This window comes from Corythoichthys intestinalis, chromosome 10 (assembly GCF_030265065.1).
Source record: "Corythoichthys intestinalis isolate RoL2023-P3 chromosome 10, ASM3026506v1, whole genome shotgun sequence".
Taxonomy (NCBI): domain Eukaryota; kingdom Metazoa; phylum Chordata; class Actinopteri; order Syngnathiformes; family Syngnathidae; genus Corythoichthys; species Corythoichthys intestinalis.
The window spans coordinates 4,775,380-4,919,558 of NC_080404.1; positions in this window are offsets into that span (position 1 = coordinate 4,775,380).

A 144,179-nucleotide genomic window follows, 5' to 3' on the forward strand; every position below is an offset into this window, starting at 1 on the left:
AACAAGAGAGCCAGGCAAAATGCACTGGAGTAGAATATTATAACAAAGGACTTGGCACTAGGCATAAAAGAACACAACTGTAGAATACTATGAATTAACTCACAATGTAGAATATCTTGGACTATGAATGCAGGCTGTAGTGACGACGAAGGACGAAGACACTTTGGCACAAGACTAGGGAGTGACAAACAATTTAAGCACATGAGGAATGGGGCACAGGTGGGAACAATAGCTAATCATAATCAGAGACAGGTGAGACAGCAGGAAGGGTGAGTGGTGGAAACAGGAGGTTGAGCCTTCAAAATAAAGCAGGAAGAGAAAACAATACCAAGACATGACAACCCACACCCAGGTGTGACAGAACCCCCCCCTCTAGGACCGGATCCCAGACGGACCAGGCATCTCAGGATGGTCCCTGTGAAAGTCTGCGATGAGGCTCGGGTCAAGGATGAAGCGGGAGGGCACCCATTGTCTCTCTTCAGGGCCGTATCCCACCCAATCAACGAGATACTGGCGACCCCGGCCCCTGGACCGGACCGCCAACAGCCGCTTGACCTTGTAAGCAGGACCACCGTCAATCTCCATCGGGGGTGGCGGGGGCGGAGTTGGCAGCACGGCACTCTCCACCACGGGTTTCACCTGGCTCACGTGGAACGTGGGGTGGATCCGAAGGGTGCGAGGAAGGCGCAGTCGGACGGCCGCTGGTCCCACCACCTTGGAGATGGGGAACGGTCCAACAAAGCGGGGTGCTAATTTCTTTGATGAGGCTCGAAGCGGGAGGTCCCGGGCGTTGAGCCAGACCCGCTGCCCTGGCTGGTAGGCAGGCGCCGGGCGACGTCGACGGTCCGCCATTCTTTTCATCCTGTCCCCCTGTCTGGCAAGGACCAGACGGGCAGCCTCCCAGATGCGCCTGCAGCGGCGGACCAAGGCGTGGGCGGAGGGAACGGAGACCTCAGGCTCCTGGGTGGTGAAAACTGGAGGGTCATAGCCAAACACGCATTTGAACGGCGACATACCCGTAGCTGAGGTGGGCAGCGTATTATGGGCGAACTCGACCCAGACCAGGTGGTTGCTCCATGTCGATTGGTTCTGGGACACCAGGCACCGGAGGCCGGTTTCCAACTGCTGGTTCAGGCGCTCGGTCTGGCCATTGGATTCCGGATGATACCCAGAGGTGAGGCTGGGTTTGGCTCCGATCAGTTTGCAGAAAGCCCCCCAGAACCGGGACACGAACTGGGGCCCCCGGTCTGAAACAATGTCTTTGGGGAATCCGTGGACCCGAAACACCTGCCGCATCATGATCTCAGCAGTATCTTTGGCGGAGGGCAGGGCAGGCAGAGCGATAAAGCGGGCCATCTTCGAGAATCTGTCGATGACTGTGAGAATGGTGTTGTTGCCTTGTGAGACCGGCAGTCCTGTGACGAAGTCCATGGAAATTTCTGCCCAAGGCCTGGAGGGGATAGGCAGAGGCTGTAGCAGACCCATGCGTGGGTGGTTTGAGTTCTTGTTCTGGGCGCAGACCGAGCACGCCTTAATGTACTCCCGGACCTCCGGCTCCATGCCCGGCCACCAGAACCTCCGGCAGATGGCGTGCATTGTCCGCCGAACTCCCGGATGGCAGGAAAGCTGCGAGGAGTGAGCCCATTGAAACACCCGGGGGCGTAAGTCGATCGGGACAAACAAACGGTTTTCTGGACACCCCCGTGGTGAAGGGCCCCCCCCATTAGCTAGCTTAACCTCCTTTTCTATTGGCCAAGTCACCGCCCCTACCACACAGTTCAGAGGTAGGATGCGTTCAGGCTCCTTGGCCACAGGCTCAGGGTCGTAGAGGCGAGAGAGGGCATCAGCCTTCTTGTTTTGGGACCCCGGCCTGTAAGAGATTGAAAATGAAAAGCGGTTAAAGAAGAGCGCCCACCTGGCCTGACGAGCATTTAGTCTCTTCGCAGTCTTGAGGTATTCCAAGTTCCTGTGGTCTGTCCAGACCAGAAAAGGGTGCTCCGCCCCCTCCAACCAGTGACGCCACTCCTCTAAAGCGGTCTTCACTGCCAGTAACTCTCGGTCTCCCACGTCATAGTTCCGCTCAGCTTTGGAGAGTTTCCTCGAAAGAAAGGCGCAGGGATGAATCTTTCCGTCCTGTTCAGAGCGCTGTGAGAGGATGGCCCCAACGCCTTCATTGGAAGCGTCAACCTCCACCACAAACTGGCGGCGTGGATCAGGCATGTTTAGTATTGGTGCTGTGGTGAAACGGGTCTTTAGGCTCTGGAAGGCGGCCTCTGTCTCAGGGGCCCACGAGAACCGCACCTGTGGAGAAGTGAGAGCATGGAGGGGAGCCGCTATTGCGCTGAAGCCTCGAATAAACCGCCTGTAGAAGTTAGCAAATCCCAGGAATTGCTGGACCTTCTTGCGGCTATTGGGTGTTGGCCAGTTAACAACAGCGCTGACTTTAGCCGGATCCATCTGAACCTTACCAGGGGCTACGATAAAACCCAGGAAGGAGATGGTGTCGGCGTGGAATTGGCTTTTCTCTGCCTTAACATACAGTTGGTTGTCTAAGAGTCTTTCTAGTACTGTGGCTACATGCTGCTGGTGAGTGGCTAGGTCAGGTGAATAGATCAAAATATCATCTAAATAAACAAATACAAAGCGGTCTAAAAATTCACGTAGGACGTCATTAATCAATGCCTGAAAGAAAGCAGGGGCGTTGGTAAGACCAAACGGCATCACGAGGTATTCATAATGGCCATCTGGAGTGTTAAATGCCGTCTTCCACTCGTCCCCCTCCCGTATCCTAACTAGGTGGTAAGCATTCCTTAAGTCAAGCTTTGTGAACACCTTAGCTTGTTGCAACTGATCGAAAACTGATGACATTAATGGGAGTGGATAACGGTTCTTAATCGTTATATCGTTTAGCTGGCGATAATCAATACATGGACGCAGGCCTCCATCCTTCTTCCCCACGAAGAAAAACCCTGCCCCAGCAGCAGAGGACGAAGGGCGGATTAACCCTGACTTTAACGAGGACTGGATGTAGGCCTTCATGGCTTGTCTCTCGGGACCAGAGATCGAGTAGAGCCGTCCCCTGGGGATAGTGGACCCGGGGACGAGGTTGATGGCGCAATCATAAGGTCTGTGAGGAGGTAATGACATGGCACTGGTCTTGCAGAAGACCTGGCTTAGGTGGTGGTAACAAGCGGGGACTGCGCTCAGGTCGATCTCCGGTCCTGAGGAGGTAGAAAGAGACATGTTATTAACAGCAACCTTCTTAGCCCCCGTACTACACCGCCCCCCACAGTTCCTTGCACAGTCACTACCCCAACCCACAATTGTCCCTGTTTTCCATTCTATTTGCGGGCCATGTTTACACAACCAGGAGAACCCTAGCACCACAGTCTGAGTTGATGTTGAGAAAAGGTGGAAGCTCAGTCTCGGTGTGTCCTTGTACCCCAACCTCCACTGGTTCAGTAGTATGAGTTATTGTAAATAGCCTGGTGCCATCAAGGGACCTGGCCACCAGAGGTCGCTCAAGACGAAGAGCCTGCAGTCCCAAGAGTTTACACACACCCCAAGGCATCAGGCTTTCATCCGCTCCTGAGTCTATGAGGGCCCGGAATGTGTGGGTCCTGGCCCTGTGCGTTACTTGGATCTCAGTGGTCGAGCGGGGTGTATTCTCTGGAATACGTCGTGGTTCACCTGGTTGGTTGGGGCGACAGGGACAGGCAGCTACAAGGTGTCCTGAGGCCCCACAGTAGAAGCACCTTCTCTCCAGTTGGCGACGCTTGCGCTCCTCTTTGGAAAGACCGGTTGGCCCTAGCTGTATGGGCTCGACGTCTACAAGTCTTGGTACGGCATGATGCAGAGAAGGGTGACGCTTCTCTTGATGCTCGGATGTCCTGGGGGGGGGCTTCTCGGATGGGTTTGGTCGGACCCTCTGGAGCTCCTGCAGCCGATGGTCTGTCCGAATGGCTAAAGCAATGAGGGAGTCGAGGTCGCCCGGTAGGTCCAGGGGAATGAGTTGCTCCCGGATAGGAACGGAAAGCCCCTTCAGAAAGGTGTCATAGAGCGCCATGTGTCCCCAGCCGCTTCCTGCGGCCAGGGTGCGGAACTGGATGGCATAGTCATTGACGGAGTGGGTGCCTTGCAGCAAGTTTCCCAGTTCCCGCGCTCGAGCCCGTTCGGTGCAGACAGGGTCGAATGTCCTGATTAGGGCTTCTCTGAAAGCAGTGAGTGAGTAACAAATTGGAGAGTCGCGCTCCCACTCAGCCATCGCCCATGCCCTAGCTCGGCCAGTCATATGAGTGATCATATACGCGATTCTCGCTCGGTCAGAGCTGAACTCGCCCGGACAACAGTCAAAATGTAGTGTACAATCAGTAATGAATATTTTACTGGTACCAGCTTCTCCAGAGAAACACTCCGGTGGCGCCAACCGAGGACCTCCCCCAGAGTGAGTGGAAAATGCTTGTGAGGGGACAGCAGTTGCCGCAGGAGGTGAAGTGACGGGCTGAAGCCTACCCGCCAGGTCGGTCAGTTGAGCTGTGAGCTGGATCAACTGGGTGGCCATGGCCGTCTGGAACTGCTCCTGACAGTCGAGTCTGTTGTCGTGGCCCTGGAGCGAAGCGCAAAGCCTGGCGAATTCCGCTGAGTCCATTATGGCCAAAGTGTACTGTCACACTTAGACAAGATGAGCGGACTCAGATGCAGAATTCAGTCTTTTAATAACTTAAAATGGTCAAAGGCAAGTACAAACTGAGGGCGCTCCAGTAGGAGGAAATAACGGGCTATGAAACAAAAATAATAAAAACGAGAAACAAGAGAGCCAGGCAAAATGCACTGGAGTAGAATATTATAACAAAGGACTTGGCACTAGGCATAAAAGAACACAACTGTAGAATACTATGAATTAACTCACAATGTAGAATATCTTGGACTATGAATGCAGGCTGTAGTGACGACGAAGGACGAAGACACTTTGGCACAAGACTAGGGAGTGACAAACAATTTAAGCACATGAGGAATGGGGCACAGGTGGGAACAATAGCTAATCATAATCAGAGACAGGTGAGACAGCAGGAAGGGTGAGTGGTGGAAACAGGAGGTTGAGCCTTCAAAATAAAGCAGGAAGAGAAAACAATACCAAGACATGACAACCCACACCCAGGTGTGACACACTTAGTTAAAAAAAGTCATTTAAGCCTTTTCACAGTGAGATCTACGTGATATGGCCGAGAAATGTAATTTTGATGTTAACTCCCAAACCGCTGCGCAGAAGTCAACCAAACTTCACCCAGTAGTGTATTGTATAACAATCTAGTAGTTACATTTGGAAATTACGTTCTAGGACATTTGGTTTGAGCGCAATCCTCACACTTAGTTAAAAAAAGTCATTTAAGCCTTTTCACAGTGAGATCTACGCGATATGGCCGAGAAATGTAATTTTGATGTTAACTCCCAGACCGCTGCGCAGAAGTCAACCAAACTTCACCAAATAGTCTATTGTATCACAATCTAGTAGTTACATTTGGAAATTTGGTTTTGGACATTTGGTTTGAGCGTAATCCTCACACTTAGTTAAAAAAAGTCATTTAAGCCTTTTCACAGTGAGATCTACGCGATATGGCCGAGAAATGTAATTTTGATGTTAACTCCCAAACCGCTGCGCAGAAGTCAACCAAACTTCACATAATAGTGTATTGTATCACAATCTAGTAGTTACATTTGGAAATTTGGTTCTAGGACATTTGGTTTGAGCGCAATCCTCAAACTTAGTTAAAAAAGTCATTTAAGCCTTTTCACAGTGAGATCTACGCGATATGGCCGAGAAATGTAATTTTGATGTTAACTCCCAAACCGCTGCGCAGAAGTCAACTAAACTTCACCCAATAGTGTATTGTATCACAATCTAGTAGTTACATTTGGAAATTTGGTTCTAGGACATTTGGTTTGAGTGCAATCCTCAAACTTAGTTAAAAAAAAGTCATTTAAGCCTTTTCACAGTGAGATCTACGCGATATGGCTGAGAAATGTAATTTTGATGTTAACTCCCAAACCGCTGCGCAGAAGTCAACCAAACTTCACCCAATAGTGTATTGTATCACAATCTAGTAGTTACATTTGGAAATTTGGTTCAAGGACATTTGGTTTGAGCGCAATCCTCAAACTTAGTTAAAAAAAAAGTCATTTAAGCCTTTTCACAGTGAGATCTACGCGATATGGCCGAGAAATGTAATTTTGATGTTAACTCCCAAACCGCCGCGCAGAAGTCAACCAAACTTCACCCAATAGTGTATTGTATAACAATCTAGTAGTTACATTTGGAAATTTGGTTCTAGGACATTTGGTTTGAGTGCAATCCTCACACTTAGTTAGAAAAAGTCATTTAAGCCTTTTCACAGTGAGATCTACGCGATATGGCCGAGAAATGTAATTTTGATGTTAACTCCCAAACCGCTGCGCAGAAGTCAACCAAACTTCACCCAATAGTGTATTGTATAACAATCTAGTAGTTACATATGGAAATTTGGTTCTAGGACATTTGATTTGAGAGCAATCCTCAAACTTAGTTAAAAAAAAGTCATTTAAGCCTTTTCACAGTGAGATCTACGCGATATGGCCGAGAAATGTAATTTTGATGTTAACTCCCAAACCGCCGCGCAGAAGTCAACCAAACTTCACCCAATAGTGTATTGTATAACAATCTAGTAGTTACATTTGGAAATTTGGTTCTAGGACATTTAGTTTGAGCGCAATCCTCAAACTTAGTTAAAAAAAGTCATTTAAGCCTTTTCACAGTGAGATCTACGCGATATGGCCGAGAAATGTAATTTTGATGTTAACTCCCAAACCGCTGCGCAGAAGTCAACCAAACTTCACCCAATAGTGTATTGTATAACAATCTAGTAGTTACATTTGCAAATTTGGTTCTAGGACATTTGGTTTGAACGCAATCCTCAAACTTAGTTAAAAAAATTCATTTAAGCCTTTTCACAGTGAGATCTACGCGATATGGCCGAGAAATGTAATTTTGATGTTAACTCCCAAACCGCTGCGCAGAAAACCAAACTTCACCCAATAGTGTATTGTATCACAATCTAGTAGTTACATGTGGAAATTTGGTTCTAGGACATTTGATTTGAGCGCAATCCTCAAACTTAGTTAAAAAAAGTCATTTAAGCCTTTTCACAGTGAGATCTACGCGATATGGCCGAGAAATGTAATTTTGATGTTAATTCCCAAACCGCTGCGCAGAAGTCAACTAAACTTCACTCAATAGTGTATTGTATCACAATCTAGTAGTTTCATGTGGAAATTTGGTTCTAGGACATTTGATTTGAGAGCAATCCTCAAACTTAGTTAAAAAAAGTCATTTAAGCCTTTTCACAGTGAGATCTACGCGATATGGCCGAGAAATGTAATTTTGATGTTAACTCCCAAACCGCTGCGCAGAAGTCAACCAAACTTCACCCAATAGTGTATTGTATAACAATCTAGTAGTTACATTTGCAAATTTGGTTCTAGGACATTTGGTTTGAGCGCAATCCTCAAACTTAGTTAAAAAAAATTCATTTAAGCCTTTTCACAGTGAGATCTACGCGATATGGCCGAGAAATGTAATTTTGATGTTAACTCCCAAACCGCTGCGCAGAAAACCAAACTTCACCCAATAGTGTATTGTATCACAATCTAGTAGTTACATTTTGAAATTTGGTTCTAGGACATTTGATTTGAGCGCAATCCTCAAACTTAGTTAAAAAAAGTCATTTAAGCCTTTTCACAGTGAGATCTACGCGATATGGCCGAGAAATGTAATTTTGATGTTAATTCCCAAACCGCTGCGCAGAAGTCAACTAAACTTCACTCAATAGTGTATTGTATCACAATCTAGTAGTTTCATGTGGAAATTTGGTTCTAGGACATTTGATTTGAGAGCAATCCTCAAACTTAGTTAAAAAAAAGTCATTTAAGCCTTTTCACAGTGAGATCTACGCGATATGGCCGAGAAATGTAATTTTGATGTTAACTCCCAAACCGCTGCGCAGAAGTCAACTAAACTTCACCCAATAGTGTATTGTATCACAATCTAGTAGTTACATTTGGAAATTTGGTTCTAGGACATTTGGTTTGAGCGCAATCGTCACACTTAGTTAAAAAAAGTCATTTAAGCCTTTTCACAGTGAGATCTACGTAATATGGCCGAGAAATGTAATTTTGATGTTAACTCCCAAACCGCTGCGCAGAAGTCAACCAAACTTCACCCAGTAGTGTATTGTATAACAATCTAGTAGTTACATTTGGAAATTTGGTTCTAGGACATTTGGTTTGAGCGCAATCCTCACACTTAGTTAAAAAAAGTCATTTAAGCCTTTTCACAGTGAGATCTACGCGATATGGCCGAGAAATGTAATTTTGATGTTAACTCCCAAACCGCTGCGCAGAAGTCAACCAAACTTCACCAAATAGTCTATTGTATCACCATCTAGTAGTTACATTTGGAAATTTGGTTTTGGACATTTGGTTTGAGCGTAATCCTCACACTTAGTTAAAAAAAGTCATTTAAGCCTTTTCACAGTGAGATCTACGCGATATGGCCGAGAAATGTCATTTTGATGTTAACTCCCAAACCGCTGCGCAGAAGTCAACTAAACTTCACCCAGTAGTGTATTGTATCACAATCTAGTAGTTACATTTGGAAATTTGGTTCTAGGACATTTGGTTTGAGCGCAATCCTCACACTTAGTTAAAAAAAGTCATTTAAGCCTTTTCACAGTGAGATCTACGCGATATGGCCGAGAAATGTAATTTTGATGTTAATTCCCAAACCGCTGCGCAGAAGTCAACTAAACTTCACTCAATAGTGTATTGTATCACAATCTAGTAGTTTCATGTGGAAATTTGGTTCTAGGACATTTGGTTTGAGCGCAATCCTCACACTTATTTAAAAAAAAGTCATTTAAGCCTTTTCACAGTGAGATCTACGCGATATGGCCGAGAAATGTAATTTTGATGTTAACTCCCAAACCGCTGCGCAGAAGTCAACTAAACTTCACCCAGTAGTGTATTGTATCACAATCTAGTAGTTACATTTGGAAATTTGGTTCTAGGACATTTGGTTTGAGCGCAATCCTCACACTTAGTTAAAAAAAGTCATTTAAGCCTTTTCACAGTGAGATCTACGCGATATGGCCGAGAAATGTAATTTTGATGTTAACTCCCAAACCGCTGTGCAGAAGTCAACCAAACTTCACTCAATAGTCTATTGTATCACAATCTAGTAGTTACATTTGGAAATTTGGTTCTAGGACATTTGGTTTGAGCGCAATCCTCACACTTAGTTAAAAAAAGTCATTTAAGCCTTTTCACAGTGAGATCTACGCGATATGGCCGAGAAATGTAATTTTGATGTTAACTCCCAAACCGCTGCGCAGAAGTCAACCAAACTTCACCCAATAGTGTATTGTATAACAATCTAGTAGTTACATTTGGAAATTTGGTTCTAGGACATTTGGTTTGAGCGCAATCCTCAAACTTAGTTAAAAAAAGTCATTTAAGCCTTTTCACAGTGAGATCTACGCGATATGGCCGAGAAATGTCATTTTGATGTTAACTCCCAAACCGCTGCGCAGAAGTCAACCAAACTTCACCCAATAGTGTATTGTATAACAATCTAGTAGTTACATTTGCAAATTTGGTTCTAGGACATTTGGTTTGAGCGCAATCCTCAAACTTAGTTAAAAAAATTCATTTAAGCCTTTTCACAGTTAGATCTACGCGATATGGCCGAGAAATGTAATTTTGATGTTAACTCCCAAACCGCTGCGCAGAAAACCAAACTTCACCCAATAGTGTATTGTATCACAATCTAGTAGTTACATGTGGAAATTTGGTTCTAGGACATTTGATTTGAGCGCAATCCTCAAACTTAGGTCAAAAAAGCCATTTAAGCCTTTTCACAGTGAGATCTACGCGATATGGCCGAGAAATGTAATTTTGATGTTAACTCCCAAACCGCTGCGCAGAAGTCAACCAAACTTCACCCAATAGTGTATTGTATCACAATCTAGTAGTTACATGTGGAAATTTGGTTCTAGGACATTTGATTTGAGCGCAATCCTCAAACTTAGGTCAAAAAAGCCATTTAAGCCTTTTCACAGTGAGATCTACGCGATATGGCCGAGAAATGTAATTTTGATGTTAACTCCCAAACCGCTGCGCAGAAGTCAAATAAACTTCACCCAATAGTGTATTGCATCACAATCTAGTAGTTTCATGTGGAAATTTGGTTCTAGGACATTTGATTTGAGCGCAATCCTCAAACTTAGTTAAAAAAAAAAAGTCATTTAAGCCTTTTCACAGTGAGATCTACGCGATATGGCCGAGAAATGTAATTTTGATGTTAACTCCCAAACCGCTGCGCAGGAGTCAACTAAACTTCACCCAATAGTGTATTGTATCACAATCTAGTAGTTACATTTGGAAATTTGGTTTTGGACATTTGGTTTGAGCGCAATCGTCACACTTAGTTAAAAAAAGTCATTTAAGCCTTTTCACAGTGAGATCTACGTGATATGGCCGAGAAATGTAATTTTGATGTTAACTCCCAAACCGCTGCGCAGAAGTCAACCAAACTTCACCCAGTAGTGTATTGTATAACAATCTAGTAGTTACATTTGGAAATTACGTTCTAGGACATTTGGTTTGAGCGCAATCCTCACACTTAGTTAAAAAAAGTCATTTAAGCCTTTTCACAGTGAGATCTACGCGATATGGCCGAGAAATGTAATTTTGATGTTAACTCCCAGACCGCTGCGCAGAAGTCAACCAAACTTCACCAAATAGTCTATTGTATCACAATCTAGTAGTTACATTTGGAAATTTGGTTTTGGACATTTGGTTTGAGCGTAATCCTCACACTTAGTTAAAAAAAGTCATTTAAGCCTTTTCACAGTGAGATCTACGCGATATGGCCGAGAAATGTAATTTTGATGTTAACTCCCAAACCGCTGCGCAGAAGTCAACCAAACTTCACATAATAGTGTATTGTATCACAATCTAGTAGTTACATTTGGAAATTTGGTTCTAGGATATTTGGTTTGAGCGCAATCCTCAAACTTAGTTAAAAAAGTCATTTAAGCCTTTTCACAGTGAGATCTACGCGATATGGCCGAGAAATGTAATTTTGATGTTAACTCCCAAACCGCTGCGCAGAAGTCAACTAAACTTCACCCAATAGTGTATTGTATCACAATCTAGTAGTTACATTTGGAAATTTGGTTCTAGGACATTTGGTTTGAGTGCAATCCTCAAACTTAGTTAAAAAAAAGTCATTTAAGCCTTTTCACAGTGAGATCTACGCGATATGGCTGAGAAATGTAATTTTGATGTTAACTCCCAAACCGCTGCGCAGAAGTCAACCAAACTTCACCCAATAGTGTATTGTATCACAATCTAGTAGTTACATTTGGAAATTTGGTTCAAGGACATTTGGTTTGAGCGCAATCCTCAAACTTAGTTAAAAAAAAAGTCATTTAAGCCTTTTCACAGTGAGATCTACGCGATATGGCCGAGAAATGTAATTTTGATGTTAACTCCCAAACCGCCGCGCAGAAGTCAACCAAACTTCACCCAATAGTGTATTGTATAACAATCTAGTAGTTACATTTGGAAATTTGGTTCTAGGACATTTGGTTTGAGCGCAATCCTCACACTTAGTTAGAAAAAGTCATTTAAGCCTTTTCACAGTGAGATCTACGCGATATGGCCGAGAAATGTAATTTTGATGTTAACTCCCAAACCGCTGCGCAGAAGTCAACCAAACTTCACCCAATAGTGTATTGTATAACAATCTAGTAGTTACATTTGCAAATTTGGTTCTAGGACATTTGGTTTGAGCGCAATCCTCAAACTTAGTTAAAAAAAATTCATTTAAGCCTTTTCACAGTGAGATCTACGCGATATGGCCGAGAAATGTAATTTTGATGTTAACTCCCAAACCGCTGCGCAGAAAACCAAACTTCACCCAATAGTGTATTGTATCACAATCTAGTAGTTACATTTTGAAATTTGGTTCTAGGACATTTGATTTGAGCGCAATCCTCAAACTTAGTTAAAAAAAGTCATTTAAGCCTTTTCACAGTGAGATCTACGCGATATGGCCGAGAAATGTAATTTTGATGTTAATTCCCAAACCGCTGCGCAGAAGTCAACTAAACTTCACTCAATAGTGTATTGTATCACAATCTAGTAGTTTCATGTGGAAATTTGGTTCTAGGACATTTGATTTGAGAGCAATCCTCAAACTTAGTTAAAAAAAAGTCATTTAAGCCTTTTCACAGTGAGATCTACGCGATATGGCCGAGAAATGTAATTTTGATGTTAACTCCCAAACCGCTGCGCAGAAGTCAACTAAACTTCACCCAGTAGTGTATTGTATCACAATCTAGTAGTTACATTTGGAAATTTGGTTCTAGGACATTTGGTTTGAGCGCAATCCTCACACTTAGTTAAAAAAAGTCATTTAAGCCTTTTCACAGTGAGATCTACGCGATATGGCCGAGAAATGTAATTTTGATGTTAACTCCCAAACCGCTGTGCAGAAGTCAACCAAACTTCACTCAATAGTCTATTGTATCACAATCTAGTAGTTACATTTGGAAATTTGGTTCTAGGACATTTGGTTTGAGCGCAATCCTCACACTTAGTTAAAAAAAGTCATTTAAGCCTTTTCACAGTGAGATCTACGCGATATGGCCGAGAAATGTAATTTTGATGTTAACTCCCAAACCGCTGCGCAGAAGTCAACCAAACTTCACCCAATAGTGTATTGTATAACAATCTAGTAGTTACATTTGGAAATTTGGTTCTAGGACATTTGGTTTGAGCGCAATCCTCAAACTTAGTTAAAAAAAGTCATTTAAGCCTTTTCACAGTGAGATCTACGCGATATGGCCGAGAAATGTCATTTTGATGTTAACTCCCAAACCGCTGCGCAGAAGTCAACCAAACTTCACCCAATAGTGTATTGTATAACAATCTAGTAGTTACATTTGCAAATTTGGTTCTAGGACATTTGGTTTGAGCGCAATCCTCAAACTTAGTTAAAAAAATTCATTTAAGCCTTTTCACAGTTAGATCTACGCGATATGGCCGAGAAATGTAATTTTGATGTTAACTCCCAAACCGCTGCGCAGAAAACCAAACTTCACCCAATAGTGTATTGTATCACAATCTAGTAGTTACATGTGGAAATTTGGTTCTAGGACATTTGATTTGAGCGCAATCCTCAAACTTAGGTCAAAAAAGCCATTTAAGCCTTTTCACAGTGAGATCTACGCGATATGGCCGAGAAATGTAATTTTGATGTTAACTCCCAAACCGCTGCGCAGAAGTCAACCAAACTTCACCCAATAGTGTATTGTATCACAATCTAGTAGTTACATGTGGAAATTTGGTTCTAGGACATTTGATTTGAGCGCAATCCTCAAACTTAGGTCAAAAAAAGCCATTTAAGCCTTTTCACAGTGAGATCTACGCGATATGGCCGAGAAATGTAATTTTGATGTTAACTCCCAAACCGCTGCGCAGAAGTCAAATAAACTTCACCCAATAGTGTATTGTATCACAATCTAGTAGTTTCATGTGGAAATTTGGTTCTAGGACATTTGATTTGAGCGCAATCCTCAAACTTAGTTAAAAAAAAAAAGTCATTTAAGCCTTTTCACAGTGAGATCTACGCGATATGGCCGAGAAATGTAATTTTGATGTTAACTCCCAAACCGCTGCGCAGGAGTCAACTAAACTTCACCCAATAGTGTATTGTATCACAATCTAGTAGTTACATTTGGAAATTTGGTTTTGGACATTTGGTTTGAGCGCAATCGTCACACTTAGTTAAAAAAAGTCATTTAAGCCTTTTCACAGTGAGATCTACGTGATATGGCCGAGAAATGTAATTTTGATGTTAACTCCCAAACCGCTGCGCAGAAGTCAACCAAACTTCACCCAGTAGTGTATTGTATAACAATCTAGTAGTTACATTTGGAAATTACGTTCTAGGACATTTGGTTTGAGCGCAATCCTCACACTTAGTTAAAAAAAGTCATTTAAGCCTTTTCACAGTGAGATCTACGCGATATGGCCGAGAAATGTCATTTTGATGTTAACTCCCAGACCGCTGCGCAGAAGTCAACCAAACTTCACCAAATAGTCTATTGTATCACAATCTAGTAGTTACATTTGGAAATTTGGTTTTGGACATTTGGTTTGAGCGTAATCCTCACACTTAGTTAAAAAAAGTCATTTAAGCCTTTTCACAGTGAGATCTACGCGATATGGCCGAGAAATGTAATTTTGATGTTAACTCCCAAACCGCTGCGCAGAAGTCAACCAAACTTCACATAATAGTGTATTGTATCACAATCTAGTAGTTACATTTGGAAATTTGGTTCTAGGACATTTGGTTTGAGCGCAATCCTCAAACTTAGTTAAAAAAGTCATTTAAACCTTTTCACAGTGAGATCTACGCGATATGGCCGAGAAATGTAATTTTGATGTTAACTCCCAAACCGCTGCGCAGAAGTCAACTAAACTTCACCCAATAGTGTATTGTATCACAATCTAGTAGTTACATTTGGAAATTTGGTTCTAGGACATTTGGTTTGAGTGCAATCCTCAAACTTAGTTAAAAAAAAGTCATTTAAGCCTTTTCACAGTGAGATCTACGCGATATGGCTGAGAAATGTAATTTTGATGTTAACTCCCAAACCGCTGCGCAGAAGTCAACCAAACTTCACCCAATAGTGTATTGTATCACAATCTAGTAGTTACATTTGGAAATTTGGTTCAAGGACATTTGGTTTGAGCGCAATCCTCAAACTTAGTTAAAAAAAAAGTCATTTAAGCCTTTTCACAGTGAGATCTACGCGATATGGCCGAGAAATGTAATTTTGATGTTAACTCCCAAACCGCCGCGCAGAAGTCAACCAAACTTCACCCAATAGTGTATTGTATAACAATCTAGTAGTTACATTTGGAAATTTGGTTCTAGGACATTTGGTTTGAGCGCAATCCTCACACTTAGTTAGAAAAAGTCATTTAAGCCTTTTCACAGTGAGATCTACGCGATATGGCCGAGAAATGTAATTTTGATGTTAACTCCCAAACCGCTGCGCAGAAGTCAACCAAACTTCACCCAATAGTGTATTGTATAACAATCTAGTAGTTACATATGGAAATTTGGTTCTAGGACATTTGATTTGAGAGCAATCCTCAAACTTAGTTAAAAAAAAGTCATTTAAGCCTTTTCACAGTGAGATCTACGCGATATGGCCGAGAAATGTAATTTTGATGTTAACTCCCAAACCGCCGCGCAGAAGTCAACCAAACTTCACCCAATAGTGTATTGTATAACAATCTAGTAGTTACATTTGGAAATTTGGTTCTAGGACATTTAGTTTGAGCGCAATCCTCAAACTTAGTTAAAAAAAGTCATTTAAGCCTTTTCACAGTGAGATCTACGCGATATGGCCGAGAAATGTAATTTTGATGTTAACTCCCAAACCGCTGCGCAGAAGTCAACCAAACTTCACCCAATAGTGTATTGTATAACAATCTAGTAGTTACATTTGCAAATTTGGTTCTAGGACATTTGGTTTGAGCGCAATCCTCAAACTTAGTTAAAAAAATTCATTTAAGCCTTTTCACAGTGAGATCTACGCGATATGGCCGAGAAATGTAATTTTGATGTTAACTCCCAAACCGCTGCGCAGAAAACCAAACTTCACCCAATAGTGTATTGTATCACAATCTAGTAGTTACATGTGGAAATTTGGTTCTAGGACATTTGATTTGAGCGCAATCCTCAAACTTAGTTAAAAAAAGTCATTTAAGCCTTTTCACAGTGAGATCTACGCGATATGGCCGAGAAATGTAATTTTGATGTTAATTCCCAAACCGCTGCGCAGAAGTCAACTAAACTTCACTCAATAGTGTATTGTATCACAATCTAGTAGTTTCATGTGGAAATTTGGTTCTAGGACATTTGATTTGAGAGCAATCCTCAAACTTAGTTAAAAAAAAGTCATTTAAGCCTTTTCACAGTGAGATCTACGCGATATGGCCGAGAAATGTAATTTTGATGTTAACTCCCAAACCGCTGCGCAGAAGTCAACTAAACTTCACCCAATAGTGTATTGTATCACAATCTAGTAGTTACATTTGGAAATTTGGTTCTAAGACATTTGGTTTGAGCGCAATCCTCAAACTTAGTTAAAAAAAAGTCATTTAAGCCTTTTCACAGTGAGATCTACGCGATATGGCCGAGAAATGTAATTTTGATGTTAACTCCCAAACCGCTGCGCAGAAGTCAACCAAACTTCACCCAATAGTGTATTGTATAACAATCTAGTAGTTCCATTTGGAAATTTGGTTCTAGGACATTTGATTTGAGCGCAATCCTCACACTTAGTTAGAAAAAGTCATTTAAGCCTTTTCACAGTGAGATCTACGCGATATGGCCGAGAAATGTAATTTTGATGTTAACTCCCAAACCGCTGCGCAGAAGTCAACTAAACTTCACCCAATAGTGTATTGTATCACAATCTAGTAGTTACATTTTGAAATTTGGTTCTAGGACATTTGGTTTGAGCGCAATCCTCAAACTTAGTTTAAAAAAAGTCATTTAAGCCTTTTCACAGTGAGATCTACGCGATATGGCCGAGAAATGTAATTTTGATGTTAACTCCCAAACCGCCGCGCAGAAGTCAACCAAACTTCACCCAATAGTGTATTGTATAACAATCTAGTAGTTACATTTGGAAATTTGGTTCTAGGACATTTAGTTTGAGCGCAATCCTCAAACTTAGTTAAAAAAAGTCATTTAAGCCTTTTCACAGTGAGATCTACGCGATATGGCCGAGAAATGTAATTTTGATGTTAACTCCCAAACCGCTGCGCAGAAGTCAACCAAACTTCACCCAATAGTGTATTGTATAACAATCTAGTAGTTACATTTGCAAATTTGGTTCTAGGACATTTGGTTTGAGCGCAATCCTCAAACTTAGTTAAAAAAATTCATTTAAGACTTTTCACAGTGAGATCTACGCGATATGGCCGAGAAATGTAATTTTGATGTTAACTCCCAAACCGCTGCGCAGAAAACCAAACTTCACCCAATAGTGTATTGTATCACAATCTAGTAGTTACATATGGAAATTTGGTTCTAGGACATTTGATTTGAGCGCAATCCTCAAACTTAGTTAAAAAAAGTCATTTAAGCCTTTTCACAGTGAGATCTACGCGATATGGCCGAGAAATGTAATTTTGATGTTAATTCCCAAACCGCTGCGCAGAAGTCAACTAAACTTCAATCAATAGTGTATTGTATCACAATCTAGTAGTTTCATGTGGAAATTTGGTTCTAGGACATTTGATTTGAGAGCAATCCTCAAACTTAGTTAAAAAAAAGTCATTTAAGCCTTTTCACAGTGAGATCTACGCGATATGGCCGAGAAATGTAATTTTGATGTTAACTCCCAAACCGCTGCGCAGAAGTCAACTAAACTTCACCCAATAGTGTATTGTATCACAATCTAGTAGTTACATTTGGAAATTTGGTTCTAGGACATTTGGTTTGAGCGCAATCGTCACACTTAGTTAAAAAAAGTAATTTAAGCCTTTTCACAATGAGATCTACGTGATATGGCCGAGAAATGTAATTTTGATGTTAACTCCCAAACCGCTGCGCAGAAGTCAACCAAACTTCACCAAATAGTCTATTGTATCACAATCTAGTAGTTACATTTGGAAATTTGGTTTTGGACATTTGGTTTGAGCGTAATCCTCACACTTAGTTAAAAAAAGTCATTTAAGCCTTTTCACAGTGAGATCTACGCGATATGGCCGAGAAATGTAATTTTGATGTTAACTCCCAAACCGCTGCGCAGAAGTCAACCAAACTTCACATAATAGTGTATTGTATCACAATCTAGTAGTTACATTTGGAAATTTGGTTCTAGGACATTTGGTTTGAGCGCAATCCTCAAACTTAGTTAAAAAAGTCATTTAAGCCTTTTCACAGTGAGATCTACGCGATATGGCCGAGAAATGTAATTTTGATGTTAACTCCCAAACCGCTGCGCAGAAGTCAACCAAACTTCACCCAATAGTGTATTGTATCACAATCTAGTAGTTACATTTGGAAATTTGGTTCTAGGACATTTGGTTTGAGCGCAATCCTCAAACTTAGTTAAAAAAAAGTCATTTAAGCCTTTTCACAGTGAGATCTACGCGATATGGCCGAGAAATGTAATTTTGATGTTAACTCCCAAACCGCCGCGCAGAAGTCAACCAAACTTCACCCAATAGTTTATTGTATAACAATCTAGTAGTTACATTTGGAAATTTGGTTCTAGGACATTTGGTTTGAGCGCAATCCTCAAACTTAGTTTAAAAAAAGTCATTTAAGCCTTTTCACAGTGAGATCTACGCGAAATGGCCGAGAAATGTAATTTTGATGTTAACTCCCAAACCGCTGCGCAGAAGTCAACCAAACTTCACCCAATAGTGTATTGTATAACAATCTAGTAGTTACATTTGGAAATTTGGTTCTAGGACATTTAGTTTGAGCGCAATCCTCAAACTTAGTTAAAAAAAGTCATTTAAGCCTTTTCACAGTGAGATCTACGCGATATGGCCGAGAAATGTAATTTTGATGTTAACTCCCAAACCGCTGCGCAGAAGTCAACCAAACTTCACCCAATAGTGTATTGTATAACAATCTAGTAGTTACATTTGCAAATTTGGTTCTAGGACATTTGGTTTGAGCGCAATCCTCAAACTTAGTTAAAAAAAATTCATTTAAGCCTTTTCACAGTGAGATCTACGCGATATGGCCGAGAAATGTAATTTTGATGTTAACTCCCAAACCGCTGCGCAGAAAACCAAACTTCACCCAATAGTGTATTGTATCACAATCTAGTAGTTACATGTGGAAATTTGGTTCTAGGACATTTGGTTTGAGCGCAATCCTCACACTTAGTTAAAAAAAGTCATTTAAGCCTTTTCACAGTGAGATCTACGCGATATGGCCGAGAAATGTAATTTTGATGTTAATTCCCAAACCGCTGCGCAGAAGTCAACTAAACTTCACTCAATAGTGTATTGTATCACAATCTAGTAGTTTCATGTGGAAATTTGGTTCTAGGACATTTGATTTGAGAGCAATCCTCAAACTTAGTTAAAAAAAAGTCATTTAAGCCTTTTCACAGTGAGATCTACGCGATATGGCCGAGAAATGTAATTTTGATGTTAACTCCCAAACCGCTGCGCAGAAGTCAACTAAACTTCACCCAATAGTGTATTGTATCACAATCTAGTAGTTACATTTGGAAATTTGGTTCTAGGACATTTGGTTTGAGCGCAATCGTCACACTTAGTTAAAAAAAGTCATTTAAGCCTTTTCACAGTGAGATCTACGTAATATGGCCGAGAAATGTAATTTTGATGTTAACTCCCAAACCGCTGCGCAGAAGTCAACCAAACTTCACCCAGTAGTGTATTGTATAACAATCTAGTAGTTACATTTGGAAATTTGGTTCTAGGACATTTGGTTTGAGCGCAATCCTCACACTTAGTTAAAAAAAGTCATTTAAGCCTTTTCACAGTGAGATCTACGCGATATGGCCGAGAAATGTAATTTTGATGTTAACTCCCAAACCGCTGCGCAGAAGTCAACCAAACTTCACCAAATAGTCTATTGTATCACCATCTAGTAGTTACATTTGGAAATTTGGTTTTGGACATTTGGTTTGAGCGTAATCCTCACACTTAGTTAAAAAAAGTCATTTAAGCCTTTTCACAGTGAGATCTACGCGATATGGCCGAGAAATGTAATTTTGATGTTAACTCCCAAACCGCTGCGCAGAAGTCAACTAAACTTCACCCAGTAGTGTATTGTATCACAATCTAGTAGTTACATTTGGAAATTTGGTTCTAGGACATTTGGTTTGAGCGCAATCCTCACACTTAGTTAAAAAAAGTCATTTAAGCCTTTTCACAGTGAGATCTACGCGATATGGCCGAGAAATGTAATTTTGATGTTAATTCCCAAACCGCTGCGCAGAAGTCAACTAAACTTCACTCAATAGTGTATTGTATCACAATCTAGTAGTTTCATGTGGAAATTTGGTTCTAGGACATTTGGTTTGAGCGCAATCCTCACACTTATTTAAAAAAAAGTCATTTAAGCCTTTTCACAGTGAGATCTACGCGATATGGCCGAGAAATGTAATTTTGATGTTAACTCCCAAACCGCTGCGCAGAAGTCAACTAAACTTCACCCAGTAGTGTATTGTATCACAATCTAGTAGTTACATTTGGAAATTTGGTTCTAGGACATTTGGTTTGAGCGCAATCCTCACACTTAGTTAAAAAAAGTCATTTAAGCCTTTTCACAGTGAGATCTACGCGATATGGCCGAGAAATGTAATTTTGATGTTAACTCCCAAACCGCTGTGCAGAAGTCAACCAAACTTCACTCAATAGTCTATTGTATCACAATCTAGTAGTTACATTTGGAAATTTGGTTCTAGGACATTTGGTTTGAGCGCAATCCTCACACTTAGTTAAAAAAAGTCATTTAAGCCTTTTCACAGTGAGATCTACGCGATATGGCCGAGAAATGTAATTTTGATGTTAACTCCCAAACCGCTGCGCAGAAGTCAACCAAACTTCACCCAATAGTGTATTGTATAACAATCTAGTAGTTACATTTGGAAATTTGGTTCTAGGACATTTGGTTTGAGCGCAATCCTCAAACTTAGTTAAAAAAAGTCATTTAAGCCTTTTCACAGTGAGATCTACGCGATATGGCCGAGAAATGTCATTTTGATGTTAACTCCCAAACCGCTGTGCAGAAGTCAACCAAACTTCACCCAATAGTGTATTGTATAACAATCTAGTAGTTACATTTGCAAATTTGGTTCTAGGACATTTGGTTTGAGCGCAATCCTCAAACTTAGTTAAAAAAATTCATTTAAGCCTTTTCACAGTTAGATCTACGCGATATGGCCGAGAAATGTAATTTTGATGTTAACTCCCAAACCGCTGCGCAGAAAACCAAACTTCACCCAATAGTGTATTGTATCACAATCTAGTAGTTACATGTGGAAATTTGGTTCTAGGACATTTGATTTGAGCGCAATCCTCAAACTTAGGTCAAAAAAGCCATTTAAGCCTTTTCACAGTGAGATCTACGCGATATGGCCGAGAAATGTAATTTTGATGTTAACTCCCAAACCGCTGCGCAGAAGTCAACCAAACTTCACCCAATAGTGTATTGTATCACAATCTAGTAGTTACATGTGGAAATTTGGTTCTAGGACATTTGATTTGAGCGCAATCCTCAAACTTAGGTCAAAAAAGCCATTTAAGCCTTTTCACAGTGAGATCTACGCGATATGGCCGAGAAATGTAATTTTGATGTTAACTCCCAAACCGCTGCGCAGAAGTCAAATAAACTTCACCCAATAGTGTATTGTATCACAATCTAGTAGTTTCATGTGGAAATTTGGTTCTAGGACATTTGATTTGAGCGCAATCCTCAAACTTAGTTAAAAAAAAAAAGTCATTTAAGCCTTTTCACAGTGAGATCTACGCGATATGGCCGAGAAATGTAATTTTGATGTTAACTCCCAAACCGCTGCGCAGGAGTCAACTAAACTTCACCCAATAGTGTATTGTATCACAATCTAGTAGTTACATTTGGAAATTTGGTTTTGGACATTTGGTTTGAGCGCAATCGTCACACTTAGTTAAAAAAAGTCATTTAAGCCTTTTCACAGTGAGATCTACGTGATATGGCCGAGAAATGTAATTTTGATGTTAACTCCCAAACCGCTGCGCAGAAGTCAACCAAACTTCACCCAGTAGTGTATTGTATAACAATCTAGTAGTTACATTTGGAAATTTGGTTCTAGGACATTTGGTTTGAGCGCAATCCTCACACTTAGTTAAAAAAAGTCATTTAAGCCTTTTCACAGTGAGATCTACGCGATATGGCCGAGAAATGTAATTTTGATGTTAACTCCCAAACCGCTGCGCAGAAGTCAACCAAACTTCACCAAATAGTCTATTGTATCACAATCTAGTAGTTACATTTGGAAATTTGGTTTTGGACATTTGGTTTGAGCGTAATCCTCACACTTAGTTAAAAAAAAGTCATTTAAGCCTTTTCACAGTGAGATCTACGCGATATGGCCGAGAAATGTAATTTTGATGTTAACTCCCAAACCGCTGCGCAGAAGTCAACCAAACTTCACCCAATAGTGTATTGTATAACAATCTAGTAGTTACATTTGGAAATTTGGTTCTAGGACATTTGGTTTGAGCGCAATCCTCAAACTTAGTTAAAAAAAGTCATTTAAGCCTTTTCACAGTGAGATCTACGCGATATGGCCGAGAAATGTCATTTTGATGTTAACTCCCAAACCGCTGCGCAGAAGTCAACCAAACTTCACCCAATAGTGTATTGTATAACAATCTAGTAGTTACATTTGCAAATTTGGTTCTAGGACATTTGGTTTGAGCGCAATCCTCAAACTTAGTTAAAAAAATTCATTTAAGCCTTTTCACAGTTAGATCTACGCGATATGGCCGAGAAATGTAATTTTGATGTTAACTCCCAAACCGCTGCGCAGAAAACCAAACTTCACCCAATAGTGTATTGTATCACAATCTAGTAGTTACATGTGGAAATTTGGTTCTAGGACATTTGATTTGAGCGCAATCCTCAAACTTAGGTCAAAAAAGCCATTTAAGCCTTTTCACAGTGAGATCTACGCGATATGGCCGAGAAATGTAATTTTGATGTTAACTCCCAAACCGCTGCGCAGAAGTCAACCAAACTTCACCCAATAGTGTATTGTATCACAATCTAGTAGTTACATGTGGAAATTTGGTTCTAGGACATTTGATTTGAGCGCAATCCTCAAACTTAGGTCAAAAAAGCCATTTAAGCCTTTTCACAGTGAGATCTACGCGATATGGCCGAGAAATGTAATTTTGATGTTAACTCCCAAACCGCTGCGCAGAAGTCAAACAAACTTCACCCAATAGTGTATTGTATCACAATCTAGTAGTTTCATGTGGAAATTTGGTTCTAGGACATTTGATTTGAGCGCAATCCTCAAACTTAGTTAAAAAAAAAAAGTCATTTAAGCCTTTTCACAGTGAGATCTACGCGATATGGCCGAGAAATGTAATTTTGATGTTAACTCCCAAACCGCTGCGCAGGAGTCAACTAAACTTCACCCAATAGTGTATTGTATCACAATCTAGTAGTTACATGTGGAAATCTGGTTCTAGGACATTTGATTTGAGCGCAATCCTCAAACTTAGTTAAAAAAAGTCATTTAAGCCTTTTCACAGTGAGATCTACGCGATATGGCCGAGAAATGTAATTTTGATGTTAATTCCCAAACCGCTGCGCAGAAGTCAACTAAACTTCACTCAATAGTGTATTGTATCACAATCTAGTAGTTTCATGTGGAAATTTGGTTCTAGGACATTTGATTTGAGAGCAATCCTCAAACTTAGTTAAAAAAAAGTCATTTAAGCCTTTTCACAGTGAGATCTACGCGATATGGCCGAGAAATGTAATTTTGATGTTAACTCCCAAACCGCTGCGCAGAAGTCAACTAAACTTCACCCAATAGTGTATTGTATCACAATCTAGTAGTTACATTTGGAAATTTGGTTCTAGGACATTTGGTTTGAGCGCAATCGTCACACTTAGTTAAAAAAAGTCATTTAAGCCTTTTCACAGTGAGATCTACGTAATATGGCCGAGAAATGTAATTTTGATGTTAACTCCCAAACCGCTGAGCAGAAGTCAACCAAACTTCACCCAGTAGTGTATTGTATAACAATCTAGTAGTTACATTTGGAAATTTGGTTCTAGGACATTTGGTTTGAGCGCAATCCTCACACTTAGTTAAAAAAAGTCATTTAAGCCTTTTCACAGTGAGATCTACGCGATATGGCCGAGAAATGTAATTTTGATGTTAACTCCCAAACCGCTGCGCAGAAGTCAACCAAACTTCACCAAATAGTCTATTGTATCACCATCTAGTAGTTACATTTGGAAATTTGGTTTTGGACATTTGGTTTGAGCGTAATCCTCACACTTAGTTAAAAAAAGTCATTTAAGCCTTTTCACAGTGAGATCTACGCGATATGGCCGAGAAATGTAATTTTGATGTTAACTCCCAAACCGCTGCGCAGAAGTCAACTAAACTTCACCCAGTAGTGTATTGTATCACAATCTAGTAGTTACATTTGGAAATTTGGTTCTAGGACATTTGGTTTGAGCGCAATCCTCACACTTAGTTAAAAAAAGTCATTTAAGCCTTTTCACAGTGAGATCTACGCGATATGGCCGAGAAATGTAATTTTGATGTTAATTCCCAAACCGCTGCGCAGAAGTCAACTAAACTTCACTCAATAGTGTATTGTATCACAATCTAGTAGTTTCATGTGGAAATTTGGTTCTAGGACATTTGATTTGAGCGCAATCCTCAAACTTAGTTAAAAAAAAGTCATTTAAGCCTTTTCACAGTGAGATCTACGCGATATGGCCGAGAAATGTAATTTTGATGTTAACTCCCAAACCGCTGCGCAGAAGTCAACCAAACTTCACCAAATAGTGTATTGTATCACAATCTAGTAGTTACATTTGGAAATTTAGTTCTAGGACATTTGGTTTGAGCGCAATCCTCACACTTAGTTAAAAAAAAGTCATTTAAGCCTTTTCACAGTGAGATCTACGCGATATGGCCGAGAAATGTAATTTTGATGTTAACTCCCAAACCGCTGCGCAGAAGTCAACCAAACTTCACCCAATAGTGTATTGTATAACAATCTAGTAGTTACATATGGAAATTTGGTTCTAGGACATTTGGTTTGAGAGCAATCCTCACACTTATTTAAAAAAAAGTCATTTAAGCCTTTTCACAGTGAGATCTACGCGATATGGCCGAGAAATGTAATTTTGATGTTAACTCCCAAACCGCTGCGCAGAAGTCAACTAAACTTCACCCAGTAGTGTATTGTATCACAATCTAGTAGTTACATTTGGAAATTTGGTTCTAGGACATTTGGTTTGAGCGCAATCCTCACACTTAGTTAAAAAAAGTCATTTAAGCCTTTTCACAGTGAGATCTACGCGATATGGCCGAGAAATGTAATTTTGATGTTAACTCCCAAACCGCTGTGCAGAAGTCAACCAAACTTCACTCAATAGTCTATTGTATCACAATCTAGTAGTTACATTTGGAAATTTGGTTCTAGGACATTTGGTTTGAGCGCAATCCTCACACTTAGTTAAAAAAAGTCATTTAAGCCTTTTCACAGTGAGATCTACGCGATATGGCCGAGAAATGTAATTTTGATGTTAACTCCCAAACCGCTGCGCAGAAGTCAACCAAACTTCACCCAATAGTGTATTGTATAACAATCTAGTAGTTACATTTGGAAATTTGGTTCTAGGACATTTGGTTTGAGCGCAATCCTCAAACTTAGTTAAAAAAAGTCATTTAAGCCTTTTCACAGTGAGATCTACGCGATATGGCCGAGAAATGTCATTTTGATGTTAACTCCCAAACCGCTGCGCAGAAGTCAACCAAACTTCACCCAATAGTGTATTGTATAACAATCTAGTAGTTACATCTTCAAATTTGGTTCTAGGACATTTGGTTTGAGCGCAATCCTCAAACTTAGTTAAAAAAATTCATTTAAGCCTTTTCACAGTTAGATCTACGCGATATGGCCGAGAAATGTAATTTTGATGTTAACTCCCAAACCGCTGCGCAGAAAACCAAACTTCACCCAATAGTGTATTGTATCACAATCTAGTAGTTACATGTGGAAATTTGGTTCTAGGACATTTGATTTGAGCGCAATCCTCAAACTTAGGTCAAAAAAGCCATTTAAGCCTTTTCACAGTGAGATCTACGCGATATGGCCGAGAAATGTAATTTTGATGTTAACTCCCAAACCGCTGCGCAGAAGTCAACCAAACTTCACCCAATAGTGTATTGTATCACAATCTAGTAGTTACATGTGGAAATTTGGTTCTAGGACATTTGATTTGAGCGCAATCCTCAAACTTAGGTCAAAAAAGCCATTTAAGCCTTTTCACAGTGAGATCTACGCGATATGGCCGAGAAATGTAATTTTGATGTTAACTCCCAAACCGCTGCGCAGAAGTCAAATAAACTTCACCCAATAGTGTATTGTATCACAATCTAGTAGTTTCATGTGGAAATTTGGTTCTAGGACATTTGATTTGAGCGCAATCCTCAAACTTAGTTAAAAAAAAAAAGTCATTTAAGCCTTTTCACAGTGAGATCTACGCGATATGGCCGAGAAATGTAATTTTGATGTTAACTCCCAAACCGCTGCGCAGGAGTCAACTAAACTTCACCCAATAGTGTATTGTATCACAATCTAGTAGTTACATTTGGAAATTTGGTTTTGGACATTTGGTTTGAGCGCAATCGTCACACTTAGTTAAAAAAAGTCATTTAAGCCTTTTCACAGTGAGATCTACGTGATATGGCCGAGAAATGTAATTTTGATGTTAACTCCCAAACCGCTGCGCAGAAGTCAACCAAACTTCACCCAGTAGTGTATTGTATAACAATCTAGTAGTTACATTTGGAAATTTGGTTCTAGGACATTTGGTTTGAGCGCAATCCTCACACTTAGTTAAAAAAAGTCATTTAAGCCTTTTCACAGTGAGATCTACGCGATATGGCCGAGAAATGTAATTTTGATGTTAACTCCCAAACCGCTGCGCAGAAGTCAACCAAACTTCACCAAATAGTCTATTGTATCACAATCTAGTAGTTACATTTGGAAATTTGGTTTTGGACATTTGGTTTGAGCGTAATCCTCACACTTAGTTAAAAAAAAGTCATTTAAGCCTTTTCACAGTGAGATCTACGCGATATGGCCGAGAAATGTAATTTTGATGTTAACTCCCAAACCGCTGCGCAGAAGTCAACCAAACTTCACCCAATAGTGTATTGTATAACAATCTAGTAGTTACATTTGGAAATTTGGTTCTAGGACATTTGATTTGAGCGCAATCCTCAAACTTAGTTAAAAAAAAAAAGTCATTTAAGCCTTTTCACAGTGAGATCTACGCGATATGGCCGAGAAATGTAATTTTGATGTTAACTCCCAAACCGCTGCGCAGGAGTCAACTAAACTTCACCCAATAGTGTATTGTATCACAATCTAGTAGTTACATGTGGAAATTTGGTTCTAGGACATTTGATTTGAGCGCAATCCTCAAACTTAGTTAAAAAAAGTCATTTAAGCCTTTTCACAGTGAGATCTACGCGATATGGCCGAGAAATGTAATTTTGATGTTAATTCCCAAACCGCTGCGCAGAAGTCAACTAAACTTCACTCAATAGTGTATTGTATCACAATCTAGTAGTTTCATGTGGAAATTTGGTTCTAGGACATTTGATTTGAGAGCAATCCTCAAACTTAGTTAAAAAAAAGTCATTTAAGCCTTTTCACAGTGAGATCTACGCGATATGGCCGAGAAATGTAATTTTGATGTTAACTCCCAAACCGCTGCGCAGAAGTCAACTAAACTTCACCCAATAGTGTATTGTATCACAATCTAGTAGTTACATTTGGAAATTTGGTTCTAGGACATTTGGTTTGAGCGCAATCGTCACACTTAGTTAAAAAAAGTCATTTAAGCCTTTTCACAGTGAGATCTACGTAATATGGCCGAGAAATGTAATTTTGATGTTAACTCCCAAACCGCTGCGCAGAAGTCAACCAAACTTCACCCAGTAGTGTATTGTATAACAATCTAGTAGTTACATTTGGAAATTTGGTTCTAGGACATTTGGTTTGAGCGCAATCCTCACACTTAGTTAAAAAAAGTCATTTAAGCCTTTTCACAGTGAGATCTACGCGATATGGCCGAGAAATGTAATTTTGATGTTAACTCCCAAACCGCTGCGCAGAAGTCAACCAAACTTCACCAAATAGTCTATTGTATCACCATCTAGTAGTTACATTTGGAAATTTGGTTTTGGACATTTGGTTTGAGCGTAATCCTCACACTTAGTTAAAAAAAGTCATTTAAGCCTTTTCACAGTGAGATCTACGCGATATGGCCGAGAAATGTAATTTTGATGTTAACTCCCAAACCGCTGCGCAGAAGTCAACTAAACTTCACCCAGTAGTGTATTGTATCACAATCTAGTAGTTACATTTGGAAATTTGGTTCTAGGACATTTGGTTTGAGCGCAATCCTCACACTTAGTTAAAAAAAGTCATTTAAGCCTTTTCACAGTGAGATCTACGCGATATGGCCGAGAAATGTAATTTTGATGTTAATTCCCAAACCGCTGCGCAGAAGTCAACTAAACTTCACTCAATAGTGTATTGTATCACAATCTAGTAGTTTCATGTGGAAATTTGGTTCTAGGACATTTGATTTGAGCGCAATCCTCAAACTTAGTTAAAAAAAAGTCATTTAAGCCTTTTCACAGTGAGATCTACGCGATATGGCCGAGAAATGTAATTTTGATGTTAACTCCCAAACCGCTGCGCAGAAGTCAACCAAACTTCACCAAATAGTGTATTGTATCACAATCTAGTAGTTACATTTGGAAATTTAGTTCTAGGACATTTGGTTTGAGCGCAATCCTCACACTTAGTTAAAAAAAAGTCATTTAAGCCTTTTCACAGTGAGATCTACGCGATATGGCCGAGAAATGTAATTTTGATGTTAACTCCCAAACCGCTGCGCAGAAGTCAACCAAACTTCACCCAATAGTGTATTGTATAACAATCTAGTAGTTACATATGGAAATTTGGTTCTAGGACATTTGGTTTGAGCGCAATCCTCACACTTATTTAAAAAAAAGTCATTTAAGCCTTTTCACAGTGAGATCTACGCGATATGGCCGAGAAATGTAATTTTGATGTTAACTCCCAAACCGCTGCGCAGAAGTCAACTAAACTTCACCCAGTAGTGTATTGTATCACAATCTAGTAGTTACATTTGGAAATTTGGTTCTAGGACATTTGGTTTGAGCGCAATCCTCACACTTAGTTAAAAAAAGTCATTTAAGCCTTTTCACAGTGAGATCTACGCGATATGGCCGAGAAATGTAATTTTGATGTTAACTCCCAAACCGCTGTGCAGAAGTCAACCAAACTTCACTCAATAGTCTATTGTATCACAATCTAGTAGTTACATTTGGAAATTTGGTTCTAGGACATTTGGTTTGAGCGCAATCCTCACACTTAGTTAAAAAAAGTCATTTAAGCCTTTTCACAGTGAGATCTACGCGATATGGCCGAGAAATGTAATTTTGATGTTAACTCCCAAACCGCTGCGCAGAAGTCAACCAAACTTCACCCAATAGTGTATTGTATAACAATCTAGTAGTTACATTTGGAAATTTGGTTCTAGGACATTTGGTTTGAGCGCAATCCTCAAACTTAGTTAAAAAAAAGTCATTTAAGCCTTTTCACAGTGAGATCTACGCGATATGGCCGAGAAATGTCATTTTGATGTTAACTCCCAAACCGCTGCGCAGAAGTCAACCAAACTTCACCCAATAGTGTATTGTATAACAATCTAGTAGTTACATTTGCAAATTTGGTTCTAGGACATTTGGTTTGAGCGCAATCCTCAAACTTAGTTAAAAAAATTCATTTAAGCCTTTTCACAGTTAGATCTACGCGATATGGCCGAGAAATGTAATTTTGATGTTAACTCCCAAACCGCTGCGCAGAAAACCAAACTTCACCCAATAGTGTATTGTATCACAATCTAGTAGTTACATGTGGAAATTTGGTTCTAGGACATTTGATTTGAGCGCAATCCTCAAACTTAGGTCAAAAAAGCCATTTAAGCCTTTTCACAGTGAGATCTACGCGATATGGCCGAGAAATGTAATTTTGATGTTAACTCCCAAACCGCTGCGCAGAAGTCAACCAAACTTCACCCAATAGTGTATTGTATCACAATCTAGTAGTTACATGTGGAAATTTGGTTCTAGGACATTTGATTTGAGCGCAATCCTCAAACTTAGGTCAAAAAAGCCATTTAAGCCTTTTCACAGTGAGATCTACGCGATATGGCCGAGAAATGTAATTTTGATGTTAACTCCCAAACCGCTGCGCAGAAGTCAAATAAACTTCACCCAATAGTGTATTGTATCACAATCTAGTAGTTTCATGTGGAAATTTGGTTCTAGGACATTTGATTTGAGCGCAATCCTCAAACTTAGTTAAAAAAAAAAAGTCATTTAAGCCTTTTCACAGTGAGATCTACGCGATATGGCCGAGAAATGTAATTTTGATGTTAACTCCCAAACCGCTGCGCAGGAGTCAACTAAACTTCACCCAATAGTGTATTGTATCACAATCTAGTAGTTACATTTGGAAATTTGGTTTTGGACATTTGGTTTGAGCGCAATCGTCACACTTAGTTAAAAAAAGTCATTTAAGCCTTTTCACAGTGAGATCTACGTGATATGGCCGAGAAATGTAATTTTGATGTTAACTCCCAAACCGCTGCGCAGAAGTCAACCAAACTTCACCCAGTAGTGTATTGTATAACAATCTAGTAGTTACATTTGGAAATTTGGTTCTAGGACATTTGGTTTGAGCGCAATCCTCACACTTAGTTAAAAAAAGTCATTTAAGCCTTTTCACAGTGAGATCTACGCGATATGGCCGAGAAATGTAATTTTGATGTTAACTCCCAAACCGCTGCGCAGAAGTCAACCAAACTTCACCAAATAGTCTATTGTATCACAATCTAGTAGTTACATTTGGAAATTTGGTTTTGGACATTTGGTTTGAGCGTAATCCTCACACTTAGTTAAAAAAAAGTCATTTAAGCCTTTTCACAGTGAGATCTACGCGATATGGCCGAGAAATGTAATTTTGATGTTAACTCCCAAACCGCTGCGCAGAAGTCAACCAAACTTCACCCAATAGTGTATTGTATAACAATCTAGTAGTTACATTTGGAAATTTGGTTCTAGGACATTTGGTTTGAGCGCAATCCTCAAACTTAGTTAAAAAAAGTCATTTAAGCCTTTTCACAGTGAGATCTACGCGATATGGCCGAGAAATGTCATTTTGATGTTAACTCCCAAACCGCTGCGCAGAAGTCAACCAAACTTCACCCAATAGTGTATTGTATAACAATCTAGTAGTTACATTTGCAAATTTGGTTCTAGGACATTTGGTTTGAGCGCAATCCTCAAACTTAGTTAAAAAAATTCATTTAAGCCTTTTCACAGTTAGATCTACGCGATATGGCCGAGAAATGTAATTTTGATGTTAACTCCCAAACCGCTGCGCAGAAAACCAAACTTCACCCAATAGTGTATTGTATCACAATCTAGTAGTTACATGTGGAAATTTGGTTCTAGGACATTTGATTTGAGCGCAATCCTCAAACTTAGGTCAAAAAAGCCATTTAAGCCTTTTCACAGTGAGATCTACGCGATATGGCCGAGAAATGTAATTTTGATGTTAACTCCCAAACCGCTGCGCAGAAGTCAACCAAACTTCACATAATAGTGTATTGTATCACAATCTAGTAGTTACATTTGGAAATTTGGTTCTAGGACATTTGATTTGAGCGCAATCCTCAAACTTAGGTCAAAAAAGCCATTTAAGCCTTTTCACAGTGAGATCTACGCGATATGGCCGAGAAATGTAATTTTTATGTTAACTCCCAAACCGCTGCGCAGAAGTCAAACAAACTTCACCCAATAGTGTATTGTATCACAATCTAGTAGTTTCATGTGGAAATTTGGTTCTAGGACATTTGATTTGAGCGCAATCCTCAAACTTAGTTAAAAAAAAAAAGTCATTTAAGCCTTTTCACAGTGAGATCTACGCGATATGGCCGAGAAATGTAATTTTGATGTTAACTCCCAAACCGCTGCGCAGGAGTCAACTAAACTTCACCCAATAGTGTATTGTATCACAATCTAGTAGTTACATTTGGAAATTTGGTTTTGGACATTTGGTTTGAGCGCAATCGTCACACTTAGTTAAAAAAAGTCATTTAAGCCTTTTCACAGTGAGATCTACGTGATATGGCCGAGAAATGTAATTTTGATGTTAACTCCCAAACCGCTGCGCAGAAGTCAACCAAACTTCACCCAGTATTGTATTGTATAACAATCTAGTAGTTATATTTGGAAATTTGGTTCTAGGACATTTGGTTTGAGCGCAATCCTCACACTTAGTTAAAAAAAGTCATTTAAGCCTTTTCACAGTGAGATCTACGCGATATGGCCGAGAAATGTAATTTTGATGTTAACTCCCAAACCGCTGCGCAGAAGTCAACCAAACTTCACCAAATAGTCTATTGTATCACAATCTAGTAGTTACATTTGGAAATTTGGTTTTGGACATTTGGTTTGAGCGTAATCCTCACACTTAGTTAAAAAAAAGTCATTTAAGCCTTTTCACAGTGAGATCTACGCGATATGGCCGAGAAATGTAATTTTGATGTTAACTCCCAAACCGCTGCGCAGAAGTCAACCAAACTTCACATAATAGTGTATTGTATCACAATCTAGTAGTTACATTTGGAAATTTGGTTCTAGGACATTTGGTTTGAGCGCAATCCTCAAACTTAGTTAAAAAAGTCATTTAAGCCTTTTCACAGTGAGATCTACGCGATATGGCCGAGAAATGTAATTTTGATGTTAACTCCCAAACCGCTGCGCAGAAGTCAACTAAACTTCACCCAATAGTGTATTGTATCACAATCTAGTAGTTACATTTGGAAATTTGGTTCTAGGACATTTGGTTTGAGTGCAATCCTCAAACTTAGTTAAAAAAAAGTCATTTAAGCCTTTTCACAGTGAGATCTACGCGATATGGCCGAGAAATGTAATTTTGATGTTAACTCCCAAACCGCTGCGCAGAAGTCAACCAAACTTCACCCAATAGTGTATTGTATCACAATCTAGTAGTTACATTTGGAAATTTGGTTCTAGGACATTTGGTTTGAGCGCAATCCTCAAACTTAGTTAAAAAAAAGTCATTTAAGCCTTTTCACAGTGAGATCTACGCGATATGGCCGAGAAATGTAATTTTGATGTTAACTCCCAAACCGCCGCGCAGAAGTCAACCAAACTTCACCCAATAGTGTATTGTATAACAATCTAGTAGTTACATTTGGAAATTTGGTTCTAGGACATTTGGTTTGAGCGCAATCCTCACACTTAGTTAAAAAAAGTCATTTAAGCCTTTTCACAGTGAGATCTACGTGATATGGCCGAGAAATGTAATTTTGATGTTAACTCCCAAACCGCTGCGCAGAAGTCAACCAAACTTCACCCAGTAGTGTATTGTATAACAATCTAGTAGTTACATTTGGAAATTTGGTTCTAGGACATTTGGTTTGAGCGCAATCCTCACACTTAGTTAAAAAAAAGTCATTTAAGCCTTTTCACAGTGAGATCTACGCGATATGGCCGAGAAATGTAATTTTGATGTTAACTCCCAAACCGCTGCGCAGAAGTCAACCAAACTTCACCAAATAGTACTCTATTGTATCACAATCTAGTAGTTACATTTGGAAATTTGGTTTTGGACATTTGGTTTGAGCGTAATCCTCACACTTAGTTAAAAAAAGTCATTTAAGCCTTTTCACAGTGAGATCTACGCGATATGGCCGAGAAATGTAATTTTGATGTTAACTCCCAAACCGCTGCGCAGAAGTCAACCAAACTTCACATAATAGTGTATTGTATCACAATCTAGTAGTTACATTTGGAAATTTGGTTCTAGGACATTTGGTTTGAGCGCAATCCTCAAACTTAGTTAAAAAAGTCATTTAAGCCTTTTCACAGTGAGATCTACGCGATATGGCCGAGAAATGTAATTTTGATGTTAATTCCCAAACCGCTGCGCAGAAGTCAACTAAACTTCACTCAATAGTGTATTGTATCACAATCTAGTAGTTTCATGTGGAAATTTGGTTCAAATATGGCCGAGAAATGTAATTTTGATGTTAACTCCCAAACCGCCGCGCAGAAGTCAACCAAACTTCACCCAATAGTGTATTGTATAACAATCTAGTAGTTACATTTGGAAATTTGGTTCTAGGACATTTGGTTTGAGCGCAATCCTCACACTTAGTTAAAAAAAGTCATTTAAGCCTTTTCACAGTGAGATCTACGCGATATGGCCGAGAAATGTAATTTTGATGTTAACTCCCAAACCGCTGCGCAGAAGTCAACTAAACTTCACCCAATAGTGTATTGTATCACAATCTAGTAGTTACATTTGGAAATTTTGTTCTAGGACATTTGGTTTGAGTGCAATCCTCAAACTTAGTTAAAAAAAAGTCATTTAAGCCTTTTCACAGTGAGATCTACGCGATATGGCCGAGAAATGTAATTTTGATGTTAACTCCCAAACCGCTGCGCAGAAGTCAACCAAACTTCACCCAATAGTGTATTGTATCACAATCTAGTAGTTACATTTGGAAATTTGGTTCTAGGACATTTGGTTTGAGCGCAATCGTCAAACTTAGTTAAAAAAAGTCATTTAAGCCTTTTCACAGTGAGATCTACGTGATATGGCCGAGAAATGTAATTTTGATGTTAACTCCCAAACCGCTGCGCAGAAGTCAACCAAACTTCACCCAGTAGTGTATTGTATAACAATCTAGTAGTTACATTTGGAAATTTGGTTCTAGGACATTTGGTTTGAGCGCAATCCTCACACTTAGTTAAAAAAAGTCATTTAAGCCTTTTCACAGTGAGATCTACGCGATATGGCCGAGAAATGTAATTTTGATGTTAACTCCCAAACCGCTGCGCAGAAGTCAACCAAACTTCACCAAATAGTCTATTGTATCACAATCTAGTAGTTACATTTGGAAATTTGGTTTTGGACATTTGGTTTGAGCGTAATCCTCACACTTAGTTAAAAAAAAGTCATTTAAGCCTTTTCACAGTGAGATCTACGCGATATGGCCGAGAAATGTAATTTTGATGTTAACTCCCAAACCGCTGCGCAGAAGTCAACCAAACTTCACATAATAGTGTATTGTATCACAATCTAGTAGTTACATTTGGAAATTTGGTTCTAGGACATTTGGTTTGAGCGCAATCGTCACACTTAGTTAAAAAAAGTCATTTAAGCCTTTTCACAGTGAGATCTACGTGATATGGCCGAGAAATGTAATTTTGATGTTAACTCCCAAACCGCTGCGCAGAAGTCAACCAAACTTCACCCAGTAGTGTATTGTATAACAATCTAGTAGTTACATTTGGAAATTTGGTTCTAGGACATTTGGTTTGAGCGCAATCCTCACACTTAGTTAAAAAAAGTCATTTAAGCCTTTTCACAGTGAGATCTACGCGATATGGCCGAGAAATGTAATTTTGATGTTAACTCCCAAACCGCTGCGCAGAAGTCAACCAAACTTCACCCAATAGTGTATTGTATCACAATCTAGTAGTTACATTTGGAAATTTGGTTTTGGACATTTGGTTTGAGCGTAATCCTCAGACTTAGTTAAAAAAAAGTCATTTAAGCCTTTTCACAGTGAGATCTACGCGATATGGCCGAGAAATGTAATTTTGATGTTAACTCCCAAACCGCTGCGCAGAAGTCAACCAAACTTCACATAATAGTGTATTGTATCACAATCTAGTAGTTACATTTGGAAATTTGGTTCTAGGACATTTGGTTTGAGCGCAATCGTCACACTTAGTTAAAAAAAGTCATTTAAGCCTTTTCACAGTGAGATCTACGTGATATGGCCGAGAAATGTAATTTTGATGTTAACTCCCAAACCGCTGCGCAGAAGTCAACCAAACTTCACCCAGTAGTGTATTGTATAACAATCTAGTAGTTACATTTGGAAATTTGGTTCTAGGACATTTGGTTTGAGCGCAATCCTCACACTTAGTTAAAAAAAGTCATTTAAGCCTTTTCACAGTGAGATCTACGCGATATGGCCGAGAAATGTAATTTTGATGTTAACTCCCAAACCGCTGCGCAGAAGTCAACCAAACTTCACCCAATAGTGTATTGTATCACAATCTAGTAGTTACATTTGGAAATTTGGTTTTGGACATTTGGTTTGAGCGTAATCCTCAGACTTAGTTAAAAAAAAGTCATTTAAGCCTTTTCACAGTGAGATCTACGCGATATGGCCGAGAAATGTAATTTTGATGTTAACTCCCAAACCGCTGCGCAGAAGTCAACCAAACTTCACATAATAGTGTATTGTATCACAATCTAGTAGTTACATTTGGAAATTTGGTTCTAGGACATTTGGTTTGAGCGCAATCCTCAAACTTAGTTAAAAAAGTCATTTAAGCCTTTTCACAGTGAGATCTACGCGATATGGCCGAGAAATGTAATTTTGATGTTAACTCCCAAACCGCTGCGCAGAAGTCAACCAAACTTCACCCAGTAGTGTATTGTATAACAATCTAGTAGTTACATTTGGAAATTTGGTTCTAGGACATTTGGTTTGAGCGCAATCCTCACACTTAGTTAAAAAAAGTCATTTAAGCCTTTTCACAGTGAGATCTACGCGATATGGCCGAGAAATGTAATTTTGATGTTAACTCCCAAACCGCTGCGCAGAAGTCAACCAAACTTCACCAAATAGTCTATTGTATCACAATCTAGTAGTTAAATTTGGAAATTTGGTTTTGGACATTTGGTTTGAGCGTAATCCTCAAACTTAGTTAAAAAAAAGTCATTTAAGCCTTTTCACAGTGAGATCTACGCGATATGGCCGAGAAATGTAATTTTGATGTTAACTCCCAAACCGCTGCGCAGAAGTCAACCAAACTTCACATAATAGTGTATTGTATAACAATCTAGTAGTTACATTTGGAAATTTGGTTCTAGGACATTTGGTTTGAGCGCAATTCTCAAACTTAGTCAAAAAAAGTCATTTAAGCCTTTTCACAGTGAGATCTACGCGATATGGCCGAGAAATGTCATTTTGATGTTTACTCCCAAACCGCTGCGCAGAAGTCAACTAAACTTCACCCAGTAGTGTATTGTATCACAATCTAGTAGTTACATTTGGAAATTTGGTTCTAGGACATTTGGTTTGAGCGCAATCCTCACACTTAGGTCAAAAAAGTCATTTAAGCCTTTTCACAGTGAGATCTACGCGATATGGCCGAGAAATGTAATTTTGATGTTAACTCCCAAACCGCTGTGCAGAAGTCAACCAAACTTCACTCAATAGTCTATTGTATCACAATCTAGTAGTTACATTTGGAAATTTGGTTCTAGGACATTTGGTTTGAGCGCAATCCTCAAACTTAGTTAAAAAAATTCATTTAAGCCTTTTCACAGTTAGATCTACGCGATATGGCCGAGAAATGTAATTTTGATGTTAACTCCCAAACCGCTGCGCAGAAAACCAAACTTCACCCAATAGTGTATTGTATCACAATCTAGTAGTTACATGTGGAAATTTGGTTCTAGGACATTGGATTTGAGCGCAATCCTCAAACTTAGGTCAAAAAAGCCATTTAAGCCTTTTCACAGTGAGATCTACGCGATATGGCCGAGAAATGTAATTTTGATGTTAACTCCCAAACCGCTGCGCAGAAGTCAACCAAACTTCACCCAATAGTGTATTGTATCACAATCTAGTAGTTACATGTGGAATTTTGGTTCTAGGACATTTGATTTGAGCGCAATCCTCAAACTTAGGTCAAAAAAGCCATTTAAGCCTTTTCACAGTGAGATCTACGCGATATGGCCGAGAAATGTAATTTTGATGTTAACTCCCAAACTGCTGCGCAGAAGTCAACCAAACTTCACCCAATAGTGTATTGTATCACAATCTAGTAGTTACATTTGCAAATTTGGTTCTAGGACATTTGGTTTGAGCGCAATCCTCAAACTTAGTTAAAAAAATTCATTTAAGACTTTTCACAGTGAGATCTACGCGATATGGCCGAGAAATGTAATTTTGATGTTAATTCCCAAACCGCTGCGCAGAAGTCAACTAAACTTCACTCAATAGTGTATTGTATCACAATCTAGTAGTTTCATGTGGAAATTTGGTTCTAGGACATTTGATTTGAGAGCAATCCTCAAACTTAGTTAAAAAAAAGTCATTTAAGCCTTTTCACAGTGAGATCTACGCGATATGGCCGAGAAATGTAATTTTGATGTTAACTCCCAAACCGCTGCGCAGAAGTCAACTAAACTTCACCCAATAGTGTATTGTATCACAATCTAGTAGTTACATTTGGAAATTTGGTTCTAGGACATTTGGTTTGAGCGCATTCGTCACACTTAGTTAAAAAAAGTCATTTAAGCCTTTTCACAGTGAGATCTACGCGATATGGCCGAGAAATGTAATTTTGATGTTAACTCCCAAACCGCTGCGCAGAAGTCAACCAAACTTCACCAAATAGTCTATTGTATCACAATCTAGTAGTTAAATTTGGAAATTTGGTTTTGGACATTTGGTTTGAGCGTAATCCTCACACTTAGTTAAAAAAAAGTCATTTAAGCCTTTTCACAGTGAGATCTACGCGATATGGCCGAGAAATGTAATTTTGATGATAACTCCCAAACCGCTGCGCAGAAGTCAACCAAACTTCACATAATAGTGTATTGTATAACAATCTAGTAGTTACATTTGGAAATTTGGTTCTAGGACATTTGGTTTGAGCGCAATTCTCAAACTTAGTCAAAAAAAGTCATTTAAGCCTTTTCACAGTGAGATCTACGCGATATGGCCGAGAAATGTCATTTTGATGTTTACTCCCAAACCGCTGCGCAGAAGTCAACTAAACTTCACCCAGTAGTGTATTGTATCACAATCTAGTAGTTACATTTGGAAATTTGGTTCTAGGACATTTGGTTTGAGCGCAATCCTCACACTTAGGTCAAAAAAGTCATTTAAGCCTTTTCACAGTGAGATCTACGCGATATGGCCGAGAAATGTAATTTTGATGTTAATTCCCAAACCGCTGTGCAGAAGTCAACCAAACTTCACTCAATAGTCTATTGTATCACAATCTAGTAGTTACATTTGGAAATTTGGTTCTAGGACATTTGGTTTGAGCGCAATCCTCACACTTAGTTAAAAAAAGTCATTTAAGCCTTTTCACAGTGAGATCTACGCGATATGGCCGAGAAATGTAATTTTGATGTTAACTCCCAAACCGCTGCGCAGAAGTCAACCAAACTTCACCCAATAGTGTATTGTATAACAATCTAGTAGTTACATTTGGAAATTTGGTTCTAGGACATTTGGTTTGAGCGCAATCCTCAAACTTAATTAAAAAAAGTCATTTAAGCCTTTTCACAGTGAGATCTACGCGATATGGCCGAGAAATGTCATTTTGATGTTAACTCCCAAACCGCTGCGCAGAAGTCAACCAAACTTCACCCAATAGTGTATTGTATAACAATCTAGTAGTTACATTTGCAAATTTGGTTCTAGGACATTTGGTTTGAGCGCAATCCTCAAACTTAGTTAAAAAAATTCATTTAAGCCTTTTCACAGTTAGATCTACGCGATATGGCCGAGAAATGTAATTTTGATGTTAACTCCCAAACCGCTGCGCAGAAGTCAACCAAACTTCACCAAATAGTCTATTGTATCACAATCTAGTAGTTAAATTTGGAAATTTGGTTTTGGACATTTGGTTTGAGCGTAATCCTCACACTTAGTTAAAAAAAAGTCATTTAAGCCTTTTCACAGTGAGATCTACGCGATATGGCCGAGAAATGTAATTTTGATGATAACTCCCAAACCGCTGCGCAGAAGTCAACCAAACTTCACATAATAGTGTATTGTATAACAATCTAGTAGTTACATTTGGAAATTTGGTTCTAGGACATTTGGTTTGAGCGCAATTCTCAAACTTAGTCAAAAAAAGTCATTTAAGCCTTTTCACAGTGAGATCTACGCGATATGGCCGAGAAATGTCATTTTGATGTTTACTCCCAAACCGCTGCGCAGAAGTCAACTAAACTTCACCCAGTAGTGTATTGTATCACAATCTAGTAGTTACATTTGGAAATTTGGTTCTAGGACATTTGGTTTGAGCGCATTCGTCACACTTAGGTCAAAAAAGTCATTTAAGCCTTTTCACAGTGAGATCTACGCGATATGGCCGAGAAATGTAATTTTGATGTTAATTCCCAAACCGCTGTGCAGAAGTCAACCAAACTTCACTCAATAGTCTATTGTATCACAATCTAGTAGTTACATTTGGAAATTTGGTTCTAGGACATTTGGTTTGAGCGCAATCCTCACACTTAGTTAAAAAAAGTCATTTAAGCCTTTTCACAGTGAGATCTACGCGATATGGCCGAGAAATGTAATTTTGATGTTAACTCCCAAACCGCTGCGCAGAAGTCAACCAAACTTCACCCAATAGTGTATTGTATAACAATCTAGTAGTTACATTTGGAAATTTGGTTCTAGGACATTTGGTTTGAGCGCAATCCTCAAACTTAATTAAAAAAAGTCATTTAAGCCTTTTCACAGTGAGATCTACGCGATATGGCCGAGAAATGTCATTTTGATGTTAACTCCCAAACCGCTGCGCAGAAGTCAACCAAACTTCACCCAATAGTGTATTGTATAACAATCTAGTAGTTACATTTGCAAATTTGGTTCTAGGACATTTGGTTTGAGCGCAATCCTCAAACTTAGTTTAAAAAATTCATTTAAGCCTTTTCACAGTTAGATCTACGCGATATGGCCGAGAAATGTAATTTTGATGTTAACTCCCAAACCGCTGCGCAGAAAACCAAACTTCACCCAATAGTGTATTGTATCACAATCTAGTAGTTACATGTGGAAATTTGGTTCTAGGACATTTGATTTGAGCGCAATCCTCAAACTTAGGTCAAAAAAGCCATTTAAGCCTTTTCACAGTGAGATCTACGCGATATGGCCGAGAAATGTAATTTTGATGTTAACTCCCAAACCGCTGCGCAGAAGTCAACCAAACTTCACCCAATAGTGAATTGTATCACAATCTAGTAGTTACATGTGGAATTTTGGTTCTAGGACATTTGATTTGAGCGCAATCCTCAAACTTAGGTCAAAAAAGCCATTTAAGCCTTTTCACAGTGAGATCTACGCGATATGGCCGAGAAATGTAATTTTGATGTTAACTCCCAAACTGCTGCGCAGAAGTCAACCAAACTTCACCCAATAGTGTATTGTATCACAATCTAGTAGTTACATTTGCAAATTTGGTTCTAGGACATTTGGTTTGAGCGCAATCCTCAAACTTAGTTAAAAAAATTCATTTAAGACTTTTCACAGTGAGATCTACGCGATATGGCCGAGAAATGTAATTTTGATGTTAATTCCCAAACCGCTGCGCAGAAGTCAACTAAACTTCACTCAATAGTGTATTGTATCACAATCTAGTAGTTTCATGTGGAAATTTGGTTCTAGGACATTTGATTTGAGAGCAATCCTCAAACTTAGTTAAAAAAAAGTCATTTAAGCCTTTTCACAGTGAGATCTACGCGATATGGCCGAGAAATGTAATTTTGATGTTAACTCCCAAACCGCTGCGCAGAAGTCAACTAAACTTCACCCAATAGTGTATTGTATCACAATCTAGTAGTTACATTTGGAAATTTGGTTCTAGGACATTTGGTTTGAGCGCATTCGTCACACTTAGTTAAAAAAAGTCATTTAAGCCTTTTCACAGTGAGATCTACGTGATATGGCCAGGAATGTAATTTTGATGTTAACTCCCAAACCGCTGCGCAGAAGTCAACCAAACTTCACCCAGTAGTGTATTGTATAACAATCTAGTAGTTACATTTGGAAATTTGGTTCTAGGACATTTGGTTTAAGCGCAATCCTCACACTTAGTTAAAAAAAGTCATTTAAGCCTTTTCACAGTGAGATCTACGCGATATGGCCGAGAAATGTAATTTTGATGTTAACTCCCAAACCGCTGCGCAGAAGTCAACCAAACTTCACCAAATAGTCTATTGTATCACAATCTAGTAGTTACATTTGGAAATTTGGTTTTGGACATTTGGTTTGAGCGTAATCCTCACACTTAGTTAAAAAAAAGTCATTTAAGCCTTTTCACAGTGAGATCTACGCGATATGGCCGAGATATGTAATTTTGATGTTAACTCCCAAACCGCTGCGCAGAAGTCAACCAAACTTCACATAATAGTGTATTGTATCACAATCTAGTAGTTACATTTGGAAATTTGGTTCTAGGACATTTGGTTTGAGCGCAATCCTCAAACTTAGTTAAAAAAGTCATTTAAGCCTTTTCACAGTGAGATCTACGCGATATGGCCGAGAAATGTAATTTTGATGTTAACTCCCAAACCGCTGCGCAGAAGTCAACTAAACTTCACCCAATAGTGTATTGTATCACAATCTAGTAGTTACATTTGGAAATTTGGTTCTTGGACATTTGGTTTGAGTGCAATCCTCAAACTTAGTTAAAAAAAAGTCATTTAAGCCTTTTCACAGTGAGATCTACGCGATATGGCCGAGAAATGTAATTTTGATGTTAACTCCCAAACCGCTGCGCAGAAGTCAACCAAACTTCACCCAATAGTGTATTGTATCACAATCTAGTAGTTACATTTGGAAATTTGGTTCTAGGACATTTGGTTTGAGCGCAATCCTCAAACTTAGTTAAAAAAAAGTCATTTAAGCCTTTTCACAGTGAGATCTACGCGATATGGCCGAGAAATGTAATTTTGATGTTAACTCCCAAACCGCCGCGCAGAAGTCAACCAAACTTCACCCAATAGTGTATTGTATAACAATCTAGTAGTTACATTTGGAAATTTGGTTCTAGGACATTTGGTTTGAGCGCAATCCTCACACTTAGTTAGAAAAAGTCATTTAAGCCTTTTCACAGTGAGATCTACGCGATATGGCCGAGAAATGTAATTTTGATGTTAACTCCCAAACCGCTGCGCAGAAGTCAACCAAACTTCACCCAATAGTGTATTGTATAACGATCTAGTAGTTACATATGGAAATTTGGTTCTAGGACATTTGATTTGAGCGCAATCCTCAAACTTAGTTAAAAAAAAGTCATTTAAGCCTTTTCACAGTGAGATCTACGCAATATGGCCGAGAAATGTAATTTTGATGTTAACTCCCAAACCGCTGCGCAGAAGTCAACTAAACTTCACCCAATAGTGTATTGTATCACAATCTAGTAGTTACATTTTGAAATTTGGTTCTAGGACATTTGGTTTGAGCGCAATCCTCAAACTTATTTTAAAAAAAGTTATTTAAGCCTTTTCACAGTGAGATCTACGCGATATGGCCGAGAAATGTAATTTTGATGTTAACTCCCAAACCGCTGCGCAGAAAACCAAACTTCACCCAATAGTGTATTGTATCACAATCTAGTAGTTACATGTGGAAATTTGGTTCTAGGACATTTGATTTGAGCGCAATCCTCAAACTTAGGTCAAAAAAGCCATTTAAGCCTTTTCACAGTGAGATCTACGCGATATGGCCGAGAAATGTAATTTTGATGTTAACTCCCAAACCGCTGTGCAGAAGTCAACCAAACTTCACCCAATAGTGTATTGTATCACAATCTAGTAGTTACATGTGGAAATTTGGTTCTAGGACATTTGATTTGAGCGCAATCCTCAAACTTAGGTCAAAAAAGCCATTTAAGCCTTTTCACAGTGAGATCTACGCGATATGGCCGAGAAATGTAATTTTGATGTTAACTCCCAAACCGCTGCGCAGAAGTCAACCAAACTTCACCCAATAGTGTATTGTATCACAATCTAGTAGTTACATTTGAAAATTTTGTTCTAGGACATTTGGTTTGAGCGCAATAATCAAACTTAATTAAAAAAGTCATTTAAGCCTTTTCACAGTGAGATCTATGCGATATGGCCGAGAAATGTAATTTTGATGTTAACTCCCAAACCGCTGCGCAGAAGTAAACCAAACTTCACCCAATAGTGTATTGTATCACAATCTAGTAGTTACATGTGGAAATTTGGTTCTAGGACATTTGATTTGAGCGCAATCCTCAAACTTAGTTAAAAAAAGTCATTTAAGCCTTTTCACAGTGAGATCTACGCGATATGGCCGAGAAATGTAATTTTGATGTTAATTCCCAAACCGCTGCGCAGAAGTCAACTAAACTTCACTCAATAGTGTATTGTATAACAATCTAGTAGTTACATTTGGAAATTTGGTTCTAGGACATTTGGTTTGAGTGCAATCCTCAAACTTAGTTAAAAAAAAGTCATTTAAGCCTTTTCACAGTGAGATCTACGCGATATGGCCGAGAAATGTAATTTTGATGTTAACTCCCAAACCGCTGCGCAGAAGTCAAACAAACTTCACCCAATAGTGTATTGTATCACAATCTAGTAGTTTCATGTGGAAATTTGGTTCTAGGACATTTGATTTGAGCGCAATCCTCAAACTTAGTTAAAAAAAAAGTCATTTAAGCCTTTTCACAGTGAGATCTACGCGATATGGCCGAGAAATGTAATTTTGATGTTAACTCCCAAACCGCTGCGCAGAAGTCAAACAAACTTCACACAATAGTGTATTGTATCACAATCTAGTAGTTTCATGTGGAAATTTGGTTCTAGGACATTTGATTTGAGCGCAATCCTCAAACTTAGTTAAAAAAAGTCATTTAAGCCTTTTCACAGTGAGATCTACGCGATATGGCCGAGAAATGTAATTTTGATGTTAATTCCAAAACCGCTGCGCAGAAGTCAACTAAACTTCACTCAATAGTGTATTGTATAACAATCTAGTAGTTACATTTGGAAATTTGGTTCTAGGACATTTGGTTTGAGCGCAATCGTCACACTTAGTTAAAAAAAAGTCATTTAAGCCTTTTCACAGTGAGATCTACGTGATATGGCCGAGAAATGTAATTTTGATGTTAACTCCCAAACCGCTGCGCAGAAGTCAACCAAACTTCACCCAGTAGTGTATTGTATAACAATCTAGTAGTTACATTTGGAAATTTGGTTCTAGGACATTTGGTTTGAGTGCAATCCTCAAACTTAGTTAAAAAAAAGTCATTTAAGCCTTTTCACAGTGAGATCTACGCGATATGGCCGAGAAATGTAATTTTGATGTTAACTCCCAAACCGCTGCGCAGAAGTCAAACAAACTTCACCCAATAGTGTATTGTATCACAATCTAGTAGTTTCATGTGGAAATTTGGTTCTAGGACATTTGATTTGAGCGCAATCCTCAAACTTAGTTAAAAAAAAAGTCATTTAAGCCTTTTCACAGTGAGATCTACGCGATATGGCCGAGAAATGTAATTTTGATGTTAACTCCCAAACCGCTGCGCAGGAGTCAACTAAACTTCACCCAATAGTGTATTGTATCACAATCTAGTAGTTACATTTGGAAATTTGGTTCTAGGACATTTGGTTTGAGCGCAATCGTCACACTTAGTTAAAAAAAAGTCATTTAAGCCTTTTCACAGTGAGATCTACGCGATATGGCCGAGAAATGTAATTTTGATGTTAACTCCCAAACCGCTGCGCAGAAGTCAACCAAACTTCACCCAGTAGTGTATTGTATAACAATCTAGTAGTTACATTTGGAAATTTGGTTCTAGGACATTTGGTTTGAGCGCAATCCTCACACTTAGTTAAAAAAAGTCATTTAAGCCTTTTCACAGTGAGATCTACGCGATATGGCCGAGAAATGTAATTTTGATGTTAACTCCCAAACCGCTGCGCAGAAGTCAACCAAACTTCACCAAATAGTCTATTGTTTCACAATCTAGTAGTTACATTTGGAAATTTGGTTTTGGACATTTGGTTTGAGCGTAATCCTCAAACTTAGTTAAAAAAAAGTCATTTAAGCCTTTTCACAGTGAGATCTACGCGATATGGCCGAGAAATGTAATTTTGATGTTAACTCCCAAACCGCTGCGCAGAAGTCAACCAAACTTCACATAATAGTGTATTGTATCACAATCTAGTAGTTACATTTGGAAATTTGGTTCTAGGACATTTGGTTTGAGCGCAATCCTCAAACTTAGTTAAAAAAGTCATTTAAGCCTTTTCACAGTGAGATCTACGCGATATGGCCGAGAAATGTAATTTTGATGTTAACTCCCAAACCGCTGCGCAGAAGTCAACTAAACTTCACCCAATAGTGTATTGTATCACAATCTAGTAGTTACATTTGGAAATTTGGTTCTAGGACATTTGGTTTGAGCGCAATCGTCACACTTAGTTAAAAAAAGTCATTTAAGCCTTTTCACAATGAGATCTACGCGATATGGCCGAGAAATGTAATTTTGATGTTAACTCCCAAACCGCTGCGCAGAAGTCAACCAAACTTCACCAAATAGTGTATTGTATCACAATCTAGTAGTTACATTTGGAAATTTAGTTCTAGGACATTTGGTTTGAGCGCAATCCTCACACTTAGTTAAAAAAAAGTCATTTAAGCCTTTTCACAGTGAGATCTACGCGATATGGCCGAGAAATGTAATTTTGATGTTAACTCCCAAACCGCTGCGCAGAAGTCAACCAAACTTCACCCAATAGTGTATTGTATAACAATCTAGTAGTTACATATGGAAATTTGGTTCTAGGACATTTGGTTTGAGCGCAATCCTCACACTTATTTAAAAAAAAGTCATATAAGCCTTTTCACAGTGAGATCTACGCGATATGGCCGAGAAATGTAATTTTGATGATAAATCCCAAACCGCTGCGCAGAAGTCAACCAAACTTCACCCAATAGTGTATTTTATCACAATCTAGTAGTTACATTTAGAAATTTTGTTCTAGGACATTTGGTTTGAGCGCAATAATCAAACTTAATTAAAAAAGTCATTTAAGCCTTTTCACAGTGAGATCTATGCGATATGGCCGAGAAATGTAATTTTGATGTTAACTCCCAAACCGCTGCGCAGAAGTAAACTAAACTTCACTCAATAGTGTATTGTATAACAATCTAGTAGTTACATTTGGAAATTTGGTTCTAGGACATTTGGTTTGAGTGCAATCCTCAAACTTAGTTAAAAAAAAGTCATTTAAGCCTTTTCACAGTGAGATCTACGCGATATGGCCGAGAAATGTAATTTTGATGTTAACTCCTAAACCGCTGCGCAGAAGTCAAACAAACTTCACCCAATAGTGTATTGTATCACAAACTAGTAGTTTCATGTGGAAATTTGGTTCTAGGACATTTGATTTGAGCGCAATCCTCAAACTTAGTTAAAAAAAAGTCATTTAAGCCTTTTCACAGTGAGATCTACGCGATATGGCCGAGAAATGTAATTTTGATGTTAACTCCCAAACCGCTGCGCAGGAGTCAACTAAACTTCACCCAATAGTGTATTGTATCACAATCTAGTAGTTACATTTGGAAATTTGGTTCTAGGACATTTGGTTTGAGCGCAATCGTCACACTTAGTTAAAAAAAGTCATTTAAGCCTTTTCACAGTGAGATCTACGTGATATGGCCGAGAAATGTAATTTTGATGTTAACTCCCAAACCGCTGCGCAGAAGTCAACCAAACTTCACCCAGTAGTGTATTGTATAACAATCTAGTAGTTACATTTGGAAATTTGGTTCTAGGACATTTGGTTTGAGCGCAATCCTCACACTTAGTTAAAAAAAGTCATTTAAGCCTTTTCACAGTGAGATCTACGCGATATGGCCGAGAAATGTAATTTTGATGTTAACTCCCAAACCGCTGCACAGAGGTCAACCAAACTTCACCAAATAGTCTATTGTATCACAATCTAGTAGTTACATTTGGAAATTTGGTTTTGGACATTTGGTTTGAGCGTAATCCTCAAACTTAGTTAAAAAAAAGTCATTTAAGCCTTTTCACAGTGAGATCTACGCGATATGGCCGAGAAATGTAATTTTGATGTTAACTCCCAAACCGCTGCGCAGAAGTCAACCAAACTTCACATAATAGTGTATTGTATCACAATCTAGTAGTTACATTTGGAAATTTGGTTCTAGGACATTTGGTTTGAGCGCAATCCTCAAACTTAGTTAAAAAAGTCATTTAAGCCTTTTCACAGTGAGATCTACGCGATATGGCCGAGAAATGTAATTTTGATGTTAACTCCCAAACCGCTGCGCAGAAGTCAACTAAACTTCACCCAATAGTGTATTGTATCACAATCTAGTAGTTACATTTGGAAATTTGGTTCTAGGACATTTGGTTTGAGTGCAATCCTCAAACTTAGTTAAAAAAAAGTCATTTAAGCCTTTTCACAGTGAGATCTACGCGATATGGCCGAGAAATGTAATTTTGATGTTAACTCCCAAACCGCTGCGCAGAAGTCAACTAAACTTCACCCAATAGTGTATTGTATCACAATCTAGTAGTTACATTTTGAAATTTGGTTCTAGGACATTTGGTTTGAGCGCAATCCTCAAACTTATTTTAAAAAAAGTTATTTAAGCCTTTTCACAGTGAGATCTACGCGATATGGCCGAGAAATGTAATTTTGATGTTAACTCCCAAACCGCTGCGCAGAAAACCAAACTTCACCCTATAGTGTATTGTATCACAATCTAGTAGTTACATGTGGAAATTTTGTTCTAGGACATTTGATTTGAGCGCAATCCTCAAACTTAGGTCAAAAAAGCCATTTAAGCCTTTTCACAGTGAGATCTACGCGATATGGCCGAGAAATGTAATTTTTATGTTAACTCCCAAACCGCTGCGCAGAAGTAAACCAAACTTCACCCAATAGTGTATTGTATCACAATCTAGTAGTTACATGTGGAAATTTGGTTCTAGGACATTTGATTTGAGCGCAATCCTCAAACTTAGGTCAAAAAAGCCATTTAAGCCTTTTCACAGTGAGATCTACGCGATATGGCCGAGAAATGTAATTTTGATGTTAACTCCCAAACCGCTGCGCAGAAGTCAACCAAACTTCACCCAATAGTGTATTGTATCACAATCTAGTAGTTACATTTGAAAATTTTGTTCTAGGACATTTGGTTTGAGCGCAATAATCAAACTTAATTAAAAAAGTCATTTAAGCCTTTTCACAGTGAGATCTATGCGATATGGCCGAGAAATGTAATTTTGATGTTAACTCCCAAACCGCTGCGCAGAAGTAAACCAAACTTCACCCAATAGTGTATTGTATCACAATCTAGTAGTTACATGTGGAAATTTGGTTCTAGGACATTTGATTTGAGCGCAATCCTCAAACTTAGTTAAAAAAAGTCATTTAAGCCTTTTCACAGTGAGATCTACGCGATATGGCCGAGAAATGTAATTTTGATGTTAATTCCCAAACCGCTGCGCAGAAGTCAACTAAACTTCACTCAATAGTGTATTGTATAACAATCTAGTAGTTACATTTGGAAATTTGGTTCTAGGACATTTGGTTTGAGTGCAATCCTCAAACTTAGTTAAAAAAAAGTCATTTAAGCCTTTTCACAGTGAGATCTACGCGATATGGCCGAGAAATGTAATTTTGATGTTAACTCCCAAACCGCTGCGCAGAAGTCAAACAAACTTCACCCAATAGTGTATTGTATCACAATCTAGTAGTTTCATGTGGAAATTTGGTTCTAGGACATTTGATTTGAGCGCAATCCTCAAACTTAGTTAAAAAAAAAGTCATTTAAGCCTTTTCACAGTGAGATCTACGCGATATGGCCGAGAAATGTAATTTTGATGTTAACTCCCAAACCGCTGCGCAGGAGTCAACTAAACTTCACCCAATAGTGTATTGTATCACAATCTAGTAGTTACATTTGGAAATTTGGTTCTAGGACATTTGGTTTGAGCGCAATCGTCACACTTAGTTAAAAAAAGTCATTTAAGCCTTTTCACAGTGAGATCTACGTAATATGGCCGAGAAATGTAATTTTGATGTTAACTCCCAAACCGCTGCGCAGAAGTCAACCAAACTTCACCCAGTAGTGTATTGTATAACAATCTAGTAGTTACATTTGGAAATTTGGTTCTAGGACATTTGGTTTGAGCGCAATCCTCACACTTAGTTAAAAAAAGTCATTTAAGCCTTTTCACAGTGAGATCTACGCGATATGGCCGAGAAATGTAATTTTGATGTTAACTCCCAAACCGCTGCGCAGAAGTCAACCAAACTTCACCAAATAGTCTATTGTTTCACAATCTAGTAGTTACATTTGGAAATTTGGTTTTGGACATTTGGTTTGAGCGTAATCCTCAAACTTAGTTAAAAAAAAGTCATTTAAGCCTTTTCACAGTGAGATCTACGCGATATGGCCGAGAAATGTAATTTTGATGTTAACTCCCAAACCGCTGCGCAGAAGTCAACCAAACTTCACATAATAGTGTATTGTATCACAATCTAGTAGTTACATTTGGAAATTTGGTTCTAGGACATTTGGTTTGAGCGCAATCCTCAAACTTAGTTAAAAAAGTCATTTAAGCCTTTTCACAGTGAGATCTACGCGATATGGCCGAGAAATGTAATTTTGATGTTAACTCCCAAACCGCTGCGCAGAAGTCAACTAAACTTCACCCAATAGTGTATTGTATCACAATCTAGTAGTTACATTTGGAAATTTGGTTCTAGGACATTTGGTTTGAGCGCAATCCTCAAACTTAGTTAAAAAAAAGTCATTTAAGCCTTTTCACAATGAGATCTACGCGATATGGCCGAGAAATGTAATTTTGATGTTAACTCCCAAACCGCTGCGCAGAAGTCAACCAAACTTCACCAAATAGTGTATTGTATCACAATCTAGTAGTTACATTTGGAAATTTAGTTCTAGGACATTTGGTTTGAGCGCAATCCTCACACTTAGTTAAAAAAAAGTCATTTAAGCCTTTTCACAGTGAGATCTACGCGATATGGCCGAGAAATGTAATTTTGATGTTAACTCCCAAACCGCTGCGCAGAAGTCAACCAAACTTCACCCAATAGTGTATTGTATAACAATCTAGTAGTTACATATGGAAATTTGGTTCTAGGACATTTGGTTTGAGCGCAATCCTCACACTTATTTAAAAAAAAGTCATTTAAGCCTTTTCACAGTGAGATCTACGCGATATGGCCGAGAAATGTAATTTTGATGTTAACTCCCAAACCGCTGCGCAGAAGTCAAACAAACTTCACCCAATAGTGTATTGTATCACAATCTAGTAGTTTCATGTGGAAATTTGGTTCTAGGACATTTGATTTGAGCGCAATCCTCAAACTTAGTTAAAAAAAGTCATTTAAGCCTTTTCACAGTGAGATCTACGCGATATGGCCGAGAAATGTAATTTTGATGTTAATTCCCAAACCGCTGCGCAGAAGTCAACTAAACTTCACTCAATAGTGTATTGTATAACAATCTAGTAGTTACATTTGGAAATTTGGTTCTAGGACATTTGGTTTGAGCGCAATCGTCACACTTAGTTAAAAAAAAGTCATTTAAGCCTTTTCACAGTGAGATCTACGTGATATGGCCGAGAAATGTAATTTTGATGTTAACTCCCAAACCGCTGCGCAGAAGTCAACCAAACTTCACCCAGTAGTGTATTGTATAACAATCTAGTAGTTACATTTGGAAATTTGGTTCTAGGACATTTGGTTTGAGTGCAATCCTCAAACTTAGTTAAAAAAAAAGTCATTTAAGCCTTTTCACAGTGAGATCTACGCGATATGGCCGAGAAATGTAATTTTGATGTTAACTCCCAAACCGCTGCGCAGAAGTCAAACAAACTTCACCCAATAGTGTATTGTATCACAATCTAGTAGTTTCATGTGGAAATTTGGTTCTAGGACATTTGATTTGAGCGCAATCCTCAAACTTAGTTAAAAAAAAAGTCATTTAAGCCTTTTCACAGTGAGATCTACGCGATATGGCCGAGAAATGTAATTTTGATGTTAACTCCCAAACCGCTGCGCAGGAGTCAACTAAACTTCACCCAATAGTGTATTGTATCACAATCTAGTAGTTACATTTGGAAATTTGTTTCTAGGACATTTGGTTTGAGCGCAATCGTCACACTTAGTTAAAAAAAAGTCATTTAAGCCTTTTCACAGTGAGATCTACGTGATATGGCCGAGAAATGTAATTTTGATGTTAACTCCCAAACCGCTGCGCAGAAGTCAACCAAACTTCACCCAGTAGTGTATTGTATAACAATCTAGTAGTTACATTTGGAAATTTGGTTCTAGGACATTTGGTTTGAGCGCAATCCTCACACTTAGTTAAAAAAAGTCATTTAAGCCTTTTCACAGTGAGATCTACGCGATATGGCCGAGAAATGTAATTTTGATGTTAACTCCCAAACCGCTGCGCAGAAGTCAACCAAACTTCACCAAATAGTGTATTGTATCACAATCTAGTAGTTACATTTGGAAATTTAGTTCTAGGACATTTGGTTTGAGCGCAATCCTCACACTTAGTTAAAAAAAAGTCATTTAAGCCTTTTCACAGTGAGATCTACGCGATATGGCCGAGAAATGTAATTTTGATGTTAACTCCCAAACTTCTGCGCAGAAGTCAACCAAACTTCACCCAATAGTGTATTGTATAACAATCTAGTAGTTACATATGGAAATTTGGTTCTAGGACATTTGGTTTGAGCGCAATCCTCACACTTATTTAAAAAAAGTCATTTAAGCCTTTTCACAGTGAGATCTACGCGATATGGCCGAGAAATGTAATTTTGATGATAAATCCCAAACCGCTGCGCAGAAGTCAACCAAACTTCACCCAATAGTGTATTTTATCACAATCTAGTAGTAACATTTAGAAATTTAGTTCTAGGACATTTGGTTTGAGCGCAATCTTCAAACTTAATTAAAAAAAGTCATTTAAGCCTTTTCACAGTGAGATCTACGCGATATGGCCGAGAAATGTAATTTTGATGTTTACTCCCAAACCGCTGCGCAGAAGTCAACTAAACTTCACCCAGTAGTGTATTGTATCACAATCTAGTAGTTACATTTGGAAATTTGGTTCTAGGACATTTGGTTTGAGCGCAATCCTCACACTTAGTTAAAAAAAGTCATTTAAGCCTTTTCACAGTGAGATCTACGCGATATGGCCGAGAAATGTAATTTTGATGTTAACTCCCAAACCGCTGCGCAGAAGTAAACCAAACTTCACCCAATAGTGTATTGTATCACAATCTAGTAGTTACATGTGGAAATTTGGTTCTAGGACATTTGGTTTGAGCGCAATCCTCAAACTTAGTTAAAAAAAGTCATTTAAGCCTTTTCACAGTGAGATCTACGCGATATGGCCGAGAAATGTAATTTTGATGTTAACTCCCAAACCGCTGCGCAGAAGTCAACCAAACTTCACCAAATAGTGTATTGTATCACAATCTAGTAGTTTCATGTGGAAATTTGGTTCTAGGACATTTGATTTGAGCGCAATCCTCAAACTTAGTTAAAAAAAGTCATTTAAGCCTTTTCACAGTGAGATCTACGCGATATGGCCGAGAAATGTCATTTTGATGTTAACTCCCAAACCGCTGCGCAGAAGTCAACCAAACTTCACCCAATAGTGTATTGTATAACAATCTAGTAGTTACATTTGAAAATTTTGTTCTAGGACATTTGGTTTGAGCGCAATAATCAAACTTAATTAAAAAAGTCATTTAAGCCTTTTCACAGTGAGATCTATGCGATATGGCCGAGAAATGTAATTTTGATGTTAACTCCCAAACCGCTGCGCAGAAGTAAACCAAACTTCACCCAATAGTGTATTGTATCACAATCTAGTAGTTACATGTGGAAATTTGGTTCTAGGACATTTGATTTGAGCGCAATCCTCAAACTTAGTTAAAAAAAGTCATTTAAGCCTTTTCACAGTGAGATCTACGCGATATGGCCGAGAAATGTAATTTTGATGTTAATTCCCAAACCGCTGCGCAGAAGTCAACTAAACTTCACTCAATAGTGTATTGTATAACAACCTAGTAGTTACATTTGGAAATTTGGTTCTAGGACATTTGGTTTGAGTGCAATCCTCAAACTTAGTTAAAAAAAAGTCATTTAAGCCTTTTCACAGTGAGATCTACGCGATATGGCCGAGAAATGTAATTTTGATGTTAACTCCCAAACCGCTGCGCAGAAGTCAAACAAACTTCATCCAATAGTGTATTGTATCACAAACTAGTAGTTTCATGTGGAAATTTGGTTCTAGGACATTTGATTTGAGCGCAATCCTCAAACTTAGTTAAAAAAAAGTCATTTAAGCCTTTTCACAGTGAGATCTACGCGATATGGCCGAGAAATGTAATTTTGATGTTAACTCCCAAACCGCTGCGCAGGAGTCAACTAAACTTCACCCAATAGTGTATTGTATCACAATCTAGTAGTTACATTTGGAAATTTGGTTCTAGGACATTTGGTTTGAGCGCAATCGTCACACTTAGTTAAAAAAAGTCATTTAAGCCTTTTCACAGTGAGATCTACGTGATATGGCCGAGAAATGTAATTTTGATGTTAACTCCCAAACCGCTGCGCAGAAGTCAACCAAACTTCACCCAGTAGTGTATTGTATAACAATCTAGTAGTTACATTTGGAAATTTGGTTCTAGGACATTTGGTTTGAGCGCAATCCTCACACTTAGTTAAAAAAAGTCATTTAAGCCTTTTCACAGTGAGATCTACGCGATATGGCCGAGAAATGTAATTTTGATGTTAACTCCCAAACCGCTGCGCAGAAGTCAACCAAACTTCACATAATAGTGTATTGTATCACAATCTAGTAGTTACATTTGGAAATTTGGTTCTAGGACATTTGGTTTGAGCGCAATCCTCAAACTTAGTTAAAAAAGTCATTTAAGCCTTTTCACAGTGAGATCTACGCGATATGGCCGAGAAATGTAATTTTGATGTTAACTCCCAAACCGCTGCGCAGAAGTCAACTAAACTTCACCTAATAGTGTATTGTATCACAATCTAGTAGTTACATTTGGAAATTTGGTTCTAGGACATTTGGTTTGAGTGCAATCCTCAAACTTAGTTAAAAAAAAAGTCATTTAAGCCTTTTCACAGTGAGATCTACGCGATATGGCCGAGAAATGTAATTTTGATGTTAACTCCCAAACCGCTGCGCAGAAGTCAACTAAACTTCACCCAATAGTGTATTGTATCACAATCTAGTAGTTACATTTTGAAATTTGGTTCTAGGACATTTGGTTTGAGCGCAATCCTCAAACTTATTTTAAAAAAAGTTATTTAAGCCTTTTCACAGTGAGATCTACGCGATATGGCCGAGAAATGTAATTTTGATGTTAACTCCCAAACCGCTGCGCAGAAAACCAAACTTCACCCAATAGTGTATTGTATCACAATCTAGTAGTTACATGTGGAAATTTGGTTCTAGGACATTTGATTTGAGCGCAATCCTCAAACTTAGGTCAAAAAAGCCATTTAAGCCTTTTCACAGTGAGATCTACGCGATATGGCCGAGAAATGTAATTTTGATGTTAATTCCCAAACCGCTGCGCAGAAGTCAACCAAACTTCACCCAATAGTGTATTGTATCACAATCTAGTAGTTACATGTGGAAATTTGGTTCTAGGACATTTGATTTGAGCGCAATCCTCAAACTTAGGTCAAAAAAGCCATTTAAGCCTTTTCACAGTGAGATCTACGCGATATGGCCGAGAAATGTAATTTTGATGTTAACTCCCAAACCGCTGCGCAGAAGTCAACCAAACTTCACCCAATAGTGTATTGTATCACAATCTAGTAGTTACATTTGAAAATTTTGTTCTAGGACATTTGGTTTGAGCGCAATAATCAAACTTAATTAAAAAAGTCATTTAAGCCTTTTCACAGTGAGATCTATGCGATATGGCCGAGAAATGTAATTTTGATGTTAACTCCCAAACCGCTGCGCAGAAGTAAACCAAACTTCACCCAATAGTGTATTGTATCACAATCTAGTAGTTACATGTGGAAATTTGGTTCTAGGACATTTGGTTTGAGCGCAATCCTCAAACTTAGTTAAAAAAAGTCATTTAAGCCTTTTCACAGTGAGATCTACGCGATATGGCCGAGAAATGTAATTTTGATGTTAACTCCCAAACCGCTGCGCAGAAGTCAACCAAACTTCACCAAATAGTCTATTGTTCACAATCTAGTAGTTACATTTGGAAATTTGGTTTTGGACATTTGGTTTGAGCGCAATCCTCAAACTTAGTTAAAAAAAGTCATTTAAAACTTTTCACAGTGAGATCTACGCGATATGGCCGAGAAATGTAATTTTGATGTTAATTCCCAAACCGCTGCGCAGAAGTCAACTAAACTTCACTCAATAGTGTATTGTATAACAATCTAGTAGTTACATTTGGAAATTTGGTTCTAGGACATTTGGTTTGAGTGCAATCCTCAAAATTAGTTAAAAAAAAGTCATTTAAGCCTTTTCACAGTGAGATCTACGCGATATGGCCGAGAAATGTAATTTTGATGTTAACTCCCAAACCGCTGCGCAGAAGTCAAACAAACTTCACCCAATAGTGTATTGTATCACAATCTAGTAGTTTCATGTGGAAATTTGGTTCTAGGACATTTGATTTGAGCGCAATCCTCAAACTTAGTTAAAAAAAAAGTCATTTAAGCCTTTTCACAGTGAGATCTACGCGATATGGCCGAGAAATGTAATTTTGATGATAAATCCCAAACCGCTGCGCAGAAGTCAACCAAACTTCACCCAATAGTGTATTTTATCACAATCTAGTAGTAACATTTAGAAATTTAGTTCTAGGACATTTGGTTTGAGCGCAATCTTCAAACTTAATTAAAAAAAGTCATTTAAGCCTTTTCACAGTGAGATCTACGCGATATGGCCGAGAAATGTAATTTTGATGTTTACTCCCAAACCGCTGCGCAGAAGTCAACTAAACTTCACCCAGTAGTGTATTGTATCACAATCTAGTAGTTACATTTGGAAATTTGGTTCTAGGACATTTGGTTTGAGCGCAATCCTCACACTTAGTTAAAAAAAGTCATTTAAGCCTTTTCACAGTGAGATCTACGCGATATGGCCGAGAAATGTAATTTTGATGTTAACTCCCAAACCGCTGTGCAGAAGTCAACCAAACTTCACTCAATAGTCTATTGTATCACAATCTAGTAGTTACATTTGGAAATTTGGTTCTAGGACATTTGGTTTGAGCGCAATCCTCACACTTAGTTAAAAAAAGTCATTTAAGCCTTTTCACAGTGAGATCTACGCGATATGGCCGAGAAATGTAATTTTGATGTTAACTCCCAAACCGCTGCGCAGAAGTCAACCAAACTTCACCCAATAGTGTATTGTATAACAATCTAGTAGTTACATTTGGAAATTTGGTTCTAGGACATTTGGTTTGAGCGCAATCCTCAAACTTAGTTAAAAAAAGTCATTTAAGCCTTTTCACAGTGAGATCTACGCGATATGGCCGAGAAATGTCATTTTGATGTTAACTCCCAAACCGCTGCGCAGAAGTCAACCAAACTTCACCCAATAGTGTATTGTATAACAATCTAGTAGTTACATTTGAAAATTTTGTTCTAGGACATTTGGTTTGAGCGCAATAATCAAACTTAATTAAAAAAGTCATTTAAGCCTTTTCACAGTGAGATCTATGCGATATGGCCGAGAAATGTAATTTTGATGTTAACTCCCAAACCGCTGCGCAGAAGTAAACCAAACTTCACCCAATAGTGTATTGTATCACAATCTAGTAGTTACATGTGGAAATTTGGTTCTAGGACATTTGATTTGAGCGCAATCCTCAAACTTAGTTAAAAAAAGTCATTTAAGCCTTTTCACAGTGAGATCTACGCGATATGGCCGAGAAATGTAATTTTGATGTTAATTCCCAAACCGCTGCGCAGAAGTCAACTAAACTTCACTCAATAGTGTATTGTATAACAACCTAGTAGTTACATTTGGAAATTTGGTTCTAGGACATTTGGTTTGAGTGCAATCCTCAAACTTAGTTAAAAAAAAGTCATTTAAGCCTTTTCACAGTGAGATCTACGCGATATGGCCGAGAAATGTAATTTTGATGTTAACTCCCAAACCGCTGCGCAGAAGTCAAACAAACTTCACCCAATAGTGTATTGTATCACAAACTAGTAGTTTCATGTGGAAATTTGGTTCTAGGACATTTGATTTGAGCGCAATCCTCAAACTTAGTTAAAAAAAAGTCATTTAAGCCTTTTCACAGTGAGATCTACGCGATATGGCCGAGAAATGTAATTTTGATGTTAACTCCCAAACCGCTGCGCAGGAGTCAACTAAACTTCACCCAATAGTGTATTGTATCAATATCTAGTAGTTACATTTGGAAATTTGGTTCTAGGACATTTGGTTTGAGCGCAATCGTCACACTTAGTTAAAAAAAGTCATTTAAGCCTTTTCACAGTGAGATCTACGTGATATGGCCGAGAAATGTAATTTTGATGTTAACTCCCAAACCGCTGCGCAGAAGTCAACCAAACTTCACCCAGTAGTGTATTGTATAACAATCTAGTAGTTACATTTGGAAATTTGGTTCTAGGACATTTGGTTTGAGCGCAATCCTCACACTTAGTTAAAAAAAGTCATTTAAGCCTTTTCACAGTGAGATCTACGCGATATGGCCGAGAAATGTAATTTTGATGTTAACTCCCAAACCGCTGCGCAGAAGTCAACCAAACTTCACATAATAGTGTATTGTATCACAATCTAGTAGTTACATTTGGAAATTTGGTTCTAGGACATTTGGTTTGAGCGCAATCCTCAAACTTAGTTAAAAAAGTCATTTAAGCCTTTTCACAGTGAGATCTACGCGATATGGCCGAGAAATGTAATTTTGATGTTAACTCCCAAACCGCTGCGCAGAAGTCAACTAAACTTCACCCAATAGTGTATTGTATCACAATCTAGTAGTTACATTTGGAAATTTGGTTCTAGGACATTTGGTTTGAGTGCAATCCTCAAACTTAGTTAAAAAAAAGTCATTTAAGCCTTTTCACAGTGAGATCTACGCGATATGGCCGAGAAATGTAATTTTGATGTTAACTCCCAAACCGCTGCGCAGAAGTCAACTAAACTTCACCCAATAGTGTATTGTATCACAATCTAGTAGTTACATTTTGAAATTTGGTTCTAGGACATTTGGTTTGAGCGCAATCCTCAAACTTAGTTAAAAAAAGTCATTTAAGCCTTTTCACAGTGAGATCTACGCGATATGGCCGAGAAATGTCATTTTGATGTTAACTCCCAAACCGCTGCGCAGAAGTCAACCAAACTTCACCCAATAGTGTATTGTATAACAATCTAGTAGTTACATTTGAAAATTTTGTTCTAGGACATTTGGTTTGAGCGCAATAATCAAACTTAATTAAAAAAGTCATTTAAGCCTTTTCACAGTGAGATCTATGCGATATGGCCGAGAAATGTAATTTTGATGTTAACTCCCAAACCGCTGCGCAGAAGTAAACCAAACTTCACCCAATAGTGTATTGTATCACAATCTAGTAGTTACATGTGGAAATTTGGTTCTAGGACATTTGATTTGAGCGCAATCCTCAAACTTAGTTAAAAAAAGTCATTTAAGCCTTTTCACAGTGAGATCTACGCGATATGGCCGAGAAATGTAATTTTGATGTTAATTCCCAAACCGCTGCGCAGAAGTCAACTAAACTTCACTCAATAGTGTATTGTATAACAACCTAGTAGTTACATTTGGAAATTTGGTTCTAGGACATTTGGTTTGAGTGCAATCCTCAAACTTAGTTAAAAAAAAGTCATTTAAGCCTTTTCACAGTGAGATCTACGCGATATGGCCGAGAAATGTAATTTTGATGTTAACTCCCAAACCGCTGCGCAGAAGTCAAACAAACTTCACCCAATAGTGTATTGTATCACAAACTAGTAGTTTCATGTGGAAATTTGGTTCTAGGACATTTGATTTGAGCGCAATCCTCAAACTTAGTTAAAAAAAAGTCATTTAAGCCTTTTCACAGTGAGATCTACGCGATATGGCCGAGAAATGTAATTTTGATGTTAACTCCCAAACCGCTGCGCAGGAGTCAACTAAACTTCACCCAATAGTGTATTGTATCACAATCTAGTAGTTACATTTGGAAATTTGGTTCTAGGACATTTGGTTTGAGCGCAATCGTCACACTTAGTTAAAAAAAGTCATTTAAGCCTTTTCACAGTGAGATCTACGCGATATGGCCGAGAAATGTAATTTTGATGTTAACTCCCAAACCGCTGCGCAGAAGTCAACCAAACTTCACCAAATAGTGTATTGTATCACAATCTAGTAGTTTCATGTGGAAATTTGGTTCTAGGACATTTGATTTGAGCGCAATCCTCAAACTTAGTTAAAAAAAGTCATTTAAGCCTTTTCACAGTGAGATCTACGCGATATGGCCGAGAAATGTCATTTTGATGTTAACTCCCAAACCGCTGCGCAGAAGTCAACCAAACTTCACCCAATAGTGTATTGTATAACAATCTATTAGTTACATTTGAAAATTTTGTTCTAGGACATTTGGTTTGAGCGCAATAATCAAACTTAATTAAAAAAGTCATTTAAGCCTTTTCACAGTGAGATCTATGCGATATGGCCGAGAAATGTAATTTTGATGTTAACTCCCAAACCGCTGCGCAGAAGTAAACCAAACTTCACCCAATAGTGTATTGTATCACAATCTAGTAGTTACATGTGGAAATTTGGTTCTAGGACATTTGATTTGAGCGCAATCCTCAAACTTAGTTAAAAAAAGTCATTTAAGCCTTTTCACAGTGAGATCTACGCGATATGGCCGAGAAATGTAATTTTGATGTTAATTCCCAAACCGCTGCGCAGAAGTCAACTAAACTTCACTCAATAGTGTATTGTATAACAACCTAGTAGTTACATTTGGAAATTTGGTTCTAGGACATTTGGTTTGAGTGCAATCCTCAAACTTAGTTAAAAAAAAGTCATTTAAGCCTTTTCACAGTGAGATCTACGCGATATGGCCGAGAAATGTAATTTTGATGTTAACTCCCAAACCGCTGCGCAGAAGTCAAACAAACTTCACCCAATAGTGTATTGTATCACAAGCTAGTAGTTTCATGTGGAAATTTGGTTCTAGGACATTTGATTTGAGCGCAATCCTCAAACTTAGTTAAAAAAAAGTCATTTAAGCCTTTTCACAGTGAGATCTACGCGATATGGCCGAGAAATGTAATTTTGATGTTAACTCCCAAACCGCTGCGCAGGAGTCAACTAAACTTCACCCAATAGTGTATTGTATCACAATCTAGTAGTTACATTTGGAAATTTGGTTCTAGGACATTTGGTTTGAGCGCAATCGTCACACTTAGTTAAAAAAAGTCATTTAAGCCTTTTCACAGTGAGATCTACGCGATATGGCCGAGAAATGTAATTTTGATGTTAACTCCCAAACCGCTGCGCAGAAGTCAACCAAACTTCACCCAGTAGTGTATTGTATAACAATCTAGTAGTTACATTTGGAAATTTGGTTCTAGGACATTTGGTTTGAGCGCAATCCTCACACTTAGTTAAAAAAAGTCATTTAAGCCTTTTCACAGTGAGATCTACGCGATATGGCCGAGAAATGTAATTTTGATGTTAACTCCCAAACCGCTGCGCAGAAGTCAACCAAACTTCACATAATAGTGTATTGTGTCACAATCTAGTAGTTACATTTGGAAATTTGGTTCTAGGACATTTGGTTTGAGCGCAATCCTCAAACTTAGTTAAAAAAGTCATTTAAGCCTTTTCACAGTGAGATCTACGCGATATGGCCGAGAAATGTAATTTTGATGTTAACTCCCAAACCGCTGCGCAGAAGTCAACTCAACTTCACCCAATAGTGTATTGTATCACAATCTAGTAGTTACATTTGGAAATTTGGTTCTAGGACATTTGGTTTGAGTGCAATCCTCAAACTTAGTTAAAAAAAAGTCATTTAAGCCTTTTCACAGTGAGATCTACGCGATATGGCCGAGAAATGTAATTTTGATGTTAACTCCCAAACCGCTGCGCAGAAGTCAACTAAACTTCACCCAATAGTGTATTGTATCACAATCTAGTAGTTACATTTTGAAATTTGGTTCTAGGACATTTGGTTTGAGCGCAATCCTCAAACTTATTTTAAAAAAAGTTATTTAAGCCTTTTCACAGTGAGATCTACGCGATATGGCCGAGAAATGTAATTTTGATGTTAACTCCCAAACCGCTGCGCAGAAAACCAAACTTCACCCAATAGTGTATTGTATCACAATCTAGTAGTTACATGTGGAAATTTGGTTCTAGGACATTTGATTTGAGCGCAATCCTCAAACTTAGGTCAAAAAAGCCATTTAAGCCTTTTCACAGTGAGATCTACGCGATATGGCCGAGAAATGTAATTTTGATGTTAACTCCCAAACCGCTGCGCAGAAGTCAACCAAACTTCACCCAATAGTGTATTGTATCACAATCTAGTAGTTACATGTGGAAATTTGGTTCTAGGACATTTGATTTGAGCGCAATCCTCAAACTTAGGTCAAAAAAGCCATTTAAGCCTTTTCACAGTGAGATCTACGCGATATGGCCGAGAAATGTAATTTTGATGTTAACTCCCAAACCGCTGCGCAGAAGTCAACCAAACTTCACCCAATAGTGTATTGTATCACAATCTAGTAGTTACATTTGAAAATTTTGTTCTAGGACATTTGGTTTGAGCGCAATAATCAAACTTAATTAAAAAAGTCATTTAAGCCTTTTCACAGTGAGATCTATGCGATATGGCCGAGAAATGTAATTTTGATGTTAACTCCCAAACCGCTGCGCAGAAGTAAACCAAACTTCACCCAATAGTGTATTGTATCACAATCTAGTAGTTACATGTGGAAATTTGGTTCTAGGACATTTGGTTTGAGCGCAATCCTCAAACTTAGTTAAAAAAAGTCATTTAAGCCTTTTCACAGTGAGATCTACGCGATATGGCCGAGAAATGTAATTTTGATGTTAACTCCCAAACCGCTGCGCAGAAGTCAACCAAACTTCACCAAATAGTCTATTGTTTCACAATCTAGTAGTTACATTTGGAAATTTGGTTTTGGACATTTGGTTTGAGCGCAATCCTCAAACTTAGTTAAAAAAAGTCATTTAAGCCTTTTCACAGTGAGATCTATGCGATATGGCCGAGAAATGTAATTTTGATGTTAACTCCCAAACCGCTGCGCAGAAGTAAACCAAACTTCACCCAATAGTGTATTGTATCACAATCTAGTAGTTACATGTGGAAATTTGGTTCTAGGACATTTGATTTGAGCGCAATCCTCAAACTTAGTTAAAAAAAGTCATTTAAGCCTTTTCACAGTGAGATCTACGCGATATGGCCGAGAAATGTAATTTTGATGTTAATTCCCAAACCGCTGCGCAGAGTCAACTAAACTTCACTCAATAGTGTATTGTATAACAACCTAGTAGTTACATTTGGAAATTTGGTTCTAGGACATTTGGTTTGAGTGCAATCCTCAAACTTAGTTAAAAAAAAGTCATTTAAGCCTTTTCACAGTGAGATCTACGCGATATGGCCGAGAAATGTAATTTTGATGTTAACTCCCAAACCGCTGCGCAGAAGTCAAACAAACTTCACCCAATAGTGTATTGTATCACAAACTAGTAGTTTCATGTGGAAATTTGGTTCTAGGACATTTGATTTGAGCGCAATCCTCAAACTTAGTTAAAAAAAAGTCATTTAAGCCTTTTCACAGTGAGATCTACGCGATATGGCCGAGAAATGTAATTTTGATGTTAACTCCCAAACCGCTGCGCAGGAGTCAACTAAACTTCACCCAATAGTGTATTGTATCACAATCTAGTAGTTACATTTGGAAATTTGGTTCTAGGACATTTGGTTTGAGCGCAATCGTCACACTTAGTTAAAAAAAGTCATTTAAGCCTTTTCACAGTGAGATCTACGTGATATGGCCGAGAAATGTAATTTTGATGTTAACTCCCAAACCGCTGCGCAGAAGTCAACCAAACTTCACCCAGTAGTGTATTGTATAACAATCTAGTAGTTACATTTGGAAATTTGGTTCTAGGACATTTGGTTTGAGCGCAATCCTCACACTTAGTTAAAAAAAGTCATTTAAGCCTTTTCACAGTGAGATCTACGCGATATGGCCGAGAAATGTAATTTTGATGTTAACTCCCAAACCGCTGCGCAGAAGTCAACCAAACTTCACATAATAGTGTATTGTGTCACAATCTAGTAGTTACATTTGGAAATTTGGTTCTAGGACATTTGGTTTGAGCGCAATCCTCAAACTTAGTTAAAAAAGTCATTTAAGCCTTTTCACAGTGAGATCTACGCGATATGGCCGAGAAATGTAATTTTGATGTTAACTCCCAAACCGCTGCGCAGAAGTCAACTAAACTTCACCCAATAGTGTATTGTATCACAATCTAGTAGTTACATTTGGAAATTTGGTTCTAGGACATTTGGTTTGAGTGCAATCCTCAAACTTAGTTAAAAAAAAGTCATTTAAGCCTTTTCACAGTGAGATCTACGCGATATGGCCGAGAAATGTAATTTTGATGTTAACTCCCAAACCGCTGCGCAGAAGTCAACTAAACTTCACCCAATAGTGTATTGTATCACAATCTAGTAGTTACATTTTGAAATTTGGTTCTAGGACATTTGGTTTGAGCGCAATCCTCAAACTTATTTTAAAAAAAGTTATTTAAGCCTTTTCACAGTGAGATCTACGCGATATGGCCGAGAAATGTAATTTTGATGTTAACTCCCAAACCGCTGCGCAGAAAACCAAACTTCACCCAATAGTGTATTGTATCACAATCTAGTAGTTACATGTGGAAATTTGGTTCTAGGACATTTGATTTGAGCGCAATCCTCAAACTTAGGTCAAAAAAGCCATTTAAGCCTTTTCACAGTGAGATCTACGCGATATGGCCGAGAAATGTAATTTTGATGTTAACTCCCAAACCGCTGCGCAGAAGTCAACCAAACTTCACCCAATAGTGTATTGTATCACAATCTAGTAGTTACATGTGGAAATTTGGTTCTAGGACATTTGATTTGAGCGCAATCCTCAAACTTAGGTCAAAAAAGCCATTTAAGCCTTTTCACAGTGAGATCTACGCGATATGGCCGAGAAATGTAATTTTGATGTTAACTCCCAAACCGCTGCGCAGAAGTCAACCAAACTTCACCCAATAGTGTATTGTATCACAATCTAGTAGTTACATTTGAAAATTTTGTTCTAGGACATTTGGTTTGAGCGCAATAATCAAACTTAATTAAAAAAGTCATTTAAGCCTTTTCACAGTGAGATCTATGCGATATGGCCGAGAAATGTAATTTTGATGTTAACTCCCAAACCGCTGCGCAGAAGTAAACCAAACTTCACCCAATAGTGTATTGTATCACAATCTAGTAGTTACATGTGGAAATTTGGTTCTAGGACATTTGGTTTGAGCGCAATCCTCAAACTTAGTTAAAAAAAGTCATTTAAGCCTTTTCACAGTGAGATCTACGCGATATGGCCGAGAAATGTAATTTTGATGTTAACTCCCAAACCGCTGCGCAGAAGTCAACCAAACTTCACCAAATAGTCTATTGTTTCACAATCTAGTAGTTACATTTGGAAATTTGGTTTTGGACATTTGGTTTGAGCGCAATCCTCAAACTTAGTTAAAAAAAGTCATTTAAGCCTTTTCACAGTGAGATCTACGCGATATGGCCGAGAAATGTAATTTTGATGTTAATTCCCAAACCGCTGCGCAGAAGTCAACTAAACTTCACTCAATAGTGTATTGTATAACAATCTAGTAGTTACATTTGGAAATTTGGTTCTAGGACATTTGGTTTGAGTGCAATCCTCAAAATTAGTTAAAAAAAAGTCATTTAAGCCTTTTCACAGTGAGATCTACGCGATATGGCCGAGAAATGTAATTTTGATGTTAACTCCCAAACCGCTGCGCAGAAGTCAAACAAACTTCACCCAATAGTGTATTGTATCACAATCTAGTAGTTTCATGTGGAAATTTGGTTCTAGGACATTTGATTTGAGCGCAATCCTCAAACTTAGTTAAAAAAAAAGTCATTTAAGCCTTTTCACAGTGAGATCTACGCGATATGGCCGAGAAATGTAATTTTGATGATAAATCCCAAACCGCTGCGCAGAAGTCAACCAAACTTCACCCAATAGTGTATTTTATCACAATCTAGTAGTAACATTTAGAAATTTAGTTCTAGGACATTTGGTTTGAGCGCAATCTTCAAACTTAATTAAAAAAAGTCATTTAAGCCTTTTCACAGTGAGATCTACGCGATATGGCCGAGAAATGTAATTTTGATGTTTACTCCCAAACCGCTGCGCAGAAGTCAACTAAACTTCACCCAGTAGTGTATTGTATCACAATCTAGTAGTTACATTTGGAAATTTGGTTCTAGGACATTTGGTTTTAGCGCAATCCTCACACTTAGTTAAAAAAAGTCATTTAAGCCTTTTCACAGTGAGATCTACGCGATATGGCCGAGAAATGTAATTTTGATGTTAACTCCCAAACCGCTGCGCAGGAGTCAACTAAACTTCACCCAATAGTGTATTGTATCACAATCTAGTAGTTACATGTGGAAATTTGGTTCTAGGACATTTGATTTGAGCGCAATCCTCAAACTTAGGTCAAAAAAGCCATTTAAGCCTTTTCACAGTGAGATCTACGCGATATGGCCGAGAAATGTAATTTTGATGTTAACTCCCAAACCGCTGCGCAGAAGTCAACCAAACTTCACCCAATAGTGTATTGTATCACAATCTAGTAGTTACATTTGAAAATTTTGTTCTAGGACATTTGGTTTGAGCGCAATAATCAAACTTAATTAAAAAAGTCATTTAAGCCTTTTCACAGTGAGATCTATGCGATATGGCCGAGAAATGTAATTTTGATGTTAACTCCCAAACCGCTGCGCAGAAGTAAACCAAACTTCACCCAATAGTGTATTGTATCACAATCTAGTAGTTACATGTGGAAATTTGGTTCTAGGACATTTGGTTTGAGCGCAATCCTCAAACTTAGTTAAAAAAAGTCATTTAAGCCTTTTCACAGTGAGATCTACGCGATATGGCCGAGAAATGTAATTTTGATGTTAACTCCCAAACCGCTGCGCAGAAGTCAACCAAACTTCACCAAATAGTCTATTGTTTCACAATCTAGTAGTTACATTTGGAAATTTGGTTTTGGACATTTGGTTTGAGCGCAATCCTCAAACTTAGTTAAAAAAAGTCATTTAAGCCTTTTCACAGTGAGATCTACGCGATATGGCCGAGAAATGTAATTTTGATGTTAATTCCCAAACCGCTGCGCAGAAGTCAACTAAACTTCACTCAATAGTGTATTGTATAACAATCTAGTAGTTACATTTGGAAATTTGGTTCTAGGACATTTGGTTTGAGTGCAATCCTCAAAATTAGTTAAAAAAAAGTCATTTAAGCCTTTTCACAGTGAGATCTACGCGATATGGCCGAGAAATGTAATTTTGATGTTAACTCCCAAACCGCTGCGCAGAAGTCAAACAAACTTCACCCAATAGTGTATTGTATCACAATCTAGTAGTTTCATTTGGAAATTTGGTTCTAGGACATTTGATTTGAGCGCAATCCTCAAACTTAGTTAAAAAAAAAGTCATTTAAGCCTTTTCACAGTGAGATCTACGCGATATGGCCGAGAAATGTAATTTTGATGATAAATCCCAAACCGCTGCGCAGAAGTCAACCAAACTTCACCCAATAGTGTATTTTATCACAATCTAGTAGTAACATTTAGAAATTTAGTTCTAGGACATTTGGTTTGAGCGCAATCTTCAAACTTAATTAAAAAAAGTCATTTAAGCCTTTTCACAGTGAGATCTACGCGATATGGCCGAGAAATGTAATTTTGATGTTTACTCCCAAACCGCTGCGCAGAAGTCAACTAAACTTCACCCAGTAGTGTATTGTATCACAATCTAGTAGTTACATTTGGAAATTTGGTTCTAGGACATTTGGTTTGAGCGCAATCCTCACACTTAGTTAAAAAAAGTCATTTAAGCCTTTTCACAGTGAGATCTACGCGATATGGCCGAGAAATGTAATTTTGATGTTAACTCCCAAACCGCTGTGCAGAAGTCAACCAAACTTCACTCAATAGTCTATTGTATCACAATCTAGTAGTTACATTTGGAAATTTGGTTCTAGGACATTTGGTTTGAGCGCAATCCTCACACTTAGTTAAAAAAAGTCATTTAAGCCTTTTCACAGTGAGATCTACGCGATATGGCCGAGAAATGTAATTTTGATGTTAACTCCCAAACCGCTGCGCAGAAGTCAACCAAACTTCACCCAATAGTGTATTGTATAACAATCTAGTAGTTACATTTGGAAATTTGGTTCTAGGACATTTGGTTTGAGCGCAATCCTCAAACTTAGTTAAAAAAAGTCATTTAAGCCTTTTCACAGTGAGATCTACGCGATATGGCCGAGTAATGTCATTTTGATGTTAACTCCCAAACCGCTGCACAGAAGTCAACCAAACTTCACCCAATAGTGTATTGTATAACAATCTAGTAGTTACATTTGAAAATTTTGTTCTAGGACATTTGGTTTGAGCGCAATAATCAAACTTAATTAAAAAAGTCATTTAAGCCTTTTCACAGTGAGATCTATGCGATATGGCCGAGAAATGTAATTTTGATGTTAACTCCCAAACCGCTGCGCAGAAGTAAACCAAACTTCACCCAATAGTGTATTGTATCACAATCTAGTAGTTACATGTGGAAATTTGGTTCTAGGACATTTGATTTGAGCGCAATCCTCAAACTTAGTTAAAAAAAGTCATTTAAGCCTTTTCACAGTGAGATCTACGCGATATGGCCGAGAAATGTAATTTTGATGTTAATTCCCAAACCGCTGCGCAGAAGTCAACTAAACTTCACTCAATAGTGTATTGTATAACAACCTAGTAGTTACATTTGGAAATTTGGTTCTAGGACATTTGGTTTGAGTGCAATCCTCAAACTTAGTTAAAAAAAAGTCATTTAAGCCTTTTCACAGTGAGATCTACGCGATATGGCCGAGAAATGTAATTTTGATGTTAACTCCCAAACCGCTGCGCAGAAGTCAAACAAACTTCACCCAATAGTGTATTGTATCACAAACTAGTAGTTTCATGTGGAAATTTGGTTCTAGGACATTTGATTTGAGCGCAATCCTCAAACTTAGTTAAAAAAAAGTCATTTAAGCCTTTTCACAGTGAGATCTACGCGATATGGCCGAGAAATGTAATTTTGATGTTAACTCCCAAACCGCTGCGCAGGAGTCAACTAAACTTCACCCAATAGTGTATTGTATCACAATCTAGTAGTTACATTTGGAAATTTGGTTCTAGGACATTTGGTTTGAGCGCAATCGTCACACTTAGTTAAAAAAAGTCATTTAAGCCTTTTCACAGTGAGATCTACGTGATATGGCCGAGAAATGTAATTTTGATGTTAACTCCCAAACCGCTGCGCAGAAGTCAACCAAATTTCACCCAGTAGTGTATTGTATAACAATCTAGTAGTTACATTTGGAAATTTGGTTCTAGGACATTTGGTTTGAGCGCAATCCTCACACTTAGTTAAAAAAAGTCATTTAAGCCTTTTCACAGTGAGATCTACGCGATATGGCCGAGAAATGTAATTTTGATGTTAACTCCCAAACCGCTGCGCAGAAGTCAACCAAACTTCACATAATAGTGTATTGTATCACAATCTAGTAGTTACATTTGGAAATTTGGTTCTAGGACATTTGGTTTGAGCGCAATCCTCAAACTTAGTTAAAAAAGTCATTTAAGCCTTTTCACAGTGAGATCTACGCGATATGGCCGAGAAATGTAATTTTGATGTTAACTCCCAAACCGCTGCGCAGAAGTCAACTAAACTTCACCCAATAGTGTATTGTATCACAATCTAGTAGTTACATTTGGAAATTTGGTTCTAGGACATTTGGTTTGAGTGCAATCCTCAAACTTAGTTAAAAAAAAGTCATTTAAGCCTTTTCACAGTGAGATCTACGCGATATGGCCGAGAAATGTAATTTTGATGTTAACTCCCAAACCGCTGCGCAGAAGTCAACTAAACTTCACGCAATAGTGTATTGTATCACAATCTAGTAGTTACATTTTGAAATTTGGTTCTAGGACATTTGGTTTGAGCGCAATCCTCAAACTTATTTTAAAAAAAGTTATTTAAGCCTTTTCACAGTGAGATCTACGCGATATGGCCGAGAAATGTAATTTTGATGTTAACTCCCAAACCGCTGCGCAGAAAACCAAACTTCACCCAATAGTGTATTGTATCACAATCTAGTAGTTACATGTGGAAATTTGGTTCTAGGACATTTGATTTGAGCGCAATCCTCAAACTTAGGTCAAAAAAGCCATTTAAGCCTTTTCACAGTGAGATCTACGCGATATGGCCGAGAAATGTAATTTTGATGTTAACTCCCAAACCGCTGCGCAGAAGTCAACCAAACTTCACCCAATAGTGTATTGTATCACAATCTAGTAGTTACATGTGGAAATTTGGTTCTAGGACATTTGATTTGAGCGCAATCCTCAAACTTAGGTCAAAAAAGCCATTTAAGCCTTTTCACAGTGAGATCTACGCGATATGGCCGAGAAATGTAATTTTGATGTTAACTCCCAAACCGCTGCGCAGAAGTCAACCAAACTTCACCCAATAGTGTATTGTATCACAATCTAGTAGTTACATTTGAAAATTTTGTTCTAGGACATTTGGTTTGAGCGCAATAATCAAACTTAATTAAAAAAGTCATTTAAGCCTTTTCACAGTGAGATCTATGCGATATGGCCGAGAAATGTAATTTTGATGTTAACTCCCAAACCGCTGCGCAGAAGTAAACCAAACTTCACCCAATAGTGTATTGTATCACAATCTAGTAGTTACATGTGGAAATTTGGTTCTAGGACATTTGGTTTGAGCGCAATCCTCAAACTTAGTTAAAAAAAGTCATTTAAGCCTTTTCACAGTGAGATCTACGCGATATGGCCGAGAAATGTAATTTTGATGTTAACTCCCAAACCGCTGCGCAGAAGTCAAACAAACTTCACCCAATAGTGTATTGTATCACAATCTAGTAGTTTCATGTGGAAATTTGGTTCTAGGACATTTGATTTGAGCGCAATCCTCAAACTTAGTTAAAAAAAAAGTCATTTAAGCCTTTTCACAGTGAGATCTACGCGATATGGCCGAGAAATGTAATTTTGATGATAAATCCCAAACCGCTGCGCAGAAGTCAACCAAACTTCACCCAATAGTGTATTTTATCACAATCTAGTAGTAACATTTAGAAATTTAGTTCTAGGACATTTGGTTTGAGCGCAATCTTCAAACTTAATTAAAAAAAGTCATTTAAGCCTTTTCACAGTGAGATCTACGCGATATGGCCGAGAAATGTAATTTTGATGTTTACTCCCAAACCGCTGCGCAGAAGTCAACTAAACTTCACCCAGTAGTGTATTGTATCACAATCTAGTAGTTACATTTGGAAATTTGGTTCTAGGACATTTGGTTTGAGCGCAATCCTCACACTTAGTTAAAAAAAGTCATTTAAGCCTTTTCACAGTGAGATCTACGCGATATGGCCGAGAAATGTAATTTTGATGTTAACTCCCAAACCGCTGTGCAGAAGTCAACCAAACTTCACTCAATAGTCTATTGTATCACAATCTAGTAGTTACATTTGGAAATTTGGTTCTAGGACATTTGGTTTGAGCGCAATCCTCACACTTAGTTAAAAAAAGTCATTTAAGCCTTTTCACAGTGAGATCTACGCGATATGGCCGAGAAATGTAATTTTGATGTTAACTCCCAAACCGCTGCGCAGAAGTCAACCAAACTTCACCCAATAGTGTATTGTATAACAATCTAGTAGTTACATTTGGAAATTTGGTTCTAGGACATTTGGTTTGAGCGCAATCCTCAAACTTAGTTAAAAAAAGTCATTTAAGCCTTTTCACAGTGAGATCTACGCGATATGGCCGAGAAATGTCATTTTGATGTTAACTCCCAAACCGCTGCGCAGAAGTCAACCAAACTTCACCCAATAGTGTATTGTATAACAATCTAGTAGTTACATTTGAAAATTTTGTTCTAGGACATTTGGTTTGAGCGCAATAATCAAACTTAATTAAAAAAGTCATTTAAGCCTTTTCACAGTGAGATCTATGCGATATGGCCGAGAAATGTAATTTTGATGTTAACTCCCAAACCGCTGCGCAGAAGTAAACCAAACTTCACCCAATAGTGTATTGTATCACAATCTAGTAGTTACATGTGGAAATTTGGTTCTAGGACATTTGATTTGAGCGCAATCCTCAAACTTAGTTAAAAAAAAGTAATTTAAGCCTTTTCACAGTGAGATCTACGCGATATGGCCGAGAAATGTAATTTTGATGTTAATTCCCAAACCGCTGCGCAGAAGTCAACTAAACTTCACTCAATAGTGTATTGTATAACAACCTAGTAGTTACATTTGGAAATTTGGTTCTAGGACATTTGGTTTGAGTGCAATCCTCAAACTTAGTTAAAAAAAAGTCATTTAAGCCTTTTCACAGTGAGATCTACGCGATATGGCCGAGAAATGTAATTTTGATGTTAACTCCCAAACCGCTGCGCAGAAGTCAAACAAACTTCACCCAATAGTGTATTGTATCACAAACTAGTAGTTTCATGTGGAAATTTGGTTCTAGGACATTTGATTTGAGCGCAATCCTCAAACTTAGTTAAAAAAAAGTCATTTAAGCCTTTTCACAGTGAGATCTACGCGATATGGCCGAGAAATGTAATTTTGATGTTAACTCCCAAACCGCTGCGCAGGAGTCAACTAAACTTCACCCAATAGTGTATTGTATCACAATCTAGTAGTTACATTTGGAAATTTGGTTCTAGGACATTTGGTTTGAGCGCAATCGTCACACTTAGTTAAAAAAAGTCATTTAAGCCTTTTCACAGTGAGATCTACGTGATATGGCCGAGAAATGTAATTTTGATGTTAACTCCCAAACCGCTGCGCAGAAGTCAACCAAATTTCACCCAGTAGTGTATTGTATAACAATCTAGTAGTTACATTTGGAAATTTGGTTCTAGGACATTTGGTTTGAGCGCAATCCTCACACTTAGTTAAAAAAAGTCATTTAAGCCTTTTCACAGTGAGATCTACGCGATATGGCCGAGAAATGTAATTTTGATGTTAACTCCCAAACCGCTGCGCAGAAGTCAACCAAACTTCACATAATAGTGTATTGTATCACAATCTAGTAGTTACATTTGGAAATTTGGTTCTAGGACATTTGGTTTGAGCGCAATCCTCAAACTTAGTTAAAAAAGTCATTTAAGCCTTTTCACAGTGAGATCTACGCGATATGGCCGAGAAATGTAATTTTGATGTTAACTCCCAAACCGCTGCGCAGAAGTCAACTAAACTTCACCCAATAGTGTATTGTATCACAATCTAGTAGTTACATTTGGAAATTTGGTTCTAGGACATTTGGTTTGAGTGCAATCCTCAAACTTAGTTAAAAAAAAGTCATTTAAGCCTTTTCACAGTGAGATCTACGCGATATGGCCGAGAAATGTAATTTTGATGTTAACTCCCAAACCGCTGCGCAGAAGTCAACTAAACTTCACCCAATAGTGTATTGTATCACAATCTAGTAGTTACATTTTGAAATTTGGTTCTAGGACATTTGGTTTGAGCGCAATCCTCAAACTTATTTTAAAAAAAGTTATTTAAGCCTTTTCACAGTGAGATCTACGCGATATGGCCGAGAAATGTAATTTTGATGTTAACTCCCAAACCGCTGCGCAGAAAACCAAACTTCACCCAATAGTGTATTGTATCACAATCTAGTAGTTACATGTGGAAATTTGGTTCTAGGACATTTGATTTGAGCGCAATCCTCAAACTTAGGTCAAAAAAGCCATTTAAGCCTTTTCACAGTGAGATCTACGCGATATGGCCGAGAAATGTAATTTTGATGTTAACTCCCAAACCGCTGCGCAGAAGTCAACCAAACTTCACCCAATAGTGTATTGTATCACAATCTAGTAGTTACATGTGGAAATTTGGTTCTAGGACATTTGATTTGAGCGCAATCCTCAAACTTAGGTCAAAAAAGCCATTTAAGCCTTTTCACAGTGAGATCTACGCGATATGGCCGAGAAATGTAATTTTGATGTTAACTCCCAAACCGCTGCGCAGAAGTCAACCAAACTTCACCCAATAGTGTATTGTATCACAATCTAGTAGTTACATTTGAAAATTTTGTTCTAGGACATTTGGTTTGAGCGCAATAATCAAACTTAATTAAAAAAGTCATTTAAGCCTTTTCACAGTGAGATCTATGCGATATGGCCGAGAAATGTAATTTTGATGTTAACTCCCAAACCGCTGCGCAGAAGTAAACCAAACTTCACCCAATAGTGTATTGTATCACAATCTAGTAGTTACATGTGGAAATTTGGTTCTAGGACATTTGGTTTGAGCGCAATCCTCAAACTTAGTTAAAAAAAGTCATTTAAGCCTTTTCACAGTGAGATCTACGCGATATGGCCGAGAAATGTAATTTTGATGTTAACTCCCAAACCGCTGCGCAGAAGTCAACCAAACTTCAACAAATAGTGTATTGTATCACAATCTAGTAGTTTCATGTGGAAATTTGGTTCTAGGACATTTGATTTGAGCGCAATCCTCAAACTTAGTTAAAAAAAGTCATTTAAGCCTTTTCACAGTGAGATCTACGCGATATGGCCGAGAAATGTCATTTTGATGTTAACTCCCAAACCGCTGCGCAGAAGTCAACCAAACTTCACCCAATAGTGTATTGTATAACAATCTAGTAGTTACATTTGAAAATTTTGTTCTAGGACATTTGGTTTGAGCGCAATAATCAAACTTAATTAAAAAAGTCATTTAAGCCTTTTCACAGTGAGATCTATGCGATATGGCCGAGAAATGTAATTTTGATGTTAACTCCCAAACCGCTGCGCAGAAGTAAACCAAACTTCACCCAATAGTGTATTGTATCACAATCTAGTAGTTACATGTGGAAATTTGGTTCTAGGACATTTGATTTGAGCGCAATCCTCAAACTTAGTTAAAAAAAGTCATTTAAGCCTTTTCACAGTGAGATCTACGCGATATGGCCGAGAAATGTAATTTTGATGTTAATTCCCAAACCGCTGCGCAGAAGTCAACTAAACTTCACTCAATAGTGTATTGTATAACAACCTAGTAGTTACATTTGGAAATTTGGTTCTAGGACATTTGGTTTGAGTGCAATCCTCAAACTTAGTTAAAAAAAAGTCATTTAAGCCTTTTCACAGTGAGATCTACGCGATATGGCCGAGAAATGTAATTTTGATGTTAACTCCCAAACCGCTGCGCAGAAGTCAAACAAACTTCACCCAATAGTGTATTGTATCACAAACTAGTAGTTTCATGTGGAAATTTGGTTCTAGGACATTTGATTTGAGCGCAATCCTCAAACTTAGTTAAAAAAAAGTCATTTAAGCCTTTTCACAGTGAGATCTACGCGATATGGCCGAGAAATGTAATTTTGATGTTAACTCCCAAACCGCTGCGCAGGAGTCAACTAAACTTCACCCAATAGTGTATTGTATCACAATCTAGTAGTTACATTTGGAAATTTGGTTCTAGGACATTTGGTTTGAGCGCAATCGTCACACTTAGTTAAAAAAAGTCATTTAAGCCTTTTCACAGTGAGATCTACGCGATATGGCCGAGAAATGTAATTTTGATGTTAACTCCCAAACCGCTGCGCAGAAGTCAACCAAACTTCACCAAATAGTGTATTGTATCACAATCTAGTAGTTTCATGTGGAAATTTGGTTCTAGGACATTTGATTTGAGCGCAATCCTCAAACTTAGTTAAAAAAAGTCATTTAAGCCTTTTCACAGTGAGATCTACGCGATATGGCCGAGAAATGTCATTTTGATGTTAACTCCCAAACCGCTGCGCAGAAGTCAACCAAACTTCACCCAATAGTGTATTGTATAACAATCTAGTAGTTACATTTGAAAATTTTGTTCTAGGACATTTGGTTTGAGCGCAATAATCAAACTTAATTAAAAAAGTCATTTAAGCCTTTTCACAGTGAGATCTATGCGATATGGCCGAGAAATGTAATTTTGATGTTAACTCCCAAACCGCTGCGCAGAAGTAAACCAAACTTCACCCAATAGTGTATTGTATCACAATCTAGTAGTTACATGTGGAAATTTGGTTCTAGGACATTTGATTTGAGCGCAATCCTCAAACTTAGTTAAAAAAAGTCATTTAAGCCTTTTCACAGTGAGATCTACGCGATATGGCCGAGAAATGTAATTTTGATGTTAATTCCCAAACCGCTGCGCAGAAGTCAACTAAACTTCACTCAATAGTGTATTGTATAACAACCTAGTAGTTACATTTGGAAATTTGGTTCTAGGACATTTGGTTTGAGTGCAATCCTCAAACTTAGTTAAAAAAAAGTCATTTAAGCCTTTTCACAGTGAGATCTACGCGATATGGCCGAGAAATGTAATTTTGATGTTAACTCCCAAACCGCTGCGCAGAAGTCAAACAAACTTCACCCAATAGTGTATTGTATCACAAACTAGTAGTTTCATGTGGAAATTTGGTTCTAGGACATTTGATTTGAGCGCAATCCTCAAACTTAGTTAAAAAAAAGTCATTTAAGCCTTTTCACAGTGAGATCTACGCGATATGGCCGAGAAATGTAATTTTGATGTTAACTCCCAAACCGCTGCGCAGGAGTCAACTAAACTTCACCCAATAGTGTATTGTATCACAATCTAGTAGTTACATTTGGAAATTTGGTTCTAGGACATTTGGTTTGAGCGCAATCGTCACACTTAGTTAAAAAAAGTCATTTAAGCCTTTTCACAGTGAGATCTACGTGATATGGCCGAGAAATGTAATTTTGATGTTAACTCCCAAACCGCTGCGCAGAAGTCAACCAAACTTCACCCAGTAGTGTATTGTATAACAATCTAGTAGTTACATTTGGAAATTTGGTTCTAGGACATTTGGTTTGAGCGCAATCCTCACACTTAGTTAAAAAAAGTCATTTAAGCCTTTTCACAGTGAGATCTACGCGATATGGCCGAGAAATGTAATTTTGATGTTAACTCCCAAACCGCTGCGCAGAAGTCAACCAAACTTCACATAATAGTGTATTGTGTCACAATCTAGTAGTTACATTTGGAAATTTGGTTCTAGGACATTTGGTTTGAGCGCAATCCTCAAACTTAGTTAAAAAAGTCATTTAAGCCTTTTCACAGTGAGATCTACGCGATATGGCCGAGAAATGTAATTTTGATGTTAACTCCCAAACCGCTGCGCAGAAGTCAACTAAACTTCACCCAATAGTGTATTGTATCACAATCTAGTAGTTACATTTGGAAATTTGGTTCTAGGACATTTGGTTTGAGTGCAATCCTCAAACTTAGTTAAAAAAAAGTCATTTAAGCCTTTTCACAGTGAGATCTACGCGATATGGCCGAGAAATGTAATTTTGATGTTAACTCCCAAACCGCTGCGCAGAAGTCAACTAAACTTCACCCAATAGTGTATTGTATCACAATCTAGTAGTTACATTTTGAAATTTGGTTCTAGGACATTTGGTTTGAGCGCAATCCTCAAACTTATTTTAAAAAAAGTTATTTAAGCCTTTTCACAGTGAGATCTACGCGATATGGCCGAGAAATGTAATTTTGATGTTAACTCCCAAACCGCTGCGCAGAAAACCAAACTTCACCCAATAGTGTATTGTATCACAATCTAGTAGTTACATGTGGAAATTTGGTTCTAGGACATTTGATTTGAGCGCAATCCTCAAACTTAGGTCAAAAAAGCCATTTAAGCCTTTTCACAGTGAGATCTACGCGATATGGCCGAGAAATGTAATTTTGATGTTAACTCCCAAACCGCTGCGCAGAAGTCAACCAAACTTCACCCAATAGTGTATTGTATCACAATCTAGTAGTTACATGTGGAAATTTGGTTCTAGGACATTTGATTTGAGCGCAATCCTCAAACTTAGGTCAAAAAAGCCATTTAAGCCTTTTCACAGTGAGATCTACGCGATATGGCCGAGAAATGTAATTTTGATGTTAACTCCCAAACCGCTGCGCAGAAGTCAACCAAACTTCACCCAATAGTGTATTGTATCACAATCTAGTAGTTACATTTGAAAATTTTGTTCTAGGACATTTGGTTTGAGCGCAATAATCAAACTTAATTAAAAAAGTCATTTAAGCCTTTTCACAGTGAGATCTATGCGATATGGCCGAGAAATGTAATTTTGATGTTAACTCCCAAACCGCTGCGCAGAAGTAAACCAAACTTCACCCAATAGTGTATTGTATCACAATCTAGTAGTTACATGTGGAAATTTGGTTCTAGGACATTTGGTTTGAGCGCAATCCTCAAACTTAGTTAAAAAAAGTCATTTAAGCCTTTTCACAGTGAGATCTACGCGATATGGCCGAGAAATGTAATTTTGATGTTAACTCCCAAACCGCTGCGCAGAAGTCAACCAAACTTCACATAATAGTGTATTGTGTCACAATCTAGTAGTTACATTTGGAAATTTGGTTCTAGGACATTTGGTTTGAGCGCAATCCTCAAACTTAGTTAAAAAAGTCATTTAAGCCTTTTCACAGTGAGATCTACGCGATATGGCCGAGAAATGTAATTTTGATGTTAACTCCCAAACCGCTGCGCAGAAGTCAACTAAACTTCACCCAATAGTGTATTGTATCACAATCTAGTAGTTACATTTGGAAATTTGGTTCTAGGACATTTGGTTTGAGTGCAATCCTCAAACTTAGTTAAAAAAAAGTCATTTAAGCCTTTTCACAGTGAGATCTACGCGATATGGCCGAGAAATGTAATTTTGATGTTAACTCCCAAACCGCTGCGCAGAAGTCAACTAAACTTCACCCAATAGTGTATTGTATCACAATCTAGTAGTTACATTTTGAAATTTGGTTCTAGGACATTTGGTTTGAGCGCAATCCTCAAACTTATTTTAAAAAAAGTTATTTAAGCCTTTTCACAGTGAGATCTACGCGATATGGCCGAGAAATGTAATTTTGATGTTAACTCCCAAACCGCTGCGCAGAAAACCAAACTTCACCCAATAGTGTATTGTATCACAATCTAGTAGTTACATGTGGAAATTTGGTTCTAGGACATTTGATTTGAGCGCAATCCTCAAACTTAGGTCAAAAAAGCCATTTAAGCCTTTTCACAGTGAGATCTACGCGATATGGCCGAGAAATGTAATTTTGATGTTAACTCCCAAACCGCTGCGCAGAAGTCAACCAAACTTCACCCAATAGTGTATTGTATCACAATCTAGTAGTTACATGTGGAAATTTGGTTCTAGGACATTTGATTTGAGCGCAATCCTCAAACTTAGGTCAAAAAAGCCATTTAAGCCTTTTCACAGTGAGATCTACGCGATATGGCCGAGAAATGTAATTTTGATGTTAACTCCCAAACCGCTGCGCAGAAGTCAACCAAACTTCACCCAATAGTGTATTGTATCACAATCTAGTAGTTACATTTGAAAATTTTGTTCTAGGACATTTGGTTTGAGCGCAATAATCAAACTTAATTAAAAAAGTCATTTAAGCCTTTTCACAGTGAGATCTATGCGATATGGCCGAGAAATGTAATTTTGATGTTAACTCCCAAACCGCTGCGCAGAAGTAAACCAAACTTCACCCAATAGTGTATTGTATCACAATCTAGTAGTTACATGTGGAAATTTGGTTCTAGGACATTTGGTTTGAGCGCAATCCTCAAACTTAGTTAAAAAAAGTCATTTAAGCCTTTTCACAGTGAGATCTACGCGATATGGCCGAGAAATGTAATTTTGATGTTAACTCCCAAACCGCTGCGCAGAAGTCAACCAAACTTCACCAAATAGTCTATTGTTTCACAATCTAGTAGTTACATTTGGAAATTTGGTTTTGGACATTTGGTTTGAGCGCAATCCTCAAACTTAGTTAAAAAAAGTCATTTAAGCCTTTTCACAGTGAGATCTACGCGATATGGCCGAGAAATGTAATTTTGATGTTAATTCCCAAACCGCTGCGCAGAAGTCAACTAAACTTCACTCAATAGTGTATTGTATAACAATCTAGTAGTTACATTTGGAAATTTGGTTCTAGGACATTTGGTTTGAGTGCAATCCTCAAAATTAGTTAAAAAAAAGTCATTTAAGCCTTTTCACAGTGAGATCTACGCGATATGGCCGAGAAATGTAATTTTGATGTTAACTCCCAAACCGCTGCGCAGAAGTCAAACAAACTTCACCCAATAGTGTATTGTATCACAATCTAGTAGTTTCATGTGGAAATTTGGTTCTAGGACATTTGATTTGAGCGCAATCCTCAAACTTAGTTAAAAAAAAAGTCATTTAAGCCTTTTCACAGTGAGATCTACGCGATATGGCCGAGAAATGTAATTTTGATGATAAATCCCAAACCGCTGCGCAGAAGTCAACCAAACTTCACCCAATAGTGTATTTTATCACAATCTAGTAGTAACATTTAGAAATTTAGTTCTAGGACATTTGGTTTGAGCGCAATCTTCAAACTTAATTAAAAAAAGTCATTTAAGCCTTTTCACAGTGAGATCTACGCGATATGGCCGAGAAATGTAATTTTGATGTTTACTCCCAAACCGCTGCGCAGAAGTCAACTAAACTTCACCCAGTAGTGTATTGTATCACAATCTAGTAGTTACATTTGGAAATTTGGTTCTAGGACATTTGGTTTGAGCGCAATCCTCAGACTTAGTTAAAAAAAGTCATTTAAGCCTTTTCACAGTGAGATCTACGCGATATGGCCGAGAAATGTAATTTTGATGTTAACTCCCAAACCGCTGTGCAGAAGTCAACCAAACTTCACTCAATAGTCTATTGTATCACAATCTAGTAGTTACATTTGGAAATTTGGTTCTAGGACATTTGGTTTGAGCGCAATCCTCACACTTAGTTAAAAAAAGTCATTTAAGCCTTTTCACAGTGAGATCTACGCGATATGGCCGAGAAATGTAATTTTGATGTTAACTCCCAAACCGCTGCGCAGAAGTCAACCAAACTTCACCCAATAGTGTATTGTATAACAATCTAGTAGTTACATTTGGAAATTTGGTTCTAGGACATTTGGTTTGAGCGCAATCCTCAAACTTAGTTAAAAAAAGTCATTTAAGCCTTTTCACAGTGAGATCTACGCGATATGGCCGAGAAATGTCATTTTGATGTTAACTCCCAAACCGCTGCGCAGAAGTCAACCAAACTTCACCCAATAGTGTATTGTATAACAATCTAGTAGTTACATTTGAAAATTTTGTTCTAGGACATTTGGTTTGAGCGCAATAATCAAACTTAATTAAAAAAGTCATTTAAGCCTTTTCACAGTGAGATCTATGCGATATGGCCGAGAAATGTAATTTTGATGTTAACTCCCAAACCGCTGCGCAGAAGTAAACCAAACTTCACCCAATAGTGTATTGTATCACAATCTAGTAGTTACATGTGGAAATTTGGTTCTAGGACATTTGATTTGAGCGCAATCCTCAAACTTAGTTTAAAAAAGTCATTTAAGCCTTTTCACAGTGAGATCTACGCGATATGGCCGAGAAATGTAATTTTGATGTTAATTCCCAAACCGCTGCGCAGAAGTCAACTAAACTTCACTCAATAGTGTATTGTATAACAACCTAGTAGTTACATTTGGAAATTTGGTTCTAGGACATTTGGTTTGAGTGCAATCCTCAAACTTAGTTAAAAAAAAGTCATTTAAGCCTTTTCACAGTGAGATCTACGCGATATGGCCGAGAAATGTAATTTTGATGTTAACTCCCAAACCGCTGCGCAGAAGTCAAACAAACTTCACCCAATAGTGTATTGTATCACAAACTAGTAGTTTCATGTGGAAATTTGGTTCTAGGACATTTGATTTGAGCGCAATCCTCAAACTTAGTTAAAAAAAAGTCATTTAAGCCTTTTCACAGTGAGATCTACGCGATATGGCCGAGAAATGTAATTTTGATGTTAACTCCCAAACCGCTGCGCAGGAGTCAACTAAACTTCACCCAATAGTGTATTGTATCACAATCTAGTAGTTACATTTGGAAATTTGGTTCTAGGACATTTGGTTTGAGCGCAATCGTCACACTTAGTTAAAAAAAGTCATTTAAGCCTTTTCACAGTGAGATCTACGTGATATGGCCGAGAAATGTAATTTTGATGTTAACTCCCAAACCGCTGCGCAGAAGTCAACCAAACTTCACCCAGTAGTGTATTGTATAACAATCTAGTAGTTACATTTGGAAATTTGGTTCTAGGACATTTGGTTTGAGCGCAATCCTCACACTTAGTTAAAAAAAGTCATTTAAGCCTTTTCACAGTGAGATCTACGCGATATGGCCGAGAAATGTAATTTTGATGTTAACTCCCAAACCGCTGCGCAGAAGTCAACCAAACTTCACATAATAGTGTATTGTATCACAATCTAGTAGTTACATTTGGAAATTTGGTTCTAGGACATTTGGTTTGAGTGCAATCCTCAAACTTAGTTAAAAAAAAGTCATTTAAGCCTTTTCACAGTGAGATCTACGCGATATGGCCGAGAAATGTAATTTTGATGTTAACTCCCAAACCGCTGCGCAGAAGTCAACTAAACTTCACCCAATAGTGTATTGTATCACAATCTAGTAGTTACATGTGGAAATTTGGTTCTAGGACATTTGATTTGAGCGCAATCCTCAAACTTAGGTCAAAAAAGCCATTTAAGCCTTTTCACAGTGAGATCTACGCGATATGGCCGAGAAATGTAATTTTGATGTTAACTCCCAAACCGCTGCGCAGAAGTCAACCAAACTTCACCCAATAGTGTATTGTATCACAATCTAGTAGTTACATTTGAAAATTTTGTTCTAGGACATTTGGTTTGAGCGCAATAATCAAACTTAATTAAAAAAGTCATTTAAGCCTTTTCACAGTGAGATCTATGCGATATGGCCGAGAAATGTAATTTTGATGTTAACTCCCAAACCGCTGCGCAGAAGTAAACCAAACTTCACCCAATAGTGTATTGTATCACAATCTAGTAGTTACATGTGGAAATTTGGTTCTAGGACATTTGGTTTGAGCGCAATCCTCAAACTTAGTTAAAAAAAGTCATTTAAGCCTTTTCACAGTGAGATCTACGCGATATGGCCGAGAAATGTAATTTTGATGTTAACTCCCAAACCGCTGCGCAGAAGTCAACCAAACTTCACCAAATAGTGTATTGTATCACAATCTAGTAGTTTCATGTGGAAATTTGGTTCTAGGACATTTGATTTGAGCGCAATCCTCAAACTTAGTTAAAAAAAGTCATTTAAGCCTTTTCACAGTGAGATCTACGCGATATGGCCGAGAAATGTCATTTTGATGTTAACTCCCAAACCGCTGCGCAGAAGTCAACCAAACTTCACCCAATAGTGTATTGTATAACAATCTAGTAGTTACATTTGAAAATTTTGTTCTAGGACATTTGGTTTGAGCGCAATAATCAAACTTAATTAAAAAAGTCATTTAAGCCTTTTCACAGTGAGATCTATGCGATATGGCCGAGAAATGTAATTTTGATGTTAACTCCCAAACCGCTGCGCAGAAGTAAACCAAACTTCACCCAATAGTGTATTGTATCACAATCTAGTAGTTACATGTGGAAATTTGGTTCTAGGACATTTGATTTGAGCGCAATCCTCAAACTTAGTTAAAAAAAGTCATTTAAGCCTTTTCACAGTGAGATCTACGCGATATGGCCGAGAAATGTAATTTTGATGTTAATTCCCAAACCGCTGCGCAGAAGTCAACTAAACTTCACTCAATAGTGTATTGTATAACAACCTAGTAGTTACATTTGGAAATTTGGTTCTAGGACATTTGGTTTGAGTGCAATCCTCAAACTTAGTTAAAAAAAAGTCATTTAAGCCTTTTCACAGTGAGATCTACGCGATATGGCCGAGAAATGTAATTTTGATGTTAACTCCCAAACCGCTGCGCAGAAGTCAAACAAACTTCACCCAATAGTGTATTGTATCACAAACTAGTAGTTTCATGTGGAAATTTGGTTCTAGGACATTTGATTTGAGCGCAATCCTCAAACTTAGTTAAAAAAAGGTCATTTAAGCCTTTTCACAGTGAGATCTACGCGATATGGCCGAGAAATGTCATTTTGATGTTAACTCCCAAACCGCTGCGCAGAAGTCAACCAAACTTCACCCAATAGTGTATTGTATAACAATCTAGTAGTTACATTTGAAAATTTTGTTCTAGGACATTTGGTTTGAGCGCAATAATCAAACTTAATTAAAAAAGTCATTTAAGCCTTTTCACAGTGAGATCTATGCGATATGGCCGAGAAATGTAATTTTGATGTTAACTCCCAAACCGCTGCGCAGAAGTAAACCAAACTTCACCCAATAGTGTATTGTATCACAATCTAGTAGTTACATGTGGAAATTTGGTTCTAGGACATTTGATTTGAGCGCAATCCTCAAACTTAGTTAAAAAAAGTCATTTAAGCCTTTTCACAGTGAGATCTACGCGATATGGCCGAGAAATGTAATTTTGATGTTAATTCCCAAACCGCTGCGCAGAAGTCAACTAAACTTCACTCAATAGTGTATTGTATAACAACCTAGTAGTTACATTTGGAAATTTGGTTCTAGGACATTTGGTTTGAGTGCAATCCTCAAACTTAGTTAAAAAAAAGTCATTTAAGCCTTTTCACAGTGAGATCTACGCGATATGGCCGAGAAATGTAATTTTGATGTTAACTCCCAAACCGCTGCGCAGAAGTCAAACAAACTTCACCCAATAGTGTATTGTATCACAAACTAGTAGTTTCATGTGGAAATTTGGTTCTAGGACATTTGATTTGAGCGCAATCCTCAAACTTAGTTAAAAAAAAGTCATTTAAGCCTTTTCACAGTGAGATCTACGCGATATGGCCGAGAAATGTAATTTTGATGTTAACTCCCAAACCGCTGCGCAGGAGTCAACTAAACTTCACCCAATAGTGTATTGTATCACAATCTAGTAGTTACATTTGGAAATTTGGTTCTAGGACATTTGGTTTGAGCGCAATCGTCACACTTAGTTAAAAAAAGTCATTTAAGCCTTTTCACAGTGAGATCTACGTGATATGGCCGAGAAATGTAATTTTGATGTTAACTCCCAAACCGCTGCGCAGAAGTCAACCAAACTTCACCCAGTAGTGTATTGTATAACAATCTAGTAGTTACATTTGGAAATTTGGTTCTAGGACATTTGGTTTGAGCGCAATCCTCACACTTAGTTAAAAAAAGTCATTTAAGCCTTTTCACAGTGAGATCTACGCGATATGGCCGAGAAATGTAATTTTGATGTTAACTCCCAAACCGCTGCGCAGAAGTCAACCAAACTTCACATAATAGTGTATTGTATCACAATCTAGTAGTTACATTTGGAAATTTGGTTCTAGGACATTTGGTTTGAGTGCAATCCTCAAACTTAGTTAAAAAAAAGTCATTTAAGCCTTTTCACAGTGAGATCTACGCGATATGGCCGAGAAATGTAATTTTGATGTTAACTCCCAAACCGCTGCGCAGAAGTCAACTAAACTTCACCCAATAGTGTATTGTATCACAATCTAGTAGTTACATGTGGAAATTTGGTTCTAGGACATTTGATTTGAGCGCAATCCTCAAACTTAGGTCAAAAAAGCCATTTAAGCCTTTTCACAGTGAGATCTACGCGATATGGCCGAGAAATGTAATTTTGATGTTAACTCCCAAACCGCTGCGCAGAAGTCAACCAAACTTCACCCAATAGTGTATTGTATCACAATCTAGTAGTTACATTTGAAAATTTTGTTCTAGGACATTTGGTTTGAGCGCAATAATCAAACTTAATTAAAAAAGTCATTTAAGCCTTTTCACAGTGAGATCTATGCGATATGGCCGAGAAATGTAATTTTGATGTTAACTCCCAAACCGCTGCGCAGAAGTAAACCAAACTTCACCCAATAGTGTATTGTATCACAATCTAGTAGTTACATGTGGAAATTTGGTTCTAGGACATTTGGTTTGAGCGCAATCCTCAAACTTAGTTAAAAAAAGTCATTTAAGCCTTTTCACAGTGAGATCTACGCGATATGGCCGAGAAATGTAATTTTGATGTTAACTCCCAAACCGCTGCGCAGAAGTCAACCAAACTTCACCAAATAGTGTATTGTATCACAATCTAGTAGTTTCATGTGGAAATTTGGTTCTAGGACATTTGATTTGAGCGCAATCCTCAAACTTAGTTAAAAAAAGTCATTTAAGCCTTTTCACAGTGAGATCTACGCGATATGGCCGAGAAATGTCATTTTGATGTTAACTCCCAAACCGCTGCGCAGAAGTCAACCAAACTTCACCCAATAGTGTATTGTATAACAATCTAGTAGTTACATTTGAAAATTTTGTTCTAGGACATTTGGTTTGAGCGCAATAATCAAACTTAATTAAAAAAGTCATTTAAGCCTTTTCACAGTGAGATCTATGCGATATGGCCGAGAAATGTAATTTTGATGTTAACTCCCAAACCGCTGCGCAGAAGTAAACCAAACTTCACCCAATAGTGTATTGTATCACAATCTAGTAGTTACATGTGGAAATTTGGTTCTAGGACATTTGATTTGAGCGCAATCCTCAAACTTAGTTAAAAAAAGTCATTTAAGCCTTTTCACAGTGAGATCTACGCGATATGGCCGAGAAATGTAATTTTGATGTTAATTCCCAAACCGCTGCGCAGAAGTCAACTAAACTTCACTCAATAGTGTATTGTATAACAACCTAGTAGTTACATTTGGAAATTTGGTTCTAGGACATTTGGTTTGAGTGCAATCCTCAAACTTAGTTAAAAAAAAGTCATTTAAGCCTTTTCACAGTGAGATCTACGCGATATGGCCGAGAAATGTAATTTTGATGTTAACTCCCAAACCGCTGCGCAGAAGTCAAACAAACTTCACCCAATAGTGTATTGTATCACAAACTAGTAGTTTCATGTGGAAATTTGGTTCTAGGACATTTGATTTGAGCGCAATCCTCAAACTTAGTTAAAAAAAAGTCATTTAAGCCTTTTCACAGTGAGATCTACGCGATATGGCCGAGAAATGTAATTTTGATGTTAACTCCCAAACCGCTGCGCAGGAGTCAACTAAACTTCACCCAATAGTGTATTGTATCACAATCTAGTAGTTACATTTGGAAATTTGGTTCTAGGACATTTGGTTTGAGCGCAATCGTCACACTTAGTTAAAAAAAGTCATTTAAGCCTTTTCACAGTGAGATCTACGTGATATGGCCGAGAAATGTAATTTTGATGTTAACTCCCAAACCGCTGCGCAGAAGTCAACCAAACTTCACCCAGTAGTGTATTGTATAACAATCTAGTAGTTACATTTGGAAATTTGGTTCTAGGACATTTGGTTTGAGCGCAATCCTCACACTTAGTTAAAAAAAGTCATTTAAGCCTTTTCACAGTGAGATCTACGCGATATGGCCGAGAAATGTAATTTTGATGTTAACTCCCAAACCGCTGCGCAGAAGTCAACCAAACTTCACATAATAGTGTATTGTATCACAATCTAGTAGTTACATTTGGAAATTTGGTTCTAGGACATTTGGTTTGAGCGCAATCCTCAAACTTAGTTAAAAAAGTCATTTAAGCCTTTTCACAGTGAGATCTACGCGATATGGCCGAGAAATGTAATTTTGATGTTAACTCCCAAACCGCTGCGCAGAAGTCAACTAAACTTCACCCAATAGTGTATTGTATCACAATCTAGTAGTTACATTTGGAAATTTGGTTCTAGGACATTTGGTTTGAGTGCAATCCTCAAACTTAGTTAAAAAAGTCATTTAAGCCTTTTCACAGTGAGATCTACGCGATATGGCCGAGAAATGTAATTTTGATGTTAACTCCCAAACCGCTGCGCAGAAGTCAACTAAACTTCACCCAATAGTGTATTGTATCACAATCTAGTAGTTACATTTTGAAATTTGGTTCTAGGACATTTGGTTTGAGCACAATCCTCAAACTTATTTTAAAAAAAGTTATTTAAGCCTTTTCACAGTGAGATCTACGCGATATGGCCGAGAAATGTAATTTTGATGTTAACTCCCAAACCGCTGCGCAGAAAACCAAACTTCACCCAATAGTGTATTGTATCACAATCTAGTAGTTACATGTGGAAATTTGGTTCTAGGACATTTGATTTGAGCGCAATCCTCAAACTTAGGTCAAAAAAGCCATTTAAGCCTTTTCACAGTGAGATCTACGCGATATGGCCGAGAAATGTAATTTTGATGTTAACTCCCAAACCGCTGCGCAGAAGTCAACCAAACTTCACCCAATAGTGTATTGTATCACAATCTAGTAGTTACATGTGGAAATTTGGTTCTAGGACATTTGATTTGAGCGCAATCCTCAAACTTAGGTCAAAAAAGCCATTTAAGCCTTTTCACAGTGAGATCTACGCGATATGGCCGAGAAATGTAATTTTGATGTTAACTCCCAAACCGCTGCGCAGAAGTCAACCAAACTTCACCCAATAGTGTATTGTATCACAATCTAGTAGTTACATTTGAAAATTTTGTTCTAGGACATTTGGTTTGAGCGCAATAATCAAACTTAATTAAAAAAGTCATTTAAGCCTTTTCACAGTGAGATCTATGCGATATGGCCGAGAAATGTAATTTTGATGTTAACTCCCAAACCGCTGCGCAGAAGTAAACCAAACTTCACCCAATAGTGTATTGTATCACAATCTAGTAGTTACATGTGGAAATTTGGTTCTAGGACATTTGGTTTGAGCGCAATCCTCAAACTTAGTTAAAAAAAGTCATTTAAGCCTTTTCACAGTGAGATCTACGCGATATGGCCGAGAAATGTAATTTTGATGTTAACTCCCAAACCGCTGCGCAGAAGTCAACCAAACTTCACCAAATAGTGTATTGTATCACAATCTAGTAGTTTCATGTGGAAATTTGGTTCTAGGACATTTGATTTGAGCGCAATCCTCAAACTTAGTTAAAAAAAGTCATTTAAGCCTTTTCACAGTGAGATCTACGCGATATGGCCGAGAAATGTCATTTTGATGTTAACTCCCAAACCGCTGCGCAGAAGTCAACCAAACTTCACCCAATAGTGTATTGTATAACAATCTAGTAGTTACATTTGAAAATTTTGTTCTAGGACATTTGGTTTGAGCGCAATAATCAAACTTAATTAAAAAAGTCATTTAAGCCTTTTCACAGTGAGATCTATGCGATATGGCCGAGAAATGTAATTTTGATGTTAACTCCCAAACCGCTGCGCAGAAGTAAACCAAACTTCACCCAATAGTGTATTGTATCACAATCTAGTAGTTACATGTGGAAATTTGGTTCTAGGACATTTGATTTGAGCGCAATCCTCAAACTTAGTTAAAAAAAGTCATTTAAGCCTTTTCACAGTGAGATCTACGCGATATGGCCGAGAAATGTAATTTTGATGTTAATTCCAAAACCGCTGCGCAGAAGTCAACTAAACTTCACTCAATAGTGTATTGTATAACAACCTAGTAGTTACATTTGGAAATTTGGTTCTAGGACATTTGGTTTGAGTGCAATCCTCAAACTTAGTTAAAAAAAAGTCATTTAAGCCTTTTCACAGTGAGATCTACGCGATATGGCCGAGAAATGTAATTTTGATGTTAACTCCCAAACCGCTGCGCAGAAGTCAAACAAACTTCACCAAATAGTGTATTGTATCACAATCTAGTAGTTTCATGTGGAAATTTGGTTCTAGGACATTTGATTTGAGCGCAATCCTCAAACTTAGTTAAAAAAAGTCATTTAAGCCTTTTCACAGTGAGATCTACGCGATATGGCCGAGAAATGTCATTTTGATGTTAACTCCCAAACCGCTGCGCAGAAGTCAACCAAACTTCACCCAATAGTGTATTGTATAACAATCTAGTAGTTACATTTGAAAATTTTGTTCTAGGACATTTGGTTTGAGCGCAATAATCAAACTTAATTAAAAAAGTCATTTAAGCCTTTTCACAGTGAGATCTATGCGATATGGCCGAGAAATGTAATTTTGATGTTAACTCCCAAACCGCTGCGCAGAAGTAAACCAAACTTCACCCAATAGTGTATTGTATCACAATCTAGTAGTTACATGTGGAAATTTGGTTCTAGGACATTTGATTTGAGCGCAATCCTCAAACTTAGTTAAAAAAAGTCATTTAAGCCTTTTCACAGTGAGATCTACGCGATATGGCCGAGAAATGTAATTTTGATGTTAATTCCCAAACCGCTGCGCAGAAGTCAACTAAACTTCACTCAATAGTGTATTGTATAACAACCTAGTAGTTACATTTTGAAATTTGGTTCTAGGACATTTGGTTTGAGTGCAATCCTCAAACTTAGTTAAAAAAAAGTCATTTAAGCCTTTTCACAGTGAGATCTACGCGATATGGCCGAGAAATGTAAATTTGATGTTAACTCCCAAACCGCTGCGCAGAAGTCAAACAAACTTCACCCAATAGTGTATTGTATCACAAACTAGTAGTTTCATGTGGAAATTTGGTTCTAGGACATTTGATTTGAGCGCAATCCTCAAACTTAGTTAAAAAAAAGTCATTTAAGCCTTTTCACAGTGAGATCTACGCGATATGGCCGAGAAATGTAATTTTGATGTTAACTCCCAAACCGCTGCGCAGAAGTCAACCAAACTTCACCCAATAGTGTATTGTATCACAATCTAGTAGTTACATTTGGAAATTTGGTTCTAGGACATTTGGTTTGAGTGCAATCCTCAAACTTAGTTAAAAAAGTCATTTAAGCCTTTTCACAGTGAGATCTACGCGATATGGCCGAGAAATGTAATTTTGATGTTAACTCCCAAACCGCTGCGCAGAAGTCAACTAAACTTCACCCAATAGTGTATTGTATCACAATCTAGTAGTTACATTTTGAAATTTGGTTCTAGGACATTTGGTTTGAGCACAATCCTCAAACTTATTTTAAAAAAAGTTATTTAAGCCTTTTCACAGTGAGATCTACGCGATATGGCCGAGAAATGTAATTTTGATGTTAACTCCCAAACCGCTGCGCAGAAAACCAAACTTCACCCAATAGTGTATTGTATCACAATCTAGTAGTTACATGTGGAAATTTGGTTCTAGGACATTTGATTTGAGCGCAATCCTCAAACTTAGGTCAAAAAAGCCATTTAAGCCTTTTCACAGTGAGATCTACGCGATATGGCCGAGAAATGTAATTTTGATGTTAACTCCCAAACCGCTGCGCAGAAGTCAACCAAACTTCACCCAATAGTGTATTGTATCACAATCTAGTAGTTACATGTGGAAATTTGGTTCTAGGACATTTGATTTGAGCGCAATCCTCAAACTTAGGTCAAAAAAGCCATTTAAGCCTTTTCACAGTGAGATCTACGCGATATGGCCGAGAAATGTAATTTTGATGTTAACTCCCAAACCGCTGCGCAGAAGTCAACCAAACTTCACCCAATAGTGTATTGTATCACAATCTAGTAGTTACATTTGAAAATTTTGTTCTAGGACATTTGGTTTGAGCGCAATAATCAAACTTAATTAAAAAAGTCATTTAAGCCTTTTCACAGTGAGATCTATGCGATATGGCCGAGAAATGTAATTTTGATGTTAACTCCCAAACCGCTGCGCAGAAGTAAACCAAACTTCACCCAATAGTGTATTGTATCACAATCTAGTAGTTACATGTGGAAATTTGGTTCTAGGACATTTGGTTTGAGCGCAATCCTCAAACTTAGTTAAAAAAAGTCATTTAAGCCTTTTCACAGTGAGATCTACGCGATATGGCCGAGAAATGTAATTTTGATGTTAACTCCCAAACCGCTGCGCAGAAGTCAACCAAACTTCACCAAATAGTGTATTGTATCACAATCTAGTAGTTTCATGTGGAAATTTGGTTCTAGGACATTTGATTTGAGCGCAATCCTCAAACTTAGTTAAAAAAAGTCATTTAAGCCTTTTCACAGTGAGATCTACGCGATATGGCCGAGAAATGTCATTTTGATGTTAACTCCCAAACCGCTGCGCAGAAGTCAACCAAACTTCACCCAATAGTGTATTGTATAACAATCTAGTAGTTACATTTGAAAATTTTGTTCTAGGACATTTGGTTTGAGCGCAATAATCAAACTTAATTAAAAAAGTCATTTAAGCCTTTTCACAGTGAGATCTATGCGATATGGCCGAGAAATGTAATTTTGATGTTAACTCCCAAACCGCTGCGCAGAAGTAAACCAAACTTCACCCAATAGTGTATTGTATCACAATCTAGTAGTTACATGTGGAAATTTGGTTCTAGGACATTTGATTTGAGCGCAATCCTCAAACTTAGTTAAAAAAAGTCATTTAAGCCTTTTCACAGTGAGATCTACGCGATATGGCCGAGAAATGTAATTTTGATGTTAATTCCCAAACCGCTGCGCAGAAGTCAACTAAACTTCACTCAATAGTGTATTGTATAACAACCTAGTAGTTACATTTGGAAATTTGGTTCTAGGACATTTGGTTTGAGTGCAATCCTCAAACTTAGTTAAAAAAAAGTCATTTAAGCCTTTTCACAGTGAGATCTACGCGATATGGCCGAGAAATGTAATTTTGATGTTAACTCCCAAACCGCTGCGCAGAAGTCAAACAAACTTCACCAAATAGTGTATTGTATCACAATCTAGTAGTTTCATGTGGAAATTTGGTTCTAGGACATTTGATTTGAGCGCAATCCTCAAACTTAGTTAAAAAAAGTCATTTAAGCCTTTTCACAGTGAGATCTACGCGATATGGCCGAGAAATGTCATTTTGATGTTAACTCCCAAACCGCTGCGCAGAAGTCAACCAAACTTCACCCAATAGTGTATTGTATAACAATCTAGTAGTTACATTTGAAAATTTTGTTCTAGGACATTTGGTTTGAGCGCAATAATCAAACTTAATTAAAAAAGTCATTTAAGCCTTTTCACAGTGAGATCTATGCGATATGGCCGAGAAATGTAATTTTGATGTTAACTCCCAAACCGCTGCGCAGAAGTAAACCAAACTTCACCCAATAGTGTATTGTATCACAATCTAGTAGTTACATGTGGAAATTTGGTTCTAGGACATTTGATTTGAGCGCAATCCTCAAACTTAGTTAAAAAAAGTCATTTAAGCCTTTTCACAGTGAGATCTACGCGATATGGCCGAGAAATGTAATTTTGATGTTAATTCCCAAACCGCTGCGCAGAAGTCAACTAAACTTCACTCAATAGTGTATTGTATAACAACCTAGTAGTTACATTTTGAAATTTGGTTCTAGGACATTTGGTTTGAGTGCAATCCTCAAACTTAGTTAAAAAAAAGTCATTTAAGCCTTTTCACAGTGAGATCTACGCGATATGGCCGAGAAATGTAAATTTGATGTTAACTCCCAAACCGCTGCGCAGAAGTCAAACAAACTTCACCCAATAGTGTATTGTATCACAAACTAGTAGTTTCATGTGGAAATTTGGTTCTAGGACATTTGATTTGAGCGCAATCCTCAAACTTAGTTAAAAAAAAGTCATTTAAGCCTTTTCACAGTGAGATCTACGCGATATGGCCGAGAAATGTAATTTTGATGTTAACTCCCAAACCGCTGCGCAGAAGTCAACCAAACTTCACCCAATAGTGTATTGTATCACAATCTAGTAGTTACATGTGGAAATTTGGTTCTAGGACATTTGGTTTGAGCGCAATCCTCAAACTTAGTTAAAAAAAGTCATTTAAGCCTTTTCACAGTGAGATCTACGCGATATGGCCGAGAAATGTAATTTTGATGTTAACTCCCAAACCGCTGCGCAGAAGTCAACCAAACTTCACCAAATAGTCTATTGTTTCACAATCTAGTAGTTACATTTGGAAATTTGGTTTTGGACATTTGGTTTGAGCGCAATCCTCAAACTTAGTTAAAAAAAGTCATTTAAGCCTTTTCACAGTGAGATCTACGCGATATGGCCGAGAAATGTAATTTTGATGTTAATTCCCAAACCGCTGCGCAGAAGTCAACTAAACTTCACTCAATAGTGTATTGTATAACAATCTAGTAGTTACATTTGGAAATTTGGTTCTAGGACATTTGGTTTGAGTGCAATCCTCAAAATTAGTTAAAAAAAAGTCATTTAAGCCTTTTCACAGTGAGATCTACGCGATATGGCCGAGAAATGTAATTTTGATGTTAACTCCCAAACCGCTGCGCAGAAGTCAAACAAACTTCACCCAATAGTGTATTGTATCACAATCTAGTAGTTTCATGTGGAAATTTGGTTCTAGGACATTTGATTTGAGCGCAATCCTCAAACTTAGTTAAAAAAAAAGTCATTTAAGCCTTTTCACAGTGAGATCTACGCGATATGGCCGAGAAATGTAATTTTGATGATAAATCCCAAACCGCTGCGCAGAAGTCAACCAAACTTCACCCAATAGTGTATTTTATCACAATCTAGTAGTAACATTTAGAAATTTAGTTCTAGGACATTTGGTTTGAGCGCAATCTTCAAACTTAATTAAAAAAAGTCATTTAAGCCTTTTCACAGTGAGATCTACGCGATATGGCCGAGAAATGTAATTTTGATGTTTACTCCCAAACCGCTGCGCAGAAGTCAACTAAACTTCACCCAGTAGTGTATTGTATCACAATCTAGTAGTTACATTTGGAAATTTGGTTCTAGGACATTTGGTTTGAGCGCAATCCTCACACTTAGTTAAAAAAAGTCATTTAAGCCTTTTCACAGTGAGATCTACGCGATATGGCCGAGAAATGTAATTTTGATGTTAACTCCCAAACCGCTGTGCAGAAGTCAACCAAACTTCACTCAATAGTCTATTGTATCACAATCTAGTAGTTACATTTGGAAATTTGGTTCTAGGACATTTGGTTTGAGCGCAATCCTCACACTTAGTTAAAAAAAGTCATTTAAGCCTTTTCACAGTGAGATCTACGCGATATGGCCGAGAAATGTAATTTTGATGTTAACTCCCAAACCGCTGCGCAGAAGTCAACCAAACTTCACCCAATAGTGTATTGTATAACAATCTAGTAGTTACATTTGGAAATTTGGTTCTAGGACATTTGGTTTGAGCGCAATCCTCAAACTTAGTTAAAAAAAGTCATTTAAGCCTTTTCACAGTGAGATCTACGCGATATGGCCGAGAAATGTCATTTTGATGTTAACTCCCAAACCGCTGCGCAGAAGTCAACCAAACTTCACCCAATAGTGTATTGTATAACAATCTAGTAGTTACATTTGAAAATTTTGTTCTAGGACATTTGGTTTGAGCGCAATAATCAAACTTAATTAAAAAAGTCATTTAAGCCTTTTCACAGTGAGATCTATGCGATATGGCCGAGAAATGTAATTTTGATGTTAACTCCCAAACCGCTGCGCAGAAGTAAACCAAACTTCACCCAATAGTGTATTGTATCACAATCTAGTAGTTACATGTGGAAATTTGGTTCTAGGACATTTGATTTGAGCGCAATCCTCAAACTTAGTTAAAAAAAGTCATTTAAGCCTTTTCACAGTGAGATCTACGCGATATGGCCGAGAAATGTAATTTTGATGTTAATTCCCAAACCGCTGCGCAGAAGTCAACTAAACTTCACTCAATAGTGTATTGTATAACAACCTAGTAGTTACATTTGGAAATTTGGTTCTAGGACATTTGGTTTGAGTGCAATCCTCAAACTTAGTTAAAAAAAAGTCATTTAAGCCTTTTCACAGTGAGATCTACGCGATATGGCCGAGAAATGTAATTTTGATGTTAACTCCCAAACCGCTGCGCAGAAGTCAAACAAACTTCACCCAATAGTGTATTGTATCACAAACTAGTAGTTTCATGTGGAAATTTGGTTCTAGGACATTTGATTTGAGCGCAATCCTCAAACTTAGTTAAAAAAAAGTCATTTAAGCCTTTTCACAGTGAGATCTACGCGATATGGCCGAGAAATGTAATTTTGATGTTAACTCCCAAACCGCTGCGCAGGAGTCAACTAAACTTCACCCAATAGTGTATTGTATCACAATCTAGTAGTTACATTTGGAAATTTGGTTCTAGGACATTTGGTTTGAGCGCAATCGTCACACTTAGTTAAAAAAAGTCATTTAAGCCTTTTCACAGTGAGATCTACGTGATATGGCCGAGAAATGTAATTTTGATGTTAACTCCCAAACCGCTGCGCAGAAGTCAACCAAACTTCACCCAGTAGTGTATTGTATAACAATCTAGTAGTTACATTTGGAAATTTGGTTCTAGGACATTTGGTTTGAGCGCAATCCTCACACTTAGTTAAAAAAAGTCATTTAAGCCTTTTCACAGTGAGATCTACGCGATATGGCCGAGAAATGTAATTTTGATGTTAACTCCCAAACCGCTGCGCAGAAGTCAACCAAACTTCACATAATAGTGTATTGTATCACAATCTAGTAGTTACATTTGGAAATTTGGTTCTAGGACATTTGGTTTGAGTGCAATCCTCAAACTTAGTTAAAAAAAAGTCATTTAAGCCTTTTCACAGTGAGATCTACGCGATATGGCCGAGAAATGTAATTTTGATGTTAACTCCCAAACCGCTGCGCAGAAGTCAACTAAACTTCACCCAATAGTGTATTGTATCACAATCTAGTAGTTACATGTGGAAATTTGGTTCTAGGACATTTGATTTGAGCGCAATCCTCAAACTTAGGTCAAAAAAGCCATTTAAGCCTTTTCACAGTGAGATCTACGCGATATGGCCGAGAAATGTAATTTTGATGTTAACTCCCAAACCGCTGCGCAGAAGTCAACCAAACTTCACCCAATAGTGTATTGTATCACAATCTAGTAGTTACATTTGAAAATTTTGTTCTAGGACATTTGGTTTGAGCGCAATAATCAAACTTAATTAAAAAAGTCATTTAAGCCTTTTCACAGTGAGATCTATGCGATATGGCCGAGAAATGTAATTTTTATGTTAACTCCCAAACCGCTGCGCAGAAGTAAACCAAACTTCACCCAATAGTGTATTGTATCACAATCTAGTAGTTACATGTGGAAATTTGGTTCTAGGACATTTGGTTTGAGCGCAATCCTCAAACTTAGTTAAAAAAAGTCATTTAAGCCTTTTCACAGTGAGATCTACGCGATATGGCCGAGAAATGTAATTTTGATGTTAACTCCCAAACCGCTGTGCAGAAGTCAACCAAACTTCACTCAATAGTCTATTGTATCACAATCTAGTAGTTACATTTGGAAATTTGGTTCTAGGACATTTGGTTTGAGCGCAATCCTCACACTTAGTTAAAAAAAGTCATTTAAGCCTTTTCACAGTGAGATCTACGCGATATGGCCGAGAAATGTAATTTTGATGTTAACTCCCAAACCGCTGCGCAGAAGTCAACCAAACTTCACCCAATAGTGTATTGTATAACAATCTAGTAGTTACATTTGGAAATTTGGTTCTAGGACATTTGGTTTGAGCGCAATCCTCAAACTTAGTTAAAAAAAGTCATTTAAGCCTTTTCACAGTGAGATCTACGCGATATGGCCGAGAAATGTCATTTTGATGTTAACTCCCAAACCGCTGCGCAGAAGTCAACCAAACTTCACCCAATAGTGTATTGTATAACAATCTAGTAGTTACATTTGAAAATTTTGTTCTAGGACATTTGGTTTGAGCGCAATAATCAAACTTAGTTAAAAAAGTCATTTAAGCCTTTTCACAGTGAGATCTACGCGATATGGCCGAGAAATGAAATTTTGATGATAAATCCCAAACCGCTGCGCAGAAGTCAACCAAACTTCACCCAATAGTGTATTTTATCACAATCTAGTAGTAACATTTAGAAATTTAGTTCTAGGACATTTGGTTTGAGCGCAATCTTCAAACTTAATTAAAAAAAGTCATTTAAGCCTTTTCACAGTGAGATCTACGCGATATGGCCGAGAAATGTAATTTTGATGTTTACTCCCAAACCGCTGCGCAGAAGTCAACTAAACTTCACCCAGTAGTGTATTGTATCACAATCTAGTAGTTACATTTGGAAATTTGGTTCTAGGACATTTGGTTTGAGCGCAATCCTCACACTTAGTTAAAAAAAGTCATTTAAGCCTTTTCACAGTGAGATCTACGCGATATGGCCGAGAAATGTAATTTTGATGTTAACTCCCAAACCGCTGTGCAGAAGTCAACCAAACTTCACTCAATAGTCTATTGTATCACAATCTAGTAGTTACATTTGGAAATTTGGTTCTAGGACATTTGGTTTGAGCGCAATCCTCACACTTAGTTAAAAAAAGTCATTTAAGCCTTTTCACAGTGAGATCTACGCGATATGGCCGAGAAATGTAATTTTGATGTTAACTCCCAAACCGCTGCGCAGAAGTCAACCAAACTTCACCCAATAGTGTATTGTATAACAATCTAGTAGTTACATTTGGAAATTTGGTTCTAGGACATTTGGTTTGAGCGCAATCCTCAAACTTAGTTAAAAAAAGTCATTTAAGCCTTTTCACAGTGAGATCTACGCGATATGGCCGAGAAATGTCATTTTGATGTTAACTCCCAAACCGCTGCGCAGAAGTCAACCAAACTTCACCCAATAGTGTATTGTATAACAATCTAGTAGTTACATTTGAAAATTTTGTTCTAGGACATTTGGTTTGAGCGCAATAATCAAACTTAATTAAAAAAGTCATTTAAGCCTTTTCACAGTGAGATCTATGCGATATGGCCGAGAAATGTAATTTTGATGTTAACTCCCAAACCGCTGCGCAGAAGTAAACCAAACTTCACCCAATAGTGTATTGTATCACAATCTAGTAGTTACATGTGGAAATTTGGTTCTAGGACATTTGATTTGAGCGCAATCCTCAAACTTAGTTAAAAAAAGTCATTTAAGCCTTTTCACAGTGAGATCTACGCGATATGGCCGAGAAATGTAATTTTGATGTTAATTCCCAAACCGCTGCGCAGAAGTCAACTAAACTTCACTCAATAGTGTATTGTATAACAACCTAGTAGTTACATTTGGAAATTTGGTTCTAGGACATTTGGTTTGAGTGCAATCCTCAAACTTAGTTAAAAAAAAGTCATTTAAGCCTTTTCACAGTGAGATCTACGCGATATGGCCGAGAAATGTAATTTTGATGTTAACTCCCAAACCGCTGCGCAGAAGTCAAACAAACTTCACCCAATAGTGTATTGTATCACAAACTAGTAGTTTCATGTGGAAATTTGGTTCTAGGACATTTGATTTGAGCGCAATCCTCAAACTTAGTTAAAAAAAAGTCATTTAAGCCTTTTCACAGTGAGATCTACGCGATATGGCCGAGAAATGTAATTTTGATGTTAACTCCCAAACCGCTGCGCAGGAGTCAACTAAACTTCACCCAATAGTGTATTGTATCACAATCTAGTAGTTACATTTGGAAATTTGGTTCTAGGACATTTGGTTTGAGCGCAATCGTCACACTTAGTTAAAAAAAGTCATTTAAGCCTTTTCACAGTGAGATCTACGTGATATGGCCGAGAAATGTAATTTTGATGTTAACTCCCAAACCGCTGCGCAGAAGTCAACCAAACTTCACCCAGTAGTGTATTGTATAACAATCTAGTAGTTACATTTGGAAATTTGGTTCTAGGACATTTGGTTTGAGCGCAATCCTCACACTTAGTTAAAAAAAGTCATTTAAGCCTTTTCACAGTGAGATCTACGCGATATGGCCGAGAAATGTAATTTTGATGTTAACTCCCAAACCGCTGCGCAGAAGTCAACCAAACTTCACATAATAGTGTATTGTATCACAATCTAGTAGTTACATTTGGAAATTTGGTTCTAGGACATTTGGTTTGAGTGCAATCCTCAAACTTAGTTAAAAAAAAGTCATTTAAGCCTTTTCACAGTGAGATCTACGCGATATGGCCGAGAAATGTAATTTTGATGTTAACTCCCAAACCGCTGCGCAGAAGTCAACTAAACTTCACCCAATAGTGTATTGTATCACAATCTAGTAGTTACATGTGGAAATTTGGTTCTAGGACATTTGATTTGAGCGCAATCCTCAAACTTAGGTCAAAAAAGCCATTTAAGCCTTTTCACAGTGAGATCTACGCGATATGGCCGAGAAATGTAATTTTGATGTTAACTCCCAAACCGCTGCGCAGAAGTCAACCAAACTTCACCCAATAGTGTATTGTATCACAATCTAGTAGTTACATTTGAAAATTTTGTTCTAGGACATTTGGTTTGAGCGCAATAATCAAACTTAATTAAAAAAGTCATTTAAGCCTTTTCACAGTGAGATCTATGCGATATGGCCGAGAAATGTAATTTTGATGTTAACTCCCAAACCGCTGCGCAGAAGTAAACCAAACTTCACCCAATAGTGTATTGTATCACAATCTAGTAGTTACATGTGGAAATTTGGTTCTAGGACATTTGGTTTGAGCGCAATCCTCAAACTTAGTTAAAAAAAGTCATTTAAGCCTTTTCACAGTGAGATCTACGCGATATGGCCGAGAAATGTAATTTTGATGTTAACTCCCAAACCGCTGCGCAGAAGTCAACCAAACTTCACCAAATAGTGTATTGTATCACAATCTAGTAGTTTCATGTGGAAATTTGGTTCTAGGACATTTGATTTGAGCGCAATCCTCAAACTTAGTTAAAAAAAGTCATTTAAGCCTTTTCACAGTGAGATCTACGCGATATGGCCGAGAAATGTCATTTTGATGTTAACTCCCAAACCGCTGCGCAGAAGTCAACCAAACTTCACCCAATAGTGTATTGTATAACAATCTAGTAGTTACATTTGAAAATTTTGTTCTAGGACATTTGGTTTGAGCGCAATAATCAAACTTAATTAAAAAAGTCATTTAAGCCTTTTCACAGTGAGATCTATGCGATATGGCCGAGAAATGTAATTTTGATGTTAACTCCCAAACCGCTGCGCAGAAGTAAACCAAACTTCACCCAATAGTGTATTGTATCACAATCTAGTAGTTACATGTGGAAATTTGGTTCTAGGACATTTGATTTGAGCGCAATCCTCAAACTTAGTTAAAAAAAGTCATTTAAGCCTTTTCACAGTGAGATCTACGCGATATGGCCGAGAAATGTAATTTTGATGTTAATTCCCAAACCGCTGCGCAGAAGTCAACTAAACTTCACTCAATAGTGTATTGTATAACAACCTAGTAGTTACATTTGGAAATTTGGTTCTAGGACATTTGGTTTGAGTGCAATCCTCAAACTTAGTTAAAAAAAAGTCATTTAAGCCTTTTCACAGTGAGATCTACGCGATATGGCCGAGAAATGTAATTTTGATGTTTACTCCCAAACCGCTGCGCAGAAGTCAAACAAACTTCACCCAATAGTGTATTGTATCACAAACTAGTAGTTTCATGTGGAAATTTGGTTCTAGGACATTTGATTTGAGCGCAATCCTCAAACTTAGTTAAAAAAAAGTCATTTAAGCCTTTTCACAGTGAGATCTACGCGATATGGCCGAGAAATGTAATTTTGATGTTAACTCCCAAACCGCTGCGCAGGAGTCAACTAAACTTCACCCAATAGTGTATTGTATCACAATCTAGTAGTTACATTTGGAAATTTGGTTCTAGGACATTTGGTTTGAGCGCAATCGTCACACTTAGTTAAAAAAAGTCATTTAAGCCTTTTCACAGTGAGATCTACGTGATATGGCCGAGAAATGTAATTTTGATGTTAACTCCCAAACCGCTGCGCAGAAGTCAACCAAACTTCACCCAGTAGTGTATTGTATAACAATCTAGTAGTTACATTTGGAAATTTGGTTCTAGGACATTTGGTTTGAGCGCAATCCTCACACTTAGTTAAAAAAAGTCATTTAAGCCTTTTCACAGTGAGATCTACGCGATATGGCCGAGAAATGTAATTTTGATGTTAACTCCCAAACCGCTGCGCAGAAGTCAACCAAACTTCACATAATAGTGTATTGTATCACAATCTAGTAGTTACATTTGGAAATTTGGTTCTAGGACATTTGGTTTGAGCGCAATCCTCAAACTTAGTTAAAAAAGTCATTTAAGCCTTTTCACAGTGAGATCTACGCGATATGGCCGAGAAATGTAATTTTGATGTTAACTCCCAAACCGCTGCGCAGAAGTCAACTAAACTTCACCCAATACTGTATTGTATCACAATCTAGTAGTTACATTTGGAAATTTGGTTCTAGGACATTTGGTTTGAGTGCAATCCTCAAACTTAGTTAAAAAAAAGTCATTTAAGCCTTTTCACAGTGAGATCTACGCGATATGGCCGAGAAATGTAATTTTGATGTTAACTCCCAAACCGCTGCGCAGAAGTCAACTAAACTTCACCCAATAGTGTATTGTATCACAATCTAGTAGTTACATTTTGAAATTTGGTTCTAGGACATTTGGTTTGAGCGCAATCCTCAAACTTATTTTAAAAAAAGTTATTTAAGCCTTTTCACAGTGAGATCTACGCGATATGGCCGAGAAATGTAATTTTGATGTTAACTCCCAAACCGCTGCGCAGAAAACCAAACTTCACCCAATAGTGTATTGTATCACAATCTAGTAGTTACATGTGGAAATTTGGTTCTAGGACATTTGATTTGAGCGCAATCCTCAAACTTAGGTCAAAAAAGCCATTTAAGCCTTTTCACAGTGAGATCTACGCGATATGGCCGAGAAATGTAATTTTGATGTTAACTCCCAAACCGCTGCGCAGAAGTCAACCAAACTTCACCCAATAGTGTATTGTATCACAATCTAGTAGTTACATGTGGAAATTTGGTTCTAGGACATTTGATTTGAGCGCAATCCTCAAACTTAGGTCAAAAAAGCCATTTAAGCCTTTTCACAGTGAGATCTACGCGATATGGCCGAGAAATGTAATTTTGATGTTAACTCCCAAACCGCTGCGCAGAAGTCAACCAAACTTCACCCAATAGTGTATTGTATCACAATCTAGTAGTTACATTTGAAAATTTTGTTCTAGGACATTTGGTTTGAGCGCAATAATCAAACTTAATTAAAAAAGTCATTTAAGCCTTTTCACAGTGAGATCTATGCGATATGGCCGAGAAATGTAATTTTGATGTTAACTCCCAAACCGCTGCGCAGAAGTAAACCAAACTTCACCCAATAGTGTATTGTATCACAATCTAGTAGTTACATGTGGAAATTTGGTTCTAGGACATTTGGTTTGAGCGCAATCCTCAAACTTAGTTAAAAAAAGTCATTTAAGCCTTTTCACAGTGAGATCTACGCGATATGGCCGAGAAATGTAATTTTGATGTTAACTCCCAAACCGCTGCGCAGAAGTCAACCAAACTTCACCAAATAGTCTATTGTTTCACAATCTAGTAGTTACATTTGGAAATTTGGTTTTGGACATTTGGTTTGAGCGCAATCCTCAAACTTAGTTAAAAAAAGTCATTTAAGCCTTTTCACAGTGAGATCTACGCGATATGGCCGAGAAATGTAATTTTGATGTTAATTCCCAAACCGCTGCGCAGAAGTCAACTAAACTTCACTCAATAGTGTATTGTATAACAATCTAGTAGTTACATTTGGAAATTTGGTTCTAGGACATTTGGTTTGAGTGCAATCCTCAAAATTAGTCAAAAAAAAGTCATTTAAGCCTTTTCACAGTGAGATCTACGCGATATGGCCGAGAAATGTAATTTTGATGTTAACTCCCAAACCGCTGCGCAGAAGTCAAACAAACTTCACCCAATAGTGTATTGTATCACAATCTAGTAGTTTCATGTGGAAATTTGGTTCTAGGACATTTGATTTGAGCGCAATCCTCAAACTTAGTTAAAAAAAAAGTCATTTAAGCCTTTTCACAGTGAGATCTACGCGATATGGCCGAGAAATGTAATTTTGATGTTAACTCCCAAACCGCTGCGCAGGAGTCAACTAAACTTCACCCAATAGTGTATTGTATCACAATCTAGTAGTTACATTTGGAAATTTGGTTCTAGGACATTTGGTTTGAGCGCAATCGTCACACTTAGTTAAAAAAAGTCATTTAAGCCTTTTCACAGTGAGATCTACGTAATATGGCCGAGAAATGTAATTTTGATGTTAACTCCCAAACCGCTGCGCAGAAGTCAACCAAACTTCACCCAGTAGTGTATTGTATAACAATCTAGTAGTTACATATGGAAATTTGGTTCTAGGACATTTGGTTTGAGCGCAATCCTCACACTTATTTAAAAAAAAGTCATTTAAGCCTTTTCACAGTGAGATCTACGCGATATGGCCGAGAAATGTAATTTTGATGATAAATCCCAAACCGCTGCGCAGAAGTCAACCAAACTTCACCCAATAGTGTATTTTATCACAATCTAGTAGTTACATTTAGAAATTTAGTTCTAGGACATTTGGTTTGAGCGCAATCTTCAAACTTAATTAAAAAAAGTCATTTAAGCCTTTTCACAGTGAGATCTACGCGATATGGCCGAGAAATGTAATTTTGATGTTTACTCCCAAACCGCTGCGCAGAAGTCAACTAAACTTCACCCAGTAGTGTATTGTATCACAATCTAGTAGTTACATTTGGAAATTTGGTTCTAGGACATTTGGTTTGAGCGCAATCCTCACACTTAGTTAAAAAAAGTCATTTAAGCCTTTTCACAGTGAGATCTACGCGATATGGCCGAGAAATGTAATTTTGATGTTAACTCCCAAACCGCTGCGCAGAAGTCAACCAAACTTCACCCAATAGTGTATTGTATAACAATCTAGTAGTTACATTTGCAAATTTGGTTCTAGGACATTTGGTTTGAGCGCAATCCTCAAACTTAGTTAAAAAAAGTCATTTAAGCCTTTTTACAGTGAGATCTACGCGATATGGCCGAGAAATGTCATTTTGATGTTAACTCCCAAACCGCTGCGCAGAAGTCAACCAAACTTCACCCAATAGTGTATTGTATAACAATCTAGTAGTTACATTTGCAAATTTGGTTCTAGGACATTTGGTTTGAGCGCAATCCTCAAACTTAGTTAAAAAAATTCATTTAAGCCTTTTCACAGTTAGATCTACGCGATATGGCCGAGAAATGTAATTTTGATGTTAACTCCCAAACCGCTGCGCAGAAAACCAAACTTCACCCAATAGTGTATTGTATCACAATCTAGTAGTTACATGTGGAAATTTGGTTCTAGGACATTTGATTTGAGCGCAATCCTCAAACTTAGGTCAAAAAAGCCATTTAAGCCTTTTCACAGTGAGATCTACGCGATATGGCCGAGAAATGTAATTTTGATGTTAACTCCCAAACCGCTGCGCAGAAGTCAACCAAACTTCACCCAATAGTGTATTGTATCACAATCTAGTAGTTACATGTGGAAATTTGGTTCTAGGACATTTGATTTGAGCGCAATCCTCAAACTTAGGTCAAAAAAGCCATTTAAGCCTTTTCACAGTGAGATCTACGCGATATGGCCGAGAAATGTAATTTTGATGTTAACTCCCAAACCGCTGCGCAGAAGTCAACCAAACTTCACCCAATAGTGTATTGTATCACAATCTAGTAGTTACATTTGAAAATTTTGTTCTAGGACATTTGGTTTGAGCGCAATAATCAAACTTAATTAAAAAAGTCATTTAAGCCTTTTCACAGTGAGATCTATGCGATATGGCCGAGAAATGTAATTTTGATGTTAATTCCCAAACCGCTGCGCAGAAGTCAACTAAACTTCACTCAATAGTGTATTGTATAACAATCTAGTAGTTACATTTGGAAATTTGGTTCTAGGACATTTGGTTTGAGTGCAATCCTCACACTTATTTAAAAAAAAGTCATTTAAGCCTTTTCACAGTGAGATCTACGCGATATGGCCGAGAAATGTAATTTTGATGATAAATCCCAAACCGCTGCGCAGAAGTCAACCAAACTTCACCCAATAGTGTATTTTATCACAATCTAGTAGTTACATTTAGAAATTTAGTTCTAGGACATTTGGTTTGAGCGCAATCTTCCAACTTAATTAAAAAAAGTCATTTAAGCCTTTTCACAGTGAGATCTACGCGATATGGCCGAGAAATGTAATTTTGATGTTTACTCCCAAACCGCTGCGCAGAAGTCAACTAAACTTCACCCAGTAGTGTATTGTATCACAATCTAGTAGTTACATTTGGAAATTTGGTTCTAGGACATTTGGTTTGAGCGCAATCCTCACACTTAGTTAAAAAAAGTCATTTAAGCCTTTTCACAGTGAGATCTACGCGATATGGCCGAGAAATGTAATTTTGATGTTAACTCCCAAACCGCTGTGCAGAAGTCACCCAAACTTCACTCAATAGTCTATTGTATCACAATCTAGTAGTTACATTTGGAAATTTGGTTCTAGGACATTTGGTTTGAGCGCAATCCTCACACTTAGTTAAAAAAAGTCATTTAAGCCTTTTCACAGTGAGATCTACGCGATATGGCCGAGAAATGTAATTTTGATGTTAACTCCCAAACCGCTGCGCAGAAGTCAACCAAACTTCACCCAATAGTGTATTGTATAACAATCTAGTAGTTACATTTGGAAATTTGGTTCTAGGACATTTGGTTTGAGCGCAATCCTCAAACTTAGTTAAAAAAAAGTCATTTAAGCCTTTTCACAGTGAGATCTACGCGATATGGCCGAGAAATGTCATTTTGATGTTAACTCCCAAACCGCTGCGCAGAAGTCAACCAAACTTCACCCAATAGTGTATTGTATAACAATCTAGTAGTTACATTTGCAAATTTGGTTCTAGGACATTTGGTTTGAGCGCAATCCTCAAACTTAGTTAAAAAAATTCATTTAAGCCTTTTCACAGTTAGATCTACGCGATATGGCCGAGAAATGTAATTTTGATGTTAACTCCCAAACCGCTGCGCAGAAAACAAAACTTCACCCAATAGTGTATTGTATCACAATCTAGTAGTTACATGTGGAAATTTGGTTCTAGGACATTTGATTTGAGCGCAATCCTCAAACTTAGGTCAAAAAAGCCATTTAAGCCTTTTCACAGTGAGATCTACGCGATATGGCCGAGAAATGTCATTTTGATGTTAACTCCCAAACCGCTGCGCAGAAGTCAACCAAACTTCACCCAATAGTGTATTGTATCACAATCTAGTAGTTACATTTGAAAATTTTGTTCTAGGACATTTGGTTTGAGCGCAATAATCAAACTTAATTAAAAAAGTCATTTAAGCCTTTTCACAGTGAGATCTATGCGATATGGCCGAGAAATGTAATTTTGATGTTAACTCCCAAACCGCTGCGCAGAAGTAAACCAAACTTCACCCAATAGTGTATTGTATCACAATCTAGTAGTTACATGTGGAAATTTGGTTCTAGGACATTTGATTTGAGCGCAATCCTCAAACTTAGTTAAAAAAAGTCATTTAAGCCTTTTCACAGTGAGATCTACGCGATATGGCCGAGAAATGTAATTTTGATGTTAATTCCCAAACCGCTGCGCAGAAGTCAACTAAACTTCACTCAATAGTGTATTGTATAACAATCTAGTAGTTACATTTGGAAATTTGGTTCTAGGACATTTGGTTTGAGTGCAATCCTCAAACTTAGTTAAAAAAAAGTCATTTAAGCCTTTTCACAGTGAGATCTACGCAATATGGCCGAGAAATGTAATTTTGATGTTAACTCCCAAACCGCTGCGCAGAAGTCAAACAAACTTCACCCAATAGTGTATTTTATCACAATCTAGTAGTTACATTTAGAAATTTAGTTCTAGGACATTTGGTTTGAGCGCAATCTTCCAACTTAATTAAAAAAAGTCATTTAAGCCTTTTCACAGTGAGATCTACGCGATATGGCCGAGAAATGTAATTTTGATGTTTACTCCCAAACCGCTGCGCAGAAGTCAACTAAACTTCACCCAGTAGTGTATTGTATCACAATCTAGTAGTTACATTTGGAAATTTGGTTCTAGGACATTTGGTTTGAGCGCAATCCTCACACTTAGTTAAAAAAAGTCATTTAAGCCTTTTCACAGTGAGATCTACGCGATATGGCCGAGAAATGTAATTTTGATGTTAACTCCCAAACCGCTGTGCAGAAGTCACCCAAACTTCACTCAATAGTCTATTGTATCACAATCTAGTAGTTACATTTGGAAATTTGGTTCTAGGACATTTGGTTTGAGCGCAATCCTCACACTTAGTTAAAAAAAGTCATTTAAGCCTTTTCACAGTGAGATCTACGCGATATGGCCGAGAAATGTAATTTTGATGTTAACTCCCAAACCGCTGCGCAGAAGTCAACCAAACTTCACCCAATAGTGTATTGTATAACAATCTAGTAGTTACATTTGGAAATTTGGTTCTAGGACATTTGGTTTGAGCGCAATCCTCAAACTTAGTTAAAAAAAAGTCATTTAAGCCTTTTCACAGTGAGATCTACGCGATATGGCCGAGAAATGTCATTTTGATGTTAACTCCCAAACCGCTGCGCAGAAGTCAACCAAACTTCACCCAATAGTGTATTGTATAACAATCTAGTAGTTACATTTGCAAATTTGGTTCTAGGACATTTGGTTTGAGCGCAATCCTCAAACTTAGTTAAAAAAATTCATTTAAGCCTTTTCACAGTTAGATCTACGCGATATGGCCGAGAAATGTAATTTTGATGTTAACTCCCAAACCGCTGCGCAGAAAACAAAACTTCACCCAATAGTGTATTGTATCACAATCTAGTAGTTACATGTGGAAATTTGGTTCTAGGACATTTGATTTGAGCGCAATCCTCAAACTTAGGTCAAAAAAGCCATTTAAGCCTTTTCACAGTGAGATCTACGCGATATGGCCGAGAAATGTCATTTTGATGTTAACTCCCAAACCGCTGCGCAGAAGTCAACCAAACTTCACCCAATAGTGTATTGTATCACAATCTAGTAGTTACATTTGAAAATTTTGTTCTAGGACATTTGGTTTGAGCGCAATAATCAAACTTAATTAAAAAAGTCATTTAAGCCTTTTCACAGTGAGATCTATGCGATATGGCCGAGAAATGTAATTTTGATGTTAACTCCCAAACCGCTGCGCAGAAGTAAACCAAACTTCACCCAATAGTGTATTGTATCACAATCTAGTAGTTACATGTGGAAATTTGGTTCTAGGACATTTGATTTGAGCGCAATCCTCAAACTTAGTTAAAAAAAGTCATTTAAGCCTTTTCACAGTGAGATCTACGCGATATGGCCGAGAAATGTAATTTTGATGTTAATTCCCAAACCGCTGCGCAGAAGTCAACTAAACTTCACTCAATAGTGTATTGTATAACAATCTAGTAGTTACATTTGGAAATTTGGTTCTAGGACATTTGGTTTGAGTGCAATCCTCAAACTTAGTTAAAAAAAAGTCATTTAAGCCTTTTCACAGTGAGATCTACGCAATATGGCCGAGAAATGTAATTTTGATGTTAACTCCCAAACCGCTGCGCAGAAGTCAAACAAACTTCACCCAATAGTGTATTGTATCACAAACTAGTAGTTTCATGTGGAAATTTGGTTCTAGGACATTTGATTTGAGCGCAATCCTCAAACTTAGTTAAAAAAAAAGTCATTTAAGCCTTTTCACAGTGAGATCTACGCGATATGGCCGAGAAATGTAATTTTGATGTTAACTCCCAAACCGCTGCGCAGGAGTCAACTAAACTTCACCCAATAGTGTATTGTATCACAATCTAGTAGTTACATTTGGAAATTTGGTTCTAGGACATTTGGTTTGAGCGCAATCGTCACACTTAGTTAAAAAAAGTCATTTAAGCCTTTTCACAGTGAGATCTACGTGATATGGCCGAGAAATGTAATTTTGATGTTAACTCCCAAACCGCTGCGCAGAAGTCAACCAAACTTCACCCAGTAGTGTATTGTATAACAATCTAGTAGTTACATTTGGAAATTTGGTTCTAGGACATTTGGTTTGAGCGCAATCCTCACACTTAGTTAAAAAAAGTCATTTAAGCCTTTTCACAGTGAGATCTACGCGATATGGCCGAGAAATGTAATTTTGATGTTAACTCCCAAACCGCTGCACAGAAGTCAACCAAACTTCACCAAATAGTCTATTGTATCACAATCTAGTAGTTACATTTGGAAATTTGGTTTTGGACATTTGGTTTGAGCGTAATCCTCAAACTTAGTTAAAAAAAAGTCATTTAAGCCTTTTCACAGTGAGATCTACGCGATATGGCCGAGAAATGTAATTTTGATGTTAACTCCCAAACCGCAGCGCAGAAGTCAACCAAACTTCACCTAATAGTGTATTGTATCACAATCTAGTAGTTACATTTGGAAATTTGGTTCTAGGACATTTGGTTTGAGCGCAATCCTCAAACTTAGTTAAAAAAAAGTCATTTAAGCCTTTTCACAGTGAGATCTACGCGATATGGCCGAGAAATGTAATTTTGATGTTAACTCCCAAACCGCCGCGCAGAAATCAACCAAACTTCACCCAATAGTGTATTGTATAACAATCTAGTAGTTACATTTGGAAATTTGGTTCTAGGACATTTGGTTTGAGCTCAATCCTCACACTTAGTTAAAAAAAGTCATTTAAGCCTTTTCACAGTGAGATCTACGTGATATGGCCGAGAATTGTAATTTTGATGTTAACTCCCAAACCGCTGCGCAGAAGTCAACCAAACTTCACCCAGTAGTGTATTGTATCACAATCTAGTAGTTACATTTGGAAATTTGGTTCTAGGACATTTGGTTTGAGTGCAATCCTCAAACTTAGTTAAAAAAAAGTCATTTAAGCCTTTTCACAGTGAGATCTACGCGATATGGCCGAGAAATGTAATTTTGATGTTATCTCCCAAACCGCTGCGCAGAAGTCAACTAAACTTCACCCAGTAGTGTATTGTATCACAATCTAGTAGTTACATTTGGAAATTTGGTTCTAGGACATTTGGTTTGAGCGCAATCCTCACACTTAGTTAAAAAAAGTCATTTAAGCCTTTTCACAGTGAGATCTACGCGATATGGCCGAGAAATGTAATTTTGATGTTAACTCCCAAACCGCTACGCAGAAGTCAACCAAACTTCAGATAATAGTGTATTGTATCACAATCTAGTAGTTACATTTGGAAATTTGGTTCTAGGACATTTGGTTTGAGCGCAATCCTCAAACTTAGTTAAAAAAGTCATTTAAGCCTTTTCACAGTGAGATCTACGCGATATGGCCGAGAAATGTAATTTTGATGTTAACTCCCAAACCGCTGCGCAGAAGTCAACTAAACTTCACCCAATAGTGTATTGTATCACAATCTAGTAGTTACATTTGGAAATTTGGTTCTAGGACATTTGGTTTGAGTGCAATCCTCAAACTTAGTTAAAAAAAAGTCATTTAAGCCTTTTCACAGTGAGATCTACGCGATATGGCCGAGAAATGTAATTTTGATGTTAACTCCCAAACCGCTGCGCAGAAGTCAACCAAACTTCACCCAATAGTGTATTGTATCACAATCTAGTAGTTACATTTGGAAATTTGGTTCTAGGACATTTGGTTTGAGCGCAATCCTCAAACTTAGTTAAAAAAAAGTCATTTAAGCCTTTTCACAGTGAGATCTACGCGATATGGCCGAGAAATGTAATTTTGATGTTAACTCCCAAACCGCCGCGCAGAAGTCAACCAAACTTCACCCAATAGTGTATTGTATAACAATCTAGTAGTTACATTTGGAAATTTGGTTCTAGAACATTTGGTTTGAGCGCAATCCTCACACTTAGTTAAAAAAAGTCATTTAAGCCTTTTCACAGTGAGATCTACGTGATATGGCCGAGAATTGTAATTTTGATGTTAACTCCCAAACCGCTGCGCAGAAGTCAACCAAACTTCACCCAGTAGTGTATTGTATCACAATCTAGTAGTTACATTTGGAAATTTGGTTCTAGGACATTTGGTTTGAGCGCAATCCTCACACTTAGTTAAAAAAAGTCATTTAAGCCTTTTCACAGTGAGATCTACGCGATATGGCCGAGAAATGTAATTTTGATGTTAACTCCCAAACCGCTGCACAGAGGTCAACCAAACTTCACCAAATAGTCTATTGTATCACAATCTAGTAGTTACATTTGGAAATTTGGTTTTGGACATTTGGTTTGAGCGTAATCCTCAAACTTAGTTAAAAAAAAGTCATTTAAGCCTTTTCACAGTGAGATCTACGCGATATGGCCGAGAAATGTAATTTTGATGTTAACTCCCAAACCGCTGCGCAGAAGTCAACCAAACTTCACATAATAGTGTATTGTATCACAATCTAGTAGTTACATTTGGAAATTTGGTTCTAGGACATTTGGTTTGAGCGCAATCCTCAAACTTAGTTAAAAAAGTCATTTAAGCCTTTTCACAGTGAGATCTACGCGATATGGCCGAGAAATGTAATTTTGATGTTAACTCCCAAACCGCTGCGCAGAAGTCAACTAAACTTCACCCAATAGTGTATTGTATCACAATCTAGTAGTTACATTTGGAAATTTGGTTCTAGGACATTTGGTTTGAGTGCAATCCTCAAACTTAGTTAAAAAAAAGTCATTTAAGCCTTTTCACAGTGAGATCTACGCGATATGGCCGAGAAATGTAATTTTGATGTTAACTCCCAAACCGCTGCGCAGAAGTCAACTAAACTTCACCCAATAGTGTATTGTATCACAATCTAGTAGTTACATTTTGAAATTTGGTTCTAGGACATTTGGTTTGAGCGCAATCCTCAAACTTATTTTAAAAAAAGTTATTTAAGCCTTTTCACAGTGAGATCTACGCGATATGGCCGAGAAATGTAATTTTGATGTTAACTCCCAAACCGCTGCGCAGAAAACCAAACTTCACCCAATAGTGTATTGTATCACAATCTAGTAGTTACATTTGGAAATTTGGTTCTAGGACATTTGGTTTGAGCGCAATCCTCAAACTTAGTTAAAAAAAAGTCATTTAAGCCTTTTCACAGTGAGATCTACGCGATATGGCCGAGAAATGTAATTTTGATGTTAACTCCCAAACCGCCGCGCAGAAGTCAACCAAACTTCACCCAATAGTGTATTGTATAACAATCTAGTAGTTACATTTGGAAATTTGGTTCTAGAACATTTGGTTTGAGCGCAATCCTCACACTTAGTTAAAAAAAGTCATTTAAGCCTTTTCACAGTGAGATCTACGTGATATGGCCGAGAATTGTAATTTTGATGTTAACTCCCAAACCGCTGCGCAGAAGTCAACCAAACTTCACCCAGTAGTGTATTGTATCACAATCTAGTAGTTACATTTGGAAATTTGGTTCTAGGACATTTGGTTTGAGCGCAATCCTCACACTTAGTTAAAAAAAGTCATTTAAGCCTTTTCACAGTGAGATCTACGCGATATGGCCGAGAAATGTAATTTTGATGTTAACTCCCAAACCGCTGCACAGAGGTCAACCAAACTTCACCAAATAGTCTATTGTATCACAATCTAGTAGTTACATTTGGAAATTTGGTTTTGGACATTTGGTTTGAGCGTAATCCTCAAACTTAGTTAAAAAAAAGTCATTTAAGCCTTTTCACAGTGAGATCTACGCGATATGGCCGAGAAATGTAATTTTGATGTTAACTCCCAAACCGCTGCGCAGAAGTCAACCAAACTTCACATAATAGTGTATTGTATCACAATCTAGTAGTTACATTTGGAAATTTGGTTCTAGGACATTTGGTTTGAGCGCAATCCTCAAACTTAGTTAAAAAAGTCATTTAAGCCTTTTCACAGTGAGATCTACGCGATATGGCCGAGAAATGTAATTTTGATGTTAACTCCCAAACCGCTGCGCAGAAGTCAACTAAACTTCACCCAATAGTGTATTGTATCACAATCTAGTAGTTACATTTGGAAATTTGGTTCTAGGACATTTGGTTTGAGTGCAATCCTCAAACTTAGTTAAAAAAAAGTCATTTAAGCCTTTTCACAGTGAGATCTACGCGATATGGCCGAGAAATGTAATTTTGATGTTAACTCCCAAACCGCTGCGCAGAAGTCAACTAAACTTCACCCAATAGTGTATTGTATCACAATCTAGTAGTTACATTTTGAAATTTGGTTCTAGGACATTTGGTTTGAGCGCAATCCTCAAACTTATTTTAAAAAAAGTTATTTAAGCCTTTTCACAGTGAGATCTACGCGATATGGCCGAGAAATGTAATTTTGATGTTAACTCCCAAACCGCTGCGCAGAAAACCAAACTTCACCCAATAGTGTATTGTATCACAATCTAGTAGTTACATGTGGAAATTTGGTTCTAGGACATTTGATTTGAGCGCAATCCTCAAACTTAGGTCAAAAAAGCCATTTAAGCCTTTTCACAGTGAGATCTACGCGATATGGCCGAGAAATGTAATTTTGATGTTAACTCCCAAACCGCTGCGCAGAAGTCAACCAAACTTCACCCAATAGTGTATTGTATCACAATCTAGTAGTTACATGTGGAAATTTGGTTCTAGGACATTTGATTTGAGCGCAATCCTCAAACTTAGGTCAAAAAAGCCATTTAAGCCTTTTCACAGTGAGATCTACGCGATATGGCCGAGAAATGTAATTTTGATGTTAACTCCCAAACCGCTGCGCAGAAGTCAACCAAACTTCACCCAATAGTGTATTGTATCACAATCTAGTAGTTACATTTGAAAATTTTGTTCTAGGACATTTGGTTTGAGCGCAATAATCAAACTTAATTAAAAAAGTCATTTAAGCCTTTTCACAGTGAGATCTATGCGATATGGCCGAGAAATGTAATTTTGATGTTAACTCCCAAACCGCTGCGCAGAAGTAAACCAAACTTCACCCAATAGTGTATTGTATCACAATCTAGTAGTTACATGTGGAAATTTGATTCTAGGACATTTGATTTGAGCGCAATCCTCAAACTTAGTTAAAAAAAGTCATTTAAGCCTTTTCACAGTGAGATCTACGCGATATGGCCGAGAAATGTAATTTTGATGTTAATTCCCAAACCGCTGCGCAGAAGTCAACTAAACTTCACTCAATAGTGTATTGTATAACAATCTAGTAGTTACATTTGGAAATTTGGTTCTAGGACATTTGGTTTGAGTGCAATCCTCAAACTTAGTTAAAAAAAAGTCATTTAAGCCTTTTCACAGTGAGATCTACGTAATATGGCCGAGAAATGTAATTTTGATGTTAACTCCCAAACCGCTGCGCAGAAGTCAACCAAACTTCACCCAGTAGTGTATTGTATAACAATCTAGTAGTTACATTTGGAAATTTGGTTCTAGGACATTTGGTTTGAGCGCAATCCTCACACTTAGTTAAAAAAAGTCATTTAAGCCTTTTCACAGTGAGATCTACGCGATATGGCCGAGAAATGTAATTTTGATGTTAACTCCCAAACCGCTGCGCAGAAGTCAACCAAACTTCACCAAATAGTCTATTGTTTCACAATCTAGTAGTTACATTTGGAAATTTGGTTTTGGACATTTGGTTTGAGCGTAATCCTCAAACTTAGTTAAAAAAAAGTCATTTAAGCCTTTTCACAGTGAGATCTACGCGATATGGCCGAGAAATGTAATTTTGATGTTAACTCCCAAACCGCTGCGCAGAAGTCAACCAAACTTCACATAATAGTGTATTGTATCACAATCTAGTAGTTACATTTGGAAATTTGGTTCTAGGACATTTGGTTTGAGCGCAATCCTCAAACTTAGTTAAAAAAGTCATTTAAGCCTTTTCACAGTGAGATCTACGCGATATGGCCGAGAAATGTAATTTTGATGTTAACTCCCAAACCGCTGCGCAGAAGTCAACTAAACTTCACCCAATAGTGTATTGTATCACAATCTAGTAGTTACATTTGGAAATTTGGTTCTAGGACATTTGGTTTGAGCGCAATCCTCAAACTTAGTTAAAAAAAAAGTCATTTAAGCCTTTTCACAATGAGATCTACGCGATATGGCCGAGAAATGTAATTTTGATGTTAACTCCCAAACCGCTGCGCAGAAGTCAACCAAACTTCACCAAATAGTGTATTGTATCACAATCTAGTAGTTACATTTGGAAATTTAGTTCTAGGACATTTGGTTTGAGCGCAATCCTCACACTTAGTTAAAAAAAAGTCATTTAAGCCTTTTCACAGTGAGATCTACGCGATATGGCCGAGAAATGTAATTTTGATGTTAACTCCCAAACCGCTGCGCAGAAGTCAACCAAACTTCACCCAATAGTGTATTGTATAACAATCTAGTAGTTACATATGGAAATTTGGTTCTAGGACATTTGGTTTGAGCGCAATCCTCACACTTATTTAAAAAAAAGTCATTTAAGCCTTTTCACAGTGAGATCTACGCGATATGGCCGAGAAATGTAATTTTGATGTTAACTCCCAAACCGCTGCGCAGAAGTCAAACAAACTTCACCCAATAGTGTATTGTATCACAATCTAGTAGTTTCATGTGGAAATTTGGTTCTAGGACATTTGATTTGAGCGCAATCCTCAAACTTAGTTAAAAAAAGTCATTTAAGCCTTTTCACAGTGAGATCTACGCGATATGGCCGAGAAATGTAATTTTGATGTTAATTCCCAAACCGCTGCGCAGAAGTCAACTAAACTTCACTCAATAGTGTATTGTATAACAATCTAGTAGTTACATTTGGAAATTTGGTTCTAGGACATTTGGTTTGAGCGCAATCGTCACACTTAGTTAAAAAAAAGTCATTTAAGCCTTTTCACAGTGAGATCTACGTGATATGGCCGAGAAATGTAATTTTGATGTTAACTCCCAAACCGCTGCGCAGAAGTCAACCAAACTTCACCCAGTAGTGTATTGTATAACAATCTAGTAGTTACATTTGGAAATTTGGTTCTAGGACATTTGGTTTGAGTGCAATCCTCAAACTTAGTTAAAAAAAAAGTCATTTAAGCCTTTTCACAGTGAGATCTACGCGATATGGCCGAGAAATGTAATTTTGATGTTAACTCCCAAACCGCTGCGCAGAAGTCAAACAAACTTCACCCAATAGTGTATTGTATCACAATCTAGTAGTTTCATGTGGAAATTTGGTTCTAGGACATTTGATTTGAGCGCAATCCTCAAACTTAGTTAAAAAAAAAGTCATTTAAGCCTTTTCACAGTGAGATCTACGCGATATGGCCGAGAAATGTAATTTTGATGTTAACTCCCAAACCGCTGCGCAGGAGTCAACTAAACTTCACCCAATAGTGTATTGTATCACAATCTAGTAGTTACATTGGGAAATTTGTTTCTAGGACATTTGGTTTGAGCGCAATCGTCACACTTAGTTAAAAAAAAGTCATTTAAGCCTTTTCACAGTGAGATCTACGTGATATGGCCGAGAAATGTAATTTTGATGTTAACTCCCAAACCGCTGCGCAGAAGTCAACCAAACTTCACCCAGTAGTGTATTGTATAACAATCTAGTAGTTACATTTGGAAATTTGGTTCTAGGACATTTGGTTTGAGCGCAATCCTCACACTTAGTTAAAAAAAGTCATTTAAGCCTTTTCACAGTGAGATCTACGCGATATGGCCGAGAAATGTAATTTTGATGTTAACTCCCAAACCGCTGCGCAGAAGTCAACCAAACTTCACCAAATAGTGTATTGTATCACAATCTAGTAGTTACATTTGGAAATTTAGTTCTAGGACATTTGGTTTGAGCGCAATCCTCACACTTAGTTAAAAAAAAGTCATTTAAGCCTTTTCACAGTGAGATCTACGCGATATGGCCGAGAAATGTAATTTTGATGTTAACTCCCAAACCGCTGCGCAGAAGTCAACCAAACTTCACCCAATAGTGTATTGTATAACAATCTAGTAGTTACATATGGAAATTTGGTTCTAGGACATTTGGTTTGAGCGCAATCCTCACACTTATTTAAAAAAAAGTCATTTAAGCCTTTTCACAGTGAGATCTACGCGATATGGCCGAGAAATGTAATTTTGATGATAAATCCCAAACCGCTGCGCAGAAGTCAACCAAACTTCACCCAATAGTGTATTTTATCACAATCTAGTAGTAACATTTAGAAATTTAGTTCTAGGACATTTGGTTTGAGCGCAATCTTCAAACTTAATTAAAAAAAGTCATTTAAGCCTTTTCACAGTGAGATCTACGCAATATGGCCGAGAAATGTAATTTTGATGTTTACTCCCAAACCGCTGCGCAGAAGTCAACTAAACTTCACCCAGTAGTGTATTGTATCACAATCTAGTAGTTACATTTGGAAATTTGGTTCTAGGACATTTGGTTTGAGCGCAATCCTCAAACTTAGTTAAAAAAAAGTCATTTAAGCCTTTTCACAGTGAGATCTACGCGATATGGCCGAGAAATGTAATTTTGATGTTAACTCCCAAACCGCCGCGCAGAAGTCAACCAAACTTCACCCAATAGTGTATTGTATAACAATCTAGTAGTTACATTTGGAAATTTGGTTCTAGAACATTTGGTTTGAGCGCAATCCTCACACTTAGTTAAAAAAAGTCATTTAAGCCTTTTCACAGTGAGATCTACGTGATATGGCCGAGAATTGTAATTTTGATGTTAACTCCCAAACCGCTGCGCAGAAGTCAACCAAACTTCACCCAGTAGTGTATTGTATCACAATCTAGTAGTTACATTTGGAAATTTGGTTCTAGGACATTTGGTTTGAGCGCAATCCTCACACTTAGTTAAAAAAAGTCATTTAAGCCTTTTCACAGTGAGATCTACGCGATATGGCCGAGAAATGTAATTTTGATGTTAACTCCCAAACCGCTGCACAGAGGTCAACCAAACTTCACCAAATAGTCTATTGTATCACAATCTAGTAGTTACATTTGGAAATTTGGTTTTGGACATTTGGTTTGAGCGTAATCCTCAAACTTAGTTAAAAAAAAGTCATTTAAGCCTTTTCACAGTGAGATCTACGCGATATGGCCGAGAAATGTAATTTTGATGTTAACTCCCAAACCGCTGCGCAGAAGTCAACCAAACTTCACATAATAGTGTATTGTATCACAATCTAGTAGTTACATTTGGAAATTTGGTTCTAGGACATTTGGTTTGAGCGCAATCCTCAAACTTAGTTAAAAAAGTCATTTAAGCCTTTTCACAGTGAGATCTACGCGATATGGCCGAGAAATGTAATTTTGATGTTAACTCCCAAACCGCTGCGCAGAAGTCAACTAAACTTCACCCAATAGTGTATTGTATCACAATCTAGTAGTTACATTTGGAAATTTGGTTCTAGGACATTTGGTTTGAGTGCAATCCTCAAACTTAGTTAAAAAAAAGTCATTTAAGCCTTTTCACAGTGAGATCTACGCGATATGGCCGAGAAATGTAATTTTGATGTTAACTCCCAAACCGCTGCGCAGAAGTCAACTAAACTTCACCCAATAGTGTATTGTATCACAATCTAGTAGTTACATTTTGAAATTTGGTTCTAGGACATTTGGTTTGAGCGCAATCCTCAAACTTATTTTAAAAAAAGTTATTTAAGCCTTTTCACAGTGAGATCTACGCGATATGGCCGAGAAATGTAATTTTGATGTTAACTCCCAAACCGCTGCGCAGAAAACCAAACTTCACCCAATAGTGTATTGTATCACAATCTAGTAGTTACATGTGGAAATTTGGTTCTAGGACATTTGATTTGAGCGCAATCCTCAAACTTAGGTCAAAAAAGCCATTTAAGCCTTTTCACAGTGAGATCTACGCGATATGGCCGAGAAATGTAATTTTGATGTTAACTCCCAAACCGCTGCGCAGAAGTCAACCAAACTTCACCCAATAGTGTATTGTATCACAATCTAGTAGTTACATGTGGAAATTTGGTTCTAGGACATTTGATTTGAGCGCAATCCTCAAACTTAGGTCAAAAAAGCCATTTAAGCCTTTTCACAGTGAGATCTACGCGATATGGCCGAGAAATGTAATTTTGATGTTAACTCCCAAACCGCTGCGCAGAAGTCAACCAAACTTCACCCAATAGTGTATTGTATCACAATCTAGTAGTTACATTTGAAAATTTTGTTCTAGGACATTTGGTTTGAGCGCAATAATCAAACTTAATTAAAAAAGTCATTTAAGCCTTTTCACAGTGAGATCTATGCGATATGGCCGAGAAATGTAATTTTGATGTTAACTCCCAAACCGCTGCGCAGAAGTAAACCAAACTTCACCCAATAGTGTATTGTATCACAATCTAGTAGTTACATGTGGAAATTTGGTTCTAGGACATTTGATTTGAGCGCAATCCTCAAACTTAGTTAAAAAAAGTCATTTAAGCCTTTTCACAGTGAGATCTACGCGATATGGCCGAGAAATGTAATTTTGATGTTAATTCCCAAACCGCTGCGCAGAAGTCAACTAAACTTCACTCAATAGTGTATTGTATAACAATCTAGTAGTTACATTTGGAAATTTGGTTCTAGGACATTTGGTTTGAGTGCAATCCTCAAACTTAGTTAAAAAAAAGTCATTTAAGCCTTTTCACAGTGAGATCTACGCGATATGGCCGAGAAATGTAATTTTGATGTTAACTCCCAAACCGCTGCGCAGAAGTCAACCAAACTTCACCAAATAGTCTATTGTTTCACAATCTAGTAGTTTCATGTGGAAATTTGGTTTTGGACATTTGGTTTGAGCGTAATCCTCAAACTTAGTTAAAAAAAAGTCATTTAAGCCTTTTCACAGTGAGATCTACGCGATATGGCCGAGAAATGTAATTTTGATGTTAACTCCCAAACCGCTGCGCAGAAGTCAACCAAACTTCACATAATAGTGTATTGTATCACAATCTAGTAGTTACATTTGGAAATTTGGTTCTAGGACATTTGGTTTGAGCGCAATCCTCAAACTTAGTTAAAAAAGTCATTTAAGCCTTTTCACAGTGAGATCTACGCGATATGGCCGAGAAATGTAATTTTGATGTTAACTCCCAAACCGCTGCGCAGAAGTCAACTAAACTTCACCCAATAGTGTATTGTATCACAATCTAGTAGTTACATTTGGAAATTTGGTTCTAGGACATTTGGTTTGAGTGCAATCCTCAAACTTAGTTAAAAAAAAGTCATTTAAGCCTTTTCACAGTGAGATCTACGCGATATGGCCGAGAAATGTAATTTTGATGTTAACTCCCAAACCGCTGCGCAGAAGTCAACTAAACTTCACCCAATAGTGTATTGTATCACAATCTAGTAGTTACATTTTGAAATTTGGTTCTAGGACATTTGGTTTGAGCGCAATCCTCAAACTTATTTTAAAAAAAGTTATTTAAGCCTTTTCACAGTGAGATCTACGCGATATGGCCGAGAAATGTAATTTTGATGTTAACTCCCAAACCGCTGCGCAGAAAACCAAACTTCACCCAATAGTGTATTGTATCACAATCTAGTAGTTACATGTGGAAATTTGGTTCTAGGACATTTGATTTGAGCGCAATCCTCAAACTTAGGTCAAAAAAGCCATTTAAGCCTTTTCACAGTGAGATCTACGCGATATGGCCGAGAAATGTAATTTTGATGTTAACTCCCAAACCGCTGCGCAGAAGTCAACCAAACTTCACCCAATAGTGTATTGTATCACAATCTAGTAGTTACATGTGGAAATTTGGTTCTAGGACATTTGATTTGAGCGCAATCCTCAAACTTAGGTCAAAAAAGCCATTTAAGCCTTTTCACAGTGAGATCTACGCGATATGGCCGAGAAATGTAATTTTGATGTTAACTCCCAAACCGCTGCGCAGAAGTCAACCAAACTTCACCCAATAGTGTATTGTATCACAATCTAGTAGTTACATTTGAAAATTTTGTTCTAGGACATTTGGTTTGAGCGCAATAATCAAACTTAATTAAAAAAGTCATTTAAGCCTTTTCACAGTGAGATCTATGCGATATGGCCGAGAAATGTAATTTTGATGTTAACTCCCAAACCGCTGCGCAGAAGTAAACCAAACTTCACCCAATAGTGTATTGTATCACAATCTAGTAGTTACATGTGGAAATTTGGTTCTAGGACATTTGATTTGAGCGCAATCCTCAAACTTAGTTAAAAAAAGTCATTTAAGCCTTTTCACAGTGAGATCTACGCGATATGGCCGAGAAATGTAATTTTGATGTTAATTCCCAAACCGCTGCGCAGAAGTCAACTAAACTTCACTCAATAGTGTATTGTATAACAATCTAGTAGTTACATTTGGAAATTTGGTTCTAGGACATTTGGTTTGAGTGCAATCCTCAAACTTAGTTAAAAAAAAGTCATTTAAGCCTTTTCACAGTGAGATCTACGCGATATGGCCGAGAAATGTAATTTTGATGTTAACTCCCAAACCGCTGCGCAGAAGTCAAACAAACTTCACCCAATAGTGTATTGTATCACAATCTAGTAGTTTCATGTGGAAATTTGGTTCTAGGACATTTGATTTGAGCGCAATCCTCAAACTTAGTTAAAAAAAAAGTCATTTAAGCCTTTTCACAGTGAGATCTACGCGATATGGCCGAGAAATGTAATTTTGATGTTAACTCCCAAACCGCTGCGCAGGAGTCAACTAAACTTCACCCAATAGTGTATTGTATCACAATCTAGTAGTTACATTTGGAAATTTGGTTCTAGGACATTTGGTTTGAGCGCAATCCTCAAACTTAGTTAAAAAAGTCATTTAAGCCTTTTCACAGTGAGATCTACGCGATATGGCCGAGAAATGTAATTTTGATGTTAACTCCCAAACCGCTGCGCAGAAGTCAACTAAACTTCACCCAATAGTGTATTGTATCACAATCTAGTAGTTACATTTGGAAATTTGGTTCTAGGACATTTGGTTTGAGCGCAATCCTCAAACTTAGTTAAAAAAAAGTCATTTAAGCCTTTTCACAATGAGATCTACGCGATATGGCCGAGAAATGTAATTTTGATGTTAACTCCCAAACCGCTGCGCAGAAGTCAACCAAACTTCACCAAATAGTGTATTGTATCACAATCTAGTAGTTACATTTGGAAATTTAGTTCTAGGACATTTGGTTTGAGCGCAATCCTCACACTTAGTTAAAAAAAAGTCATTTAAGCCTTTTCACAGTGAGATCTACGCGATATGGCCGAGAAATGTAATTTTGATGTTAACTCCCAAACCGCTGCGCAGAAGTCAACCAAACTTCACCCAATAGTGTATTGTATAACAATCTAGTAGTTACATATGGAAATTTGGTTCTAGGACATTTGGTTTGAGCGCAATCCTCACACTTATTTAAAAAAAAGTCATTTAAGCCTTTTCACAGTGAGATCTACGCGATATGGCCGAGAAATGTAATTTTGATGTTAACTCCCAAACCGCTGCGCAGAAGTCAAACAAACTTCACCCAATAGTGTATTGTATCACAATCTAGTAGTTTCATGTGGAAATTTGGTTCTAGGACATTTGATTTGAGCGCAATCCTCAAACTTAGTTAAAAAAAGTCATTTAAGCCTTTTCACAGTGAGATCTACGCGATATGGCCGAGAAATGTAATTTTGATGTTAATTCCCAAACCGCTGCGCAGAAGTCAACTAAACTTCACTCAATAGTGTATTGTATAACAATCTAGTAGTTACATTTGGAAATTTGGTTCTAGGACATTTGATTTGAGCGCAATCCTCAAACTTAGTTAAAAAAAGTCATTTAAGCCTTTTCACAGTGAGATCTACGCGATATGGCCGAGAAATGTAATTTTGATGTTAATTCCCAAACCGCTGCGCAGAAGTCAACTAAACTTCACTCAATAGTGTATTGTATAACAATCTAGTAGTTACATTTGGAAATTTGGTTCTAGGACATTTGGTTTGAGCGCAATCGTCACACTTAGTTAAAAAAAAGTCATTTAAGCCTTTTCACAGTGAGATCTACGTGATATGGCCGAGAAATGTAATTTTGATGTTAACTCCCAAACCGCTGCGCAGAAGTCAACCAAACTTCACCCAGTAGTGTATTGTATAACAATCTAGTAGTTACATTTGGAAATTTGGTTCTAGGACATTTGGTTTGAGTGCAATCCTCAAACTTAGTTAAAAAAAAAGTCATTTAAGCCTTTTCACAGTGAGATCTACGCGATATGGCCGAGAAATGTAATTTTGATGTTAACTCCCAAACCGCTGCGCAGAAGTCAAACAAACTTCACCCAATAGTGTATTGTATCACAATCTAGTAGTTTCATGTGGAAATTTGGTTCTAGGACATTTGATTTGAGCGCAATCCTCAAACTTAGTTAAAAAAAAAGTCATTTAAGCCTTTTCACAGTGAGATCTACGCGATATGGCCGAGAAATGTAATTTTGATGTTAACTCCCAAACCGCTGCGCAGGAGTCAACTAAACTTCACCCAATAGTGTATTGTATCACAATCTAGTAGTTACATTGGGAAATTTGTTTCTAGGACATTTGGTTTGAGCGCAATCGTCACACTTAGTTAAAAAAAAGTCATTTAAGCCTTTTCACAGTGAGATCTACGTGATATGGCCGAGAAATGTAATTTTGATGTTAACTCCCAAACCGCTGCGCAGAAGTCAACCAAACTTCACCCAGTAGTGTATTGTATAACAATCTAGTAGTTACATTTGGAAATTTGGTTCTAGGACATTTGGTTTGAGCGCAATCCTCACACTTAGTTAAAAAAAGTCATTTAAGCCTTTTCACAGTGAGATCTACGCGATATGGCCGAGAAATGTAATTTTGATGTTAACTCCCAAACCGCTGCGCAGAAGTCAACCAAACTTCACCAAATAGTGTATTGTATCACAATCTAGTAGTTACATTTGGAAATTTAGTTCTAGGACATTTGGTTTGAGCGCAATCCTCACACTTAGTTAAAAAAAAGTCATTTAAGCCTTTTCACAGTGAGATCTACGCGATATGGCCGAGAAATGTAATTTTGATGTTAACTCCCAAACCGCTGCGCAGAAGTCAACCAAACTTCACCCAATAGTGTATTGTATAACAATCTAGTAGTTACATATGGAAATTTGGTTCTAGGACATTTGGTTTGAGCGCAATCCTCACACTTATTTAAAAAAAAGTCATTTAAGCCTTTTCACAGTGAGATCTACGCGATATGGCCGAGAAATGTAATTTTGATGATAAATCCCAAACCGCTGCGCAGAAGTCAACCAAACTTCACCCAATAGTGTATTTTATCACAATCTAGTAGTAACATTTAGAAATTTAGTTCTAGGACATTTGGTTTGAGCGCAATCTTCAAACTTAATTAAAAAAAGTCATTTAAGCCTTTTCACAGTGAGATCTACGCGATATGGCCGAGAAATGTAATTTTGATGTTTACTCCCAAACCGCTGCGCAGAAGTCAACTAAACTTCACCCAGTAGTGTATTGTATCACAATCTAGTAGTTACATTTGGAAATTTGGTTTTAGGACATTTGGTTTGAGCGCAATCCTCACACTTAGTTAAAAAAAGTCATTTAAGCCTTTTCACAGTGAGATCTACGCGATATGGCCGAGAAATGTAATTTTGATGTTAACTCCCAAACCGCTGTGCAGAAGTCAACCAAACTTCACTCAATAGTCTAATGTATCACAATCTAGTAGTTACATTTGGAAATTTGGTTCTAGGACATTTGGTTTGAGCGCAATCCTCACACTTAGTTAAAAAAAGTCATTTAAGCCTTTTCACAGTGAGATCTACGCGATATGGCCGAGAAATGTAATTTTGATGTTAACTCCCAAACCGCTGCGCAGAAGTCAACCAAACTTCACCCAATAGTGTATTGTATAACAATCTAGTAGTTACATTTGGAAATTTGGTTCTAGGACATTTGGTTTGAGCGCAATCCTCAAACTTAGTTAAAAAAAGTCATTTAAGCCTTTTCACAGTGAGATCTACGCGATATGGCCGAGAAATGTCATTTTGATGTTAACTCCCAAACCGCTGCGCAGAAGTCAACCAAACTTCACCCAATAGTGTATTGTATAACAATCTAGTAGTTACATTTGAAAATTTTGTTCTAGGACATTTGGTTTGAGCGCAATAATCAAACTTAATTAAAAAAGTCATTTAAGCCTTTTCACAGTGAGATCTACGCGATATGGCCGAGAAATGTAATTTTGATGTTAACTCCCAAACCGCTGCGCAGGAGTCAACTAAACTTCACCCAATAGTGTATTGTATCACAATCTAGTAGTTACATTTGGAAATTTGGTTCTAGGACATTTGGTTTGAGCGCAATCGTCACACTTAGTTAAAAAAAGTCATTTAAGCCTTTTCACAGTGAGATCTACGTGATATGGCCGAGAAATGTAATTTTGATGTTAACTCCCAAACCGCTGCGCAGAAGTCAACCAAACTTCACCCAGTAGTGTATTGTATAACAATCTAGTAGTTACATTTGGAAATTTGGTTCTAGGACATTTGGTTTGAGCGCAATCCTCACACTTAGTTAAAAAAAGTCATTTAAGCCTTTTCACAGTGAGATCTACGCGATATGGCCGAGAAATGTAATTTTGATGTTAACTCCCAAACCGCTGCGCAGAAGTCAACCAAACTTCACCAAATAGTGTATTGTATCACAATCTAGTAGTTACATTTGGAAATTTAGTTCTAGGACATTTGGTTTGAGCGCAATCCTCACACTTAGTTAAAAAAAAGTCATTTAAGCCTTTTCACAGTGAGATCTACGCGATATGGCCGAGAAATGTAATTTTGATGTTAACTCCCAAACCGCTGCGCAGAAGTCAACCAAACTTCACCCAATAGTGTATTGTATAACAATCTAGTAGTTACATATGGAAATTTGGTTCTAGGACATTTGGTTTGAGCGCAATCCTCACACTTATTTAAAAAAAAGTCATTTAAGCCTTTTCACAGTGAGATCTACGCGATATGGCCGAGAAATGTAATTTTGATGATAAATCCCAAACCGCTGCGCAGAAGTCAACCAAACTTCACCCAATAGTGTATTTTATCACAATCTAGTAGTAACATTTAGAAATTTAGTTCTAGGACATTTGGTTTGAGCGCAATCTTCAAACTTAATTAAAAAAAGTCATTTAAGCCTTTTCACAGTGAGATCTACGCGATATGGCCGAGAAATGTAATTTTGATGTTTACTCCCAAACCGCTGCGCAGAAGTCAACTAAACTTCACCCAGTAGTGTATTGTATCACAATCTAGTAGTTACATTTGGAAATTTGGTTCTAGGACATTTGGTTTGAGCGCAATCCTCACACTTAGTTAAAAAAAGTCATTTAAGCCTTTTCACAGTGAGATCTACGCGATATGGCCGAGAAATGTAATTTTGATGTTAACTCCCAAACCGCTGTGCAGAAGTCAACCAAACTTCACTCAATAGTCTAATGTATCACAATCTAGTAGTTACATTTGGAAATTTGGTTCTAGGACATTTGGTTTGAGCGCAATCCTCACACTTAGTTAAAAAAAGTCATTTAAGCCTTTTCACAGTGAGATCTACGCGATATGGCCGAGAAATGTAATTTTGATGTTAACTCCCAAACCGCTGCGCAGAAGTCAACCAAACTTCACCCAATAGTGTATTGTATAACAATCTAGTAGTTACATTTGGAAATTTGGTTCTAGGACATTTGGTTTGAGCGCAATCCTCAAACTTAGTTAAAAAAAGTCATTTAAGCCTTTTCACAGTGAGATCTACGCGATATGGCCGAGAAATGTCATTTTGATGTTAACTCCCAAACCGCTGCGCAGAAGTCAACCAAACTTCACCCAATAGTGTATTGTATAACAATCTAGTAGTTACATTTGAAAATTTTGTTCTAGGACATTTGGTTTGAGCGCAATAATCAAACTTAATTAAAAAAGTCATTTAAGCCTTTTCACAGTGAGATCTACGCGATATGGCCGAGAAATGTAATTTTGATGTTAACTCCCAAACCGCTGCGCAGGAGTCAACTAAACTTCACCCAATAGTGTATTGTATCACAATCTAGTAGTTACATTTGGAAATTTGGTTCTAGGACATTTGGTTTGAGCGCAATCGTCACACTTAGTTAAAAAAAGTCATTTAAGCCTTTTCACAGTGAGATCTACGTGATATGGCCGAGAAATGTAATTTTGATGTTAACTCCCAAACCGCTGCGCAGAAGTCAACCAAACTTCACATAATAGTGTATTGTATCACAATCTAGTAGTTACATTTGGAAATTTGGTTCTAGGACATTTGGTTTGAGTGCAATCCTCAAACTTAGTTAAAAAAAAGTCATTTAAGCCTTTTCACAGTGAGATCTACGCGATATGGCCGAGAAATGTAATTTTGATGTTAACTCCCAAACCGCTGCGCAGAAGTCAACTAAACTTCACCCAATAGTGTATTGTATCACAATCTAGTAGTTACATTTTGAAATTTGGTTCTAGGACATTTGGTTTGAGCGCAATCCTCAAACTTATTTTAAAAAAAGTTATTTAAGCCTTTTCACAGTGAGATCTACGCGATATGGCCGAGAAATGTAATTTTGATGTTAACTCCCAAACCGCTGCGCAGAAAACCAAACTTCACCCAATAGTGTATTGTATCACAATCTAGTAGTTACATGTGGAAATTTGGTTCTAGGACATTTGATTTGAGCGCAATCCTCAAACTTAGGTCAAAAAAGCCATTTAAGCCTTTTCACAGTGAGATCTACGCGATATGGCCGAGAAATGTAATTTTGATGTTAACTCCCAAACCGCTGCGCAGAAGTCAACCAAACTTCACCCAATAGTGTATTGTATCACAATCTAGTAGTTACATGTGGAAATTTGGTTCTAGGACATTTGATTTGACCGCAATCCTCAAACTTAGGTCAAAAAAGCCATTTAAGCCTTTTCACAGTGAGATCTACGCGATATGGCCGAGAAATGTAATTTTGATGTTAACTCCCAAACCGCTGCGCAGAAGTCAACCAAACTTCACCCAATAGTGTATTGTATCACAATCTAGTAGTTACATTTGAAAATTTTGTTCTAGGACATTTGGTTTGAGCGCAATAATCAAACTTAATTAAAAAAGTCATTTAAGCCTTTTCACAGTGAGATCTATGCGATATGGCCGAGAAATGTAATTTTGATGTTAACTCCCAAACCGCTGCGCAGAAGTAAACCAAACTTCACCCAATAGTGTATTGTATCACAATCTAGTAGTTACATGTGGAAATTTGGTTCTAGGACATTTGGTTTGAGCGCAATCCTCAAACTTAGTTAAAAAAAGTCATTTAAGCCTTTTCACAGTGAGATCTACGCGATATGGCCGAGAAATGTAATTTTGATGTTAACTCCCAAACCGCTGCGCAGAAGTCAACCAAACTTCACCAAATAGTCTATTGTTTCACAATCTAGTAGTTACATTTGGAAATTTGGTTTTGGACATTTGGTTTGAGCGCAATCCTCAAACTTAGTTAAAAAAAGTCATTTAAGCCTTTTCACAGTGAGATCTACGCGATATGGCCGAGAAATGTAATTTTGATGTTAATTCCCAAACCGCTGCGCAGAAGTCAACTAAACTTCACTCAATAGTGTATTGTATAACAATCTAGTAGTTACATTTGGAAATTTGGTTCTAGGACATTTGGTTTGAGTGCAATCCTCAAACTTAGTTAAAAAAAAGTCATTTAAGCCTTTTCACAGTGAGATCTACGCGATATGGCCGAGAAATGTAATTTTGATGTTAACTCCCAAACCGCTGCGCAGAAGTCAAACAAACTTCACCCAATAGTGTATTGTATCACAATCTAGTAGTTTCATGTGGAAATTTGGTTCTAGGACATTTGATTTGAGCGCAATCCTCAAACTTAGTTAAAAAAAAAGTCATTTAAGCCTTTTCACAGTGAGATCTACGCGATATGGCCGAGAAATGTAATTTTGATGTTAACTCCCAAACCGCTGCGCAGGAGTCAACTAAACTTCACCCAATAGTGTATTGTATCACAATCTAGTAGTTACATTTGGAAATTTGGTTCTAGGACATTTGGTTTGAGCGCAATCGTCACACTTAGTTAAAAAAAGTCATTTAAGCCTTTTCACAGTGAGATCTACGTAATATGGCCGAGAAATGTAATTTTGATGTTAACTCCCAAACCGCTGCGCAGAAGTCAACCAAACTTCACCCAGTAGTGTATTGTATAACAATCTAGTAGTTACATTTGGAAATTTGGTTCTAGGACATTTGGTTTGAGCGCAATCCTCACACTTAGTTAAAAAAAGTCATTTAAGCCTTTTCACAGTGAGATCTACGCGATATGGCCGAGAAATGTAATTTTGATGTTAACTCCCAAACCGCTGCGCAGAAGTCAACAAAACTTCACCAAATAGTCTATTGTTTCACAATCTAGTAGTTACATTTGGAAATTTGGTTTTGGACATTTGGTTTGAGCGTAATCCTCAAACTTAGTTAAAAAAAAGTCATTTAAGCCTTTTCACAGTGAGATCTACGCGATATGGCCGAGAAATGTAATTTTGATGTTAACTCCCAAACCGCTGCGCAGAAGTCAACCAAACTTCACATAATAGTGTATTGTATCACAATCTAGTAGTTACATTTGGAAATTTGGTTCTAGGACATTTGGTTTGAGCGCAATCCTCAAACTTAGTTAAAAAAGTCATTTAAGCCTTTTCACAGTGAGATCTACGCGATATGGCCGAGAAATGTAATTTTGATGTTAACTCCCAAACCGCTGCGCAGAAGTCAACTAAACTTCACCCAATAGTGTATTGTATCACAATCTAGTAGTTACATTTGGAAATTTGGTTCTAGGACATTTGGTTTGAGCGCAATCGTCACACTTAGTTAAAAAAAGTCATTTAAGCCTTTTCACAGTGAGATCTACGTAATATGGCCGAGAAATGTAATTTTGATGTTAACTCCCAAACCGCTGCGCAGAAGTCAACCAAACTTCACCCAGTAGTGTATTGTATAACAATCTAGTAGTTACATTTGGAAATTTGGTTCTAGGACATTTGGTTTGAGCGCAATCCTCACACTTAGTTAAAAAAAGTCATTTAAGCCTTTTCACAGTGAGATCTACGCGATATGGCCGAGAAATGTAATTTTGATGTTAACTCCCAAACCGCTGCGCAGAAGTCAACCAAACTTCACCAAATAGTCTATTGTTTCACAATCTAGTAGTTACATTTGGAAATTTGGTTTTGGACATTTGGTTTGAGCGTAATCCTCAAACTTAGTTAAAAAAAAGTCATTTAAGCCTTTTCACAGTGAGATCTACGCGATATGGCCGAGAAATGTAATTTTGATGTTAACTCCCAAACCGCTGCGCAGAAGTCAACCAAACTTCACATAATATTGTATTGTATCACAATCTAGTAGTTACATTTGGAAATTTGGTTCTAGGACATTTGGTTTGAGCGCAATCCTCAAACTTAGTTAAAAAAGTCATTTAAGCCTTTTCACAGTGAGATCTACGCGATATGGCCGAGAAATGTAATTTTGATGTTAACTCCCAAACCGCTGCGCAGAAGTCAACTAAACTTCACCCAATAGTGTATTGTATCACAATCTAGTAGTTACATTTGGAAATTTGGTTCTAGGACATTTGGTTTTAGCGCAATCCTCACACTTATTTAAAAAAAAGTCATTTAAGCCTTTTCACAGTGAGATCTACGCGATATGGCCGAGAAATGTAATTTTGATGATAAATCCCAAACCGCTGCGCAGAAGTCAACCAAACTTCACCCAATAGTGTATTTTATCACAATCTAGTAGTTACATTTAGAAATTTAGTTCTAGGACATTTGGTTTGAGCGCAATCTTCAAACTTAATTAAAAAAAGTCATTTAAGCCTTTTCACAGTGAGATCTACGCGATATGGCCGAGAAATGTAATTTTGATGTTTACTCCCAAACCGCTGCGCAGAAGTCAACTAAACTTCACCCAGTAGTGTATTGTATCACAATCTAGTAGTTACATTTGGAAATTTGGTTCTAGGACATTTGGTTTGAGCGCAATCCTCACACTTAGTTAAAAAAAGTCATTTAAGCCTTTTCACAGTGAGATCTACGCGATATGGCCGAGAAATGTAATTTTGATGTTAACTCCCAAACCGCTGCGCAGAAGTCAACCAAACTTCACCCAATAGTGTATTGTATAACAATCTAGTAGTTACATTTGCAAATTTGGTTCTAGGACATTTGGTTTGAGCGCAATCCTCAAACTTAGTTAAAAAAAGTCATTTAAGCCTTTTTACAGTGAGATCTACGCGATATGGCCGAGAAATGTCATTTTGATGTTAACTCCCAAACCGCTGCGCAGAAGTCAACCAAACTTCACCCAATAGTGTATTGTATAACAATCTAGTAGTTACATTTGCAAATTTGGTTCTAGGACATTTGGTTTGAGCGCAATCCTCAAACTTAGTTAAAAAAATTCATTTAAGCCTTTTCACAGTTAGATCTACGCGATATGGCCGAGAAATGTAATTTTGATGTTAACTCCCAAACCGCTGCGCAGAAAACCAAACTTCACCCAATAGTGTATTGTATCACAATCTAGTAGTTACATGTGGAAATTTGGTTCTAGGACATTTGATTTGAGCGCAATCCTCAAACTTAGGTCAAAAAAGCCATTTAAGCCTTTTCACAGTGAGATCTACGCGATATGGCCGAGAAATGTAATTTTGATGTTAACTCCCAAACCGCTGCGCAGAAGTCAACCAAACTTCACCCAATAGTGTATTGTATCACAATCTAGTAGTTACATGTGGAAATTTGGTTCTAGGACATTTGATTTGAGCGCAATCCTCAAACTTAGGTCAAAAAAGCCATTTAAGCCTTTTCACAGTGAGATCTACGCGATATGGCCGAGAAATGTAATTTTGATGTTAACTCCCAAACCGCTGCGCAGAAGTCAACCAAACTTCACCCAATAGTGTATTGTATCACAATCTAGTAGTTACATTTGAAAATTTTGTTCTAGGACATTTGGTTTGAGCGCAATAATCAAACTTAATTAAAAAAGTCATTTAAGCCTTTTCACAGTGAGATCTATGCGATATGGCCGAGAAATGTAATTTTGATGTTAACTCCCAAACCGCTGCGCAGAAGTAAACCAAACTTCACCCAATAGTGTATTGTATCACAATCTAGTAGTTACATGTGGAAATTTGGTTCTAGGACATTTGGTTTGAGCGCAATCTTCAAACTTAATTAAAAAAAGTCATTTAAGCCTTTTCACAGTGAGATCTACGCGATATGGCCGAGAAATGTAATTTTGATGTTTACTCCCAAACCGCTGCGCAGAAGTCAACTAAACTTCACCCAGTAGTGTATTGTATCACAATCTAGTAGTTACATTTGGAAATTTGGTTCTAGGACATTTGGTTTGAGCGCAATCCTCACACTTAGTTAAAAAAAGTCATTTAAGCCTTTTCACAGTGAGATCTACGCGATATGGCCGAGAAATGTAATTTTGATGTTAACTCCCAAACCGCTGTGCAGAAGTCAACCAAACTTCACTCAATAGTCTATTGTATCACAATCTAGTAGTTACATTTGGAAATTTGGTTCTAGGACATTTGGTTTGAGCGCAATCCTCACACTTAGTTAAAAAAAGTCATTTAAGCCTTTTCACAGTGAGATCTACGCGATATGGCCGAGAAATGTAATTTTGATGTTAACTCCCAAACCGCTGCGCAGAAGTCAACCAAACTTCACCCAATAGTGTATTGTATAACAATCTAGTAGTTACATTTGGAAATTTGGTTCTGGGACATTTGGTTTGAGCGCAATCCTCAAACTTAGTTAAAAAAAGTCATTTAAGCCTTTTCACAGTGAGATCTACGCGATATGGCCGAGAAATGTCATTTTGATGTTAACTCCCAAACCGCTGCGCAGAAGTCAACCAAACTTCACCCAATAGTGTATTGTATAACAATCTAGTAGTTACATTTGCAAATTTGGTTCTAGGACATTTGGTTTGAGCGCAATCCTCAAACTTAGTTAAAAAAATTCATTTAAGCCTTTTCACAGTTAGATCTACGCGATATGGCCGAGAAATGTAATTTTGATGTTAACTCCCAAACCGCTGCGCAGAAAACCAAACTTCACCCAATAGTGTATTGTATCACAATCTAGTAGTTACATTTGAAAATTTTGTTCTAGGAAATTTGGTTTGAGCGCAATAATCAAACTTAATTAAAAAAGTCATTTAAGCCTTTTCACAGTGAGATCTATGCGATATGGCCGAGAAATGTAATTTTGATGTTAACTCCCAAACCGCTGCGCAGAAGTAAACCAAACTTCACCCAATAGTGTATTGTATCACAATCTAGTAGTTACATGTGGAAATTTGGTTCTAGGACATTTGATTTGAGCGCAATCCTCAAACTTAGTTAAAAAAAGTCATTTAAGCCTTTTCACAGTGAGATCTACGCGATATGGCCGAGAAATGTAATTTTGATGTTAATTCCCAAACCGCTGCGCAGAAGTCAACTAAACTTCACTCAATAGTGTATTGTATAACAATCTAGTAGTTACATTTGGAAATTTGGTTCTAGGACATTTGGTTTGAGTGCAATCCTCAAACTTAGTTAAAAAAAAGTCATTTAAGCCTTTTCACAGTGAGATCTACGCGATATGGCCGAGAAATGTAATTTTGATGTTAACTCCCAAACCGCTGCGCAGAAGTCAAACAAACTTCACCCAATAGTGTATTGTATCACAAACTAGTAGTTTCATGTGGAAATTTGGTTCTAGGACATTTGATTTGAGCGCAATCCTCAAACTTAGTTAAAAAAAAAGTCATTTAAGCCTTTTCACAGTGAGATCTACGCGATATGGCCGAGAAATGTAATTTTGATGTTAACTCCCAAACCGCTGCGCAGGAGTCAACTAAACTTCACCCAATAGTGTATTGTATCACAATCTAGTAGTTACATTTGGAAATTTGGTTCTAGGACATTTGGTTTGAGCGCAATCGTCACACTTAGTTAAAAAAAGTCATTTAAGCCTTTTCACAGTGAGATCTACGTGATATGGCCGAGAAATGTAATTTTGATGTTAACTCCCAAACCGCTGCGCAGAAGTCAACCAAACTTCACCCAGTAGTGTATTGTATAACAATCTAGTAGTTACATTTGGAAATTTGGTTCTAGGACATTTGGTTTGAGCGCAATCCTCACACTTAGTTAAAAAAAGTCATTTAAGCCTTTTCACAGTGAGATCTACGCGATATGGCCGAGAAATGTAATTTTAATGTTAACTCCCAAACCGCTGCACAGAAGTCAACCAAACTTCACCAAATAGTCTATTGTATCACAATCTAGTAGTTACATTTGGAAATTTGGTTTTGGACATTTGGTTTGAGCGTAATCCTCAAACTTAGTTAAAAAAAAGTCATTTAAGCCTTTTCACAGTGAGATCTACGCGATATGGCCGAGAAATGTAATTTTGATGTTAACTCCCAAACCGCTGCGCAGAAGTCAACCAAACTTCACATAATAGTGTATTGTATCACAATCTAGTAGTTACATTTGGAAATTTGGTTCTAGGACATTTGGTTTGAGCGCAATCCTCAAACTTAGTTAAAAAAGTCATTTAAGCCTTTTCACAGTGAGATCTACGCGATATGGCCGAGAAATGTAATTTTGATGTTAACTCCCAAACCGCTGCGCAGAAGTCAACTAAACTTCACCCAATAGTGTATTGTATCACAATCTAGTAGTTACATTTGGAAATTTGGTTCTAGGACATTTGGTTTGAGTGCAATCCTCAAACTTAGTTAAAAAAAAGTCATTTAAGCCTTTTCACAGTGAGATCTACGCGATATGGCCGAGAAATGTAATTTTGATGTTAACTCCCAAACCGCTGCGCAGAAGTCAACCAAACTTCACCCAATAGTGTATTGTATCACAATCTAGTAGTTACATTTGGAAATTTGGTTCTAGGACATTTGGTTTGAGCGCAATCCTCAAACTTAGTTAAAAAAAAGTCATTTAAGCCTTTTCACAGTGAGATCTACGCGATATGGCCGAGAAATGTAATTTTGATGTTAACTCCCAAACCGCCGCGCAGAAATCAACCAAACTTCACCCAATAGTGTATTGTATAACAATCTAGTAGTTACATTTGGAAATTTGGTTCTAGGACATTTGGTTTGAGCTCAATCCTCACACTTAGTTAAAAAAAGTCATTTAAGCCTTTTCACAGTGAGATCTACGTGATATGGCCGAGAATTGTAATTTTGATGTTAACTCCCAAACCGCTGCGCAGAAGTCAACCAAACTTCACCCAGTAGTGTATTGTATCACAATCTAGTAGTTACATTTGGAAATTTGGTTCTAGGACATTTGGTTTGAGTGCAATCCTCAAACTTAGTTAAAAAAAAGTCATTTAAGCCTTTTCACAGTGAGATCTACGCGATATGGCCGAGAAATGTAATTTTGATGTTATCTCCCAAACCGCTGCGCAGAAGTCAACTAAACTTCACCCAGTAGTGTATTGTATCACAATCTAGTAGTTACATTTGGAAATTTGGTTCTAGGACATTTGGTTTGAGCGCAATCCTCACACTTAGTTAAAAAAAGTCATTTAAGCCTTTTCACAGTGAGATCTACGCGATATGGCCGAGAAATGTAATTTTGATGTTAACTCCCAAACCGCTACGCAGAAGTCAACCAAACTTCAGATAATAGTGTATTGTATCACAATCTAGTAGTTACATTTGGAAATTTGGTTCTAGGACATTTGGTTTGAGCGCAATCCTCAAACTTAGTTAAAAAAGTCATTTAAGCCTTTTCACAGTGAGATCTACGCGATATGGCCGAGAAATGTAATTTTGATGTTAACTCCCAAACCGCTGCGCAGAAGTCAACTAAACTTCACCTAATAGTGTATTGTATCACAATCTAGTAGTTACATTTGGAAATTTGGTTCTAGGACATTTGGTTTGAGTGCAATCCTCAAACTTAGTTAAAAAAAAGTCATTTAAGCCTTTTCACAGTGAGATCTACGCGATATGGCCGAGAAATGTAATTTTGATGTTAACTCCCAAACCGCTGCGCAGAAGTCAACCAAACTTCACCCAATAGTGTATTGTATCACAATCTAGTAGTTACATTTGGAAATTTGGTTCTAGGACATTTGGTTTGAGCGCAATCCTCAAACTTAGTTAAAAAAAAGTCATTTAAGCCTTTTCACAGTGAGATCTACGCGATATGGCCGAGAAATGTAATTTTGATGTTAACTCCCAAACCGCCGCGCAGAAGTCAACCAAACTTCACCCAATAGTGTATTGTATAACAATCTAGTAGTTACATTTGGAAATTTGGTTCTAGAACATTTGGTTTGAGCGCAATCCTCACACTTAGTTAAAAAAAGTCATTTAAGCCTTTTCACAGTGAGATCTACGTGATATGGCCGAGAATTGTAATTTTGATGTTAACTCCCAAACCGCTGCGCAGAAGTCAACCAAACTTCACCCAGTAGTGTATTGTATCACAATCTAGTAGTTACATTTGGAAATTTGGTTCTAGGACATTTGGTTTGAGCGCAATCCTCACACTTAGTTAAAAAAGTCATTTAAGCCTTTTCACAGTGAGATCTACGCGATATGGCCGAGAAATGTAATTTTGATGTTAACTCCCAAACCGCTGCGCAGAAGTCAACTAAACTTCACCCAATAGTGTATTGTATCACAATCTAGTAGTTACATGTGGAAATTTGGTTCTAGGACATTTGATTTGAGCGCAATCCTCAAACTTAGGTCAAAAAAGCCATTTAAGCCTTTTCACAGTGAGATCTACGCGATATGGCCGAGAAATGTAATTTTGATGTTAACTCCCAAACCGCTGCGCAGAAGTCAACCAAACTTAACCCAATAGTGTATTGTTTCACAATCTAGTAGTTACATTTGAAAATTTTGTTCTAGGACATTTGGTTTGAGCGCAATCCTCACACTTAGTTAAAAAAAGTCATTTAAGCCTTTTCACAGTGAGATCTACGCGATATGGCCGAGAAATGTAATTTTGATGTTAACTCCCAAACCGCTGCGCAGAAGTCAAACAAACTTCACCAAATAGTCTATTGTATCACAATCTAGTAGTTACATTTGGAAATTTGGTTCTTGGACATTTGGTTTGAGCGTAATCCTCACACTTAGTTAAAAAATGTCATTTAAGCCTTTTCACAGTGAGATCTACGCGATATGGCCGAGAAATTTAATTTTGATGTTAACTCCCAAACCGCTGCGCAGAAGTCAACCAAACTTCACATAATAGTGTATTGTATAACAATCTAGTAGTTACATTAAGAAATTTGGTTCTAGGACATTTGGTTTGAGCGCAATCCTCAAACTTAGTTTAAAAATGGCATTTAAGCCTTTTCACAGTGAGATCTACGCGATATGGCCGAGAAATGTAATTTTGATGTTAACTCCCAAACCGCTGCGCAGAAGTCAACCAAACTTCACCCAGTAGTGTATTGTATAACAATCTAGTAGTTACATTTGGAAATTTGGTTCTAGGACATTTGGTTTGAGCGCAATCCTCACACTTAGTTAAAAAAAGTCATTCAAGCCTTTTCACAGTGAGATCTACGCGATATGGCCGAGAAATGTAATTTTGATGTTAACTCCCAAACCGCTGCGCAGAAGTCAAACAAACTTCACCAAATAGTCTATTGTATCACAATCTAGTAGTTACATTTGGAAATTTGGTTCTAGGACATTTGGTTTGAGCGTAATCCTCACACTTAGTTAAAAAATGTCATTTAAGCCTTTTCACAGTGAGATCTACGCGATATGGCAGAGAAATGTAATTTTGATGTTAACTCCCAAACCGCTGCGCAGAAGTCAACCAAACTTCACATAATAGTGTATTGTATCACAATCTAGTAGTTACATTTGGAAATTTGGTTCTAGGACATTTGGTTTGAGCGCAATCCTCAAACTTAGTTAAAAAAGTCATTTAAGCCTTTTCACAGTGAGATCTACGCGATATGGCCGAGAAATGTAATTTTGATGTTAACTCCCAAACCGCTGCGCAGAAGTCAACTGAACTTCACCAAATAGTGTATTGTATCACAATCTAGTAGTTACATTTGGAAATTTGGTTCTAGGACATTTGGTTTGAGTGCAATCCTCAAACTTAGTTAAAAAAAAGTCATTTAAGCCTTTTCACAGTGAGATCTACGCGATATGGCCGAGAAATGTAATTTTGATGTTAACTCCCAAACCGCTGCGCAGAAAACCAAACTTCACCCAATAGTGTATTGTATCACAATCTAGTAGTTACATGTGGAAATTTGGTTCTAGGACATTTGATTTGAGCGCAATCCTCACACTTAGTTAAAAAAAGTCATTTAAGCCTTTTCACAGTGAGATCTACACGATATGGCCGAGAAATGTAATTTTGATGTTAACTCCCAAACCGCTGCGCAGAAGTCAACCAAACTTCACTCAATAGTGTATTGTATAACAATCTAGTAGTTACATTTGGAAATTTGGTTCTAGGACATTTGGTTTGAGCGCAATCCTCAAACTTAGTTTAAAAAAGTCATTTAAGACTTTTCACAGTGAGATCTACGCGATATGGCCGAGAAATGTAATTTTGATGTTAACTCCCAAACAGCTGCGCAGAAGTCAACCAAACTTCACCCAATAGTGTATTGTATCACAATCTAGTAGTTACATTTGGAAATTTGGTTCTAGGACATTTGGTTTGAGCGCAATCCTCAAACTTAGTTAAAAAAAAGTCATTTAAGCCTTTTTACAGTGAGATCTACGCGATATGGCCGAGAAATGTAATTTTGATGTTAACTCCCAAACCGCTGCGCAGAAGTCAACCATACTTCACCTAATAGTGTATTGTATCACAATCTAGTAGTTACATTTGGAAATTTGGTTCTAGGACATTTGGTTTGAGCGCAATCCTCACACTTAGTTAAAAAAAGTCATTTAAGCCTTTTCACAGTGAGATCTACGCGATATGGCCGAGAAATGTAATTTTGATGTTAACTCCCAAACCGCTGCGCAGAAGTCAACCAAACTTCACATAATAGTGTATTGTATCACAATCTAGTAGTTACATTTGGAAATTTGGTTCTAGGACATTTGGTTTGAGCGCAATCCTCAAACTTAGTTAAAAAAGTCATTTAAGCCTTTTCACAGTGAGATCTACGCGATATGGCCGAGAAATGTAATTTTGATGTTAACTCCCAAACCGCTGCGCAGAAGTCAACCAAACTTCACCCAATAGTGTATTGTATAACAATCTAGTAGTTACATTTGGAAATTTGGTTCTAGGACATTTGGTTTGAGCGCAATCCTCAAACTTAGTTAAAAAAGTCATTTAAGCCTTTTCACAGTGAGATCTACGCGATATGGCCGAGAAATGTAATTTTGATGTTAACTCCCAAACCGCTGCGCAGAAGTCAACCAAACTTCACCCAATAGTGTATTGTATAACAATCTAGTAGTTACATGTGGAAATTTGGTTCTAGGACATTTGATTTGAGCGCAATCCTCACACTTAGTTAAAAAAAGTCATTTAAGCCTTTTCACAGTGAGATCTACACGATATGGCCGAGAAATGTAATTTTGATGTTAACTCCCAAACCGCTGCGCAGAAGTCAACCAAACTTCACATAATAGTGTATTGTATCACAATCTAGTAGTTACATTTGGAAATTTGGTTCTAGGACATTTGGTTTGAGCGCAATCCTCAAACTTAGTTAAAAAAGTCATTTAAGCCTTTTCACAGTGAGATCTACGCGATATGGCCGAGAAATGTAATTTTGATGTTAACTCCCAAACCGCTGCGCAGAAGTCAACCAAACTTCACATAATAGTGTATTGTATCACAATCTAGTAGTTACATTTGGAAATTTGGTTCTAGGACATTTGGTTTGAGCGCAATCCTCAAACTTAGTTAAAAAAGTCATTTAAGCCTTTTCACAGTGAGATCTACGCGATATGGCCGAGAAATGTAATTTTGATGTTAACTCCCAAACCGCTGCGCAGAAGTCAACTAAACTTCACCCAATAGTGTATTGTATAACAATCTAGTAGTTACATATGGAAATTTGGTTCTAGGACATTTGATTTGAGCGCAATCCTCAAACTTAGTTAAAAAAAAGTCATTTAAGCCTTTTCACAGTGAGATCTACGCGATATGGCCGAGAAATGTAATTTTGATGTTAACTCCCAAACCGCTGCGCAGAAGTCAACCAAACTTCACCAAATAGTGTATTGTATCACAATCTAGTAGTTACATTTGGAAATTTAGTTCTAGGACATTTGGTTTGAGCGCAATCCTCACACTTAGTTAAAAAAAAGTCATTTAAGCCTTTTCACAGTGAGATCTACGCGATATGGCCGAGAAATGTAATTTTGATGTTAACTCCCAAACCGCTGCGCAGAAGTCAACCAAACTTCACCCAATAGTGTATTGTATAACAATCTAGTAGTTACATATGGAAATTTGGTTCTAGGACATTTGGTTTGAGCGCAATCCTCACACTTATTTAAAAAAAAGTCATTTAAGCCTTTTTCACAGTGAGATCTACGCGATATGGCCGAGAAATGTAATTTTGATGTTAACTCCCAAACCGCTGCGCAGAAGTCAACCAAACTTCACCAAATAGTGTATTGTATCACAATCTAGTAGTTACATTTGGAAATTTAGTTCTAGGACATTTGGTTTGAGCGCAATCCTCACACTTAGTTAAAAAAAAGTCATTTAAGCCTTTTCACAGTGAGATCTACGCGATATGGCCGAGAAATGTAATTTTGATGTTAACTCCCAAACCGCTGCGCAGAAGTCAACCAAACTTCACCCAATAGTGTATTGTATAACAATCTAGTAGTTACATATGGAAATTTGGTTCTAGGACATTTGGTTTGAGCGCAATTCTCAAACTTAGTCAAAAAAAAGTCATTTAAGCCTTTTCACAGTGAGATCTACGCGATATGGCCGAGAAATGTAATTTTGATGTTAACTCCCAAACCGCTGCGCAGAAGTCAACTAAACTTCACCCAGTAGTGTATTGTATCACAATCTAGTAGTTACATTTGGAAATTTGGTTCTAGGACATTTGGTTTGAGCGCAATCCTCACACTTAGTTAAAAAAAGTCATTTAAGCCTTTTCACAGGGAGATCTACGCGATATGGCCGAGAAATATAATTTTGATGTTAACTCCCAAACCGCTGCGCAGAAGTCAACCAAACTTCACCCAATAGTGTATTGTATAACAATCTAGTAGTTACATTTGGAAATTTGGTTCTAGGACATTTGGTTTGAGCGCAATCCTCAAACTTAGTTAAAAAAAAGTCATTTAAGCCTTTTCACAGTGAGATCTACGCGATATGGCCGAGAAATGTAATTTTGATGTTAACTCCGAAACCGCTGCGCAGAAGTCAACCAAACTTCACCCAATAGTGTATTGTATAACAATCTAGTAGTTACATTTGCAAATTTGGTTCTAGGACATTTGGTTTGAGCGCAATCCTCAAACTTAGTTAAAAAAATTCATTTAAGCCTTTTCACAGTTAGATCTACGCGATATGGCCGAGAAATGTAATTTTGATGTTAACTCCCAAACCGCTGTGTAGAAGTCAACCAAACTTCAACTAATAGTGTATTGTATCACAATCTAGTAGTTACATTTAGAAATTTGGTTCTAGGACATTTGGTTTCAGCGCAATCCTCACACTTAGTTAAAAAAAGTCATTTAAGCCTTTTCACAGTGAGATCTACGCGATATGGCCGAGAAATGTAATTTTGATAATAACTCCCAAACCGCAGCGCAGAAGTCAACCAAACTTCACCTAATAGTGTATTGTATAACAATCTAGTAGTTACATTAAGAAATTTGGTTCTAGGACATTTGGTTTGAGCGCAATCCTCAAACTTAGTTTAAAAATGGCATTTAAGCCTTTTCACAGTGAGATCTACGCGATATGGCCGAGAAATGTAATTTTGATGTTAACTCCCAAACCGCTGCGCAGAAGTCAACCAAACTTCACCCAGTAGTGTATTGTATAACAATCTAGTAGTTACATTTGGAAATTTGGTTCTAGGACATTTGGTTTGAGCGCAATCCTCACACTTAGTTAAAAAAAGTCATTTAAGCCTTTTCACAGTGAGATCTACGCGATATGGCCGAGAAATGTAATTTTGATGTTAACTCCCAAACCGCTGCGCAGAAGTCAAACAAACTTCACCAAATAGTCTATTGTATCACAATCTAGTAGTTACATTTGGAAATTTGGTTCTTGGACATTTGGTTTGAGCGTAATCCTCACACTTAGTTAAAAAAAGTCATTTAAGCCTTTTCACAGTGAGATCTACACGATATGGCCGAGAAATGTAATTTTGATGTTAACTCCCAAACCGCTGCGCAGAAGTCAACCAAACTTCACATAATAGTGTATTGTATCACAATCTAGTAGTTACATTTGGAAATTTGGTTCTAGGACATTTGGTTTGAGCGCAATCCTCAAACTTAGTTAAAAAAGTCATTTAAGCCTTTTCACAGTGAGATCTACGCGATATGGCCGAGAAATGTAATTTTGATGTTAACTCCCAAACCGCTGCGCAGAAGTCAACTAAACTTCACCCAATAGTGTATTGTATCACAATCTAGTAGTTACATTTGGAAATTTGGTTCTAGGACATTTGGTTTGAGTGCAATCCTCAAACTTAGTTAAAAAAAAGTCATTTAAGCCTTTTCACAGTGAGATCTACGCGATATGGCCGAGAAATGTAATTTTGATGTTAACTCCCAAACCGCTGCGCAGAAGTCAACCAAACTTCACCCAATAGTGTATTGTATCACAATCTAGTAGTTACATTTGGAAATTTGGTTCTAGGACATTTGGTTTGAGCGCAATCCTCAAACTTAGTTAAAAAAAGTCATTTAAGCCTTTTCACAGTGAGATCTACACGATATGGCC